Source organism: Megalobrama amblycephala, linkage group LG9, assembly GCF_018812025.1.
Source record: "Megalobrama amblycephala isolate DHTTF-2021 linkage group LG9, ASM1881202v1, whole genome shotgun sequence".
NCBI classification, from domain to species: Eukaryota; Metazoa; Chordata; class Actinopteri; order Cypriniformes; family Xenocyprididae; genus Megalobrama; species Megalobrama amblycephala.
Window position 1 is genome coordinate 21,043,728 of NC_063052.1, and position 144,179 is coordinate 21,187,906.

At 37.7% G+C, this 144,179-nt stretch overlaps 6 protein-coding genes, 1 long non-coding RNA gene and 1 pseudogene across 10 annotated transcripts; 6 read left to right on the forward strand and 2 right to left on the reverse strand.

Annotated features, from left to right (window-relative positions):
• Positions 1–13,639: 13,639 nt before the first annotated feature.
• LOC125276224 lies at positions 13,640–16,570 on the reverse strand. The gene is made up of 4 exons (XM_048203734.1): positions 16,545–16,570; positions 15,278–15,391; positions 14,567–14,774; positions 13,640–14,152 (listed from the first exon to the last, which is right to left on the reverse strand). Exons 3-4 carry the CDS (start codon positions 14,738–14,740, stop codon positions 13,640–13,642), a joined length of 687 nt encoding a protein of 228 aa, XP_048059691.1. The 5' UTR covers positions 14,741–14,774; positions 15,278–15,391; positions 16,545–16,570.
• Positions 15,349–20,325, forward strand: LOC125275261 (coiled-coil domain-containing protein 106-like). Its single transcript, XM_048202054.1, has 6 exons — positions 15,349–16,787; positions 17,116–17,184; positions 18,185–18,220; positions 19,156–19,296; positions 19,691–19,897; positions 20,003–20,325. The coding sequence occupies exons 1-6, from the start codon at positions 16,340–16,342 to the stop codon at positions 20,311–20,313; spliced, it is 1,212 nt and encodes a 403-aa protein (XP_048058011.1). The 5' UTR covers positions 15,349–16,339; the 3' UTR covers positions 20,314–20,325.
• Positions 20,326–40,274: 19,949 nt separating this feature from the next.
• Positions 40,275–69,167, forward strand: LOC125276225 (annotated as a pseudogene).
• Positions 53,252–54,471, forward strand: LOC125275267. Its single transcript, XR_007186415.1, has 3 exons — positions 53,252–53,807; positions 53,986–54,093; positions 54,346–54,471. It is a non-coding gene; the product is annotated as an uncharacterized LOC125275267 (long non-coding RNA).
• A 6,513-nt stretch (positions 69,168–75,680) lies between the features above and the next one.
• On the forward strand, positions 75,681–96,959 carry LOC125275263 (ubiquitin-conjugating enzyme E2 E1). Of its 3 annotated transcripts, none has more exons than XM_048202058.1 (6): positions 75,681–75,817; positions 76,462–76,625; positions 78,464–78,514; positions 90,538–90,670; positions 92,917–93,064; positions 96,476–96,959. In XM_048202058.1, exons 2-6 carry the CDS (start codon positions 76,468–76,470, stop codon positions 96,571–96,573), a joined length of 588 nt encoding a protein of 195 aa, XP_048058015.1. In that variant the 5' UTR covers positions 75,681–75,817; positions 76,462–76,467; the 3' UTR covers positions 96,574–96,959. The 3 variants fall into 3 exon arrangements, with proteins under 3 accessions (XP_048058015.1, XP_048058014.1, XP_048058016.1); XM_048202057.1 differs by lacking the exon at positions 75,681–75,817 and adding an exon at positions 75,857–76,036; XM_048202059.1 differs by lacking the exon at positions 75,681–75,817 and adding an exon at positions 76,136–76,293.
• Positions 96,960–98,881: 1,922 nt separating this feature from the next.
• Positions 98,882–107,093, reverse strand: nkiras1 (NFKB inhibitor interacting Ras-like 1). Its single transcript, XM_048202061.1, has 4 exons — positions 106,937–107,093; positions 103,639–103,743; positions 100,167–100,408; positions 98,882–99,262 (listed from the first exon to the last, which is right to left on the reverse strand). The coding sequence occupies exons 2-4, from the start codon at positions 103,730–103,732 to the stop codon at positions 99,020–99,022; spliced, it is 579 nt and encodes a 192-aa protein (XP_048058018.1). The 5' UTR covers positions 103,733–103,743; positions 106,937–107,093; the 3' UTR covers positions 98,882–99,019.
• Positions 107,094–107,298: 205 nt separating this feature from the next.
• On the forward strand, positions 107,299–112,423 carry rpl15 (ribosomal protein L15). Its single transcript, XM_048202060.1, has 4 exons — positions 107,299–107,355; positions 108,228–108,409; positions 109,726–109,862; positions 112,064–112,423. The coding sequence occupies exons 2-4, from the start codon at positions 108,238–108,240 to the stop codon at positions 112,367–112,369; spliced, it is 615 nt and encodes a 204-aa protein (XP_048058017.1). The 5' UTR covers positions 107,299–107,355; positions 108,228–108,237; the 3' UTR covers positions 112,370–112,423.
• A 5,674-nt stretch (positions 112,424–118,097) lies between these two features.
• nr1d2b (nuclear receptor subfamily 1, group D, member 2b) lies at positions 118,098–129,160 on the forward strand. Of its 2 annotated transcripts, XM_048202049.1 has the most exons (8): positions 118,098–118,584; positions 119,890–120,105; positions 120,728–120,816; positions 121,328–121,472; positions 123,722–124,386; positions 124,482–124,667; positions 124,770–124,980; positions 127,068–129,160. In XM_048202049.1, the coding sequence occupies exons 1-8, from the start codon at positions 118,566–118,568 to the stop codon at positions 127,262–127,264; spliced, it is 1,728 nt and encodes a 575-aa protein (XP_048058006.1). In that variant the 5' UTR covers positions 118,098–118,565; the 3' UTR covers positions 127,265–129,160. The 2 variants fall into 2 exon arrangements, with proteins under 2 accessions (XP_048058006.1, XP_048058007.1); XM_048202050.1 differs by lacking the exon at positions 120,728–120,816.
• The last annotated feature ends 15,019 nt before the right edge of the window (positions 129,161–144,179 follow it).

Here is a 144,179-nt window from a genome sequence, read left to right on the forward strand (position 1 = left end):
ATTGCATGCCAATGTGCATTGGCTTGTTTAGTTACACTCGAAGTAGATTGGCCTCTCTAGCGAGATTCCTATTCGTCGGTCTGTCCGACGTACGTCTCCGTTCCCTCCTTCAGGGAACGAGGGTTACCTTTGTAACCGAGACGTTACAAAACATTTCAAAAGCACTTCCAATTTGAATTTAATAATCAGTAGAGTAATGCTATGGATCTTGGTAGCTTGGGTGTATTGGTTTATGTTTGACAGTAAACATAAAAATACATTTTAAAAAAATTATAGAGAAACTATAGGAATTGGTCAATATCTTGTTAACATTATCAATTAATATAATAAAACATCCTGCTTTAAAGTTTTATTATGAGACAAATTATTTCACTTTTAACCTCTACATGTTTTGAATGTGGTTTTCATTTGGTGGCCAAAGACTAATTTCATTTGCTGGCTAAAAATAGTGATGACGGGTATTAATGAAGACAAATAATTTTACCCTATTAACTCTACTTCCAGCCATGACACAGCAAGGGAAGGATAGAAAGAAGAGGGTGAAGAGGGTGTGTTTTGATGGTACTACAATTGAGCTGCAGTTAAGCGTGTACCTGGGTGTACTCGCTATCCTGAAGGAGTATGTCATGGTTTTCCAGGTTGGTATGCAACATTTTGTCAAACATTATCTGTGACTATTAGCTGCACTTCATTCACTAATTATTAAGTTGACCTAACTTCATAAGCTTGTTGAAATATTCACAGGGGAGCAAAACATTGGTGCACAAGCTTCATGATAAGCAGCTTGAGATGTTCCAGCTTTTCATGGCTTGCTTTATTAAAGCTGATCACCTCACGGATGCGTCTCCAAAAGCAATGGCAAAAATGGTGATCAAAGATAAGTTGCTACCTCCAACAGAGATCTATGTTGGAAGAGAGGCAGACGCATTCAGGGCCAAGACTGCTCCAGACTTTCTTTGTTCAGGTATCAAAGGCATATGTCACCACTGGGCTTTACCTGCAGCAAAAGTTGCCTTTAGAGAGCCCAGTCTTGCGATCACTGTCTGCCCTGGACCCCGCTCTAAGAGGCCACTCACAGGCTGGGATCCACCTGAGGAAGCTGAGCACCATGCTGCAACACCTCACAGCAACAGGGAGTGATGTACACCTTGAAATTGTGAGGTACAATATGGATCCCTGCTTGGCCACTTTCAGAGAAGGGGATGACATGTTGGATTGGTGGGCCCATGTCTTTGAATCTTCCAAGTACCCAGCATTATGCAAGGTTGTGAAAGGTGCTCTGTCCATATTTCATGGCCCTTTGGTAGAGTCATCATTTAATAGCATGGGTGATATAATTAACCCCAAGAGCACCAACATGAGCATCCCCACATTCAGTGCAATTCAGACTGTCAAATACACCTTGAAGGCCAGTAACAAGATGGCAGTGGAGATGTTTTGAAGGGATGATACAAAATATGGTAAGGTGGATAAAAGGCTGTGCCAAAATATTAAATCTGCTGGAGCAAAACACAGGCTGAAAATTTGATTGTAGTTAAAAGGAATCAGAAGTTTACTAGAATAAAGGTCACCCACTTTTAGTAATATTAAGCATTGCATCTGCAACCTATATTCATTAATTCAACTTTATTTCCAGACTCAAGGTCCATTAAAAAAGAAACATACAACAAACAACACTTACATTTAAGAAAGACATTTAAGAGAGACAGTTATACCAATATTTTCTCATACCGCACCACACTTTGCAGGTTTATGTATTTCTCACTTTGCAAATGGAAAGGTGAAAAAACCACAAACAGCTACCACCAACAAAAAGATGTACCCTATGCTTTGCAGTTTGAACTTGCTATATAACATTGCAGTAGAGTGCATGGCCACCTTTTTTGTTTTGTTTTGTTTTGTTTTGTTTTGTTTTTATTATTATTATTATTATTCTGAACTTTGTTATTAAAAAGAAACCATTGTATTTGGTGATTTTTATCCTATCTATAACAAGTCTCAGGGGGTAATAAATATGACAAATTAGATCTGCGACAGCTGAAAAAAGCACATTCAGAAATAGGATACTTTTTGCATGTTAAATATAGCTCAATATAATTGTTTATTTAGCAATTCATTTGCATTATTCATAACATGCAATCATTTATTTATAAATTATTAGCCAAATAAGCTTTTTTAAGAGAGATAATCAAAGACTTACCTTATTCTCAGAGCCGCTGCTTAAATCAGAGTAGACAGATGGAGATTATACAGCTGTACAGAAGCACATTCTGACTAGGGTGACCAGATTTCTCACAGTGGAATATGGGACGGGTGAGCAAGGGGTGGGCAATATAACTATGAGAAATTTACTATATATATATATATTTATATATATATATATATATATATATATATATATATATATATATATATATATATATATATATACTGTAACTTTTGATCAGTTTAACTAATCCTTGATGAATAAAAGTATTGATTAATTTTATTTCTATCCCCCAAAAATAAAATTAAAATTCTTACTGACCCCAAACTTTGGAACGGTAGTGTTTAATGTTACAAAAGATTTAGATTTCAGACAAATGTTGTTCTTTTGAACTTTCTATTCATCATAGCATCATGAAATAAAAATGTAAATAACTGTTTTCAACATTGATAATAATCATAAATGTTTCTTGAGCATCAAATCATATTAGATTGATTTCTGAAGGATCATGTGACACTGAAGACTGGAGTAATGATGCTGAAAATTCAGCTTTGATCACAGGAATAAATTACACTTTATTGTATATTGACATAGAAAACAGCTGTTTTAAATTGGAATAATATTTCACAATATTACTGTTTTTGTTTGTATTTTTAATCAAATAAATGCAGGCTTGGTGAGCAGAAGATACTTCTTTTAAATTTAAGAAATTTACGAACAAATTGCAAAAAATAAGACAAATACTATAGAGATACAAATTAAATAAACTTGTTATTCAGAGTTTTAAACTTGTTAAACAGTAGGTTTATTTACCATGTATACATTTAACCTCTTTTGTTGTTTGATTAGAATTAATGACAGACAAATATTTAATTAGGCTACTGTCCCATTAAGGGACAGTTAACATATCCGGTTTTCACCCACCTAATTATGTCCACTTAAACCATGACAACTGTATTTACGTGGGATACTCCACACGATGGACATTTTGACACCTGTGTGCATTTGACCATTCAGGCGCAACTGGTTACTGGTTAAAGAAGTTGAAAACACAAATTGGTGGTTTAAAGCCCACCTCCATACGACCACTGTTCCCTTCATCAATATTAAAGGGTTAGTTCACCCAAAAATGAAATTTCTGTCATTAATTACTCACCCTCATGTCATTCCCAACCCGTAAGATCTTTGTTCATCTTCGGAACATAAATTAAGATATTTTTTGATGAAATCTGAGAGGTATATGACTCATCCATAGACAGCAATCAACACTTTCAAGGTCCAGAAAGTAACTAAAGACATTGTTAAAACAGTCGACGTGACTGCAGCGGTTCAACCTTAATTTTATGAAGCGACGTGAATACTTTTTGTGTGCAAAAACAAAAATAATGACTTTATTCAACAATATCAATATCTTAATGACAGAAATTTTATTTTTGGGTGAACTAACACTTTAACAGACCAGTTCAGAAGAACATTTTAATATCATCAGATAATGAAAAGTAAATAAAAGTCAAATGGCGGCCTCATGGGCGGGGTTTCGGCCTTGCCATGGCCTGCTAAGGCTCCAGTCCCGCCATGGCCTGCTAAGGCTCCTGACCCACCATGGCCGCCCACAGCTCCTAACCATGGCCACCCTCGGCCTCTGACCTGCTATGGCTGCCCGAGCTCCTAGACCCACCCTGGGGACCTCTGTTCCTGCCTACTCCTCTCCCTGCACCTACGTAAGGTCTCCAGGGCGAGGTACTGTCACAGTTCCCTCTGTTACCAGACTCCATTACCCATAATCCTCCTGTTTCCACACCTGCACTCACTTCCTCGTCATCTCCTCATCATCACTCATCACCTGCACGTGGACATCATCATCTACTCACCCTTTATAATGGACTCACTCCTAGCACTCCCTGTCTGTTCTTAATGTTAGTTTGATGTGTATTGGTTGTTTTCTCTCCTTCGTGTAATAAATACCCTTTATTGTGGAAGTCCGTGAACGCCTCTTCTCTGCTACACCATACACGTAACATATATATATATATATATATATATATATATATATATATATATATATATATATATATATATATATTTAAACATTTTCCATTAAATGTTATAGACAACATACTACACACATGCAAACAATTATTTAATCAGTCAACTATTTAATGCCAGTGTCACCAGGTCAAATAAAAATCTGAACTGATCTGATAAAATCCTTAATATTGAGCTCTGAATGTCTAGTCTTACTTTAACACATATCAAAAAACACAGTACAGTACAAAACTTTTGGTGACAATTCTTTCTCAGCTCAGTTTATTATATTGTTATTATTTATAGATTTACGACAGGCTATATTGAAGACTGTACAATATACGTTGTCTAAAAAGTGCATTAATCTAAGAAAGGTTTAGTAATTCACATTTGGTCATATTGACAAAATGTTACAAAAATCTACATAGACAGAAGCTGTGTACTCAATGACCAATTGTTTTGTGTCTGTCAACTATTGATGTATATTTTCCTTTACATCCCACAATTATTACATTGTTAATCTTAATGGATATGCAGTATTTATATTGGACTTATACTGTAAGGTCAGGTGTATCAGATGTTACATGAGAGAACAGCAGCAGGTGGCAGAATAGTAGCCATCAGTGTTCACTTCAAACTCATTTCCATACACAGTAAACATGGGATTTTCCTTTCCACATGTAGCTCACTTTGGTTATGGGAATGAGCTCGATCGTCTGACTCTGGAACAGGACATATGAAATTACAGAATGACAGATTCAAGATTAAGCATGATGATTGTCTCTAGTTACAAACAAACTCATATAGTAAAGTTTAAGCATTACATTTTTTTAGTAAAAAAAACATGCAAATTATAGTTATAAATGAATAAAATATAATAAAAATAAAAGTCATATGATAAAAAAGTACAATATAAAAAGGTCTGGAAGCACACAAACACACGAAGACAGCTGTACCTGTTGTAATATGCTGGAGGTTTGGGCTCTTACTAATCGCTCAGAAACTTGTGCAGCAGAAACTGTTAGAATTTCACGTGCGTTTTTATGTCAATAAATAAATAAATAAAACAAGTAAGCAGAAAGAACAGAACTGCAGTGTCACAGTAAAATAGCAACACCTATCGGCAAAATTTCTACATAACAACACTCCCACTTAATTTTACAGTAGTTATCTCATGATGGATACCTTGCACTTTCAAGTATTCTTGAAATTCCTTGGATGTGTATTCTCCACCATTGTCAGTTTTTAGTCTTGCTACTTTCTGTCCACACTCGTTGGAGAATGTTTTCTCAAATTCCTTGAATTTGCTGAAAACTTCACTCTTCTGTTTCATAAAGTATACCTTTATTCTGAAACAGAACAAAAATAGTCAATATTGCACCTAAAATGTAAGTGACTTGATTTTAACTATTTGAACTGTTCTATGAAATCAGTGTCACATTTTCAAATCGTGATGGTATTTAGGAAAACAGCACTCTTGGTCATAGGCTACACAAAGCAATGGTGTCACCAGCATAGAAATAGGGTGATATAAATGTTCAAGGTCTCTTGTATTTCCAACTATGGTTTTTGAAGGAATGTTTTTTTATATATATATAAAGAGATTAGGGCTGTCAAACGATTAATCACGATTAATTGTATACAAAATAAAAGTTTGAGTTTGCATAATATATGTGGGTGTGTGTAATTATTATGTATAAATACATACAAATTAATTTATATATTTAAGAGAAATATGTTATTTATGTACAAAATATTTTTTATTTATATATAATATAAATCATATAAAAATATAAATAAATACATATACTTGCAAATATTTCTCAAATATATACATGAATGTGTTTGTATTTATATATACATAATAATTACACACAGTACACTCACATATATTAGGCAAACTCAAACTTTTATTTTGTATGTGATTAATCGTGATTAATCGTTTGACAGCCCTAAAAGAGATTAAAAAATGTTAGGTGCCCATGTTTATCTGACAGACAAGTGAGCACATTTATGAAAACTTTGCTTGTAATTGTTCACAGAATTTCTCAAAGCCATGGTTCCTCTCTGCCATATGTATTTTGAAATACCTCCTCCTCCTTCATTCGTAACTAGGGATGAAATGGTATGAAAATTTCTTATCAGGATTATAGTAACCAAAATTACCACAGTTTTCAATATTATCATGACATTGTTAAAATGTGTTGGAAATGTTCAAAAAGTACTGACACATGAATCATTTAACCAAGTACATCTTATTTGAATAAAACACTAAAAACATTACATTATCAATGATGTCCTGATTTCAAATGACAACATGATTGACAACTATTTATATGAAATGTTCAAATAAAGCTCTGAAAAACGTTTCATAAAATGGTAAACCTCACATTTCGGCCTTTAAATAAAGAAAAGGGTCCAGTCAAAATGATGATTATAGGTATTTTATCTGCTCCATAAATAATTCTAGATGCCTTATCCAAATTGTTTAAAATTGTAGAATCTACATAAGCTTGTTTTTCCATCAACCAGACAAAAATGTAATGTAAATGTAACTCTCTGTAAATCCACTCTCTGACACTGGGTGGCGCTTATGGCACCGCAGAAATAGAGCCATTTCCCGGTAACCTCCGTAAACAACGAAGCATTTCGATTATAAACACTACTTTATAGGCATATTACCGTGAAGAATTTAAGAAGGTGTAACTGTTGTGTTGTGTTTGTGGGAGAGAAAACAAATCTACAAATTTGCAACTCTTAAAACATTTTTCTCTGTGACTTCAAATTTACTGATAGGCCTACACATGTGTGGCTATTCTCTACAACTACAAATTCCACTGTCATAGATGCTCAGTTGTTGTGCACCAAATATACCTTCATACAATCGGTTTGTAGCTCTGCTTCAACTGTGCGATATCCTTACGAGGGGCAACCAAAATTTCTGACATGCCAGAAGTTAATCCGACCATCCGATTGCCGGTTGGGAGAGGTTTATCGCCTCTCGTTTCCCCATGTACACTGCACGACAACTGCACGACAAAGATGAAAATCGGCCCGACTCAATAAAGAGTCACACGAGTCAGAATTCGGCTCAAAATCGGACGAAAATCGCACAGTTGTATGCCCAGCTTTAGAACTTTGCATGGAATTGCCCTAATTCTTTTTTGTGAATTGGAATGAGTGCAAAGTATTGGGAGGATATTGCATTCTTCAAAATGAGCCGAATGAAAGACGGGGAAATAAAGACAGCCTTCAAAGGATCCTTCAAACTGAGACATCCTTCTACAGAGCTTGATGACATGGCAGGTGATACAGCCTTATAGGACGCAGCTCTCCGATTAAGAAGCACCCATTGTATTAAAATGATAAAATTAATAAATAGAGCCAAATTGTAGACACTGCTAAGACTACCCATTTTAATATCGGTGCCAGGTAAGAAAGATCTATGTTTCTCTGCTCACTTAGGCTACTTATACAAGTTTATTATAAACAGCCACTTCTTTAAACTCATGTGAAGTTTAAAAAATACAAAGTTCTGTCATGAAACTCTAGACTGCGCAGGCTGATAGGTCCTTAAAGGATTAGTTCACTTTGAAATTAAAATTAGCCCATGCTTTACTCACCCTCAAGCCATCCTAGGTGTATATGACTTTTTTCTTTCTGATGAACATAATTGTAGAAATATTAATAAATATCCTGGCGCATCCGAGCTTTATAATGGCCGTGATAGGGATGAGGATGAGCTTAAGAAATTGCTTCCATCTATGGCTCCGGAGGGTTAATAAAGGCCTTCTGAAGTGAAGCGATGCGTTTGTGTAAAAAAAAAAAAAAAAATCCATATTTATGAAGTAAAATATCTTATATCTCCGAGCCGGCTGCCGTATTCAACATACGCAGAAAGTGTAAAACTCTTGCACTTCACAAAGCTTATCGCTACGTCCTACGCCTTCCCTATTCAACTTATGGAAAAAGTGATGCCAGTTTACACTTTCTTCGTAACATCAATACGGAAGGCGGTCTGGCGGAAGCTGCTTTACTTCATAACTTGCTTAAATATGGATTTTTTTCCCCACAAACGCATCGCTTTGCTTCAGAAGGCCTTTATTAACCCCCCGGAGCCGTGTGGAGCACATATTTATGATGGATGGATGTGAATGGAACCACTTTCTTCAGCTCATACTCATTGATCCCTATCACCGCCATTATAAAGCTCGGATGCGTCAGGATATTTATTAATATTTCTGTGATTATGTTCATCAGAAAGAATAAAGTCAAATACACCAGGATGGCTTGAGGGTGAGTAAAGCTTGGGCTAATTTTAATTTCAAAATGAACTAATCCTTTAACTCAATCTGCTTGCAATCACATAATTCTCTATGGAGGGTATGCATTGACATCACTTTCCCACCGGAAAGCGCTCCCTCAGCTGGACTGAGTGGCCAAAGAACCTGCTGCATGACTGGATTTAATAAGGGAAACTGCGAAAACGCGAATAAAACAAAGGATTACACTAAAGGTTGGGCTCGAAAGTGTTCCTTACAACTTGTCAGATAAACCTAATCCATGGATACTGACATGCAGCCAGGAAGCGTGTTTCCTGACATTTATATTTGCCAGATTTTGACGCCGGGGAAATACATAAAGCAAATCTTCCTGTTTTATATAACTACTATATAGGTAGGTTTAAATCCGAGTAATCACTTATATCAATGTTATATTTATCGTCATATCGTCCAGCACTAAAACTTGTATAGTTTTTGTCAGTGTTTATTTAAAAACACCCATTTATGCAGAATATAAGATGGTAAATATATAATTGATGAGTTGTCAACACAATATATTACTATACAATATATACAGTATGATTTTCCTCAAAATCCAACATTTTGACACAAAATGATAACTGCAAATCCATGAGTCCAGTTTTTTTCTGTAGCTTTCAGCAGTCTGTAAAAATATACCTCAGATTTTGTGTCAAAGCTATTTGTACTGTCAATCACAAAGCTCTTTCACGTTTTGGATGTGTTTTGTGTGTTTTTCGCGGCATTCACGCTGAAAACCAATACTGCCACTCATTCGTTTTTGCCACTCAGTGGGCGTAACCGCAGTCATAACGGTCGGCGGTGACATCATGTGCATACCCTCTATAGGACTGGTTGCTGCTGTGTCAGTAACCAATGAGCTTGCTGCTCAACCTTCAAACTCGGTTAGCAGATGTAGCGTGGTTTCAAAAACCTCCATCTTCCCCAGCTCCACCTGAATAGATCTGCTATGAGTTATTCATGTATGCTATATTGTACAGCAGCAGCATGTCTTACTTGTTCACAGCAGTGAGTTGTGTATGTATTGGCAGTAGGAAGTCCTGTACTTCCTCCTCCACAACAGAAGCAATAAACAATTCAATTCAAATAACGAAAACAATAAATAAACAATTAATCTGATTTAAAAGACATAGACGTCATACATGATGCATGCAAGCAAAGGACATGGACTTCTGTAAAACCCACATCTAGAAAACACACTTACACCACTGTAATAAACATGGAGATGTTAGTCCTGTCCAAACCAGTACACAGACATCAAGTGATAAGAATTGTAACTCAAGCATTGTTTAGTAAACTAGTCTCGTCTGAATAGGGCTTTAGGCACCCGAGTTTCAATGCTCAACACAGACATGTTTTATCAAATAAAATCAGTAGCTACAAATGTAATTTCTGCTCTTTAGTTCATGGTACCACAGTCTGCAATGTGTATCCTGTTAGTATGCAAGAATGAGGGCTGTAATTCACGACACTCATGTTAATAAGATAATAAAATGTCAAATGTTTGTTCACGGTGTTATTCTGACCTTTTGTATTTTTCTTGTTCTCTTGAGTTTGTGAGAACTTAAATCAATGGTGTTCACTTTTAAATGCAGTGCAGAAGATGATTGATTTTTTTCTGAGCAACAAGGCAGCATGGGTGAATTTAATGAGTGTACTGAAACCTCTCTCTGGCAGAAATAACCCTTGATCCCCCTCCAAACTGCAGGTAGGTCTAGGAGTTTTCCATGTGCTAATAATGCTGTATGGATCCTTTGGCAGAGGTCTGTTTATGGTGTCTCTGAAAGAAGGTGGTTATAGTGTCAATCACAGATCACTGGGATAATCTAGGGGTCTTGGTGTTTATTTCTTTATGATAAAAAAACGTTGGAGAGTGGTCAGTTTGAATAATCAGAAATGTGATGCCCTCTGGTTCAACACTGTCAGGTAAAAGGGCCTGTTGTTTTGAAGATTGCCATGTAATGTTTATTTTCTGTAGCTGTTGAGAGTTGACAGGAATATTCTGGGTTATATATAGCTTAAAGCTGCTATAAGCTAATGTTAACTGTTGACTGTATATGGCTTAAAGCTGCTATAAGCTAATGTTAACAGAATGTTTTAGAGCCTGGTATAACTAAAAAAAAAAATTATATCCTTTATAAAAATGCCTATGAGGTTTTAAGATTTATTAATTTACATGATTTACATGAGGGAGTGAGAAATGTCTTGATTTTTAGTTGTTTTGGCTTATTTTAATACCTCTTTTGTCTTATTGTAAATACATTTTTGTCATCATGAGGCCCATTTGGAAGTTTGCTGAAGCCCCCAGTCAGTGCCGGGTTAAGCCTTCGCGGGGCCCTGGGCTAACGAACGCAAAGGCCCCCCCATCCATAATCGCGTGTCTTATGCGAACGAGTCCCAAGATTTTAATATGAATAAGATATTATCAATTTAAAACATGCAGACAAAAAAACAAAAACATTAAAAACGGTAAAAACATTTCTAAGATTGACAACAACAGTACAGTAGGCTCATATGCGCCCCTCCATCATTATGACTTGCATTGCTGATCTATAAAATAAAATATCTGTAAAACATAAAATTAAAATTAAAAAAAGGCTTTTTAACAAGTCCAAGTTTAAATTCGACCGATTCGACTCTGGCTTTGGAATTTCAGATTGGTCATATCATCATTTCAGATGTAATGTGTCTGAAGATTAATCTAGTTGATTGATTATTCTGTCACAGACTTTTATAATGCATGTTTTATTCCTAATAATTTTACTATTAGTTTCTTCTCTAAGTTTCCATCACGTTTTATGTGCATTTTATTTCGTTGAATAAAAAGTATCCACTCAAGTGAGTGTACGAGTTACATTTATTCACATCTTGTGGAGTATCTTAAAATGTGCAGACGTAGCCGTTTTTTTTTTTTTTTTTTTTTTTTTCAGAAATCAATATGACTCATTTAAAATTCTGTGCTACTTACATTACTGCATGTACAAGTTTCAGAAACCCACTTTAAAAATTACGGTCAAATGCTATAGATCATCGTTAAGACATGGTAATGGACCCTTTCTTTGTCCATTTATTCAACTTAATGATTTTAGTAGTAACATTTAACATAGATAGGCTTTAGCAAGTTATTGACAACATTATTTCCATTATACTTCACTTTTATGAACATGCACACGGCTTCTGTCTCGCGAACAGACGCGCGTGCGAGCCTTTTGAAGTATTTGGCTGTGTGACGACGATGCGTTTTTAAACGCAAAACAGGATTGTCTCGGGGGCCCCCCAGTGCTCGAGGCCCTGGGCTGCAGCCCATGTTGCCCATTAGGATAACGCGGGCCTGCCCCTAGTGGGCCTTGGACCAGTGCCCTGAAAGCAGCTGCCACTGACTAATCATCAACATAAACTAAAGATTACTGGCTATAAAACAAGTGACATGCTGATTTCTTGTTTCAAGGAAATGCATGAAAAAGGAGTCATTACATGGGATATTTTAGTACAGAGCAAGCATCACTGAAAGGAAATACAATACAATAAATAAATTACAAAAATACAAACTTTAATGTATTTTTGCCACATTTTCTTCTTCACGTGCACTAAAAAATTCGGTAACACTTTACAATAAGGGTACATGATTAATGATGTACTAATATCTGAATTAATAGTTTATTAATCATGAACTAATTAATGGACCAATAAGGAATTAATGATGGACTAACCTTAGCTACGCCTGGAATCATGAGGATTCATGTGTTAACTACAGCCACCTTAACTACACGTTAACACACGTTTGTTAGTTAACATGTTAATTAACAACGAATGATCAGAAGAAAGAAGAACAGCAGACATCGCTCAGAACTGTATCAACTTGATCAGCACTAATCTTGCACTGTTTTATTGCATTTCACACATACACCACGCTTCAGTATTACTCCTGACTTGTACACGTGACTGGTGCAGACAATTTTTAAGCATTTCAAAATGTACTTTTCACTATCCCTGGTTAACAACTTACCAGAAATGTTGTTCTTGACGACAGCTCTGATTATATTTATTTCCAGGAAGAATGTTGTTTCGTAAATGTGGAGTGTATTAAGGTGATGTGCTTCAGTTGGATTATTGCATTTCATTATCATTTACTGTACATCGTTCCCACATCATGGATAACTTCGTGAAAATTAATTCGGTTACAAATACTTTACCTAAATTCATTTTGTTTCAAGTGATTTTCCTTTATGTTACTCTGTTTCATCCAACCTCAAAGAATACATACCTCCATTCACTTATTTAAATAGCCTGGAAACTATACTGCATGTGTAACTGATCACTTAATTTATGACTTATGTTGAGATGCCTCGACAAATCATGAACTCATGCTAGTTAATGACTAGTTAATAATGAGTTAACCATCATGTGCCCCTTCAAGTAAAGTCATGACATAAAGATGTCTCAACAAATCATGAACTCATGCTAGTTAATGACTAGTTAATAATGAGTTAACCATCATGTGCCCCTTCAAGTAAAGTCATGACATAAAGATGTCTCAACAAATCATGAACTCATGCTAGTTAATGACTAGTTAATAATGAGTTAACCATCATGTGCCCCTTCAAGTAAAGTCATGACATAAAGATGCCTCAACAAATCATGAACTCATGCTAGTTAATGACTAGTTAATAATGAGTTAACCATCATGTGCCCCTTCAAGTAAAGTCATGACATAAAGATGTCTCAACAAATCATGAACTCATGCTAGTTAATGACTAGTTAACAATGAGTTCACCATCATGTGCCCCTTCAAGTAAAGTCATGACATAAAGATGCCTCAACAAATCATGAACTTACATTAGTTAATGACTAGTTAATAATGATCTTGTCACAACTTGTCACATTGGTTTTCTGATTTGTAAGTAAGAACAATTATCAATTCGCCACATTTCATTGTCATTCAAAATTCCCTGTGTCCAAATACTCACTTCCTTATTTAACTGATACACTACTACTAATAATAATAATAATCTTAATAATAATAAAAATAACTAAATAATCTTTATTAGAATATATTTTGTAATGTATACAAATGTTTTAGAAGAAGTCAGCCATTGAGCATTAAACACACATGTAACAAGAAGATAGGATTTGTTAGACTGGAAATTGATGGTAAATGTCTCTGAATAACCGGTCCAAGGACACCTCTTCTGTGCCTTTCACCAAGCCAGTTGGTCCATTCAATGAGAGCGAGATGTTCTTTTAACATTTTCTCTGTCCTGTTTCCTCTTAGTCTCCACACCCTTGTTTTATAAGACAGCCATGCTCGTTCTAGATGCTGTGAATGGGCTCCAGTGTTTGGGTCTACAAACCAGTGACTGTGATTGACTGTAAAATGTCTGTAGCCCATATTTGCCAGCACACCTCTGTAAGCTCTCCACTCATCTGAGATCAGGATTGTACCTGGACGCACATGTTTGACAATAATTGGAATTAGATGATTTCTTGATCTTCGAGTGACAAGACGCAATATTGGCCTTCGCAGATTATGTTTCACACCCAGCATTCCAAAAACCCACTTCCTTCGCCTCCATGTGGTAGATGCCCTACCCCGTCCATACTGCAAAAAAAAGAAAGAAAAAAAAAAAGAAAGAAATATATACTGAGAAGAAAAAAAGGTGATAATGTCAGGCAAAATTACAATTATGTTCTGTATACAAATAGCTAATAATTATACAATAATTATTGTAATAAGGTTACACAGCAATCACATAGCAATGTTGCTTTTCTTCGGTTCTTTTCCTTATATAAATGACTTTAGTAATAATCATAAATAATAATTTAAAATTGTACTTTTGTACAATTTTATTCATTATTGCTTACTAGGACGAAGAAAAGTCATGATAGCATTATTTACCTTCTATCATTCTAAAGCTTAACTGTATAAAGCTGACTAGACCTTAATTCACATTGAGTGCATCACAGCTGCTTCATCTCTGTTGCAAACCACAGCACTAAACTCAATAAAACTTACCTTTCGTTTATGACGGAAATTGCTTTCATCAATAACAACAAATTCTTGTTGACCTCCCATCTGCTGCCTTCTTCTTTTTTGGTACTCTTTCATAGCCTTGGTACAGATCTTTCTCAGGACCTTAGCCATTCTGGAGAGAGTTTTAGAACTTCTAGCAATCCTGTCCTGCATCATGTCTATCTGTCTCAGGTGCAATCCTTGAGAGAACCTGTGCAATGAAACATCAATAATTTACAAAAAAATATCAAACCATTACAGCACAAAACAGCCCATGTGTTCTAAACTAAGATATAAAATGACACCAAATAGACTTCAAATTGTGATGACTGGCTGGTATACAGTAGTAGATATATTATTATTATAATTGGCACAGTGCTTGTGCTATTAGTAATGAATGGTTATACTGTAGCAAAAACATCAAGTTAGTCAAACTTTTTCCTTGCAGGGATAGTACTACTACAATAAAACCTGTTTGACAGAAAATGAGCTCTAGCATGATGTGCATGTAGGGTTATAAATGTGCAAGTTTTGAGATCTTGTTCTGCAACAAGTAAATGCCATGATTTTTATACATTGGTCCTGATAGGTGTTTTTAATGTCTATTTACTTCTCACCTCGTACTGTATACAATTAATATACTCTATACATTCTACACTCTCATGCTAAATTTCAGAGACATTTAAGGTAAAGGTAGACAAGGGAATGGCTTACCTGTAAATAAATGTTAACCATGATGGCAAGCTTATTTTTGATTTTTCAAATAAAGATCCTGTCCTTACAGATCGGCTGCTTTTAACTCCACGATGATTTTTAGATCTGCACACCCTGTGATTCAAAAGAAAATACTAATTAATGTTATGGAGAGGTATATGCTCTGCTTGTCAAATTTGTAATATAAGGTGTTCTTCATTCACCTTTTTTAAACATATTTTGAAGGTTCTATCACTGATTTTAGCAAGTGAACTGACTCATGAACAATTATCACTAAACAAACAAACAAAAAACAGCTGTGGATCATTCAGGTAACAGCAGAGTATGCAAACTTTTGAACAGGGTCTATTTTTTTTGTAAATTGAACTAACGTATTGTTTTCTCTTATGGACTATATGCATATGTCTTTTACTAAACAAAAAATATCCCACTCATTTTGGTAAAATAATTAACATTTTGCAGTTTCTCCAAGGTGTATGTAAACTTTTGACTTCAACTGTACGTATGATTCACACAATTTGGCTAAATAGGCCACTGTTCATGGTCATATCTTTGCAACATTTTGAACAGTCATGAAACCTACTCCTAACTTGTTCTGTAACAAGGCAAAGTAAGTGTAGGCTAATTCCAATAGAAGAAGAAGATATGCGGTTTCCTACCGCGACTCACCAGTTATATCCATCAGAAATTTTACTGTTCCTGGTCAGTTTCATCTTTTGGCCACATCTTGAACAAAGTACTCTGCTTGTGAGTAGCTTTTTCTTTTGAAGCCATTTTATTACTTTGAGCTTTCCCTTTTTTGAGGGCTTTTGAACCGCCATTAGCAACAATTTAGTCATTAATCCCGCCATAGTGAAGGGTCGTTCCTTCCTTAACAATTCGTTATTTTTGAACAAATCTTTGATGTGAATCGGCAAGAACGCGTCGTCTCTGGGAGTGACTCGTTGAGTCGCGCATATGCATAACATTCAATAGATTCTGCACTGTCTGTAATTAATTCGCCTGTTTCCAATCATTTTCGAGTCGTTCGTTGATGACATGATGGACCAATAAGCTTAACCAATGCAGTTTGAACATTCCGAGCAAGAAAAAGAATTGATTAGTTTGGACCATGGACCTTGGACGAGTCTTTGGTTTTTCGAGTCTCTTCGTTCATCACCTGACCGTCCCAGTAAATTGACCAATATTTCAGTGCTCGGTGTTAACATGAAGCATAGCCATAACATAATAAACATTTTGAATAAAATTAAAACTTTTGGAGTGGTACCTTCGTTTGAAGTCTTTACATGCTGGGACAACTCCAAAGAAGTGCAAGACCCATCAGAATTGCATGTTAGTATTAAAGGTGGACATACTTGTATTTTGAAAATCGCTCCAATGGCAGATGACGAAGAAGAAGAAGTGGTTGTTGCGCCCAAAATCGAACGCAAACGTGACAAGGAGAGCACAATGGCGACTAGACGTGGGAGGCCAATTAAGATAAATCCAAAGTATGGTGCAGCTACAGATGGTAAGTGTTTAAAATGATAATGATAACGAGTGACTAAAGTGTTACATTACGTTAGAGTAAACTAGAAAAATCTGTCTTTGAATTGGTAACATACCAATTACGTTCAAATGTAAGCAAAATATTCAAGTAACGTTAGTTGAAGCCATTGATATATTTTGGGAAATACCCACTGAGGTCTTATATTAAATATGTAACGCCTAATATAAATAAAATTGTTAATCAACGGTGTAGTTTTAACCACCATGACCGCTTCATTGAGTTAAGACTTGAACTTGAGTACTGGACTCATTAGAATGTGAACTAACCAGCCTTTTCTTTACATTTACAGTCCCTGTGTCTGCTGTTCAGGAAAATGCAGGATCCAGTATGCAGACTGCACAGCAAGTGTGCAGACAAAGTAGGCTTATAAATGCACATCTTTTTATGTTTATAATGTATCAAATCTTTAATAGTTTTTATTAACCTTTCATAGGCTTTTATTTTAGATGAGGCACACACAAGTTATACTATATACAGTTTTTTGTAAGTGCAGAGATGCCATTCTTTTGGATTCATCTGGATATCGGATTAACGATTTTGAATGAATTTGAGATAGTTCTAACATAGAATCTGCAACATTTCTGATATAATTACATAAACGTACAGTAGGTCATAGTCTGACACATTACATGTCAGCTGTAACAGTTATGCATTTTGATTAACTGTAAATTCTAACTGCATTTGAGTTCTTTTGCATTTAAGAATGCAACATTAGTCATTAAAATAGTTCATAAATCTGTTGTTGTTTAAAAAGAGTTTCATTTTCACACTGCTCAAGAAATATACTGTTTAGTGTTTACTTTTTACTATTATCATTGTTAAAAACAGTTTTTGCTCCTTAACATTTTAGTGAACACAATAATAGATCTCTCTTTTTCAAATCTTGCCACAAATGTTTGAAATGATTTTAATTGTAAAAAAAAAAGTACAGAGTGAAGACATTTAGATTATTTCAAAATGGTAATTTGATAAATGCTTTAATTAATGTAGTGAAAATATTTAATAAATACAAATAAATGCTCACTGAACTTTCTATTTATTAAAGAATCCTGAAAAGTAAAACATAAATTCCAGTTTGTCCACAGAAAATGTAAAGCAGCACGATTACTTTTAACATTGATAATAATCTTAAATGTCTCTTGCGTATCAAATCAAATTGTAATGATTCCTTAAAGATCATGTGGCACTGGAGTATTTTTTTTTCCAAGTGAAGTAAAATTCTGCTTTTTAATTACACCAATAAATTGTATTATGTACAATTAAAAAAACAAAATTGTATAAAATTCTAATAGTACTTTATAGTATTACTGTTATCACATTAGAATGTGAACTTACCAGCCCTTTCTTTACATTTACAGTCCCTGTGTCTGCTGTTCAGGAAAATGCAAGAACAGGTATGCACACTGCACAGCAAGTGTGCAAGTAGGCTACTCTGGTCAATGCACATCATGTTTCAAAATACTATAATAATTTTAGATTTGGATGAGCCGCATAAAAAAGTGATACTTTACACAGCTTTTTGTCAGTTAAAATTGCAAATGACCTTGCGTTACATGTACTTTGAATAATACATTAAAATAGAGAACTTTTTTTATTGTAATTTTTCACAAAATTATTGTTTTAATTTTTTTGATCAGATAAATGCAGCCCTGGTGAACAGAAGACATTTTTCAAAATCATAAATAACTAATCTTTCCAAAAATTTGAAAGGTGTTTTAGTAATAACAATTCTATTAATACTTTGTTATATTATATGATTAAATGATTATTTATATTTTCACAGAACATTGTTATGTACATTTTAAAGGCACAATATGAATTTTTTTTCGCTAGAGATCACATTTTCAAAACAATAACAGAGGCAAAGTTTGATGATGCAATAACTGAGCATGAAACTATGCACGTGCTCAGTCCTTCACTCAGTCTAGTTAAGTATGTGTAGCATATTCATGCAGAAATGGCATCATTGCTGGGCAACTATGGCCAGGGATGAGTCATTTCTTAAACCCAGAATATTTACAAATCTTTGAGAATGTTTGAAATAACACAAGTACACAGCTGTACAAAATATATAATACTATGCAAGTGGTTTTTGGATATTTTATTGCAAAAATGTTACACATTGTGTCTTTACTCACTTTACTCATAGTGTCTTAACAGAAAAAAAAAACGCTGCTTGCAGAAGTGCTCAGAGCACTTTTAATAGTTTTTATTTTTATTGTGCAATTTTACAATGTACAATAACTCTTTCATAAAAGTATTTATTTATTCTTTTATGCCAACATTTTTATGAATGTTTAAAAATTCTTGTCATTTTCTTTACTTTTAGAAGTTGCACCCACCATACAAATACAATTCCAAAATGCAAAGCAAACAATAGAAGTTCAAAAACAGAAAATCCTTCACCTGGAGGATAAGGTTAACTCTCTGACAGAGGAGAGAAATTATCTTCGTGCAAGACTTGAAGATGGTAAGTTACCCTCCAGCCAGTCACATTGTACCCTACATGAAGCAACTTAAAGGGTTAGTTCACCCAAAAATGAAAATTCTGTCATTAATGACCCTTATGTCGTTCTAAACCCGTAAGACCTCTGTTCATCTTTAGACACAAATTAAGATATTTTGGATGTAATCCGAGAACTTCCTGGTCCTCTATAGACTGTATAATCATCAGTTTAATCAGTTTATTGTCAACTAAAAAAAAAATTAGTCTGGGAGAGCCCAATGTATGCAATCACTTTCAGTGCTGTTGAATTATATTTGTCCATAATTTTGTGCTTGTACAGTTTGGAACATTTGCAGTTTTATCCATATTTTGTTTAAGTTTACTTTGTTCTCAGTTAATTTATTATTGTCTGTCACAGCTTTAATTCAGAAGGGTCCCTCAGAAGGGGTACCTACACAGACTGCAACTACAAGAAAGAGCAGTACTTCTGAATCTTCAAATTTTTCAACTTCCGAGTCCTCTGATTCTGAGCCCCCAAAACACAAAAAAAGAAAGGTTAAGGAGAAACACAGAGCGAAAAGACATAAGAAATCAAAGAAATTGACTTCTGACTATTCCAAAAGAGGTATGTCATTTTAATAATGATACTTTATACAATTTTTCCTTTGCTTAGGATAAGTAATTTCATAGTCACCCATCTTATAAAAGTTTGTTTATTTTATTTTTTCAGTGCATACCCCAGAAGAATCGCTGAAGAGGTACTACAAGGTATTAAACCTTGTAAAACAGGGCCTGAGTAAGGCAGAGGCCTACAACAGACTAAACGTTGACAGGAACACAATAGTCATCCAGGCTCCAATTGCAGAGTTAGCAGCAGCTAATCCAGAATCATTCCGCAAGCTAAGGCAGATGTTTAAAAAGGGAGATAGCATCCTGAAATTTGCCGAAAGCTGTCTTTGTCTTTGTAAAGAAAAGGCCAATGAGGATGTGATTAAACAAATGAAAGAGGCAAATGACCTGCTTGACATAAATAAAAAATGAACGATAAGCACACATTATAGTTGTTAGGGGGTTGTTCTTGTGTTAGGAATTTGTTTAAATCATTTAATCCTGACAATGTTATAATGTTCATATATAAATTTTTATTATAAAACGTGTGTTTGCACATTTTTATGCATATGTTACATGGGTTCACTGCAAATTGAACAACAGTGTTTATGTAGGCATTTGTTTTAGGTTAATAGTAAATTTTATAAGGGCATTGATATTTGGAAATGTTTATTTTCAGGTTTTATTTTAATTTATTTGATTTTTATTTGTTGTGCTTTACTCTTGTGCTACTTTTACAGTGCTTGTTTTTTCTTTAATAAATCTAGTACTTATATAATGGTTGATTTGTACTTCTGTTTAACATTTTAACTCATCTTTAGTAGTTGTACTAGGCTAAATAAGATTCCAAACTTTAGTCTTTAATACTTAAGGGGAAACTTCTTTATAATCTGTAACATCAAACTCATTAACTAGTCATTAACTAACGTGAGTTCATGATTTGTTGAGGCATCTTTATGTCACGACTTTACTTGAAGGGGCACATGATGGTTAACTCATTATTAACTGGTCATTAACTAGCATGAGTTCATGATTTGTTGAGGCATCTTTATGTCATGACTTTACTTGAAGTGCACATGATGGTTAACTCATTATTAACTAGTCATTAACTAGCATGAGTTCATGATTTGTTGAGGCATCTTTATGTCATGACTTTACTTGAAGGGGCACATGATGGTTAACTCATTATTAACTAGTCATTAACTAGCATGAGTTCATGATTTGTCGAGGCATCTCAACATAAGTCATAAATTAAGTGATCAGTTACACATGCAGTATAGTTTCCAGGCTATTTAAATAAGTGAATGGAGGTATGTATTCTTTGAGGTTGGATGAAACAGAGTAACATAAAGGAAAATCACTTGAAACAAAATGAATTTTGGTTTATTTGTAACCGAATTAATTTTCACGAAGTTATCCATGATGTGGGAACGATGTACAGTAAATGATAATGAAATGCAATAATCCAACTGAAGCACATCACCTTAATACACTCCACATTTACGAAACAACATTCTTCCTGGAAATAAATATAATCAGAGCTGTCGTCAAGAACAACATTTCTGGTAAGTTGTTAACCAGGGATAGTGAAAAGTACATTTTGAAATGCTTAAAAATTGTCTGCACCAGTCACGTGTACAAGTCAGGAGTAATACTGAAGCGTGGTGTATGTGTGAAATGCAATAAAACAGTGCAAGATTAGTGCTGATCAAGTTGATACAGTTCTGAGCGATGTCTGCTGTTCTTCTTTCTTCTTAAAGAGTCAACTTGATGAAGCTGATCATTCGTTGTTAATTAACATGTTAACTAACAAACGTGTGTTAACGTGTAGTTAAGGTGGCTGTAGTTAACACATGAATCCTCATGATTCCAGGCGTAGCTAAGGTTAGTCCATCATTAATTCCTTATTGGTCCATTAATTAGTTCATGATTAATAAACTATTAATTCAGATATTAGTACATCATTAATCATGTACCCTTATTGTAAAGTGTTACCAAAAATTCCATTGAAATTGTACTATGTTTTTCATTTGTTTTTATGAACTAAAGCATGGAATTAATTTTCCGCAGCAACAGTGCTTAAGTTGCATTTAACCCATAATGTTCTTTTTTATCTGTGTCTGTTTAACAAAGGGATAGAGAAAAAAATGTTTGCAGGTTCTTGAGAGGCTGGTGGAACATTGAATTGATGGAAAATCTCCTTGACTAATGTTGGCTCAGTTTGGGAGTGGTCACGCAAGTGTCAACATGTATCTGCGCCTCTGTGTTCACATTAATTGTGTGTGTGTGTAATCTTTCTGATATTCACCTGCTACTATTCACATCCAACATCTTCCAGCCAAGTGTGCAGGAAAAGCTTTCCACCAGACACATTTGATTTGAAAAAAGGGACATAAGATGGGCTGCCAATTTCACAGCCCATAAATTCACCATTTTAAACTTTTACTCAGATTTCAGCTCAAACCTGCGAGACAGTATTGTGCCAGACACTTGAGTATGTAAGAATGTGTCACAGTGAAACTTTTATCGGTCTCTGAGACAAACAGATTTTAGAGAAAGTGTAGTTAAAGGAATAGTTAATTCAATGAAATTCTGTCGTGATTGATTTCACCCTCATGTCTTCCAAACCCTCATTACTTTTTCTCATGTAGAGTGCAAAAGGAGATGTTTAGTACTATGTTCATGCTCTTTTTGTCCATGCAATGAAAGCGTACATGTCTTTAAAAAGGGCAAAAGTTAAATATGAACCTCACTTTATGAAGTTTTCTTAATGAAAATTTTTGTCAATGTAATGTAAATTGAATGTCAAACATTCAAATCATTATTTAAAGTATGTTATTACAGAGTGAAAAAAGAAATTATTTAATTTTAGTAGATTTCATTTTTACAAAATGTAGCTATATCCCTTGGGACATTTTTCATCTTGTCAGTTATTCATTCATATTGTTAATCTAAGTCATTTAAAAGCTGTGTCTTTATGTATGAAGACCTGCCATGAGCATCACTAATCTGTGTTAGTGAACAAACACTGTCATCCTCAAATTGAATTCTTGGGTAAGATGAGGAGATGAATTTTCTAGCCATCAGGTCTTTTGGAGAATGTAAATAAAGTGATTATTTGAAAATGATTTTCCTCTGTCGAAAACACAGCATCCTTTTGTGAGGATCATCCTCTAGATGTAATGATTTTTGTCACCCTGATGGAGTGTAATTGATTAAATGTGACAGTGGTGCTGGAAGAGGCACACGACAGATGCAGTATGTGGCTGCTCTCCTTTGCACTCTAGTTTTATTTAATTACCATATCCTTTCATAACAATCCAGATCACATTTTGATACAAATCCCCCAGCTGCCAACGGAAAACAATGTTGGATCCCAAGGGGACAGGGTTGGCCAAGCTCTTTTTTTTCTCTGTCTATCTTCTATATTTTCTTCTCATTATTGCATGGCTATCTGGAAATATCTGCACTGAGCAATCAAATATTTCTGTGTAATGATGGCTGAACTGTATATCTGACCAGCTTCATGTTTCATGCAGCGTTCTCTCTGATTTTGCACCAGTCATGGCATTTTATGACTAAAAATGACTTTAATTTTAATGCTGAGCATGAAATTTTGATGTCTAGTGAAAGCAATGAAATAAATGCATCATTTAGAAGAAAAAGGAACCAGTTTAGACACAAAGAGCTGAATGAGGAAAAAAAAAAACTTAAAATAGATGTGTAAAATATGTTAACTAAGTAGTCCATAAAAGTCACTTTGGTTGCAGATGTCACAGTTTGTGGCTGTATTAAAGCACACAACGACAACATGATGAATAAACGGGGAAATGCCAAACCACGAGATCCGACAAGGGAATGAATATAACGGAACTTAAATACAAGATGAACACAATGACTGACAGGTGTAAATAATACATAATCAGACACAAACGAGGAGATAAATAACCAATGAAATCGGAACAAAACAGGAACTAACAGAACAGAACAAAAGTTCACAGCCACTTCTGATGATAAGAATCTATAAACTAATAAGGTAAAGGAAAAGTCTTTTATAGATTTTATATAGTTTATAGATTCATTTTTCATTCTTTTCGGAAACTTTAAGATTTCACAGCTTAGTATTTCGTGTCCACATATTTATGCCATGTAATAAGTGGGATAATCTACAGTCAGCTATTATTGCAAAATAAAACTTTAAGAATGATACATTGGGATCATAACCAACTGACTGAGATTCTCTCATGTAAATGTTCTGTGTGTGTAATTTCTGTGTGAATTGGTCATGAATTCAATGCTGCTGTGATCATCAGTAATAAAGGCAGTTCTGCGAATGACTGTTATTCATGAAGAGTAGAAGTCTTTCACTGTAATTCACAGTTACTGTTTACAGTGTACATCTGTCTGTAGTTTAATGGACATTCTGAATAGCTGGTTAATGGCGGGTTGTTTTTGGTCATGCCAGGAGAACAGGACAGGCACGAATTGTGCCAACAGGAACACACACACTCTCTCTTTCTCTCTCTCTCTCGCTCTCGTTTAAACCCCTTTTGTCCTGGCAGAGGAAATGCTGCCTGACCTTTAGACCTGGACTGAGTTCAGGCCTGGATTCTGCTAGTTAATGCCTTTAAACGGAACAAGAGCAAGTAAACACTTTAGGAAGTAGAGGAATATTTTGGCTCATTTAAAAAGAGAGAGAGAACAAGGAAAGAAACAGTTTATATAAAACTCATTTAAAGTCGGGATGAAAGGAAGTTTTGATAGTATTTTCTTCCTTGTTGTGATGTATATCTGAGTAAAACAGCTTCTCAGAAAAGAAGAAAATGTGAGCGGGACTTGATTTTGTCTGTCGTAGTGGTGGTTTGCTATTGCTGTGATCTCATGTGAGTGACATGTTGTCTTGTCCTCACGCCGGTGAACACAATCAGAGAAGAGAACGTTTAAAAGAACAGCATTCATTTTGAAATATAAATCTTTTATAACATTTTAAATGTCTTTTCTGTCACTTTTGATCAATTTAATGTGTCCTTGCTGAGTAAAAGGATTAATTTCTTTCAAAAAAAAAATATTACTGACCCCAAACTTTTATATACAGTATATATTAAAGAATTATTTTAAAGAATCGTCATTCAGTTCTTACATAGGTATTAAGTGGGTTGTCTAAATGTTTAAAGATGATATGCACCAGAGCACTAGCTACTGCATATTCTTGGTAACACTTTAGGGGCCGTTTACACAACACCATTTTCACCAAAAACGGAAAACTTTTTATGCGTTTTGGCCATTCATTTACACAACAACTGTGTTTTGGTGGCCTGAAAACGTCTCAGGTTACGTATGTAACCATGGTTCCCTGAGAACAGGGAACGAGACTCTGCGCTGACTGCGCTAGGGGAACGTCCTCCGTGACCCGTGCTCGAAATGCCAAAAATCACCACACTCCAATCCTATTGGCCGGCGACAGCCTATCACGTCAAACGGCGCGAACCGTGACGTATAAAGGGAGCGCCTGGGGAAACAGCCGGCATCTTCTTGTCTTTGAGCGACTGTAGCAGGCATCCCGCAGCATGTCATGAAAGCGCAGAGTCTCGTTCCCTTACATACGTAACCTGAGACGTTCCCTTTCGAAAGGGAACTTCTACTCTGCGCTGACTGCGCTAGGGGAACGATATACCCACGCCGCCATGCTAGAGGAGAATGCCAGTCCAAATGTCTGGACACACATCTGGCAGTTCCAGGGAAAAACCGGGGGCAGAACTCCAAGGCTGTCAGTGACAGCATTCCCTACGGCCAACAGCCCAAGCTGAGCCTAAAAGAGGCCTTCCGAAAAAAGCCTACCAAGGCTGCTCGAGCATCTGGAACCAACAGCCCGAGAGGGGGTTGTCCCTTTAAGGGAATGTGGCCAAGGAACCACAGGAACCTCGGCCAGTCACTCGGTGGGAAAAATCCATCCCGCTGCCACCAAGGAGGCCTAGCCAGATCCAGCGAAGTTAAATCCGGCCTAGCCAGCCTTGTCTGATATATAGAATCTCCAAGCGCAAACTCCAGAGAGGAGAGCAGGAAAGAGCGACTGCGAAAGGGCAGTAAGCAACTCAAACCCACTTGCAGAGATGGGCATCCTGGAGAGCGGAACTCAGCTAAATGCTCTGGACCCCCGTATGAGGGGAGTACAACCACTCATCCAAGGATCTACTCAGCCGTTAACAAGGTGCTGAGGAGGCTGTGCGCTGAAGACCCCTGACCCAGGGGAGCACAAACCAGCCTGGGGGCCGGTCTAACGGGAGACTTCATAGAAGTCTACAACCATACCAGCTTAGGGAGCTAAGCACAATTACGCAGTTAACCCCGAAGGGAAGTACAAAGCTCAACCTAACAGACAGACCGTAAAGCGGGCACATAGTCATGGAGGCCGGGAAAAGGGCCTACAACATAACCAGAGTTCACTAGAGAACTAGAACTGAATGCAGACGGCGGTAGCCCAGGATGGCCTGTAGGGCCACACCCTATTGCATATCAAGGTGGAGCAAACACCAAGACATAACAGCTGCAAGTGCCCACGAGACAGCCCGTCCAACACAAACCAACGAGCAGTGCACTCGGTGAAGTACCTTCTACTCTTTAAGCAAGAGGAGTACAACATACGCCATCATGCGCTAAGGAAAGGCCCCGTGGGCCTATAATCCCAGCAGGCACGTGGCATCAGCTCGTGGAAGTGTTATTTGCTGTCAAAGGTCAGCATGCTCTACAGGAGGCCCTTACGGCCTACCCGTCACACGCGACCAGCTGCCACTAAAGTTCTAGGAGCAAAAATAGAACCTGTTAAATAGACAGAGAAACTATTTTAGCTCGACTAGGGCTAAAGGGAATAAACGCACAAAATACTCAGTAAAAACATCTTTTACTCTCAGCGAGAGGAGTACCAAGCTAAACTCCGACATGCTAGCAAAGGAAGGCCTGAAACGGCCTGTAACCTTAAAAATGTGCGGCGATAGCTAGTGCGTTAATTTACAACACCCAAGGGGTATGAGACATACAGAAACCCATACAGCAGTGCCAACATGCTAGATAAAACATGAAAGGAGGCCCCAACGGGGGCCAACAACTTCCATAAACACCTGGCAACAACAGAGTGACGTATGACTCATCATGGAATGATACCCGTACATGACCAGCGTAGCTGGGCCAACAGGAAGCTATAAAAGAGGCCTGGAGAGGCCTGCTATTTAAAGAACCATGTGGCACTAGCCCGTGGTCATGACAGGGCCCTAGCTACCAGGAAGGGCCAGTATAACCTAAAATGACAAATTTAAGGGAACTAGCTACACAACCTGAGACTAGGCATACACATTCCAGCAGGCAATGTCAAACATGCTAAACAGCGTGAGCGTAACGAGCATCGTAAACCAACAGCGCTGTATCCAAACAAGCTGCATACAGAGAGGCTAAAAACAAATAGCCAACAATAAAACAGCAACGAATCCCAGATGCTGTGGTGCGAACGACCGTGAGAAGTCGGGTAAACAAAACTCCCAACACTCATACTGAGTGTGCGATCCAACAGGTGATGCACTCAGTGGAACACAAACCCTAACCGGGGAGCACAACAACAACACCGTATTCATAAATAGAGGCCAGAAAAGCCTGCTATCACAGAGAACAGGTGTAACCTGTGGCAGCACAAACACACTCACATAACACGCCTGCATAAACATATGAAGGGGAAATATGGGCAAAAATACGGCCAGCAACTTCCTCAGAAGGAGGCCAGAACTAGGAACTATACAACCACAGGGGAATAGTCATGACAGGGGGATGTAAACAAACATACACCTAACCTAGTTCTAGCCTAGCCACTAGCTAAGGACTGTATGTAGACCGCGCTACACTTGGGCTACAAATTCCTAAACACACGGAGAAAGCAGCGCGAGCGACAGCATTAGGCGGCCGAAAAACTGGCCAACACATAACTGACAATAGCGAAAGCTAGTTCTAGCTATACACAGTATCAGCCGAGAAACTACATCAACGCTAAAACAACAAAGCGGCCATAAAGGGCCTGCCTGTCACAGTCAGCCTAACATACAGTTATTTGCCCAAATAACCCCATAAAACATGAACAGATGACAACTATATGCACAGGAAGCTATACAGTCAAAGCAAGGTCTACATAAAGAATGAAAAATGGACCTGGCTTACCTCCTGCGGCTCGTAGAACACAGATTCCTCCCCGATACGTCACACGGAGGGGAAAATCCAAAGTTCCAAAGCCCAAAAGCACTTTCACTATCAAGCCAGATGGCGGGCCGTCAGAAAAATATTCATCATAGGCCCACTACATCATCAAAAAGCCCTCGCGAGAGAGGGGATCGATTACCGGCACTGCTGGCGCCGCTCCTCGATCACTTCCCTCAGATCTTGCTTCTTCCTTCTAGCGTCTCGCCGTCTCTGCGACTTACTCCGAGGAGGAGGAGGCGCACGAGCGGCGACACTTTCCCTCTGGGCCTGCCTCTGAGCCTCGGCTCGAGAAGGCCCGGGACCTCCCGGCTGTCTGGGCCCAGAGCTGGATCTGAGCGGGATGCAAGATCTATACGCCGCGGAGCGCGTCTTCGCCTCCCTGAACTTCTCAACCACCGCCTGCACGGAGGTGCCAAAAAGTTCAGTGGGCGAAACCGGGGCATTGAGGAGAAAATGTTTCTCTTTCTCCCCGATGTCCGCACAGTTGAGCCACAGATGCCGCTCAGTGGCCACCATGCCCGCCATAGATCGACCGATCGAGGCGGCAGTTTGTTTGGTGGCCCTCAGAGCGAGATCCGTGGTCCGACGCAACTCCGCGACCGCCTCAGCGGAAAGACCTTGACCCTGATCAAAATCCGTAAGCAGATCAGCCTGATACGCCAGAAGCACTGACATAGTGTGCAACGGCGCACCAGCCTGACCTGCAGCGGCGTAAGCCCTGCCATTCAAACGTGATGTCACCTTCAACGCTTTGGATGGCAGTGCACTCCCTGTAGCGAGATAGTTCGCAAACGTCTCTTCCACAGGAGGCATCGACACGTACCCATGCTGGCCCAATCCCTCAACATCAGCGAAGTCAGCTCGCTGATACTGATGCTGATGGATTCGGGCCGAGTACGGGTTCTTCCATGCCTTCTTGATCTCAGCATGAAGAGAGCACTCGCTCCTGGGTCTGAGGATGTTAAGGATACAACATCATTGTCATCCGCCAGAAGCGCGTCCTCGTCAGCCGCTTCAGCTTGAGAAAGATTGACACCCCTCTCAAATTCCTCAGCGAGCTCCACCTGCGAGCCCCATGATTTCAATCGCCGCTGAGCCTCAGCACGAGCGGGGCCGGAACCACCAGGCAGCGGTGATGACACCTCTCCCCTCGAGAAGAGGGCCAAACGAGAACGGAGCGTTCTCATAGGAAAACGCTCACAGTTAGCACAGGCAGCACCCTCGAGTACTGTCCGTGCGTGCTCCTCGCCCAGACAGAAAACGCACAAGTTGTGTGTGTCCTCCGGTGTCAGAAACCTGGGACAGGGATCAGCACACTTCCTGAACGATTTAACAGACATACTAACTTTGGCAGAGTGAAAAAGCAGTCGCGAAAAGACAAGAGGATGCCGGCTGTTTCCCCAGGCGCTCCCTTTATACGTCACGGTTCGCGCCGTTTGACGTGATAGGCTGTCGCCGGCCAATAGGATTGGAGTGTGGTGATTTTTGGCATTTCGAGCACGGGTCACGGAGGACGTTCCCCTAGCGCAGTCAGCGCAGAGTAGAAGTTCCCTTTCGAAAGGGAACGCAAATTTTTCAAAACAGGTTACAAAGTGCAAATTTTTGAAAACGGTCTCAGTGTAAACAACAAAAACGTGAATCTGTGAAAACAAGGATGTCATGCACATGTGCATTATATGTTCAGTCTATTATGTTTCATCGCCATCTAATGGCCTGCCAGCAGAATACAGCGTTTTTAGTCATTTTCACGGATTCGTATGAATGGGGATCGTTTGACAATGGTGTTGTCTGTACGCTGAAAACTCAAAGGAAAAACTTCTCAGTTTTAACCATATCGTTGTAGTGTAAACATACCCTTAGTTTAGGGTCCAGTTCTCAATATTAACTAGTTGCTTATTAGCATGCATATTACTAGTATATTGGCTGTTTATTAGTAATTATAAAGCACATATTAATGCCTTATTCCACATGACCATATTCTACATTCCTTAATCCTACCAATACCTAAACTTACTAACTATTAATAAGCACTAATTAGGATTTATTGAGGCAAAAGTTATAGTTAATAGTTAGTTAATAGTGAGAATTGGACCCTAAACTAAAGTGTGACCATATTCTGTACTGCAAACCTGCTTGTAAGCAAAATGACATGGATCAAGTTTGTCTTTAACTGTACTTACTAGATATTGAAATAACATTCTTTCTACGTATATCATAATTACTAAAGTGAGGGCTACTAGTCTAATCTTTATATTCTTTTTGACATGGAAATTTGGGTAATGGTAATATGTATTAAGTTTCCATATAGGAACAGTATGTGTGTCTATAGAAGCCTGAAAAATTGGTTGCCACACTGGGGATGTAGTGCAAGTCTTTTAAAGAATGTATATACCACATTATGATCAGAATTCAGTTTCAGTGGACTAGATACATAAGCATCTGTGACATCCACAAAACATTTGTCTAATATATATATATATATATATATATATATATATATATATATATATATATATATATATTTCGTTTCTGAATTATTTATTTATTTATTTATTTTTATTTTTTTACATACTGTTCAAATCCTTGTCTCCAAGTTGCACTGGTTTATGTCACCAAGCACTATCACAGGTGCATCTGTCAGGTCTCAGGTTTGATCTCTCCTTCTCTTCAATCTAAGTCTTTGTTTATGTTTTTCCACATGGCAGTTGCTCCGCACTCCACAATCTGTGCCTCACAGCTGTTTCTACTCTTTCCTTGATTTCCCAGCTTTATATTTTCTTCCTTCAGCCCTCTTTCCTTGCCAGTGTGTTCAGTGCTACTCGCGTTCACACATGCCTCTACTTTTAGGTTTATTCCAGTTTTGTTGATCTTGTCTGTTGGATTAGTTTGTCTTGTTTGCTCTCCTCTGCCCAGTGAGTGCTGTGGTTTTTGTCTCACCAGAACACACCAGTCAACAGATTGCCCTTCCCGGTGTTGACTCTCATCCTCGTCTTTGGTTCTGGTTATTGGATTACACCTTGGCTCTGATTGCTGTGTTGGACTGTCTGCCTGTGCATGATCTCTACCCACTGTTGACCTTGCTACTGATTTGCCCTGTCTATGCTGCTGTTCATCTGGTTATGACCTTCTTGCTTGTTTGACCCTGCTTCAGATTGCCCCTTCTTGAGTTGGGCTGGTGCCAGATGGCTCATCTTCATTTATTTCTAATAAAGTACTTCATTTCAGTAACCTGACAGCATGGTCAGCTATCACAATGGCCGCCTGTGATGATTTGCCGTTGGCAAAACATATACCACAAACAGTAAAATACATCAATTGGCAGATAATTGTCTTGAAAATCATGCAGAGAATTTTCACATTGGGATCACAAGATCCTGCATTTTACTGAGTGCACCTGGCACCATTAAAGGATTAGTTCACTTTAAAATGAAAATTACCCCAAGCTTTACTCACCCTCAAGCCATCCTAGGTGTATATGGCTTTCTACTTTCTGATGAACACAGTCAGAGTTATATTAATAAATATCCTGACACATTCAAGCTTTATAATGGCAATGAACTATGGGGGTAGAATTGTAGCAAAATTCCAAATAAATAGATTATGATCCACAAATAAATGTGAAGAGATTCACAAAAAAATAATCGTATGCACAAATGAATAGAATGAGATCCACAAATATATGTTAGGCGTTTCGCAAAAATGAATTAAATTCACAAATATATAAAATGAGATTTGCTAATAAAAAACAAATACATTTTTATGTCACAAGCACAACTCTACCTGCATTTATTTGTGAATCACCACCTGTACATTTGTGAATTGCTTTCTGTGCTGAATGGGACCAACGAGTATAAAGCTCAAGAAAGTGCATCCATCCATTATAAGCATACTCTACACAGCCCTTTTGAAGCAATACCTTTGTGTAAGAAAATATCCATACTACCGGCCCCTTACTTTTCCCTGAATCTTTATCCCTGTCTGCTCCTACTAAGGTAAATCCAGGGACCTCAAAGAGAGAATCAGGCATTGTAGATTGTAGCCAGCTTTCCGTAAAGAATGGAATTCCTTGCGGAATTGATTATATTACCTTGTATACAATCATATCGTATCCACTTTGTTATTCAATGATGGAGGTTACTGAAGACAATGGACGGCAAGGTTGGCTGATTAAATCTCTGTTGTAGGCGGTCCAGAGTGCCACCTATCCTTCTTTGTTTCTTTAGTTTTGTTCTAATCAGCTCATGTGGGATGTTCTCAACAACATGTTTTTGTAGTGGCTTATCATTTCTTGAGACATCTTGGAATTTGTCTCCAGCAGTCTTTTCACTTTACAAATGGTTATTTAATCCATACTTAAACTTCCACTTGCAGTTGGAGATTGCATCACCAAACATGATCCATACAGGCCAATAGTCCACAGAATCAGAAGTACATCTCTCCAGGATCTCATCTCCACTTTTATGGGAATCATAAACAGACATGCAGACAAGCATTCATCACATTTAGTCATGAGTTTAAATGGATTACTTAAAAATAGACACCATTCCATTTACCTGTTCTGTTATCTGAATCCAGCCATTGTGCTTTACCCAAAAATGATAGTTCTTGTCCTTTGTTTCTCATAACCACTCGCACAGTGCTAAATTCATACAGAAAGAGGACATGAAGTCAAGGCTCAGAGCTATGGCCACGTCATGGTTTTTCTGTCTCTCTTACTTTCCCCATGTTATAAATCTGCACATAAACACACACACACACCTTTTTTTTCAGAGACGCTTCTATGAAAGTGGTCACGAAAGTGTGTTTCAGTTTACTAACCACAAATTTCTATTTATGTCTCTCAGTCTCATACACACACAACTCTATTTCTCAGCCAAGCCATGGTGTGCACTTTATCTTGTGAAGTCACAGCAGCTCACAAATCAAAGCCCACACACACACACACACAAATGACCAATGGCAGGTATGTACAAGCATGTTTAATTAGTTAAAAATAGCTTTATTTATTTATTTACAGAATTTTCCAATTAAAGGTTTTTGTCAGAATAGTCATTGGGTAGAATAGCATATTTGACAGAATATTTGACATATATTTGACAGGAATGAAAACAAGGTTGTGAGGGATAGTACAGTATGCTGTTATCGAACATCTGACGCCACCCACTGCTGAGAGCAACATTTAGATGAATATGTATGTGATGTGCGCTTTCCTCTCAGTAACAAAATAAACAAAAAAAGACAGAAAACAGCAAGCATTTTTTTATAGAAAGCATAAGAAAAGCATCTGATCATACCAACATGGGTATATTAGAAGGAGAAATTAGCACTCCAGAGGCCCGTTTCAGAAAGGAGGTTAAGTGAAAACTCTGAGTATGTTACCCTGAAATGAGGGAAACTCTGGGTTTTCCATTTCAGAATGGGAGGTATGTCAAACCAGAGAAAGCAGGGAAAGTCAAGGCCGTTTCTGAAAGGGAGGTAACTTATACTCCGTTACCTCGTTACACTCAGTTACCATGGTAACTTACTCTGTGAACCTAACCAGGAACAGGTTTTCTTCGGTAAACCCAGGATTTCTTTCAGTCTCCTTCCCCTTTTTAAAGCATAAGCAATGTTTAAATATATTTAGACTTTATATTTAGGTTTAAAAAAAAAGACAGTAAGATTTACTGGCATTTACTGTAGGCAGTAGCACGTAAGGCACTTAGAATTTGTGACACGATTGACCCGGGATAGAGCCCATCTTTTGCCGAGCTCGCTCTTCTCCCTTTTCCCATCACATATCACATTAAAAAAAAAACATTTATTTTCAATAAAAATGAAGAAAATGTTCTAAAAGTGGAAGTAAAGTGCCGAATGAGTGTTTAATAATGATACAAGTATTTATAATTTTAATAAATATAATCGTTTACACTGTTATCCTGTTAATGTACAATAATACTGAGATGCAAAATGTATGTATCTGCTAATATAAAGTATATTAGCATCTAATTACTAGTTACACTTACTGCAAAGAACTGTTACTTTTACATAAATAAAATATAGGCTATCACTATTTGCACTTAAACAGCATCTATCACTAAGAAAATATGCTATTTGCACTTAAAAGCAAGCATCTTTACAATATCAAACATGAAAAACAGTGTCAGTGCCTCATTTCATCAGAAGCACAACTTCATTTTCTACTATAAAGCGGCTATCCAGTGTGTTCATGTTTTCACCCACTGAGATCTTACCTCGATGGACTCAAACAGACGAAAAGAGTCAGAGAAGAGTTCTTTGTGAAAGAAGGCAGAGCCTCAGCGCACACCTCCTATTACTTTATCATCACAGACCAATGGTAGTAAGCAAACTGAAGCAAACTTTTCCTGAGAGTTGACTTTGGCAAGCCATTTCAAACTCCCCAAACTAACACAAACTGAACTTCGTTTTGGCCTAATTTTGTTCGAAATTACGTCACATCAGTTTGTTCTTTAATTTTATTTGAAGTATATCAGGGCTTTTATTTGACCAGGGGTTTGGGGTTCTCAAACAGGGGTTCAGGGCCCACTATGGGGACTCCACTTCCAGGGGGGCCTTAAAGGATTAGTTCACTTCTGAATAAAAATTTCCTGATAATTTACTCACCCCCATGTCATCCAAGATGTTCATGTATTTCTTTCTTCAATCTAAAAGTAATTAAAGGTGCTAAAGAGGATGTTTTGTTTTATACATTTTTGCAATATTACTTGAAACTGTCTTTGCTAACTGATAAAAGACTATTTATTAGGTGCACTGAAAGAAATAATATTAATATACATCATCTGTGCACGAGGTAGGGCCTTAAAAACATCAGCCAATCGTTTACGCGATCATCGCGTAAACGATTGGCCCTCTGGCTTGTCAATCACTGCCATGACGTTCCTTGTGAGAGACCAGCGCGGCTGCGTGCTCCAGTAACTTTCTACACTCCACAGGTGCCGCATGCAATGTTTTTGTCCGGAGACAGGAGTAACAACAGCAGATTATGAGTTACCTGCGGTGAGTCCGACATAATGAATCCCCTAACACGATACAGCGAATGCCGGTGGTAAACACTCGTTTTCCAATACTCGTGCACGAGTTTTGGGAGGCGTTCCCTCGAAAGGAGGGGGGGTTGTTCTTACGCATGCGCTCATTTCAAAAACTCAGTAACAGTCTCTGGTTTCTCAGTCGACGAAAAGATCCTCTTTATCACCTTTAAGGTTTTTGAGGAAAACATTCCAGGATTCTTATAGTGGACCTCAGTGGGGTTCACCAGGTTGAAGCTCAGTGGGGTTCACCAGGTTGAAGGTCCAAATTGCAGTTTCAGTGCAGCTTCAAAGGGTTCTACGCAATCCCAGACGAGAAATAAGGGTCTTATCTAGTGAACCTATCGTCATTTTCTAAAAAAAAATTTAAAAATCATATATTTTTTAACCACAAATGCTCGTCTTGCACTAGTGATCCATATGCATGACGTAATCACGTTACAAAGGTCATGCGTGATGTAGGCAGAAGTAGTGTACCAATCTAGTGTATACAAAGCAAATGTGCAAATGTAAGCTAAACATCATTTACAAAAAAAAATTTAAAAAAATAAAATAAAATAAAAACAATGATATTTAACTTTAAGTTAATATTAAGTTTTTCGCCCTACCGCGGTACTTCCACCTACGTCACACATAACCTTTCAACGTAATGCGTGGCGCATCGCAGAGCAATGCAAGACAAGCATTTGTGGTTAAAATGTATATAATTTATTTTTTTTTTTTAGAAAATTACTGATCGTTTCGCTAAATAAGACCCTTATTCCTCGTCTGGGATCGTGTAGAGCCCTTTAAAGCTGCACTGAAACTGCAATTTGGACACTCCACCCATTGAAACCCAGTGAAGTCCACTATATGGAAAATAATTCTGGAATGTTTTCCTCAAAAACCTTAATTTATTTTTGATTGAAGAAAGAAAGACATGAACATCTTGGATGACATGGGGGTGAATAAATTATCAGGAAATTTTAATTCAGAAGTGAATTAATCCTTTAAGATGACTTAAAATGGTTTAAAATAAGACAAACTAGCTGTGAAATAAGTAACATCAAGATATTGCTAACTGTAATTCACCCCCAAACTTCTGGAAACTTAATGAAATCTTGGGAACAGAGCGAGGCCAGTCTTGAGTCCTCTGGAGGAGCTCTGGAAGGATAAAAGGAGGAGTGACGACAATGAAGGACGGGAGAGTGCCAGGCCTAGAATTTATGTTGTGTTTTATTATGTTTATATGCATCAGTCGTCCATGGGCTGACAAGTCCACATTTTTTTCTCCTTTTGTAGTCTGAAAAAGAACAACACAACACTAGGACGAGTAAAAAATGGCTGAATTTTAATTTTGGGGGGGACTATATCTTTCAAAATCTCCTATATAAATAAAAAATAAATACATGTAGTCCAATTTTTCCAAATGAGGATGTCTTCAGATGTTTTTTTGTTTTTTTTCTGGGGGCAAATTTATCCTGTTTTATCTTTTAACTATTGTTAGTTCCGGGGGTAGTTAGTTGTGTGTCAAACACAGAGACAATTGAACTATAGTCATAGATGGTCAATAGAATTAAATCTATTTAAACATCTATTTTACATTTGCATGTTTCCCTTGAGTGCACCCATACTGACAGTGAATCGTGACAAACTATTATCTCAAACATCCCTCATAGACTCACTGCTGAATCCTTTCCAGTCATTTATAATGAGCTCACTAGCTGTAGTTATCTGACTCACTAGGTCAACCTGTTTTGTGTGTGTGTGTGTAGATAAGCAGAGGTGTCACCAAGCTAGTAAATAGCAGGTGGGAATATCAGCTGACGTGCTTCACAGATTGCAGTGGGTGGCTGAGAAGAAATCCTGGGCTAGCGTGTGTTCTCCGTTGATGACTTTGCAGGGATTTTGAATGGACATATTTTGTCAAGTGAAGTGAACTTGGCACAAATTAGTGTGTAGGGAGCAGTGAACACTGCATAAAGACCCTGCAAATTGAAAGCTGTGTATTGTGTCTTCTGCAGCTTGTCTCCACAGCTTATAATCAGCAAATTCAGGTGTTTCAAACCAACAGCTGAAAGAGCAAGGCCACTTCTCTATAACAGACTGCAAATCTCTCTGTAATTGTCTCAGCGGGCATCCAGGTTTCCCAGACCTCTCATGTGAGATGTGCTTCCAGCACTCTTGAATTGTTAATGTGCCCTTTTGTGTGTCTCTTCACTAAACCGTTGCCCTTACACCCGGTTAATGGCATATTCTCTCCTTTCATCTCTCAATCGCTTTATGAACAGCAAATATATGAATGTGGTTTTAACAGAAGTTAATGGCTGTGTGTAAATGAGCACAAGGGCAGCTGTTGTTGGATTCCCATGAGGCATTTTGGAGGGCGTCTGGTTAAAGGTCTGCATGTGTCAGGACATAAAGCGAGCACTGGCTGTTCAGGGATTCCGTTACCGATCTGGCACGGACTGAGCTGAACGAAACTGACTCTGGCCACTTTCCCAACAAGAATGGATATCAGCCTCTGGATTGGTGACTGCCAGATTACACTTCTAGACGGAATCAAAGTGATTATAGTGAGTTTGATATAGATAAGAAATGACAGTACCGTACATAGCTGCAGTATCTGAATCACTGGGCAAAACGTGTGGGAACCCTGGCCAAATTACTTTTAACAGTTATTAAAGGGCATGTTTATTTTACTGAGTGAAAGAACATGCCATGGAGTCTCTTTGTATCAGTGTGTTCTCGTATACTCCATATCTGCACTGTGTAAATAAATGCTACAGTACTTAACATAGTCACCACTGCATACTTTCACTATTAGTGTTTACTGATATGTTACAAACACTCTTGACCTTTATTTTAAATCTAATCTGTGTGTGATGGCCGTCAGATATGTGTACACACAGTGGTGTGTTTGAATAGGAATGTTTGGCTACACTCTTAATGACACGGCTTTATAAAACAGGTTATTTGTTTGAGCTAGAACAAGTTCAATCAGTTATTCACCAGAGGCAGTGGGAGTGGGGGGGTTGTCCTGAGTAGTATAGTATAGTGCCCTTTCAGTCGTATTGCGGTGCCCCCTGGAACCAAGTGGAATTTCAAATTCTCACTGGAAATTTGTCTTAAATGGTGAGCTGGTAGAGCCTGGTATGGGAAATGAGCGGTAGGGCTGCAACAAACGATTATTTGATAATCGATTAATCTAACGATTATTGAAACGATTAATCGACTAATCATCGATTATTACACTGATTAATCAGTAGGCTTTGTTCGATTATTCCACTTTAGCAATTAGTTAAAATATTGAGTTACACTGTACTTTAACTAGTAAATAAAACAAGGAAATCACTTCAGCTTCTGAAAGTGTATTTTTAATGATTTTCAAGCCAACTGAATAGACCAATCTCCTTCAGGTTTTCTTTCCTCCTCAGAAGTCAAGTCAAGTCACCTTTATTTATATAGCGCTTTTTACAATGCAGATTGTGTCAAAGCAGTGATAACTGGTATATAATTTTGGCTGCACAGCAGCTCTTAAAGAAAATGGTGTCAATGCAGGCAGATCAAAGCACTGTTGAATATCAAATGTCAAGTGTCCCCAACTAAGCAAGCCAAAGGCGACAGCGGCAAGGAACCCAAACTCCAACAGGTGACATCAGGTGGCAAACAGGTGTTAAAATGGAGAAAAAAATCTTGGGAGAAACCAGGCTTAGTCGGGGGGCCAGTTCTCCTTTGGCAAACAGTGCTTTGTAACAATTCAGGTAGCTATCATAAGTCCGATAGGATCGCAACATTCAAAGTTTTTATTTCAGTTCCATCCAGTTGAGGATCATATTCATCACGCCGGTATGGACGGTTTGTTGAGGAACTGTGCCACTGGCTGTCGTGTTGATGAGGACTTCACAGTGGATGATCTAGTTGACTCAATCTCTGCTGATACTTCAGGGCTGGGTTGTGGTCGTGTCAAGGCGCGGGTCCTCGATCTCACCTGGATATGACCCGGATCCGGTTGACTACGGTAAACCTCGGGATAAACAGAGAGACTAATATAAGTGTAGATGCTATTCTTCTTCTGATGTAACTAGCTAAATGTAACATTTTGTGACATATTTGTTTGCGAGCTGTTTTATTGACTTCTTTCTGCGGTTAAAACTCTGATTAAGTGATTACATTAGAGATGGATTCATTTCAGTAAGTTATACTGTATCTTTCAACATACTTTTTGATGTTCATTCATGTTTTTTTCGTGCTGTAATAACAGAGAGGAAGAGATAATAGGTTCACGTGCCGCTTGACCTAAGGCGCTACAGTGATCTGTCACACAACGTTAAAAAGAGCGCCAAAACCACATTCATTGTTTGAATCCCGTAGTAAAATTGACAGAATTTAAAAGCTGCGACTTTGTTTTATATCAGAAGTAACCTGATCTGTCTTATCTGTCGGCACGTTGTCTGTGTCCTCTTTGCTCTGCTGTGTATCTTTCACTGCATGAGAAAATGGACGTGTGGCGTGAGAACAGTGAGTTTGAATAAAAGTTGGTGCATGACAGTATTTTTTTGTAGTTATGCTGAGTGTTATGTTGGTTGTGTTTATGCTATGTTAATCTCCCACATTTTATGGGTTCGACTTTGTTGGCACTATGCACTCCAAAGCGCTGTCTTCTTTTATTGGATTGGATCCGGGAGGGCTGCATTATTGCGCTACAGCGCCCCACTGGTCAAACTGCGTTATTGCAGGCCCTTCAAATAGGTCGTATGAGATCAAAAGACTATTCGACAACAAAAATATCTGTCAACAATTTTTTATTGTTGACATTGTCGATAATGTCGACTAATCATTTCAGCCCTAATGAGCAGGAGTGTCGACCCTCTCCTGACTCCCCCTTTGTTCATGACCACTTATCAAGCCCCAATTGGCCCACTTTGGACCTAGCTATTCGGCGGGCTGACAATCCTTGTCCATTAACCCCAAGGAAGCCCGAAGAGGCCCTAGTCAAGCCCCGGAAGTGACAGTGGCAACGCGACTGATGACCCTGGTACACACTAGCACTAGCACTACTACACACTTTTGGCCTGACAGCAGAAATGCAGCTAATCGTTCATTGTCCTATAGAGTTATGATGAATTTGTCATGGCTGGGTCAAGGTGAGGAGAGGAGATGTAGATCTGAATCTTGAGCATTTACTTTATTTACAATAATAAAGGCAAAGGCACAGAAAACAAACACAGAGAGAAAACAAACTGAAGAGCTTTGCACACATCACAAAGGCAATACTGAAGACAGGGCAGAACAAACTGAGGGCACATATACACAGGATATTGAGAGCTAAACTAGAAACAGGTGTACAACATAATCAGTTACTAAGGAAACAAACTAGTGACTACAGCAAAGGGAAACCGGAAGGAAATACAGTAAAAAAAAAAAGAAAGAAAGAAAGAAAGAAAGAAAGAAAGAAAGAAAGAAAGAAAGAACAAAATGTCCCCACAAAGATGGCAATATCCAAAATTCTTTGGACAATTTTTTGGTCCCCATGTGGAAAACAGCTTACAAATCAATGTTTTTTGAAAACCTAAAAATACATTAAGTTTTCTGAGGTAGGTTTAAGGTTAGGGGATATAATATACAGTTTGTACAGTATGCAAATCATTTGGGGATATAATATACAGTTTGTACAGTATGCAAATCATTTTGAATGTCCCCATAAAACATGAAAAACCAACATCTAGGTTTATTGTAATTTGGCTTACTCCTGTCTGGCTCCTGAACTATTTAATTTAGGTCAATTAATTATTGATTTAAATAGTTTTTCTTATAGGGCCTATACCATGAAGCCAGTTTAGGTATGTTTCATTTTAGTTTGCGCCAAACTCTGAGCACTCTCTGAGTTTTAGGCACCATGAAAGTGGCTCGGCTTTTTTCATCACCATACTAACTAGCGCTCTTCAGCTAACCTACTTCGGGACAGGTTATGTTTTAGGTAAGAGACCTTAAACAAGTTTCTCTTGCTCTAAATTAAAGGTCACTACATAGTTTAAATTGTCATAAACTACATAAATTGTCTGGATATTAGTTATAATTATTTATTATAATTGTTTTATTATTTATACAATTATTATATACCCTCAATCCATTACACATGAGCAATTTTAGTTTAACAATTGATAATTGTTAAACAATAGTTTAACAATGAACATAAATATATACAAATATGAAATATAAATACACTTTGGAATCGGTAGATAAAGCTGAGCTTACATGTGAGCTTACATGTCTCAGTATATCTATATATTGTCAACTATACTTCACAACTTTCACTTGCACTAATATAGCAAGATATGTTCTTCTTGCTGTAAATGCATTTTACATCACATTCTTTACTCTCTATTACAGAAAAACAGTAGAATTAAAATACAAAATTTTAATTTTCTTAATTCTTTTTTTTTTTTTTTTTTTTGCTTTTGAACGTTTAAAATATAGAGTTTTTATTTTGGCAGAAAACTGCTGGGAGAGCTTCTCTTTTGTTGACAACAGATTTGTAAACTATTCTTATTACAAATTTGGAAGATGTCGTCATATGTTGCATATTCAAATCTACGTTCTAAGCAATCCAAACTCACAGCGCTTGCAGAGATTGCACACCTTCTTAAATAAGTTAAATAAATTCATAAAATATTAATTTGAGTTTAATTCATTAATTTGAGTTTAATAAAATGCGAGAAGAAGAGTTGTGCAGAGCGATATGAGTATTTGGTCAGTGTGTGAGTTCGAATATTTTCATATAATTGATCATTGCTCCAAGAGTGACATAATCATAGTTAATGATTTCTTTATGAATTTATTTTCATATTGACAATGTTGTTAAACTGGTCTAGTCTATTGCCTTATATCTATCAGTGGCTTTCTCAATGACAAATAGTACTGCAGGTCCATTCACCCTCTGTCATTCCAAACAGCACCAGAATTCCCATCCTGTCGTGACGGATTGGTGTTGTTACCATGGAAATCCTCCCCTGCAGTAAAACAGGGATTTTTCATCCCCTTGGGAGAGGTTGCTAGGCAACATTGCCTGAACCAATGGGGACTTGTTACAATTAGTTTGAGCTTATGGAAAGGTCAGAGGATGTGTGATGTACACCAGGGTCATGGAGCTCCTAGCCTAATTTCTGCTCATTCACACATAAGACTTTTGCTGACACAAGACTTCAGCGAAGCCACAAATCTTTTTTTTTTTGTTTGTTTTTTTCTTGCCTGGAGATATGGGTAATTTCCAGACTTCTGCTGCCTTGTACAAATCTGTTAAGTGCAAAGTCAAATACTGAGCATGATTGTCAGTGAGCACATCAGTCTGTTTTTATTCATTTTTAATTATTTAATTCATTTGTTTTCTTCAATAAAATTGGTGAAAATTACATGTGGATTTAAAACAAAAATAACATCTGGAGGACAATCTAATTTTTTGAGAAAAAAAAGAAAAGAAACGTGAGTGTTTAAGCACTCAAATAGAACAACTGATGATGACAAGGAAATCCTCTCTCACACTTCCTGTCTGCACACACATTGAAGTAGAGGAAGCCAAAGATAGTTTCTGAACAGAGGCTGCTGCTAATAGTTCCTGTTTTTTTTCTCTCTATTTTTATTCTTTTTTCTCTCCATGTGTGTCTGTGGACAGAAATATCTCTGGAGAGGAGATTGCTTGTGAGCAGACTCCCAGTCCCGACTAGTCGATCTCTTGTTTGTTGCATGTTGTGATATTGGCATTTATACAGAGCTCCAGGAAATACCTTGTTTTGTGCGCATGGTGAGGTGGATACTCTTGATCCTCTGGTCAAACTAACAAAAAAATGGGATTTCATTGGCAGATGCTGGCACTAAATAATTGTTGTTAATGCATAAACACTCTCAGTAATAAGATCGGTGCATTTTTATGTGTAAAATAAATGTTTGCTTTAATGAGACCTCAATGTTTTATACACAGTATCTTCATATTAGCTACATGATCAAGAAACGAAGTGTAAACCTAGATTGTGTTGCTTACACATGCACAGACTTACAGTATATACATCTGTGCCCTGCAGTTAAAAATCCTGAATGAATGAATGAATTTCTACTGATCCAGTATAGGATAATGTTTGCTCCCATTGGGATTGATTCTGATTTCTAAAATTATGATATAGCTTTCTATTAGCTTTCCTTCAGGCTTTTTGTCAAGAGCCAAATCCACATATGAGCCTAATAGAATAGCTGTCCTCAGTTCCAGCAAGCTTTGGTAGCCAAATATTTTGGCACAGTAATGTTATCCCATAATTTCCCATTACCACACATGGTAGTGCCTGGCAGTTTTCACCACAAACACACATTTTCAGTTCATATTCAAAGATTATGTCACACTAAAAATGATTGCATAATCTGCATCTTTTTGAATCAATCTAATGTTTTAGTGCAGCTCTTTTCTTTGCATTTATTTTCAGTGCCGGCCCTATAGACAATGTCTACGATGGAGGTCCACTATCCTGGGTCCTCCAGGTTCAGTGTATGAGGGAGGAGTGTTCTTCCTGGACAACGCTTTCACACGAGACTACCCCTTCAAACCACCCAAGGTCAGAGCCTTCTCCCAGACTGTAATTACAGTACATTCTTTCATTGTTTACTCTTGTTCATGTTAGTTTTATTTTGAGGAAATTCACACAAACTCTTCCCTTTTCTGGAGTGTAGTGTATAAATCAATACAGAAAGTCATGTTTATAATGACCGGAGGGTGAGTAAATGATTTGAACTATATAGTTTAAGTTATTTAATCAATATATCTTCATTTTTGGAGGGATGTTGTGTATTATGCTGTCAATAGATAAAAAAAATATATAATCACATTTTCTGTAATTTTTCACAATTAATTACACACATTAAAATTTGTAAAATATTGTTATATTGTAATACATATTTTCACATTAAAACTCCAAATTAAAGGGATAGTTCACACAAAAATGAAAATGTGATGTTTATCTGCTTACCCCCAGGGCATCCAAGATGTAGGTGACTTTGTTTCTTCAGTAGAACACAAATGATGATTTTTAACTCCAACCGTTGTGGTCTGTCAGTCGTATAATGCATGTCAATGGGAATTCCATCTATAAGAGTAAAAAAAAAAACATGCACAGACAAATCCAAATTAAACCCTGCGGCTTGTGACGACACACTGATGTCCTAAGACACAAAGCAATCAGTTTGTGCGAGAAACCGAACAGTATTTATATAATTTTTTACCTCTAAAACACCACTATGTCCAACTGCTCTGCACATCCGGTTGGTGAGGTCTGAACGCGCTCTGACAACGGAAGTGATGTCTCGCAATCATTGAAGCAAAGTGCGAGAGATCACTTCCATCATCAGAACGCGTTTTCTGACCTCACCAACCAGATGTGCAGGGCAGTTGGACATAGTGGTGTTTTAGAGTTGGTGTTTTCGGTTTCTCGCACAAACTGATCGTTTCGTGTCTTAGGACATCAGTGTGTCGTCACGAGCCGCAGGGTTTAATTTGGATTTGTCTGTGCATGTTTTTTTGACTCTTATAGATGGAATTCCCATTGACATGCATTATACGACTGACAGACCGCAACGGTTGGAGTTAAAAATCATCATTTGTGTTCTACTGAAGAAACAAAGTCACCTACATCTTGGATGCCTTGGGGGTAAGCAGATAAACATCAAATTTTCATTTTTGTGTGAAGTATCTCTTTAATGTTGAAACAGCATAAAGATGGCATATGTTTAATGGCATTTCTTTTTTTACTTTGAATGAATTGTTCTCGATTGTTCTCAAAACCTTAATTTAAGTGAACTTAAAACAACCTTCACATAAACCCATTATAATAAATGTCACATTTAGCTGCATGTGCCTTTAAAGTGTTAGTTCACCCAAAAATGAAATTTCTGTCATTAATTACTCACCCTCATGTCGTTCCACACCCGTAAGACCTTTGTTCATCTTCAGAACACAAATTAAGATATTTTTTGATGAAATCCGTGGGTATCTGATCCACACATAGGCAGCAACATCATTGCACCTTTTGATGTCCAGAAAGGTATTTAAAAACATGGTTAAAATAGTCAAAGTGACTACAGTGGTTCAACCTTAATGTTATGAAGCGACGAAAATACTTTTTGTGTGCAAAAACAAAACAAAAGTAACGACTTTATTCAACAATTTGAACCGTTGTCATAGTGAACTCAGTGCAGGCTTCCTTGTTTACGTCCGAACACCAACTCAGTATTGGCTGAATCTGAACACGTGAGCAGCATGACATATGCATGTGATGCTGACACAGGATCCAGCCAATAATGAGCCAGCATTCGGACATAAACAAGGAAGCCTGCACTTCACTACGTATGACAATGGTTCAAATTGTTGAATAAAGTCGCTATTTTTGTTTTGTTTTTGTGCACAAAAAGTATTCTCGTCGCTTGATAACATTAAGGTTGAACCACTTTAGTCACATTGACTATTTTAACCATGTTTTCAACTACCTTTCTGGATGTCAAAAGGTGCAATGACGTTGCTGCCTATGTGTGGATCAGATACCCTCGAATTTCATCAAAAATATCTTAATTTGTGTTCCGAAGATCTCGGAACAGAGGTCTTACGGGCGTGAAACAACATGAGGGTGAGTACTTAATGACAGAAATTTCATTTTTGGGTGAACTAACCCTTTAATATAGTGTATATTGTAATATAGTGATGATTTTGTCTCTGTCAATATCAGCTCTCTCTGTTTGAATGAGAGCTGCCAGTTCATTTTTCCCCACTAAGTTTATTTTGTGCATTAATTTTCACTATAATTTAAAAAATGACTGATTGAAACATATCAATATTTATATGTGAGGATTGATCCTATTGATACAATGTCAGTATCACAAGTATTTACACATGCCTCTTAATATATGTAGACTAGAAAACCCAGTTTCCTGAGGTCAAGTTCTGGTCTATCTCCTTTTTCTCTCTCTCTCTCTCTCTCTCTCCCTTGTCTTTTGATGATGGGAGGGAATCTCTGGTGTCCTTTTAAAGATATGAGGTTTCACTGCTCTCACTGCTATATTTCATCTGCTGATGTGACAGCAGTCCTGTGGCTTTTATGGTCCTATAACTTGCCGTATTCTCTCTGCTGAACGGGTTCTGAAATCTCTAACTGAAGAACAAAAATAGATGTGTTATGTTATAGGCTAGATTTTTTTCAAGAAAGCATTTTTTTGTGTCTTTCAAAAAGTTAATTTAATCATTAAAGCCTTGAGACTGAAATTGGTCCAAAAGAGAGCTTGATCTTAGATCAGTAAACTTCCCAGACGTAATTATCCCAGACAGCCTTCTGTAGAAAGATGGGCCATCACCCCCATCAGCACAGCTTTCACTTTGACTCTACTCACTGCTAGTTAGCTGTTAACATCTTGTGTGGCCGTAAAGAACACATTAAAGTGATAATATGAGAAGAGAGTAGGGGAAATATGTGTGATTTAATGAGATATAATGATCAGATGATGACATGATACAGAATGTGTTGTGAGTGACCCTCAGGGCTGATTCAAAAACATTTCATAATGATTTGCTTCACCAAAAATGTTCATAATCTATATGCTTGCTGAATAAATGTGCAGAAAATTGCTATGAATTTACATTCAGTAAGCTGGGCCCTAATGAGTCTTTATGAAGCTGAAGTACCCTGTGATATATTGAGTAATCTCTGAAAGAAATCCTATCAATATTTTTTCCAGTAAAATATCTAAACATCATAGAACAAGATATATTTTGCTTGAGAATCAGAAAAATGAACTGCAGAATACAAACATATTTCTCTGGGCTTTTCTCTGTCTGTTTTGTGTGGGATAAGTCACCTTTATTTATATAGCCTTTACTCAATGGAGATTGATTCAAAGCAGCTTTACAGTGATAACTAGCCTGAATGCCAGCCGAACTTAGCCCCGCCCACAACATTTTGAGGTCGGGGAGTTCGGTCTGGACCAAGCGGCAACCTCCCCCTTTCTCTCGTGAAGCCAATACGGAAGTAACTTAAACTGCGATTCATCGACTGGCCGCTAGGGACAGGCTCCAAAAGAGAGCAGAATCTCATAGAGTCCCATGTTAAATTGGCCAAGTATATAGCAGAAAAAAACATGTTTACAAGTTGGTTCAAATTGTGGTTTTGGTCTATACTGCTATTTTTGCCCCTTATGACAACTCTGAGGGGGGTGAATTTTTGTATTACTTATCCGTTTAAATTATATTAAGCCTTAAAGTTCTGCATAATTAAGGGCGTGGTCACTTGAGTGACAGGTAGATTGCGCTGCTGTCTGTGAGCCGTCATGTTACCTCAGCTGCCGCTGAATTTGGCATCTCAGCCATTTTTGTGCTTTTTTTCTCGATTATTTTATACAATTATAAAATATGGCTTGCTGCATAATATTCGAGACTGATGTGTGTCTGTGTAGATGTGCATGCATGGGGAAGAGAAACAGAACACGCGTTGTTGGATCGTGGCATTGGCTGAAAGTTTTGATTGTGAGATTTACTACAATGACAATACCAGGAGGATATACAACTCTGACAGCACTGCTTGGATATTATAACTAAAACTGCTGCACTATTTTGAAAAAAATATACTTTGGACACAGGCACATTTTGTTAGATACGATCGTATACAGTTTTACAACATAAAGGCTGCTCAGATTGCATCCTTTCTTGAAGAACGATGACAGAGAGCAGATCATTCAGAAGAAATGTGAAATTTTTTTTTGCAATGGACACTCATATTTTACCCAAGTGCCACAGATTGGATTCATCTCGCGATCTCTATTTCGTTATAAAGGTATGAAGTCCCATTTGATTTTCCATGTTGTTATTTGCACACCCAACACTACTGGTGTTGGAGCATCTATATCTTAAAAAACACCGTAGATTGACAGTAAACCTTTAGAACGTTCTGATGATAAAACTTATCTTCATTAATAATTTAGATCGTATCTAAGATAGATAGCTCCTTTGCTGCTAACATGGTCACGTCGAGCTAAGCGGGCGTGGTTTCAGCAACCAGTCACATCAGCTCAAACCACCTCCCTATGGCAAGCCGTTTTAACATTTAAAAGTTAAGTTCGACTATTCGGAATTAACGTTGTAGATATCACCAACGTCTTTCTGACTAGTCGTAATTACATTTTGGATAGTTGGAATTGTCATTCGAGATATCTGTAACGTAATTGTGACTAGTCGAAACGACAGATAGAGATATCTGTAATGCAGTTTTGACTAGGCAAAACTGAATTACAGATATCTGCAATGACGTCATTGAAAACGACATTCAACTCGTCACACATCTTAAATGACAATTGCAGATATCCGTAATTCAGTTTTGCCTAGGCAGAATGAAGGTTAAAGATATCTCAAACATCATTATGACTAGTGATGGCATGGTGCCAATCAGTGCTAATTACGAGTTAACAGGTGCGATTTGAATGATTAGAACAATAACACGCTCTGCTCCCGCCTAAAAGTGCCGGCCTAATTTGCATAAAGATATCTGCAACGTCATTTCGCCTAGTCAAAACTCTAATTCAAGATATCTGCAATTACATTTTGACTAGACGGAATGAAAGTTACAGATATCTCAAATTTCAGATATCTCTAATCAAAATTCATTTCAAGATATCCATAACTTGATAATAGATATCTACAATTAAATTATGACTATCCCTAACTCCAGTTTGAGATATCTACAACGCCATTTTGACTAGTCATAATTCCAGTTACAGATATCTACAACATCATTTCGCCTAGTCAAAACTTAATTTGAGATATCTGAGAAGGAACATGTAGATATCTTGAATTGAGTTGAATTAAAGATATCTTGAACTGGAGTTGTGACTAGTCAGAATCAAATTGTAGATCTCAAACTGGAATTACAGATATCTACAATTCAGTTACAGATATCCGTAATTCACATAGTGGATATCTGCAACTGAATTATAGATATCTGTAATGATAAACCCCATACAAATGAATGGCAAAAGTGACGTCATTTGTCCTAGGAAGAATGTCTTTGTGGATATCTGAAATGACAGTTATGGATAGGAAGAATGTAGTTGCGGAGATCCGAAATGTTCTTTTCGACGAGGCAAAACTAAAATACAGATATCCGCAACACATATCCAGGCTAGCTGTTAAATGTTAAAACGGCTTGCCATACCTCCCTGCCTCTTTGCCCATTTTCAGTTATCCGGGTGTGACGTGCGGTGACGCGCAGCTAAGATGGCCGCGGCCTCATTTATGCGTCAAAACTGCTGTTCAGAACTCTATGGGTGACGTCACGGACGCTACGTCCATATTTTTTTTACAGTCTATGGTCTGGACTCGATCCGTAGAGGAGTAATTATACCCGAACAGAAACTGTTCGGACCAATCACATTGTCAGGGCGATGACTGACAGATTAGGCTTGTTTGAGATGAGCAAATTCTGCGCAGAACCGATCACCGGTGATCACCGCGAGATGCATGCCAGTTAGAAATGTGTCCGAGGGTGGGCCGCCTTGCTCTGATGTCATGCCGACCTGTGTCAAAAACAAAAACCTCTCGCGAGTGCGAGGCGGACGTGTCGGATTCTGCAGTCGAGCGCAGTTGCTCTCCACCGACTGCGCTGACCAAAAGCACGATGGGAAACGACTTGCTGAGGACACAGCTTAAAGCTTATTGGTTTAAACAACCGTGATGTATTGATCTGATTTAAAATGTTTGATTTTAAAACTCTAATATCATGTTTTTATTTGTAAAAATAATGTGTGAATATTCCCAAACTCTCTGAAACAGTGATCTCTTTATGGGTTATGCGAACGTTGTCATTTATAAAAAAATATATATAACATGTCTATAATTAAAGTAAAAATGATTGATACACACATCTTTCGAATGGAAATAAATAACAAGTAGCCTACTTTGGGTGTGTTGTTCATTATGTTTATTTTCATATAAAAGCAACAGAACTTAAATTACATCCAGTTTATCAGCAACATAGCGCACGAGTGTGAATCCCGCGATATCCGCCTTTGATCTCGTAGGTTCTGATCCACTACGAGAACAGAGAACTGTTCGTCTTGCCTGCACTTTTTTCACTCCTCCCCTAACTGCAGCCGCCTACTCTCGGCTGAACTTCAGGCGAGGCTAGGCACATCTCAAACAAGCCAATAGACCCTTTTCACAATGACGTCAGTTAACTTCCGCCTACCCGCAAAGCAGTGTATCAGTTGTTCCGTCTTACCTTCGCGCCGGCGACTTCTCGGGAAAATGTTTTAATAACTTTAAATGCGAACTGTTTATGTCAAGGATTTACATAGTCGGCTTCTTCTGGTAATGATATTTATTATTTCCTTTCTGTAACTGCCTTGGTTAGGGTTTCCACGAGCAGAAATTTTAGCAATATTGTCATTGAATTGAGTTTTATCACAACGATTGTGTGTCCACACAAATCTGTTAGCCTATTTGGAATAACAAGAATATTGTCTTTTAAAACAAATCTTTATTTTTTAGAAATTGGTAGGCTATGATAATGGATATTGTTCTTGTGAGATTTATTCACGAGTAATGGACACTTGAAAGCAGCACATCCACATACTCAGAAGAATTAATGGTGTGAAGATTTTAGATAATTTTACATCATACCAGTTTAAACTGAACTGGTGCAATATATTAAGACTGTATAATTTGTAAGAAGTGTATTGAAAATACAAAACGGATGTGTTCATTTAAAGTTAATCCCTTGAGAAATAATTTGATTTCGTTAATGCTGCTATAACAATAACTGTTGTAAATCCTCTATATATTTTTGTATGCGACAGTTTTGTTCTGCAATAAAGCGATGAATGATGACGATGTTTTTTGTTTTTTTTTGTTGTTTTTTTACTATGGTAAAAATGACATGTACTTGAGTCCGTTTTTACATTAACAGTCTTCATGTAGAAATGGTATTATATTAAATACAATTTGTATTATTATATTTATAGAAATAAAAGTGGAAAAATAGACTTTGATATTTAAAAAGAATAAGCTTATGTTGATCTCATTTTACATAGGCCTGTACCCAGCAAACAAGGGACGTCCCCCGGACGTTGTGAACGTCCGTTAAGGTCCGCGTTTGGTCCGCTTTGTAACGTTCGCTGACGGACGTTCGGAGGACGTCCGCGTTTGGTCCGCTTTGTAACGTTCGCTGACGGACGTTCGGGGGACGTCCGCGTTTGGTCCTCTTTTTAACGTCCGCTGGCGGACGTTCGGGGGACGTCCGCGTTTGGTCCGCTTTGTAACGTTCGCTGACGGACGTTCGGAGGACATTCAAGTCCTTGCCAGTTTGCGAAAGTCCTACTGACGTCCCTCATCTGGTATTTCCATAACAACACTTGTAAAAAAAAAAAACAGCGTTGCCTTTTATCAACAGACCTTACACCTTGAAACTCAGACAAAGGGCAAATGAAACTAAACCTACTGGATTTAAAGGAGGTTGTGTTCCTTAAAAATCCCTTTAAACATGATAATGGATTTACAGAAACCATGATTGTTTTGTTGTGCAGGTTGATATTATGGTTTTACTTCAAGTAAAAATAGTAGTCGAATTCGGGTCATTCTACAGAAAAGTCCACTTTTGGTATGACAAAATGTCTTAAAATGTATTTCTTTTGCTAAGTTTTAAACTTAGACCACATTATTATATTACACATTGACTTTATGAATACAAATGACAGCTTTATGATTTATTATTATTATTATTATTTTGTGCATTTAAAGACAGCATGTAGGCCTACCATTTTTTTGTCACTGGTGTTACCATACTTCTCTGGCATTTTAAACATTTTTATAAAATGATATTTCTCTTTTTTTTTCAGCACATGCAGTCAGAGTTACAGAAAAAAAGATAATGAAAAAAATAAGGAGATTATGTGTGTTTTTTTTTTTTTTTTCAATCAGGTTAGTTAAAAGTGATTGAATTATGCTAATTTAATTATGCATGTATTTGCTATAACAATGGAAATATTTGAAAAACAGTTATAAACAAGTAATGCAATCCTTTACATCTTAATTCTTGAGTTTAGCAGAATTCAATGAATGTAAAAGTATTATCATGTCACATATGACACATTTTATTTAATGAGACAGACAAAAAACAGTAACAACAGTGACACAATGAATCACCAGTGACAGATACGACCAAAGATAGCCTACTTATTCTTCAACTATAATCAAGGAGAGGAGACTAAATTTTTTACATTTTTTATACAATCAAAGACTTTTCATTGACACTTAGTGAAAGCAGTCAGTAAAAGATCATAAACAACATTTTAAAAATGTCTGTAAAATACGCTGTCTGTAAAATCGCTGCTTCTCAGCTTCTCAGTTTAGCCAAATACCCTCAATTTAGCCATATCTGACCAAAGGAGGATTAACAATAAGAAAAAAAGTTAGAATCACATTATTTAGTGCTATTTTATGCAAAATAACTAAATAAATAGCTTTGAATAAAGTTTTTTTTTTCTATAAACAACACCAGTGACAGTAACACCAGTGACATTTTTCATGAAAAATGCATTTTATGGCTGCTGCAAGGTATCAATCCACATGTTGTCAATCATGGTATATTCACTAAATTAAGTAGTTTAATCCATTTGTATTCTAGTTTTTTAAAATTCCCTAATAATAAAGTAGGTCACACCAGTGACTTCAACTAAGCTTCATATGAAATTATGATTTTCTAATTAAAATTTCTGATAACTGAAAAGAGATAGTGGACTTTCCATGTGTCTTTCTTCATGGATCTTCAGGAAATAGGAAGAAGGTAGTCAATTGATGTCAACAGTGTGATTTTTATTTCAAAATAAGAGATTTTTGTTAAAGGTAACACCGGTGACACAACACCAGGGTTTTTTTATATATATATATTTTATAATATTTATTCAGCATTTGTTTTTGTTTTTTTATGTAATTTACATAATATATTTGACAGTTATGCATACATTATTGTATTTAAACCCTGTTTCTGAGCTCAAAATAAAGCACTTTCCCACATGACTGTGGGGACGAGCACTTCTGTGCTGTTTGGAATTTTTATAATTAAAAAACAAATACTGCCACATTGATGCACAAGAAGGTTTAATTGTTCAAATATTGTTTCATATTAAAATATATTAAAAAAAAATGTTTTCAATATAAAAAAAGTGTTTTCAAGTGTAATATTTCTGTAAAGGGACAGAAAAGTTGACTTTTCTGTAGAATTACCCATTCATTGTAAAATGAAGTAAATATTAAAAATGAACAACTTTCATGTTAGCCTATGGGAAAAAAATAATGGAGTAACTTCAACCTACTAACTAATTAAAGATGTCATCAGATCATGTGTGCTTTCAGCAGTTATCATTTTAAACATCAAAATCATGATGCCCCCCAATAGTAGGCTACTGAATATAAGATGTGGGATAATATAAGAATGGGACATTTTATCCAAGTCATCTCAATGGTAAAAAGTGTCCCAATCACCCTGAACTGGAGCTCTAAAATAATGTTATTGACTTCAACTGATGAATGCAGCCAAAGAAAAGATGAAGAATGGAAAAGCACTTTGCTGGCAAAGAAATTGGAAAATAACACAGGTAAGACAATTCCTATACCCATAAATACCTGTCAAACATGGTTTTATTAAAGAAAAGTTATTTAAAAAAAATTACTTTAATTTTTACACATAAGAAAGGTATAGCATGTGGCAAAAAGTGTAATATAGCCACACTGTGAGATACAAGCAAGTGACGATCGAGTGACGTCATTATTTAGGTTACGCGCATGTATCCATGGCAACGCTCGGCTGCTTCGACAGTTAACGGTCCTGCCGGTGATTTTCTCAGATGAGGCCTTGAGTTTTCTCTTTCGTCGGTCAAAAAGGTATTTTAAATTTTAGTTTAGCAGACATTAGCTACCATAACCACTGTTTATCTTGTAAAGTTTAAATTATATGACAAGATTACATTTACAAACGTTTGCTGAAGTTGTTGTCCGTCGCGGCTGACCGTTACGGCCTATCTTCAAATGTACGCTAATCTTGGTCTCACGAATCCAAATTGTCAGTAACAAATGTTTCTTAATAGACAAACGATACCTGAAACATTATTGAATGTGTTCATTTTGTCGTTTTAGGTTAGAAGCCATCGAAAAAACTGCCATCGGACTACCACAGCTGACAACGAGAGACGCGCGTGCACAACTGCATAACACACACACACACACACACACACACACACACACACACACACACACACACACGGAAAGAGCACAACAATTATGAAACTGGTCATTTATTATAAATAAATAAATGTATTTTTCTCCTTACAACGTGTTTGTGTTCTTTTGTTAACCTAGAAGTAAAATAAAAAACAATAAGAGGACTTAATCGAAAGTCCCCTAAACGTCCCGAATGGCCGCTGAACGTCCTGTGAACGTCCCCGTGAACGTCCGGAGGACGTCTTTGCGGACGTCCCCGGGACAGCCAGGGGACCCTACACATGGACGTTCGGGGGACCATCGCAGAGGCCATTCAGGGGACGTTCTGGGGACCTTTTTTTGTTAGCTGGGTAGGCACTGCAATAAGTAGTACATTATGCTTTGAATGAGAGGTTTTTTTTAATGCACGTAAATGTTGGAAACATGCGTTTATTTCACTAATATATATAAACAGCTTCTGCAATAAAGACAGCAAAGTTTGCACGTTAGTACGGGCAGCAGAAAGTGTATGAATAGCTTCAGTACGTATTCAACTCCTCCGACTTCAAGCAGCAAATCGCGCCGATCAGTAAGTTTGTTTGAGATTTGCGGCTGCCAAATACCTCACCTTGAATTTACATGAAATTAGGCGACTACAGTCATCCTTTAACCACATTTGTGGCATATGTACAACTATTGAGTGCACTTCATTCGAGTCGCGCTAGTATTATGCTGACGGAAGTGAGAATACGCTGAATCGAGTCCTAACGGAAGCTGTGTGACGTCATGTGAAAAGGGTCTGTGGGTACCAGTGCCCAAGGAAGTCGACCGGAAGTTGAAGTCGGCCGCGTGCTGCCATCTTGTAGCAGAACTTCACTTGCGTTAGCATCCCCATTGACTCCCATTCATTTTGGCGTCACTTTGACAGTGAATAACTTTACATCTGAGGCGTTTAAAGAATCCATTTGTCCATTATTTATTTCCAAAGATACACGACAATGTATAAAGGGCTCCATTACCTTCTATGTTACATTATGGCCCCGCAGAAACAGTTTTTGTAAAAATAGGCTAACGATTGCGTCATAACCACTCGACTCTCTGTCGCACAGTACAGAAATTACCGTATAGACATGAGGAGAAGCTCGCAGACAGTCGGGGAGATTATCTTAATATGGCGTACTGGCGTTACATTTTAAAATACTATACAAACTAATTAATCAGAATACTTACTCCTGCTCACTCACGCCAAAGAACTCCCCGCTCAAGCTCGCCGTCTCTGCAAGATTAACGATGGCAGTTTGCACGCACAGCTACTAGAAGATTTACATCTGTCAGACAGGTTGCTGACGTCATCAAGCCTAGTGTGAGTCTGCGCGTCAGAAACGGAAGTGCTAAAAAGCGCTAAAAATGGGCTTCACTTGACTCAATTGAGTTCCAATGGGGTCGCTGTGTCCATTTCTTTTACTGTCTATGGTGGGTACACGATCCGTTCCACCCTCTTTTACTGTCTATGGTTCCACCTGCACGATCCGTTCTACGCATGCGTAGTAGACTCTTTAGAAAACGCACATGCGCAAATGATAATTCTGTTTTGCGACGACCTGCACGATCCGTTCTGTGTGTGTGTGTGTGTGTGTGTGTGTGTGTGTGTGTGTGTGAGAGGGAGAGAGAAAGTGTGTGTGTGTGTGTGTGTGTGTGTGTGTGTGTGTGTGTGTGTGTGTGTGTGTGTGTGTGAGAGAGAGAGAGAATTTTTACTCTTAAATAAAACTTGTGTGAATAAAACTCTTAAGTAAAATGTGTGCACACATGCTTCTTTCAAGTCATTCCCATTGTCAGTTTGAAATACTCTATAACGTTTCCCCACACTTGTTTGTAGTTCTTAGTTCTTTCTTCATGTAAGTGCAGATAGTCTTGGCAGAATTGCATATTATGTTCCTTATTGTCTTCTGTAAACAACATTGAAGGGGTTATTTTCCTCATTTAGATTATATATATTAGCCTATATAGACCCATACTAATACAAAAGTACTCAACTTAAAAGTTAACTATTAGCAGCTTTTAATTAAAAAAACGACACAAACCGTCTTTGACAATACTGACCTCAGACCAAAACACGGCAAGTTAAGTAAGTTAAGCCTTATACCAACAATGAGGAAACTGATCATGTATGTTCATGTAACGACTCACAACTCCTTTATTATTTTGGATTGGTAACCACGTAATGCATAGCCTAAGCTACATTTAAAAGCATCAAAATAGACCCGCTGTTAAATGTTAAACACAATACAACTAACGTTACACAAATGTGCCGCCTTGCCTTCAAGTGTTTCATTAGTAGGTTTCTGTACGTAATTACGCGCATGCGTGAAACGGATCGTGCAGGTGGAACGGATCGTGTACCGACAGGGTCTATTATCACCAGAAACGTAATCAGCTACGTCATCAAAAAGCGCTTGGGGAGTTTGATTGACAAGCGATCTAACCAATCAGAACGCCGCATCCGCCATTTTGTCCGACAAAGCAGTCAGGAGTTAGAAGATTAACCTCGGTGGAGTTAAACTTGAAAAATTGTGCATATTGACGTCTTTCCGCGTTTGAAACAACATTCATTCTCATGTTCATTCATGTTTATTTGATGCTATAAATGGACTAGTAGGAAGAGATGATCGGTTCACGAGCCTCTTGAGCTGAGGCGCTACAGCAATCTGTCACGGTCATGGTCACAACCCATTAAAGAGCCACAAAACGGTTTTTATTGTTTGAATTTTTGTAATAACACAGTTTGAAAGCTGGGACTTTGTTTAATATCATAAGTAACCTGCTCTGTCTCGTCTGTCGATGTGTTGTCAGTTTCCTCTTTGCTCCGCGATGTATTTTCCACTCTGTGTGGCGTGACAGCGCCACGGCTTGTCGGACAAAGCAACAGTAACTAAGGGGGGCGGGTCTTTGCGAAAGGTCTATTAGTTTACAATAATGATGGCTGTTGAAGAACTGAGATGTGTAGATTCCGCCATCGCGTCCGTTATAGAAGATATCGACAGCGCATTAATTTTAAAAAAGGAACAGAGGACCGCGATCAAGGCATTTGTCGATGGGAAAGATGTCTTTGCCGTCCTTCCTACAGGATTCGGCAAAAGTTTGATTTATCAGCTGGCCCCGATGGTCGCTAAGAAGAGTTCTGTTGACAACTATGCGTCGCTCAACATACGTCACTTACTCTGTAACTCTGATTGGTTGTAGGTCTATCCAATTGAGGTCTTTCCTGGATCGGTTGAAATACGCCCCCATAATCAAAGCCCAATGGAGCAGTATCAGACTCATATTCGAACTAGAATTGAGAATGACCACGTCAGGCTAAGGGCCGTTACATAGTCAACGCGAGAAACGCGAGCAAGCAACGCGAGCGATGCGAGCGACGCACTCCCTTTCATAGTCTAAACAGTGGACGTGTAACCCCTCTAGTCCAGGTCCTTCCCACCCCGCTCTGCGCGGGTCTCGAACCTGGGTCTCCGGCGTGGGAGTCGGACGCTCTAACAAGGAGGCTAAAGGCTGCAACCCCTAGCGTTAGTCGCTAGAGCATCTCTTGAGATCAGAGGAGGTTTACTCGCACAGCAACTACTAGCTGGTCTCCGTTACAGACGCAAGCGTCACGGGCGATGCGTGTATGCAATACACCGCTCACGCAACAGGGGGTAGTAGAGTCGGGTGGTATTAGTAGAGTCGGGTCACGTGATATTCAGATCAAAATGGCAACTGAAGAGGAGTGTATTCTGTTGCTGATTTTACATCGGCGGCAACCAAGCGGCAACCTCCCCCTTTCTCTCGTGAAGCCAATACGGAAGTAACTTAAACTGCGATTCATCGACTGGCTGCTAGGGACAGGCTCCAAAAGAGAGCAGAATCTCATAGAGTCCCATGTTAAATTGGCCAAGTTTATAGCAGAAAAAAACATGTTTACAAGTTGGTTCAAATTGTGGTTTTGGTCTATACTGCTATTTTTGCCCTTCATGACAACTCTGAGGGGGGTGAATTTTTTTATAACTTATCCATTTAAATTATATTAAGCCTTAAAGTTCTGCATAATTAAGGGCGTGGTCACTTGAGTGACAGGTAGATTGCGCTGCTGTCTGTGAGCCGTCATGTTACCTCAGCTGCCGCTGAATTTGGCATCTCAGCCGTATTTGTGCTCGATTATTTTATACAATTATAAAATATGGCTTGCTGCATAATATTCGAGACTGATGTGTGTCTGTGTAGATGTGCATGCATGGAGAAGAGACACAGAACACACGTTGTTGGATCGTGGCATTGGCTCAGGCTGAAAGTTTTGGTTGTGAGATTTACTGCAATGACAATGGCGGGAGGATATCAAAATCCGACAGCACTGCTTGGATATTATAACAAAAACTGCTGCACTATTTTGAAAAAAATATACTTTGGACACAGGCTCATTTGTTTGTTAGATACGATCGCTGCTCAGATTGCATCCTTTCTTGAAGAACGATGACAGAGAGCAGATCATTCAGAAGAAATGTGACATGTTTTTTTGTTTTGCAATGGACATTCATATTTTACCCAAGTGCCACGGATTGGATTCATCTCGCGATCTCTATTTCATTATAAAGGTATGAAGTCCCATTTGATTTTCCATGTTGTTATTTGCACAACCAACACTACTGGTGTTGGAGCATCTATATCTTAAAAAACACCGTAGATTGACAGTAAACCTTTAGAACGTTCTGATGATAAAACTTATCTTCATTAATATTTTAGATCGTATCTTAGATAGATATATAGCTCCTTTGCTGCTAACATGGTCACGTCGAGCTAGGCAGGCGTGGTTTCAGCAACCAGTCATATCAGCTCAAACCACCTCCCCGCCTCTTTGCCCATTTTCAGTTATCCGGGAGTGACGTGCTGTGACGCGCAGCTAAGATGGCCGCGGCCTCATTTAGGCGTCAAAACTGCTGTTCAGAACTCTATGGGTTAGTCAAATTTTTATGAAATTAGGAGGAATCAGTTTTCTCCTTAGATGCGATTATGACCTTAAAAGACTCCCTGTTAAATTGTCATTGTTTCATCAACAGGTTTTACTTTATTGGAAATTGATCTACAAGCATAACTTTAGTCCCCATAATATCCCTTTGTGGAATTGTAGATATGTGATTTTTAGAAATAAGTCTTTATTTTACAAAAATTGGTGGGAGAAAGGAATATGGTCTGTGATACATATTTTAGATAAAACTGGAATTATTTCTTTTGATATATTTTGTTCAAGATTTAATTTAACTGACAGGAAACAATATGATACTATTATCAAAGCAATTCCACAATCCATAATTCAGTTGTCTCTCAATTTTTCTCAAAGTAATGTAACCCCTTCTCTTCCTAAGCTTTTGGTGAATGGAGTTTCTCTCACTAATATAAATTTACCTAATACCACAATTAGAAAAGCATTCGTTAAGGAATTATATCCCTTTTCTTCAAATAAACTTTCAATTTCTCAAAACTTTTCTAAAGCTGAAGTTAAGGTCTTAAGAATAAAATACCTTAAATACCCAGTTACATCAAAAGCAAAGGAAGTCCACTTTAAAATTATTAATGGTATATATCCTTCCAGAGAGTTGTTAAGATGTCGATTTGGTCTTGATGTTAACAACTGCTCTTTTTGTGATGATCAGATCGAAACAACAGAACATCTTTTCTATGACTGTAACTATGCCTGTGCCTTTTGGGAGGATATGCATTACTGGTTATATCCAAAGATTGAAAATTTACCTGTATTAACAAAAGAAAATGTTATATTTGGTATGTTTTTTTGTTTTTTTTTAATAATCATTTGTTCTTTGTCGGATGCTTGTCTGTTGTCTAAGAAATGTTCTACTTTGTACCAGGCCATTTGTGGTTGTTAAATTCTCTGTTCAATAAAGTTCTGCAAAAAAAAAAAAAAAAAAAAAAAAAAAAACCTCTATGGGTGACGTCACGGACGCTACGTCCATATTTTTTTACAGTCTATGGCGGCAACAAAGGCAACGCAGAGATAGACGGTGGTATGTTCGCCCTTTAAATCAAAAAAGAGATCAGGATGAATACGTATAAGTTCGCATAATTTTTCCTCTTCGCCCGCCATTGTATTCAAACCTTCTTCTTCTGTAAACACAATATACTTGAATTAATGTACAATACTTGCAATGTCGCCCCCACCGACAACGCATAGTATTGCGTGCATCGGCGCGTCGCGTATCAAAAACTAGGACGACACATTTGGCTACGCACCGACGCATAAGGGCGCATCTGTACGCATCTGTACGCATACGCGTCCCCGAGGCTACGCATCGTTACGCTTCAGCCGCCATTATGCGTCGGTGCGTAGCCAAATGTGTCGTCCTAGTTTTTGATACGCGACGCGCCGATGCACGCAATACTATGCGTTGTCGGTGGGGGCGACATTGCAAGTATTGTACATTAATTCAAGTATATTGTGTTTACAGAAGAAGAAGGTTTGAATACAATGGCGGGCGAAGAGGAAAAATTATGCGAACTTATACGTATTCATCCTGATCTCTTTTTTGATTTAAAGGGCGAACATACCACCGTCTATCTCTGCGTTGCCTTTGTTGCCGCCGATGTAAAATCAGCAACAGAATACACTCCTCTTCAGTTGCCATTTTGATCTGAATATCACCCGACTCTACTACCCCCTGTTGCGTGAGCGGTGTATTGCATACACGCATCGCCCGTGACGCTTGCGTCCACTGTTTAGACTATGACGCTGCATTCACACGGGGCGCCGGCGTTAACGCTTCTCATTTACTTTGAATGGGTGACGTCATGCGTTGCCGAACTGAATTGTGGGTTCCGTCGCGTCGCTTCACTCGCGTTGCAAGTGGCAGAAGTTGAAGATTTCTCAACTTTTCAAGCGCCAACGCAGGCGTCATCCAATCAGATCGCCCTATGCAAATACCCTAGAGCAGTTGCTAGCCAATTGCGTTTGTGCAACACCGGAATGTAATGTGATTGGCTGTTATCACTATAATGGTCGCGTCAACACAAGCTTCAGACACGCCCTCCGTCAAGCGTTGACGCTGACGCCCCGTGTGAATGCAGCGTAAAAGGGAGCGCGTCGCTCGCGTCGCTCGCGTTGCTTGCTCGCGTTTCTCGCGTTGACTATGTAACGGCCCTAATGGCGGCCGAAGCGTAACGATGCGTAGCCTCGGGGACGCGTATGCGTACAGATGCGTTGACTATGAAACGGCCCTAAGTGATAACAGGAAAATGATGCATTTCAGCTGTTGTTCAGCTGAAGTCAGTGCTGATTCAGATACAAAATTAGTGGTGGTAAATCTTTAATTTTAAATCATAAGTGTGACATTTTTGTTCACAAATTTAAAAATTTCTCTAGGTTACATCATTTCACCATTATATGGTAAACAGTAAGTCTCTTTTTTTGTTCAGATTTGTTCACTGTCAAAATGCCACTATTCAGAATGATGATATGGTTAAGGCCCTGATATATGAAATCGAAAAATAAATGGGTGTGAGATAATTTAGAACTAAACTGGCCAAAACAAAGTTCATTTGGAGTTTGTTTCAGGGTTTCGAAACAGTTTTGCATTTTTCTCATCATTTTTGTTTTGTGTTACAGAAAATAGCGTGAGGTAGCGTACAACCTCATATTTACATATTCATCTCAACACTGCTCCAAGCAGCGTGGGCGCTGTCGGGATGTTTGCAAACAGTATACTATCAGGTATACTGGCCAAGTGTCCATTTGGACAGAGAGAACCCAGCCTTGGGTAAACTTGCAAAGCTGTCCTAAAATATCCCAAACTAAAATCAATAGAGCTCCAGCATTTGTATATTATTAGGGAAGCTCAGAACTTCACTTCACTGGAATTTTTGCAATAACGTTTAATCAACTGGTGTTTTGGTGGTTTTATTTTATTATTGTTTGTTTGTTTGTTTGTTGGTTGGTTGTTGTTGTTGATGATGATGTTGTTGATGATGATAAAGATACAGTCAGTTCTCCTCAGGTTTATACAAGTGCCCTGAAGCAAACACAGGTGTAGTTCATCACTTTATGTTCCACTAACGTTTGACAACCTCAGAGTGTCACAAATGTTTTTTCCCCCTTTACTTTCAGCACTAGATCTTAATTTCATTATTTTACACTTATTTTTTTTGTTTAATATTTTGCTTGAAATGCTGTGCATGTGCTGTTTTTCTTTAAATAATATAATAATAATTTATATTAAAAAATTAATTCATTTTAATTTTAATTAATATTTTATCAAGTGTAGTATTTTTTAAACTGTACATTTCATATTTATTCTCTGATGGGTTGTATAATTCAGGACCAAACCATCTATTTCATCACAAAAGCATTTAAATAGTTTATTAAATAGTTAATTTAAATGAATAGTTCAAATGACATCAAACCAAAGATATAGCCTAATGAGTGAACAAAAGAAGGATAGTGTCATATTCTGTGTTTGTGTTCCTTGTTGGACTTTTAGTTTGTAGTCTAGTTCAGTTCCTGTTTACTGTGATTCCCTCATTGCTCCTTGATTGTTTCCACCTGTGTCTTGTTAACCTTGTTAGTGTCTTTGTATTTATATGTCATGCAGGTTTTGTTTTTCTATGGTTTGTTGTGCCTTGGTTTTTGTGCTTTGTTTGTTTTTGGATCCTCTTGCTCTCGTTTCTACTCCGACACGACACGACACGACACGACACGACACGACACGACACGACACGACACGACACGACACTGCTTCACCAAGTTAGTTTATCATAAACTTCTTTCCTCAAAACTTTTTCTCACCATCACAGTAACCACAATCTGTTTCACTTCTCTCAAAATTAATTGTTTTCATAATGTTGTCTTGAACATGTTTGTGGACTCTCTCACCACTAATTAATGGACACAGTTTCTCATTTTTATGTTTACATCAACGGTTGTTGTCCTATTCTGATCTCTCAGGTGAGGTTTTGCATGAGAATCTACCACTGCAACATCAACAGTCAGGGTGTGATCTGTCTGGACATCCTGAAGGACAACTGGAGCCCAGCATTCACCATCTCCAAAGTGCTGCTGTCCATCTGCTCTCTACTCACAGACTGTAACCCTGGTAAGATACACACCCATGTGACACACTTCTAACTTGTCTAAGGAGAAGTGGTGGTTGGAAAGGGCTAAGTAGCACTTGTTAGCTGGTCATGGGCTGAAGCTCCAGTGTTTATCAGTATGTTGGAGCTCCACCTGTTTGACCTAGACTACATCAGAGGCAGTTACAGGTGTGGGCATATATGCAGTTGCTTAATGCTCATGTATAAAACTGCGTACACATGTTCAAAGATATTTTTAGTCAGTTTTCCTAACAAAACAACCATAGGCACCAAGTTTTAGGAATTCAGTTTACATTAAGTGATTGATAAATGATTGAATCAGTGTTTTAAACAGATTAAATGAAACAGAGTTTGAAAGTAATTAATCCCTGAAACTCTAGAGGGAGTTTTTGCTGAGGTTTAAATTTGAGACATTAATATTTCTTTCTAGTGCTCTCAAACTTGCATAAAGGGATAGTTCACCCTTTATGCGAGATAGAATTTTGTCATTTACTCGCCCTCAGTTTGTTCCAAACCTGTATAAGTGTCTTTGTTCTGCTGAAAACAAAGGAAGATATTTGGAAGAATGTCAGTAACCAAACAGATTTCATCCCCCATAGACTACCATAGTAGGAAAAGACATACTATGGTAGTCAATGGAGTATGAGATCTGTTTGGTTACTGACATTCTTCCAAATATCTTCCTTTTGTTTTCAGCAGAACAAAGACACTTATACAGGTTTGGAACAACCTGTGGGTGAGAAAATGACCATTTTCATTTTTTGGGTGAACGATCCCTTTAAAGAGTGCAAAATTGACCACTAGTGATACCAGAATGCATTGCATCTCCATTTAATCAGATTTTTCTTTTTCCTTTTTTTTTTTTTTTTTTTTTTTTTTTTTTTTTAATTAGCTTGTGTGTCTTGTTAAAGTAGAAATTAATCAAAGTCCCTTTAAGACAAGTCATTTCACTCGGCGGCCATCTTTGAAACGCCTCTCGGGCATCCTGGGCGTCATGCAATCTCTTTGAATGGGGAAACATCAAATTCTCCAAAACTGTTCGCCAACCTTACGATTAAATTTCATATTTGAAATCACCAATGAAATCTAACAACCGGCTCATAAATTTAGTTTCTAAACGCTCGAATCATGACAAAAAAACTATTTTTCAGGCTGGATCAAGCTAATGCGCATGCGCAGACCTAAATGCGCGTCTCTTCGGAGGCGCGCGTCTGACTGTTTCTATAGAAACCGATGATTCTAACGGCCGCTGAAGTGACGCGATGACTTTACCAGTCGGCGATTGGCTCTTATTTAGAAGGCGGGACTTATTCCGCCATATTGCGCGTTACACTTTCTCCCAGTCAAAACAATACGAGTGACACGTCTTGTGTTATTCTATAGTCTTTGAATTAATGCATGCAGTGGTCTTGTTTTAGTATTAAAAACCACTTGATGATTTTAAATAAATTTGTGTCCGTATAGTATATGTTGCCCGCCTAAAATATGTCTGATCGATACAGCCTAACTGTGAACTCTAACTTAGCATAACTTAAGTTTAAGGTAATCGGTTCATTTTTCAACAAACTTTTTAGATTGATTTTGTATTCATTTTTGTAACATTGTGACTGTTTGAGCTTAACTATTTATGCCCATGAAAATTTAAAGTTCAAACTCAACAATTCTGGGGTGTGTTTCCCAAAAGCATCATTAGCCAACTATGATTGCATGTTCCATTGATCTCTGTTGGTAATGACTGAACTTGTGACCATAGTTGGCTTTAGGAAATGCACCCCTGGTTAATTTATATTATATGTAAGTTTCATGAACTTAAAACAAATAGAATGTTCTAAATGCTCATCAAGGCTAGTAATTGTCCCATTGTCAATATAAATAATGGTTTACAGTGCTGTTATTTGTTCAAGCCAATAACTCAATATTCAGTAGATATGGGTGTTTGTTTGTTTTTTGTTTTTCCCCCAGAGTATGTACAATGTGCAGTAGATGAGTATCTCATAGTGGCATTCAATTTTATATCACAGATATCTCTGAACATAAGCTCAGTGCTCATTCACTCCATTTAAATGAGCAAGGTCATTGAGCTGCAGGAGAAACAAGCAATCATGCATTATTTTGCATATTCTGGTCTAATTGCATAACAGATTCTCCATTATTGCTGCTTTCACTGCTGCTAAATGATGTAGATCAGACGCCTTATTTTTATACATGTTTCAGATTCTTTTCTTTCCACAACTATGGTATAAAATACAGCTTGAGAATCATTTAACCCTTTTTTTTTTTTTTTTTTTTTTTTTTTTGTCTTCCCACTATCTGTCAAACACTGTAATCAGTATATGTTGGGGAAATGTGGCATCCTGCTTCTCACACAGTGGTGCTACAAATTAATTGTTCCTTTTCATTGGTTATATTTTAATGTGATGGTAAGAGTCTATCTCCAGATTAAATTAAGTACATACTGTACTGTAATGATGACTGACTTACTTGTTTCTGTGTCATGAGGTGAAATAAGGCCAAAAATTTGCTACAGTTGCTACATAAAGCAATGGTATAGCCACGGGAGTGGCAGCTGGCACACCTAAAAATAGATGCAGAATTATTATTATTATTATTATTATTATTATTATATTTTTTTTTTTTTTTTTTTTTTTAAATAGTCCTAATAAAAATGTTTTTGTAACTTGGGCTATTTTTATAATATAATATAAAATATATAATATATAATATATAATATATAATATATAATATAATATATAATATATAATATAATAAACAGAGCTCCCTGTCTACTAGTTACAATACAAAATAAACATGTACATCCGAAGGGATGTTGAAAGATGCAGTACAGTTATCGAAATCCCTATCGTGTCACATGTAATTGATCAATCAGTGTTTCAACCCTGGAAAGGCATCAATAAAACAACTTGTAAAAATTCTACATTTACCGTCACGTTTACCTCAGAAAAGCTGTTCAATGTCCAAAAACTCATTAGTCAGCTAAAAAAAAAAGAAATTCGAGAGCATTGTGATAAATGCACTATAGGCTATTGCATATGCGTTGTATTTGTTCTTAACATGTGCTTCAATATTGAATGTTTTGACAGCCACCATTTAAATGTTTAGGCATATATAAAAACGAGTAGAAACCTAATTGTCGTTAAAAAGTATTATAACATTATTAAAACTTCCTTAAGTGTAATGTGTAAGTAGCTTACACAGCAAAATCTCCAGAGTCAAATCAACTCTGCTCCGAGTACATATGGTCCCTCTCTAAATAGTGTTAAAATAACACTAAAGGAGAGTTAAAGTTAATGAGATAATTAAGCAATTAAGTGATGATTGTGCATTAGTGATGAACGCCTGCTGTTAACAAGCAGAATCACTGAAGAAAAAAGAAACACAAGAACTACAACTGACTTCAGTCACAGCCTTATTAATTGCTTAATTATCTCATTAACTTTAACTCTGATTCAGTGTTACTTTAACACTATTTAGAGAGGGATCATATGTACTCTGAGCAGAGTTGATTTAACTTTGGGGATTTTACGGTGTACAAATCTATTAATATTATAATGATGTACCAGCTGTGGTTCCCTGTATGGTTTATTGGTTAATTAACCAAATTAATCAAAATTGAATTTGAAGGTTATCAAATTGCAAGCTTCTGACTCAAAATCAAATCCAACTGTGAAATTTGTCAATGTCCAGTCCTAGTGAATTATTATTTATTTTATTTTTTTGAAGCAAAACATGTTACATGTTAAAATCAAAATTTTCTCCTGGCTGATTGTTAAAGGGAAAGTGGTTTATATTAACCATACTTTCTAATTAATAAACCTTGGTCGAAATGACATGAAAGACATAATTGTGTATATGAATTGTGAGTGCTACAAAGAGACGCCTTTTACATGGAAATCTTAATTTCTTCTCATTCTGTCGAGGTCAGACACAAGTAAAATCATGAAGACACCAGAGTGTTGAATTGAAGAGCTGGTTTGAATATATCTGCATTCCTGTAATTGGATGCTTTCTTATATGCTGTTTTCTCACCGCATTCATTTGTATGTTTGTGTTGAGAGAATAGCATGCAGCACTAATCTACTATACCGTTGCTCAAAAAAAAAAAAAAACCTATCAAGACTTTGACTCTTTTAAATGTTTCTCTCACACACCCATCCCCCGGTTTCCCTGCTGTTGAGCTCAGGCTTTGGGTCTGAATCAAGATATCCAACCCTCCCCCCATGTTGTGTGCCCATCCCCTCCAGTCTTTGTGACATCTATGAGATTCAGCTCATTATCATGGGGCAAGAGCCAATGACAGTTCTTTAACCTCTCACAGGCTTTCATCCCAATCACAATCTCCTACATGTGTCTCTGGAGTAACAACCTTTAACCCCTCTGAAGTCCTGACACACTTTCCTTTCCTGCATTAAATAAGTGATCAGACATGCTGGAATCATAAGGGTGCAGTTTCATTCTCAAAAAGAGAGCCCACAGACCACCTGATCTACCGAAAATGGCAAGAGCTTTCTCAATCTGGCTTTTGTTTGTTTGTTTTTTTAGGATCCAGGGGGCTTCTTTTATAATATATATATGCACAAACGGATTTGAACCTGAATTCTATGGATTTTATTATCCTATGTCAAAAGTGAGGAACAAGTCATGATTTATATAGGCAGAAACTGATATGAAAGTGTTATGCGTACGGCAGCTGATGAGCATGTTTACAGACTTTTTGGCACTTCGTATACCAGTAATTCAATTAATTAAACATTATGAAAATGTAATTTTAAAATGCTTTAACAATTTCGCTGAAATTATGTATAAATGTTTTTCTGAAAATAATGTCCCTTCGCACACCATTTTACAGAAAGTCTGATGAGTGCCGTACTACTTCTGAACCATAAGGGCATCTGTAAATGGACTTGATGCACTTGTACACATTTTATGAATAATTCATAGGAACATTTTGGAAACTGTCGTACTTTCACGTTTAGGATCATTCTATGCACATCTTTATAAATAAGGCCCCAGAGTCCAGAACATCTGCGTTAATGTGTCTTGCTACTTCACTGTGGGAGTGTTTCTAAAGTAGGAAAACACAATAGACCAGTTCAGACAATAGTGTGAAGGGGGCCAAACTATTATTAACTCCTCTCACTATTCCTTTTCCTTACAGCTGATCCTCTGGTAGGAAGCATCGCCACACAGTACCTGACCAACAGACCAGAGCACGACAGTATAGCCAAACAGTGGACCAAACGCTACGCTACATAGACGCTGACCCCTACCCATTGCCCCAACCAACTTTATCATCTCTCCTTCCTTGACTTGGACACTCGAAACGCCGAACTGGGACTCCCCAAACCGACAGCAAAGAACCCACATAGCAAACCGACTTGGCCCAAATGTGGCCTCATAATGGCACTGCTGGCGTGTTGCCGGCACTGGCATGCATCATGTCAGCCAACCGTGGGCCATGTGTGGCAATGATGGCACTGCATGCATGACGGCAGACAACATTTGGGCCGATTGTGGATGTGAGGTGTGTGGCCCAGATCAGTGTAGCGATTATGTGCATACTCTGTGTACTGGACAATTGTAAGTATTTAGGCCTGCTATATTCAAGGCAAGATTTACCCCCCCCCCCCCCCCCCCCCTATATATATATATATATATATATTTCCCCTACATAACAGTTTATTTAAAAATATATGTATAGTTATACAACTGGGCGGTCAACTATTGTTTATTTTGGCGCGATCTCCACGGTAACAGTAGCTTTTCTGGTTGGTGGATGAGGTTCACGTGATGCGTCGGTTGAAATTTCTCCCACTGAAGGGTGAAGACGTCTGTCGGACAACCGCTGTTCTAGGTAAGTGAAGTTATGTTGTGTACGACCTAACATTAGATGTTATGTTATGTTAGATGTTTTGAATCAATATTTGGCCTTTTGGAAAGAATTGAACTTAAATTTTTTTACAAAAAAGCCGCCAAATGCGGTTTAAACTCACAGATTATTTTGGTTATTATGATTAATGAATTCCATCACTCGTAACAGCTATCTTTAAAAATAGAATAACAACCCATTTTTGGCGCTTTAGATGAAACTCGGATGCCACTTAGTTCTTTATTGAAGTGAATTTTGCCTATAAGGTAGCTGATTCACTGCCCCTTGAACTTGAGAACCCAGATATGAGGATTGACGCGACCGGGGTGAGATAGACCGGCCTGCGGGATGTCCGAGGCGCGGTGCTTCCTGTCCAGTGTGCGGAACAATGTAGCCCACTGTTGTTAAAAAATCACAGCAAAATCCGCAACAGTAATTGACTTTTTTAACTGAAAGTGATTCAAAGATTGTACAATCAGATTTAATTATCTAAATCTAATCTCTGACTTTGATAATCAGGATAGGTCTATGTCTGATATTTTTGTTTTAGCTAGTAGACATTCTTAAAACAATAAAGCAATTTGTTATTTCGTAAGCATTTTGCATCAGTCATGTAGAATCAAATCTGGAATAATCATTGTGTCACATAAACAAAGACATGTTTTTGGTATTTGTAGGAGGTCATTGTTAGTTTACATTAACCTATGCAATAAGTAACCGTTTAAGACAGACCAGTACATTTTGAAATTAAATGCACTTTTTTTGAGGTGGAAATAAGATGTTATGCTTTGAATGCGTTACATTATCAGTACTTCAACAGTGCATTGGTTACTCTGTTTACACCACAGTTTCCATATCTCAACATTTTTAAGGTTTTTGTTTGCTAAAATGGTCTTATTTGTCATAATACTGTTGTCAAACTCTGACAAGCCAGTTAGTCATTCAATAGTGCCATATTATTGGCAATCATTTCCTGTAAAAAAACACCAAAGCAACCTTATTTTTCATTTGTTACCTACATTTATTTACAGTAGATGGATGAATGTTTGTATATGTATTTATTAATTTTGTATTATTATTTTGTCTTTTAGCTGCTGTGAGGAAAAAATTGTCTGACACCACAAGACTAATAGTCTGCTGGAATAAGGAGAGAGCACTTGTGGAGAAATGAGGGGCTGCAGAGCTGTACTTCACTTCCTGAGGACAGTCCTAAATAGGATCACGTTCTCCCTCACACATACAAACATTCTGATGTGTAAACTTGTTTTAAGTATTTTTTTTTTTTTTTTTTTATTTGCTCTATATTTGTTGAGAGTAAAATTACATTATAATATCTTTACATTTCAGTGCTAGATTCATTCATATATTCATGAGGTGGTAATAAGATATGCTTTGATTGTACTAAATAAAATAGCCTTCACACAGTTACACAATTCTGAATGTGGTTATTATTATTATTATTATTATTATTATTATTATTATTATTGGCTTGTGCAATATTGTTAAATAAACTAATTTTGAGAATTGAATTTTCTTGTGACTCATTTGTTCACATGGTTTGGGTAAGATTAGGCTGGGTTATGGCTCATTTTTGGGGTTTCTGGTTAAAGAGTGGTGGTGATATGGTTAACATATGGCTGAGAATTGGTACCAATAATAAAACCTGTATTGGCCCACTTCAGGGCCAGTTAAGGGTGATTAACTGGCTGAGATTCGGGCCGGTTATGGCCCATGTGTGACCCCTGTCTTTAATCCAGTTCTGGGCCACTTCAGGGCCGTCATTCTTTGCGGTACTTGGGCCGAGGGAAACGTGATCGTGTGGCCCGGAGCTGGGCCAGAAAACATTTGCTATGTGGGAACTAGCACTGATAAAAGCCAACTGTGTTGTCTTGCGTCACCTGCGTCAGGGGGAAAAAAAACTGCACGTGAACGCACCAAGAGAACTACAGCTGACTGTCAGCAAGGAAGCACGCACGTTCTGCGCATATATATTCGTAATTCAGAATGGGAGACTGCAGGCACATACACAAATGAGTAAACAAAGCAGCGTGTGCTTACCCTTTTGAATATCATTCAAGCTGACCACTTTCTATATTCCACTACGGCTCACATTAAGATTAAACATTCGCCCAGGAACACTCCGGTACGTGATGTAAAATTAGAAGAGCATTCTGTCTGTACCGCCTTGACTTGTTAATCGCCAGTTGGAACTGTCAGTTTATTGGATGAATTTAAAGGGTTAGTTCACCCAAAAATAAAAATTCTTCAGAACACAGATTAAGATATTTTTGATAAAATCCGATGGCTCAGAGAGGCCTCCATTAACAGCAATGTCACTGAACCTCTCAAGATCCAGAAAGGTACTAGAGACGTAGTTAAAACGGTCAACGTGACTATAGTGGTTCTACAATTTTGACGAGAATACTTTTTGTGCGCAAACAAACTTTGTTCAACACGTTCTTCTCTTCCATCTGGTCCTCTGATGTGTGCTTACAAAAGCACCGTGACGCATGCTCAGGAAGGTGACGTAGAAGCCGGTGTTCTGACATATGACCGGGAAGTGCAGCACTGTGTTTGCAAGCTGAGGAAGATGCGCTCTTTACATCAACAGCTGTGCCCAGTCGAAGACTGTTTATTTCAGAAGTCGAGTGTTTCCTTGACCCAGTTTGAAGTCATCTGGTGAAAAATGTTCACTGCACAACTTCATTTGCTTGATGTATCGAAGCGATAAATCAACATCCTGATTAACAGCCAGCGGCCATATATTCAGTCACTCAAAATCATTCGATGGGAAATGGTGAAAGGTAATTTTAAGGCACTTTTACCTACTTTTATTCGTTTCTCTCGCACCATTTTAAACACTACACCAAGACCTAAAGCACAATCAAAGTAGAATTCAATAGTTTACATATGGCGCGTCTTCCTCTGCTTGCAAACACAGTGCTGTGCTTCCAGGTCATATGTGAGAACGCCAGCTTCTACGTCATCTTCGCGCGTATGCGTCGTGGTGCTTTCGTGAGCGAATGTCGTGTTGAGCAAAGTCGTTATTTTTATTTCTTTTGCGCACAAAAAGTATTCTCGTTGCTTCATAAAATTATTGTAGAACCACTGTAGTCATGTCAACTGTCTTTAATACCTTTCTGGATCTTAAAAGGTTTGGTGACATTGCTGGCAATGGAGGCCTCTCTGAGCCATCGGATTTTATCAAAAATATTTTAATTTGTATTCTGAAGACGAACGAAGGTCTTGCATGTGTGAAACGACATGAGGGTGAGTAATGACAGAATTTTAATTTTCGGTGAAATAAACCTTTAACAAAAACAAAGAATGAGACATCTTACTTAATGAACATGAAGCCTGTTTTTAGGACATTAAACAGGTCATTTTTAGGATTTTTCTTTTTTTTTCTTTGTGATATTGGTGACCACTCATTTCCACTTCAAATTCTAATTAACATTAAACATTAACAAAAAAAAACAAAATGAATAAAAGGTCTGAAATGCGTTAGTGTAATGAGAATTCGGTAGAGTTGTACTTATTGTGATTTTAAAATTGTGCCTATGCAAAAAATATAGTGTAAAATCTAAGACTTATTTTACATTTTTAACAAAATGTAACTATTTTCTGGAATTTGTAGTGAAATAGGCTTTTTTTTGTGACATTCACTTCTTGAAACATGCTCATTTTGTTTTTCTTTTGGTATAATTGGTTGGGGGTGGTGGTGGTGGTGTTTTGCGTTTTCCTTTTAAAATTGACAAATGCAACCAATCATTCATCTCATGCAAAGCTGTTTATAGTAAGCACACATTGTGAGATAATACATTGTTCATATTCTAATAAGTGTTTGTACTGTTTGACTGCTGTTAGGCCTGCCTGTTTCAACTTGTTAATTACCACGGCTAAAGCTTTCCTTCAGTAAATAAATGGTTTACCACATATTTAACCAGACTAATAGTCTTGTCAGTGGTGCTCTGTGGCTTGTTAATAATTTCCATCAACCTTTCGATATGACGGGCATCAAAACCACAATGCTATTGTTATGAGCAACTTTGTCAATGTTCATGACACAACCATCATACCACAAATGCAGTTGTTGCAAAGCAACAATTGTATGTAATGTGTATATGGTCCATAATATCACCATTACACTTTTTTTTTCTTTTTCTTTTTTTTTTTTTAATTTTTTTTGCTTTTAATATCATATAGCCTATCATATAGCCTACAGACAATTTGCATCTCCATTACATTTCAGTAGGATATAGAACAAAAATTACATTCTGCTTAATTTGGCTTTTGTTGAAATTTGAGGGTTTGAAGAGAGAAAATATAATTACTGACAGTTACATTTTCAAATGACAAAATTTAAATCCTAATACAAGGGCCATCTTTTTTCCACTCACTGTCATTTCTGCCTCTGAAAGTAAATAACGGAAAAAAGAAAATGGAAAAAAAATACAAGAACTTTCAGAACTGAAATGGATTTTCAAGTACTCTTGAAAACACATTCAGATTTATTCTCTTTGCGCAGCTATTCCCAAATCTATACAGTTCCCTGTCATTTCCAGGCACTCAGAGACTATAGGCGTCTTTACTTGACATTATGAATACACGCAAGTATACCGCACTGTTTGCAATATGACCTAATATTCCAATTTGACCATAACCAGAACATCTATTAGCGATGTATAAAGTTATTCCCTCTTTCTGGGTTTTTTTTTAGAGTCAAAACAACCATTTTAAATGGCAATTAAAGAATCTCTTATTGACTTTAAGTGTGTATGTGGCATTGGTTGAGTGTAACTCGATTGTCTGCTAGCAAGCAGCAGTCAGACTATCTGCCCACATCAATAAAAGTCATCAAGAAAGATTTCTCGCTGCATGCTGCTGTTTCCCTGTATGCCACATGACCTCATGCTGCACTGAATACACCATGCAACATCACATTGAGAGTCTGTAAAGCAGACAGACAGGAAGTAGATCGGCTCACCTTCCCCTTTCTAAATGTGAGAAGGGTGTGTTTTTATGCGAAGATCAAATATGGAATAATAGGGGGTTTCCTATATAACGGGGTTGCCTGGAAAAAGGAAGGAACTTGCCCGCACATTTTACTCGACTAGTATTGCATCACAAGCGTGACCCTCAGATCTTATAACACCAGAGAGGAACATTTTTCATGCATACATAAGATACAAGGCTCTAAATAGATGAAAAATGGTCAGTTCTGATGGTCGTGAACCATGGCAAAAGCAAATAATAAAACATAACCATATAATCATAATCATAAAATAAACAGGCTCATCACTTATATTTTTTGTTGATGTAACAGGCCATCTGTCTGGTCAAACTATGGAAAATAACTTTACTCCTTCACTGGCAGCCATGATAAATTCGTTTTATTCAGCCACAATGTGTTTTGTTGAATTTTTGGCTGCCAAGAGCATGAAATCATCCATATTCAAGAGACAGTTAGAAACCAAAGTTGTCCATTATTCTGTTCAGCCTCTGTCATATTAATACATTTACAAATTGTTGGGCCTATATGCCATTATTGGTACTACTATATGAATAGCCTACACTGGGATTTTAAGGATATTTTTGTTTACTGTTGAATGATAAACAAGTGTGGTACTGTGTTGAACAATCACTTGATGTAAATATAAAATATGGATCCTAAAGCAGAATCAATCACAAACAGCTAAGAATCTCTGACTTGACCTGTTTTGGGAAGATTATCGAAAATGCAATCCAATACATATATTGTATTACTTCTAATAAAGTAAACTGGAAAACAGATAACTTTATTTAGTTTATGGAAGAAGTAATTTTACATTACGTGCCAAAGCTCTACACAAATGTCTCTACAAGTTTCCATGCTTGTGTGCAACTTATACTGTATGTGTTCATGTGACTGTGTTTATGCAAATGACAGAAACACTTACATAATATATAAAATCATCTTTTTAAAAAACTAGAAAGGCAAACAGCAAGGCAAAAGTCTTGTTTTAAGACATAAGTTTCCTTGGGTGGGCAATGAAATATTTTGAAATGTATGTATATAAAATATTGCAATTTTTGCAATATTGCAAAAAGTATTTCACATACTTGTCTTGAAATTATTAATGTTATTAATATGTATAATATTAATATTAAGTCTAATATATATATATATATATATATATATATATATATATATATATATATATATATATATATATATATATGAATGAATTACGTGTTTGAGAGTCGTTTGTTAACGCTCTCTCTCTCTCTCTCTCTCTCTCTCTCTCTCTCTCTCTCTCTCTCTCTCTGGTGTGTGTGTGTGTGTGTGTCTGCTGCAGCAGCACTTCCGCTCTGAGAGACACGCGCGTCCACGGACACACACCGACACAAAGAGAGGTACACAACCCTTCAAACCTTACAATATACTTCATATTTGTATTATATTTACATCGGTGGTGCGTTAGGATGCCTTTATTGTCGTCTGTATTGTAAGGGTCAGAAACAGTTATCCATCGATGTTATATGAAGATTGAGCTCGGACAACTACGATCCTATAGTTATGACGACACATTTACTGTGTTTTACCATATTTATTCACCGGATTTGTGGAACGAGGTAAAGTTGGAGTTTGGTGAACTCGACATCGATGCGTGTTTGTGCTTGACTTATTTCGGTTTAATCTCTTGTCATTGATCGCGTGTGTACTGATTATGTTCGATCAGATTCAGCGTTACATTTGAGCGGATCAAACACAAACACAAGCGACGGATTAACGTCCGACCGTTCAGAGGCTGTTTTACGTTTTTTTTATAAGATGAAACGAGGTGTAATCACACGCAGGATCGCGCCGTGTTGTTGATCTGGAGTTAAAGGTCAAACCCGCGTCGAAACACTTGATACATGGTTACATTCATACATTGTTACACCCCATTGTATCGTTACATCGAAACATTGTTACATCTTTGCGTAGATACGCTGTTATATTCATACAGTGTTTTACATTTTTCTCATTGAAGTGTATGTTTGTTTCTCTCTCATAGATCGGGATGTCGGATGAGGACTCGCGAGCCAGCTCTAGTTCATCCTCCTCTTCTTCATCCTCCTCCACCCATCAGCAGCAGGAGAAAGACACACCTGGGAAAAAGAGAGACAACAAAGCCAACATGAGCAAGACTTCCAAACTCCTCTCCACCAGCGCCAAGAGGTGAGGAGACACCATGAGCGCAGGACAGATTGGGCCGTGTTTTGTACAAGTATACTGGATTCAGATAGAATTCCGTGGCACGAGCACCATGTCAAATGATTTAGATTGAATTTAAGTGAGCCTTAAAGATACACAAATATTTAATAACTATTATTTTAAAATATATATGAAAACATTAAGTTGAAAAAAAAAAAGTGTTGGAGGGGTTAAGGGGGTGTTGTCCTTTTTTTGGATAATGGCCCTATTTAAAGGAATTCAATAAAAAAAATACTGTGAAATGACTTGAATATACTGTGAAATAATTATATATTAATTTCAAAATATACATCTTAATCATATTAACACTTAATCATATTCCTAATATGGTGAAAATGTCTCCGGTAATGTTTCTTGTCTTGTCACATTCAGTTATGAACTACATAACTCACTTAAAACAGGGCTGTCCAATCCTGCTCCTGGATGGCCACTGTCCTACAGAGTTCAGCTTAAACCTCAATTAAACACAGCTTAAACCTCAATTAAACCCCTTAGTTACTGTTGCTTTGTCCGACAAGCCTTGACGCTGTCACACCACACAGAGTGAAAAATACATCGTGGAGCAAAGAGGACACTGACAACACGTCGAAAGACAAGGCCGAACAGGTTACTTATGATATTAAACAAAGCTTTCACATTGTGTAATTTTTTTAAAAGAAATTCGAACAATAAAAACTGCTTTGTGGCTCTTTAATGTGTTGTGACAGATTGCTGTAGTGCTTAAGCGGCTTGTGAACCGATCATCTCTTCCTACTAGTTCATTTATACCATCAAATAAACATGAATGAACATCAGAAGGAATGTTGTTTCAAACACGCAAAGACGTCAGTACACACCATTTTTCAAGTTCAAGTCCACCGAGGTTAATCTTCTAACTCCTGACTGCTTTGTCGGACAAAATGGCAGATTCGACGTTTTGATTGGTTAGATCGCTTGTCAATCAAACTTCAGACAAAGGGTCAATTAGCTAATCTAGGTCTTACTAGGCATACTAGAAACTTCCAGGCAGGTGTGTTAAGGCAAGTTGTAGCTAAACTAGCAGGACAGTGGCCCTCCAGAACTGAGTTTGGACTCCGTTGACTTAAAATTTAGCCAATAATTTCAATTCAAAATGGTAAACTTAAACAAAAAAAGTTGAGTACTTTGCATCACTGTATATTGCTGTCTTTCATAACATTCAAATGTTTAGCTTTTACCATTAAAACTAAAGCACCATGCTGGAACTCATGGTTGACTTATGTGAACAGTAAAGCTGCCGTTTTTGATTTGATTGGTTGATAAAAGGATAAAATGACAGTCCAGTAACCACCATAAACAATAATAAGATAAGGCCAAATCATCCCCCTCAATATTCCATATTCTTGATGCCTCTCTGCTGCACTCATTTATGCACCACTCGATGAGCGAGTTATTTTTTTAGGATGCTTAAAATATGAAAGATATAATTTTGACATTGATTTATTATTGTCAGTGGTGGTTATGGCCCTGTCATCAGATGCCATTTTTATCCTTTCATCAACCATGGAACAGCGCACACAGGATTGTGGGATATCATAGGAAGCCAGTGATACAATTATGCTGTCTTCGAAAGGCGACCAGATGAAGGCATTTTAGTAGACAGGATTTGGAGGCTCCTTCACATCTTGTCAGGCAGTGTTTTTTTTGTTTTGTTTTGTTTTGTTTGTTTGAGATTTCAGACAACAGCTTTCACTTTGATAGATCTTTACTCCAAAACTGATATGATCATATAAACAATGATCATGCTCTTCTAGAATAAATTGGTGCTTCATATCTTCTTTCAGGATTCAGAAAGAGCTGGCTGACATCATGTTGGACCCCCCACCAAACTGCAGGTAAGGAAATGCTTTGGCTTTCTTTGATATTCTCTGGTTGCATTAGTGGATCATGCTTGATTAAGAACCAGATGCAACAAACACACTTCTTACAGCAATAGAGGTGCGGTCACATAAGCAAGGTTTTGTTGGCCAAAAAAGGTCCATTGTCTATTGTCAGTAGTGTAGCTTTGTATGAAGCACAGCTCACACAGAAGTCACTTTCAAACCAAACATCTTTTTGTTGAAGGCGGTGAATTTGCGTGGCCAACTTAAACACAAGAAAAATCTGCTCAGGGTACTTTTTCACCTTCAAGCGAGACTCCTAATTACACATTCCTATTGAAATGTCAGCAAGCAGTGGTAATGTGCCCGTCTTTGACTCTGGTCTTGGTTGTAGTTGTTGCAGTGTATCCTCGCTCTTTAATTTTATGTGGTTTGCATCAGTTGCATGTCAAAATACATTCATGCAACTGATTCATAGAGGTAAAAGTGTGGTTGATGTTGTAGCTGTGTCATGTTCTAGATAACCTGTAAACTTTTCTAAAATTAGAATATAAAGAAAGTGTTATATATTTGAGAGCAGTGGTGTATGTGAATGGAGGTCCAGTCTAACCATTGAGCATTATATGCTCACCAGAATAGCAGGATCTGATGTGTTTATAGGATCTAATTGGTAAGAAATGCAAAAAATTCTTTATTTTGTTATTTATGTGACTTTTTCAGAAAGCACAGTATAACAGAGAGTATGGTATGATTATATTATCTTTGATTATATTGTTGGCTCTGACAAATTGCTTTTGTTCCACTTTTGTAAGTCGCTTAGGAACCGCATCTGCTATGTAAATCTCTGTTGTATGTTGAAATGGTGTTGGCAATATTAAGAGCAGTGGATCTCAAACTGGGGGCCCACAGATGCTGTTTAACTTGGATATCAGGACACGAGTGAAGTACAAAGCTTTGTTTGTTTACAAAAGAAATGATAGGTTAGCAACCAAATGTTACATTGCGACCATTGAAACATTTGGATTTGTGCCGATTGAGAGGGGTACATGTGAGCTCATAAATAATAATTAAGCCATATGTCTGTTAGTATTCTGTTTAGCAATTTTTACCAAATTTAACAATAACCTATTCCATGAATTAGCCTGTTCCTCTGGACATGTAATCTCGTTTATTTTCACAAATCCTCACTTACGTCTCCTTTTGGAGGGGATAATAAATGTTTCTTTCTTTTGTTTGTAATCCCTAAGCCTATTCGCATCTTTTACTAGGATAATCTGTTAGTTTTGTCTGACGTCAAATTAAGATTTTACACAGCTTGTGCTTGTTGGGCATGGTAAGGCACGTCAAGTTTATTTGTATATCGCATTTCACATGCACAAGTAATTCAGTTTTGTTTTCTTCGGCAGCATCAAATAGATATTTGCTCATGTGGAAAATAAAGTTCGCTTTTCTGAACTTTTACAATTTGTGTCCATTGCTTTTCGAACATTGGGAGAAAACACAGATATTAGACAAGAGATGGGCTCTGTCCCGCTCGTGTCCAACGCTTACTTCCAAAATTTCATGTAATTTCTATTGCTTTCCATTTTCAAGAACTTTGCCTATTGTTTTAATGTTCGTGTCACATTAAAAGAGTAATTTCTGCATTGTTCACTTCTGCATAACCGTCGGTAGTTGGCCCTTTACCACTGCGGTGGGGTGTGGGGGGGGGTGTAGGGGGTGTAAATGTCACTGTCATTTTGTTGCACTTTTCCAAAACAGAAATTTCTGAAAGTAAGCCATCAGTTTCATCGCAATACCAACAGCCAAAACAGTTTCATGAATTTTCCATTTTATGAATAGAATTTATCATAAATTGTGTAATCAAACATCAGAGAAATAAGGCTACCAACCAACAGAATTGATGTTCCAGCATTGAATAATTTAATATGCTTTTGCTTTGATTAAAATTGTAAGTTTGAGGCTGTTTTGTTTCATGAATTTTATTTGGGGGGCCCCAAAGCGATGGATCCTTCACAAAGGGGGCTGGAAAAATTTGAGAACTGCTAGTTAAGAGAAAATGCAGGTGTTGTTATAACTTTGATGCTTTGGGTAGTGCAGGTGGATTTTATATATATAAGCCTTTCATTAGAGTCACAAGCTCTGACCCTCCATTTAAAAAAAAAAAAAAAGTGTTCCCATATTTTGATTTTGATTTTTCGATACTACTATGCGTTCCCAATCTGCATGCACAGTACACAAGAGCTGCTTCATTGCTGTCAAATGATTGAAAATCTTCTAGCGCTCTTTTTCTTCTTGACCCTATAAAGCAGTGTTTCTCAACTCCTGTCCTTGGGACCCTCCTCCCAGAATGTTTCAGATGTCTCCCTATTCAACACACTAAGAAGCTGATGAGTTGAATCAGGTGTTTTAATTGGTGAGACATCTAAAACATTCTGGTCGGTGGCTCTCCAGGACTGGAGTTGAGAAACACTGCTATAAATTTTACTGTTACTATTTCGGTGTGTGAAACCACTGCAAATGATTCAGTGCGTGAGTAAACTTTCAGAATGAATCAAACTGATTTGCTAACAATTTCCGATCTTTTTGCAAACCCATTTGACTGTTTTGGTCAAAAGAGTGATTTATTTGTGAATCTAGCATTGATTGTTCTGATTTTAAACAGCTGATAGAAAACACACATCATGATTGCGGAAATATTAAGGACAATGATAACTCAGTTCAGTATTCCATCGTCAGACAAAGATTTATCTGTAAGGCCTGTGACACATAATGCTGACGTTTGGATGTTGGTGAGTGTCTGCCGGGCTAGTTGTTGCGGTGTGTACCACACATCAGCTGGAGTTAAGCCGATTCAGCATGTGCCATCGGTGAGAGAGATCACTTTGATTGGCTGTTCAGTTTAGTGAGCAATTCAGTGCACAAGAATAAAAGCTAAATTGGTGAAAACAAGCAAAGAAGCTGGTCTAATTTTACGTTTTTACCTGATCATTACAATATGCAAATATTTCCATAACAACGTGATATGCCTAGAATTAAGTGATAAACATGATTGATATTCAAAATAGTAATTAAGCGCAACTTTTGTTTACGGTTTGTATATCTGCAGTCCTAGTTTCGGTTTCCCTCTTTGAAGGATGAATATAGACTATTGATACCTGCTGATAAAGACAGTTATGTCCTTGCATGCAAGCGCAAAACGCTCATGCTAGTTTTCAGTCACCTGTACTCCTTTTGGTGTGTTCAATCGTCACTAGTTCTTTGACATCAGCTTGGTGTGTCACAGCCTTAATGCAGTTCATTGTCTTTTTCACGGGAGATAATGCCCCAGTAAAAATGGCCTAGTGACACCCATGGTTTAGTGTATTGAAGGCTCAGTAATAAGTATTTTTTTTTATTTTTTTGCAAGTCCAGATAGGCAGTAGTTTTACTTGACATGCACGCAATTTAAAAAAAAAAGTATATTTAATGTTTACATGTTTACCTCTCTCATAATGTCTCTTCCCCATCAGATAATTCATTTCCCTGTTTCAGCTTCAGAAGTATCTAAGACAACAATAAACAACTAAATTTCATTGTTTCCATGGTTAGAAATATGCTCTATGGAAAACTTTTTGAGTCATAGATTAGATCTGATCATTTTTGGGGAGGATTGTTTTCCTGTTGTTTGAAATGTTTCCTTTTGTGGATGATCTGTATGAGAAGATGCATGATTATTATCAGTGTCATTCTGAGAAAGTCTCATGTTCTTGTCATTTAGTGAGATGTTTTGATGGGTCTTTTGTTCAGAGCTTTGGCCTTGACCTCTGAACTCATTGGTCTAATAAAGTAGAAAAAAAAGATTGTAGATGGGTGCAAATGCTGTTTTATATATTAATGTCTCAAACTTCACAGCAGTGTTCCAGTATGTCTTTTGTTATTGCATCTGAAGGTAATTGTACCTGACTCAGAACTGCACAGCTGACACACCTCATCTTTAAACGATTCATCATCTTTAGCATCTGTTTGTGTTTACACTTTAGCTCTTTTGTTCTCTCATGTGTCCATACTTATTAGCTGCTTTTACTTGCTCGCTTTTTTATATTTAGGTGTTAGTCGCATCTCTTCCCCTGCCTTTCCATTTCCACTGTGGCTTTCTTCTCTCTTATCTTGATTTTTAGCATGTTTGCTGAAGCCAAACACACACTACATTACTGAGGGTTGTTGCTCTTTGCAGCAAAGCGCTCCATACGATAGACAACTTACAGCTCTAGCTAATGACACTTGTCTAGTGAGTGCACTTGTGAGATGCGACAGATTTCAAATTGATTTTGAAAATTGATGTTTGATATGGATATTTAGAAGGGGGGGAAAAAGGGAAAAAAAAAATCCAATAGATTGTTTGGTTTGTTGGCTAGGGTGTCTCACAAAGCCAGATCTTTGCCTCACAACATAAGGTCTAGGCTCTATAGCTTCTGCAGTTGTCCAGGGACCACCCACTTAGTCAGGAAGAGGCTGTCTCACTGACATGTACAGTAACCAGTCACAGTTTTGTTTTATTCAGTGTTTTTTTGGGGGCAAGTAAATGTTGCTATAATAACATCAGCATGCTGTAACAGAGTCTAGGTTCTTTCATGTTTACTTCACCTGATCTTATAGATGATAGAGGACAAGCAACAAATAAAATGAAATCACTCAGGAATCCAAAGGGTCCATCAGACAAGCTCAGAAATCAGCACTTTTCCTGTATCTCGTGTGTAAACATGTGAACACATTTCTTTTAAATTCAGTGCCTCAAACAAAACGCTTGAATGTCTTAAAGTTTTTTTTTTTTTTTTAAGCCGTAAACTTAAATCTAGCATTTAGGAAAACCTGTAGATGTCATCCAGTCAGATTTAGACCTTTGCCTTATAAAGTGTTTTCAGTTTAGGGTACTACATTGAGAGAGAAAAAAAAAAAATAGAAAAGTTGAGCACAAACTAATGGCACCATTTTGGAATGATTTAGACGACGTGGGGTGGACAGTGTGGTTGTCACTAAAAAGTGCTCAAAATGCACAGGATAAGCATGTCTAGTGTGTTTTTAACAAGAACTGGAGTATGTCAGAACAGAAAATTAAGAATAAAAAATATTTATAGAAGATTTACCCATTTAAACTTGTTTTTAATTATTCAGTTTGGGTTAAATTATGGTGTATTCAAAAAAAAAAAAAAAAACTAAAGTAAACTAGCCAGAAAATATTATATATAAACATTCTTTTAGTTATTACACAGACAGGTATATGCTTATTAGCTTATTAGCTGCTTTTACTTACTCACTTTTTTTATATTTAGGTGTTACCCAAATCTACCCAAATCAAACCCGAGTTTGCTGTCTTGTAAAAGTGCACATGGTAGATGATGTAAAACACAAAGCTTACCTCATTCATGTGCAGCAATGAATGACATGGCTTTTATTTATTTATTTTACATTTATATGCAAATGTTGTACACCTTCCATGTTAACTCAATAGTCTTGAAAGTTTGTTTATAAATGACCAACTTATAAAAACAAATTTATAGCTGTCTTTGTAAAGAGATGCTCAATTTATATGTAGCTTGGAGCCGCTGCTGTTACACTGTACAAACACTTCCAGTGTGAAAACTTGCGCATCTCTGCAGCTGCGGTGACGATGTAGTTACATTCACACACTGCTCACACGCCGCTCAAGCTTGCAGTGTGAAATGGGCATTAGGGTTTTTTTATGGCACAAACGAACGGCACCATTTTGGAGTAATTCAGACGGCATGGGGTGGAGAGTGACGTCACTGCTCGAATTATATTCATTTCTAAGAAGGGCGAATAAATACATTGTTTATTTTAACAGCACAAACTGATGCAAATTGAGCACAAACATACAATACCAATTTTGTGTGATTTTAGAATGAACTTGGGTGGTGAGTGATGTCACAGCTCCCAGAAGGAAAGGAAAATAGTAGAGTGTTTGTTTAAATGGCACAAATCGAGTACAAATGAACGAAATGAATTAAAATCACTTCTATTTGACATGGGGTGGAGAGTGACACAACCAAAACAATTATGTTCAATATTTCAAACACCAAGCCAGCACAAACCTTCGTTTTTGTGGCACAAACAGCACAAACGAATGACAGTTTTGGGGATTTTTTTTTTTTTTTTTTAATGGTGCCGGCTTCACAGAGGTGAACAAACCACATGATTTGAGGTTTCATTCTTGTCTGTAGTTGATCATATCACTAACCATAGTATAAGCAATAGTAATAGTGTGCCTTAGCAGCCAGGAAGTGCTATATTCTTCCTCTGGTGGTTAATGTGTTTATTGCTGTATTATTTTTTTGTTTGTTTTGCTCTGCTCAGACATCAGACCTCTGGCCTTCTCACATGAATGTGTGTGTGTGTGTTTCAAGGCAAAAGTAGGCATAAACTCTCCAGTAAATGTAAACTCTCCAGTGGATCCTGTGACCTTTGGTATTGTCACACAAGTGTGTGTGTGTGTGTGTGTGTGTGTGTGTGTGTGTGTGTGTGTGTGTGTGTGTGTGTGTGTGTGTGTGTGTGTGTGTGTGTGTGTGTGTGTGTTTATAGATGATGTCAGCTTGGAGATTGTTGTAGGACAAACAGAACCCGTTTGAGAGCTGCTGTGCTCAGGGGTTTGTGTCTGTTATGCCACACGAACTTTAAAACACTTTAAAGAGAGCAGCTGCATTACATCTGAAGACACTGAGGAATTCTAATAGCTCAGTATTACTTGTGAACAGATACCAAGGCCCTGAAGTTTAAAAGTTGTTTTCTGGTCTCACTACTACAGACTCGTGAAGAGAGAGATACTCTGTAAAATTACATAAAGTTAAGCTGCTCTTTGTTTAGTTGTCATGTAGTGGGATGTTTGGTGAAGAGGTGAACACTTTTTCTTTGCATAGGTTTGCAGTTCAGTGTGAAATGATGCAAGAACATAATGGGCCTGTTTACACCTGGTCACTTCATACGTTTTCTCTGATCGGATAGCTATTCGATTGTGAAAAGACCAGATGTAAATGCCTTCCTAAACGCATTTGAGAATTATTAAAATCCGATCGCCGATCCGATGGTTCATTCAAAACGGAACAAGCCTAATGCATCTGGTTGTTGTAACCACATATGTAAATTTTGCTCCTCCCAAAAATGCTAAAAAATAAACGTGTGAGAGCGTGTTATAGGCTAAATAACATGTTATAGCCAGATGTGACAGCGCTACTGCATCACGCATCACTGCAGCTGAGTATCTCTTCAGCAAGCTGACACGCAAACTGCCGCAAATGAAACTGAAAGTAGGCTAAGTTGCAGACGCTCAACACACAATCATCTTCATTAAAAGTAATGAGACTAAATGATCTTGCCAGTGCTGTTGCCGCACTCTCTCCTATTGCAGTCTTTGATTTTGAAATTAGCTGACAATCAATAAAATGCAGCTCGTATTTGTTGCTTCGGTGAAGTGAACTCTATTAAATCTACATATAGCATTGGATTTATTTTCCGTTTTGCAGAGACAAATTCATGTGGCCAAGTGTAAATGGAATCGTTTGGATCAGATATCCATCTGATCAGTAAAAACGCATCAAGTGACCAGGTGTAAACAGGCCCAATGAAATAGCTTGTCACCATAATTTCAGTCAGTGCTGCTGTTATTATTGCTCAGATGAAATGGGTGTTTGATACAACAGCAGGACATGAGACTGTGTGGTTGGTCTGTTTCACATCATACAAGCAGTAGATTTCTGTCTTTGCACCTTTTTTTCAAACCATGCTGATAAATATTTTTATAGTGCATATTAACACTATTGTTCAGTGTGTTATGTATTACAAACAAAAATAGACTCAGTGCAAAACTCTGCTTGCACCTACACAGAACCATGCTGCTCACACAAACACTGTGAATGCTGTAATCTGTTAATATGGGAACCAAAATAAATTTGCACTGCATGCAGTCTAATACGAACTTGTGGTTTTCACAACGGATATTTTTACATGAAGTAAAGTGAAATTCTGAGGATTTTATTCAGTGACTTATTCACGATACAGCAATAGCCTCGAGCACCTTACTGCTTTTATAAAACAGTTACCACACAATACAAATATTAAAGCCAATAATATGTATCAATGCAACTTTCATGAAGTAAACTTTCACTAAAGCATTCCTTCCGCCGAAAAAAGTCCTTGACCGTGAACAGCAACAGAAGTTACATTATTACACCATTAGATGGCAGCAAATACTGCCTTTATGAGTGTGTCAGTCAGTAGCGAATAGGGCTGGGTAAAAAATATTGATTTCTCGATTTTAATCGATTCTCATTTTTATGAGCCTATATAGATTCTTAAATCCCAAGAATCGATTACTCTAGTCTGTTTTCAGTTGATGAATGAACAGAACATGTAGCACCTCCCATCCAATAAAAAAACAATAGTCTTTGTGCTTTGTTACTTTTGATATAAAGCAAAGTCTTGGATCTTATGAGATTCCCAAAATGCGCATGTTAACATCCTTTTCCGCTTTAATACCAGTTACAGCCCGAAATAAACACGACTAAACATCTGAAGGTTTGTTAAAATATGCAGTGAAACTTACCAAAATCCATATCATGTCTCTTGTAATAGCTCAATCAGTGTTTCAACCTCAGAAAGACGTCAATAAAAAAGCTTGTAAACAATGTCACGTAACATCACATTTACCTCAGAAAAACATATTCAGTGACTATAAACTCATTAGTCAGCTAGAAAAGTGAACTCTAGAATGCAGTATTCTGATATAGCTATGCACCGTTACATATTCATTATAATGTTCTTCAATATTTAATGCATGTTTGAATAAATCAGTTATGACAGCCATGATTTAAATGTTTATATTTCAAAAAAACGAATTGGAGTAGATATATGATTATGTAATTCTAAACCTTATTATTTAAAAAAAAAATACATTAAGTGTTTACATATTTATCTGAGTGGAGCTCACAGACACCAGGATGGATTAACTCAATGGTTTTAGTTATCAGATTTAGCTCCCTTGTTCTGGAAACCAAAGTGTTTGTTTAGATGCCGTATATACAGCGTATCTTTAGGCATATTTGTACCTAGTAAGTTCATTTTAACCTTCAATATTATAGTAAAGTAGTACCAGCTGACTCCCATGTGTAGTTTACTGCATTAGTTGAGAGATATACTGATATACTACATCCAAAATAATCAAAATTGAATCAAAATCCGAATCGCAAGCATGTGAATATAAATCGAATCGTGAAAATTGTCAATACCCAGCCCTAGTAGCGAAGACTTTTACATCGAAAAGACTGAATTGTTGTGAATACGGAACAAGACGCAACTGACAAATGCTTTGACTAGCGCTGTTAGTCACCGGAAAACCCCTTAACTGTTAAAAGGACAGGATAATACATTAGACATTTAAACAGATTTTGTTATTAGGAACATAGGACAGACCTGTAGGAAAATGCTAAATCTGAATGCAGGCAGTAAACTCGCTCACTCTCTCTTTCTCGCAATACTCTTTTACAATCAGTACATAAGCTAGTAAGCTACAATGAACAATATCAATTGAGAACATGCAGTTTACATTGCTAAGAGTGGTTGCTAAAGGTGTTGTGTAGTGATACACAGAACCGCCGGGTGAAGCAGTCATAGCCGTGTTTTATCGTGAATAACCAGTCGTATTGAACAATCAGAATCGGGAACTAACCGTTTTATAATAAAATATGCACAACCTTTCAAGCAGTTTATATATATAGACACTTTTTTGAAGTCTCCTATTCTCACCAAGGCTGTACAAACAATATTGTAGAGAAATATTATCACATGATCCTTCAGAAATCATTCTAATATGCTGATTTGGTGCTTAAACCTTTCTTATTATTATCAATGTTGAAAACAGTTGTGCTGCTTAGTATTTGTGAAAACCGTGATGCATTTTTTTTCAGGATTGTTTGATGGATAGAAAGTTCAAAGGCACTGCATTTATTTCAGATGGGAATCTTTTGTAACCTAAATGGTTTTACATTCACTTTTGATCAATTTAATACATTCTTGCTAAATTTCTTTTTTTTTTTTTTAATGAAATGACTTAACTTTTGAATTGTAGTGTATTGTAAATCATGTAGTGAAATGAGTCATAAATTAGCCTGTATTGAGTCTGTATTGTGAACTGTCTCACTGACTGCATGCAGAAAAGAGCCCTGTTTTACTGAACTGAATGGCAGTAGCAGCAGTGTGATGAACCCCTGACACATCCAAACACTCTGTGTGTGCACAGACAGTGCCTCTTGTGTGCTGTGGTATTCAGCTGTTGAGATGGTTCTGTTGTGAAGCAAAAATCCAAGTGGAAATGACACAGGGACGGTTTGATCCACTCATCTCATGGGAGTTATGGTCAGGCGTTGACACAGGAAAGGTTTGTGTGAATCTTTACTGCCAAGCACGGTCACCCAAAGGCAAGTTTTGTTGCTAAATAAACTTGAGCCTAAATTTGCCTTGCAGATTATTTTTAGGATAATTATTTAGGTCAGATTATTTACACTGCTCTGAAAACACAGAGGGGCAGGTATGTTCAGCCAACATTTATACATGCTGTAAATGAAGTTCCTGCTATAAAGTTTCAGATCCGTAATTTAACCTTTAAAAATAGTCTTTCAGCTTGTCGCCTTGCACCTGTGTTAATATTCTTCTGTTGCTAAAAGTAAAATGGTCAGTGGAATTTCCTCTAGTTCTGTGCTTGATTGTCTTTAAGATATAAGCACATTTATGCAAAATTATGTAGCAGCTCTGATCTGAAACCACGCCACACATTATGGTGACCAAAATGACGCATTTTGCTCAATTTTGTAATCATGATTATTAACATGATTAGGAATGGGCGATATGACCCAAATCTTCTGAGTAATTATTTTCACAGAATATTTGAAGTATATTTAGCTGGAAATAAGGTTACTATGATGAAATAAGACTACTATTGATTAACAATGTCACAGACAGCAGCAGGTATATTAGGCTGCTGTCACTTTAAGACCTAATGCACGAATACAGTATACTGATACACATTTTTTTTTTTTTTTTTTTTTCCCTCCCCCCCTTCTCTCTCCCCTGCACTTAAAGTATTAGTCCACTTTTAAATAAAATTTTCCTGATGATTTACTCACCGCCACGTCATCCAATATGTTCATGTCTTTCTTTCTTCAGTCAAAAAGAAATTAAGGTTTTTGATGAAAACATTCCAGGATTATTCTCCTTATAGTGGACTTCAATGGTCTCCAGACAGTTGAAGGTCAAAATTACAGTTTCCTTTAAAGGGTTAGTTCACCCTACAATGAAAATTAAGTCATCATTTCAGACCACAAAAGGAGAATTTAGAAAAAAGAAAAAAAAGTCCCACTCGTGGTCATCTATATAATGGCAGTTAATAGCGACCAGCATCAAGCTTTTAAAAAAAGACGTAGATCACAGCATGTCTGATTCATCACATGTCAAAAAGCACACAAGTTGTGAGAAATCAAGACTAAGAAAAACACAACCTTTTAGAGTGAACTATATCTTTAAGATTAACCGACAGTGTTTTTGTGAATACTTGCCAAACCTGACATTTGTATGTATTTGACCATTTAGGCACGCTACCAAAGCTCAAAGTATGCACCTTATTTTTCACGTAAGAGTGGGCGCAGATATTTATAAATTCAGTGTGTCTGGATTCTGGTGTCATCTGCTTCCAGTTAGTTTTAGCTGTACAAAACGGCTCGTTATGCTGCTTGATCTTGCAAACTGGGATTTCTTCCCATATTATTTTAATGAATTGTCTTAATTATAAACACACTGGTTTGTGGCACAAATAGCTTTTCCGTTTACAACTGTTGTTGTTCTTGCACATTCACAGAAAATGGCTTACATGGGGTTAAAACAAAATTTATATGCACTATTCCGATGTATTTCTGGACAAAGCTGCTTAAAATTCTACAGATATAAAGCACTTTTGTGTTAATATTCTAAATGAACCTCTCTGCTTCTGTCCTTAGTGCCGGCCCCAAAGGAGACAACATTTATGAGTGGAGGTCCACTATCCTGGGTCCTCCAGGTTCAGTGTATGAGGGAGGAGTGTTCTTCCTGGACATCGCTTTCACACCAGACTACCCCTTCAAACCACCCAAGGTCAGAGCCTTCTCCAGCTGCTTGTTGCTATCAATTTAATCAATATTAATAATGCACTTATACATCTGACAACATAATGACTTTGTTCACACAGTTAGTGTTTGGGACGGACAAACATATTCTCTTATTATAAACTACAGTTCAAAGGTTTGGGGCCAGTAAGATTTTTTTTTTTTTAAAATAAATAAATTAATTAATCAATTTATTCAACAGTGTATTAAATTTATCAAGTTACAGACTTTTACACTGTTGCGAAAAAATCAATTTCAAATAAATGGTATTCTTTAGAACTTTCGATTCCTCAGAAAATCCTGAAAATAATTGATCAGTTTCCACAAATAACTAAGCAGCACAACTGTTTTCAACAGTTTCAACAGAACTGTTTTTTGAGCCTCAAATAATCATATTAGAATGATTTCTGAAGGATCACGTGACAGTCAAGACTGCTGAAAAAAATCTTACTGACCCCAAGCTTTTGAATGTTAGTGTATATCAGGGGCATTTGTACAGTTTGATTATTCGGCCTCTCAAAAATTTTACCAAAGTACTTCGAAATGTGTAGGGGGTTCTGGTGGCATCCCCCTCACCCCCACCCACATGTCTTTTAATAATTGAATTGTTACTATAAGACAGATAGTTTTGACTGTAAATTCTGATTGAATGTGCTTTGTTGAAAGCTGTTGTCAAATGCAGATAAACTCACAACTGTCACTCCACAGTCTATATTCTTATATTGTCTTGCATTATTCTAAACTGTTTGACATTCCAGGACAGTCTCATTATGATAATAAACACTGGTTCCATTTTTCCCTGTATTCTTTCCTATATCTTGCCACACTATAGGAGGATTTCTATACTTCTGATTTCTGACTTTCTGACTGCATCATACTGCTGTTTTCTGGCATTATTCATAACCTGAGAGAGGTGAAAGACACTTATATTAGTGTTTGACAGCAAAGAATGTGCATATCTCATGCCATACATTGATGCGACAGACAACACAAGCTGACAGTTAACACACTCAACATAACCTTTTCATTACATACCAGTGCATGAACAGAACCATATTTAGCAGGTCAAACAGGACTGACAGCCATATTCAACTAAAAAGAGCTGGCAAGAATGTTGTTTAAAAAAAATCTTGTAGTTACTTCCACTGAAGCTTTTTAGTTTTCACCTGATTTCAGTGTTTATGATATTGTGAAATAGATGATAGAGCTTCTGTCCATGACAGACAGGAACTGGGGCCGTAAAGAGGAAGGAAGTGAGGGGGTGTGCAAACATTTTTTTATGATAAGAAAAGCGTCTGGTTTAGGACTAAATGAGCTATCAGTTTGTCAATAAAGTTTATAGTGACTAATTTAAAGGGGTTGGACAAAAATACAATAGTTTATTGGTATTGTGTCCTTTTGCAGCCAATACAGCATCAGTTTGACTTGGGAATGACACATACAAGTCCTTCATAGTGTCCAGAGGGATTTTGAGCCATTCCTCTTCCAGAACAGTGGTCAGGTCACTGTGATGCTGATAGAGGATAATATTTTCTGACTTGCTCCTCTAAAATATCCCAAATTGGCTCAAATATTTAGATCTGGTGATTCTGCAGGCCATGGGAGATGTTCTCTTTCACATTCATCAAACCATTCTGTTACAAGTCTTGCTGTGTGTAATTGTTCTTCTTTATCATGCTGATACATGGCACCCCCTTTCAAGGTACCATTAGCTGCACATGGTCCCCCAGAATGGTTCAGTAGTCCGTAGCACTGTAGGGAATGCCATGGTATTGCAGCCCAAACCATTACTGATCCACCCCTGTGCTTCACTCTGAGAGCGCAACGGTCTGGGTGTTAAGCCTCTTTAGGGATTCTCCACACCATAACTCCCACGGATGTGGGAAAGACATTATCCAACCCCTGTACATTTCACTGCAAATACTATCTTAGTATCTATACATTAATGAATAGTTCTCCCAAAAATGAAAATCGTCTTTTACTCACCCTCATGTCATTCCACAACCATAAGATTTGCTTTAATTTTTCAAACACAAATTAAGATATTTTTTTATTGCACCTGAAAGATTCTGTCCCTCACATTGAAAGTCATTTGACTCAAAACTGACACTACAGAAAGTTCATAAAGAGATCATAAAAGAAATACAAATTAATCAAGCAGTTTAATTAGGTTATTTGCAGAGTCACTTATTAAGTGGGTTTCTTAACGAATCTTGACCTGTTCTGATCTCTTAGGTGACGTTTCGCACGAGAATCTACCACTGCAACATCAACAGTCAGGGTGTGATCTGTCTGGACATCCTGAAGGACAACTGGAGCCCAGCGCTCACCATCTCCAAAGTGCTGCTGTCCATCTGCTCTCTACTCACAGACTGTAACCCTGGTAAGATACACACCCTTGTGACACACTTCTAAGAAGTGGTGGTTGGAAAGAGCTAAGGAGCCCTTGTTAGCTGGTCATGGGCTGAAACTCCAGTGTTTATCAGTATGTTGGAGCTCCACCTGTTTGACCTAGACTACATCAGAGGCAGTTTCAGGTGTGGGCATATATGCAGTTGCTTAATGCCCATGTATAAAACTGCGTACACGTTTTCAGTTCATCTCATGTCTGAGCTCTCTGCATTTAACCTTTACCTTATGAGTAAAAAGTAGAGATGCAAATCGGAACCAGATGATTTTTTGCTCCAAACACACAGTTCGGCAACCGGTTTTTCATTTTATTTTGGCCCATCTCTATTCCAGACTTGAGCACATCCACACAAACTGCATTGCAATCATTTCTCAAAATGTAGTTTGTGTGGGAAAATTACAAAGTCTGTAAACAGGACGTGAACACAAGCCAGAGACAGAACACGCTGAAGATGGATGCAAAGAGCAGAACAGAGACGTGCCAACAGAGAAAATACTGTAGCAGACACAGCAAGCTCACTGTTCGCGATTAGGGATGACCCAAAACTGAAAATTCTGGATGCACTTGGCCAAAAACCAAAACTGAGAATGCTTTTTAAAAATCGTTTCTTAGTTTAAGTTAGATTTTTTTTTTTTTTTTTTTTTTTTTTTTTTTTTATAATTATATTAATATTATACTTTTTAATGAAATTCAATGATTTTAATTAAAATAATTTTAATTTAAAAATAACACTTTCATTGAAAGTGACAAAGTTAGACACAAAACATATTAATATATTAAATATCAATATATTATTTATTCAGTTTTATGCATAGAATCAATTTAACTTTTTTATTTTGACTGATTATTAACCAAATAATGTATAATCCTTCAAAGCTATTATTATCAGAGCGTGTAAGCAGTGTAGGGAGGACCAGATCAGTGAAAAGCGGGAAGCGTCATTTTACCAGTGTTGCCCAGAATGGCTATACCACACCATGTTACAGCACAGTAGAGCTATTGCAAGCAGAAACAAGTATACTACTACATAGAAATTTCATGTTGGCACATTAAAGGGTTAGTTCACCCAAAAATGAAAATTCTGTCATTAATTACTCACCTTCATGTCGTTCCACACCCATAAGAACTTCGTTCATCTTCGGAATATAAATTAAGGTATTTTTGATTTAAATCCGATGGCTCAGTGAGGCCTCATAATAGCAAGTTAATTTAGAAAGCTACTAAAAACATATTTAAAACAGTTCATGTGACTACAGTGGTTCAACCTTAATGTTATGAATCGACAAGAATACTTTTTGTGCGTCAAAAAAAAAAAAAAAAGAATCTTCATGAATCTTCGAAGCTTTACACATCTTTTGTTTCAAATCAGTGGTTCAGAGCGTGTGTCAAAGAGCCAAAGTCACGCCCCCCAGTGGTGAACTATTGAAATTTGACATAACAAAGCCTTGTTTACTGAAAAAACTTTGGCAGTTTGATACACGCTCCAAACCACTGATTCAAAACAAAAGATTTGTAAAGCTTTGAAGCTTCGTGAAGGAGTGTTTTGAAATCGCCCATCACCAGATACTGTTGAAGTCGTTATTTAGTTTTTTTGGAGCACAAAAAGTATTCTCGTCACTTCATAACATTAAGGTTGAACCAATGTTTTAAATATAGCTTTAGTAGCTTTCTGGGCATCTGAAAGTGTTAATTATCTTGCTGGCAATGGAGGCCTCACTGAGCCATCAGATTTTATCAAAAATATCTTAATTTGTGTTCTGAAGATGAACGAAGGTCAGAACAGGTGTGGAACGACATGAGGGTGAGTAATTAATGACAGAATTCTCATTTTTGGGTGAACTAACCCTTTAAGCAGACTAAACAGCAAAACAAATCAGTTTGTTTGATGATAATAAATTAAAATAACATGTTTGCAAAATTAAGCAGCATAACATTTTTATACTGCTAAGATAACTGGAAGTGTTTGACACCGAAAGCCAAGCACATTCTAGTTAAAAATGGCTGCACCCTCTCTTGTGTTAAAAATAACGTGAATGAGCAACACTTATTAATGCCAAGGATAGAGCGTGTGGGAAATACATTATATAATTAAGGTAGGGCTCACGTACCTCTCTTAAGGGGCGGACACCAAAGTACAAGTTTGGTGAAATAGTTTTACATTTCGGAAGTATTATACAGTACAGTCCAAAAGTTTGGAACCACTAAGATTTTTAATGTTTTTAAAAGAAGTTTCATCTGCTCACCAAGGCTACATTTATTTAATTAAAAATACAGTAAAAAACCGTAATATTGTGAAATATTCTTACAATTTAAAATAACTGTGTACTATTTAAATATATTTGACAAAGTAATTTATTCCTGTGATGCAAAGCTGAATTTTCAGCATCGTTACTCCAGTCTTCAGTGTCACATGATCCTTCACAAATCATTCTAATATGCTGATTTGCTGCTCAATAAACATTTATGATTATTTTCAATGTTGAAAACAGTTGTGCACTTTTTTTTTCTTTTTTTTTCAGGATTCCTTGATGAATAGAAAGTTCAAAAGAACAGCATTTATCTGAAATACAAAGCTTCTGTAGCATTATACACTACCGTTCAAAAGTTTGGGGTCAGTAAGAATTTTTATTTTTATTTTTTTGAAAAGAAATTAAAGAAATGAATACTTTTATTCAGCAAGGATGCATTAAATCAATCAAAAGTGGCAGTAAAGACATTTATAATGTTACAAAAGATTAGATTTCAGATAAACAGTGTTCTTTTGAACTTTCTATTCATCAAATAATCCTGAAAAAATATATTGTACACAAATATTTTGTACAATTGTACACATTAAATGTTTCTTGAGCAACAGATCAGCATATTAGAATGATTTCTGAAGGATCATGTGACACTGAAGACTGGAGTAATGATGCTGAAAATTCAGCTTTGCATCACAGGAATAAATTACTTTGTCAAATATATTTAAATAGTACACAGTTATTTTAAATTGTAATAATATTTCACAATATTACTGTTTTTTACTGTATTTTTAATTAAATAAATGTAGCCTTGGTGAGCAGACGAAATTTATTTTAAAAACATTAAAAATCTTAGTGGTTCCAAACTTTTGGACTGTACTGTATGTTGAATTGTTTTTTGTTTTGTTTTTTTGTTTTATTTTGTTTTGTTTTTAAAAAAAAAAAGAGGCTACACAGTGAGACAGCCATTGCGGTGTCCAAACTATTTCTGCGTGCTTAAAGTCTAGTGTGACCGTGACTTAATTTGACACACATCCAAATGTGTGCTCTTTGCACATGCTTGCTTGTTTGACTCACTAGGATTTGAAACAAAGCTAATTTGATTGTTTTTAACCTGAAGAAACATGTGCTTGTTTTTCTACAGCTGATCCTCTGGTAGGAAGCATCGCCACGCAGTACACAACCAACAGACCAGAGCACGACAGGATAGCCAAACAGTGGACCAAACGCTACGCCACATAATTTCCTCCAACTGCAGAGCACTGCCTGTCAGACATCTGTGGGAACGGGTGGGGGAGGAACTATTAGAGGAAATCGGGGGGGGGAGGTGGGGATCCATAGGGTAGAGATACAGGGTGGATTTTATGATGAAATTTAAATTCCCATTTGAATTTTTTTGTCTTTCTCTGCATACTTTTTATTTTGTTGTGTTTGTTTCCCTTGGCTCAAGTAGCATCATGATTTGACAAAAATGGATCTTAATGTGTGTTTTCTTTGCCGCCTTGTTGTAAATTGATCTTTTTTTGGAGCTTCATCATTCTTGTCAAATGAAGTCACAGCATGAGCCTATAGCAAGATTGTTCCATGTATGTATTTTCCCCACCAATATTAAAGTTGAAGTTGATGTACACAATCGTTCAGTATCTTTCATGCCAACAACAATGCAATGATTCAGGTGGAAATGTTTATTTTATATTTCTGGTACAGTGGGAATGTCACAAAGCCTGCCAAGAGCATGTCACTCCAAAATCAAAGAAACATACGTTTAAGACTTTTCTGCATTGTGAAATCTCATTCTCATTACATTTGTTGTGTTGATTTTAATTGATCCTGATTCTAATGAGAATGAGATTTTCCTATACATTATGGTAATGAGAATTGGATTGGGAGTAGTGGGGTGTTTTTCATTGTTGTGAAAATCGTGTCGTGATGCAGTGGTCCTAAAATGGGCAAATTATATAAGGAAAATTATAAATCGATTTCTTTTGATTTTAGAACAAAATGTGACAAGACTCCTAACTGGTGATTTAGGACTGTGTTGAATATAGGACAGTGAAAAGTGAAATGAAATCTTCAAAACACACATTGTTCATTGATCTTATCTTACAGAAGACTCTTAAGAGTTTACAGGCTCTTTTGTTAAAGCAACATGACCTTTATTGATGTGCAAATTTTAAAATGAACTGAAGTAGAAAAAAAAAAAACAAGAAAAAAAAACAGTGTAGCCGGTCAATAAATATTTATTTTGTTGAATCAACACATTACATAGTGCATAAGACATATGTGTATTTATTTAAATATCTGTTAAATAAATTAGAATGTGCTAAGACAAGAATTTCACAATTTTTGATTGATAACTGCTGGAATTTTCCACTGCTTTCTATAGCAACAAAGGCAGCTTCCTTAACATGTTATTTTTGCTATTTAAAACGATAGCCTACACAACTTTATCTCACTAGCTACATGATTATAAGATTCGTAGCTTTGTGATTGTAAAGCTAAGATTATAGTTATATTTGTAAATAATACTGGAAGATTTCATGTTATATGACTTTAATACAAAACGTGTTTATCAACTGTCATTTTAAAGCACTTGATGGCAGTTCTTGGCTGAAATGAAGTTGAAGTTCACATCTGAAGGACATGGAAGAAGCAGTGAAACGGTCCATTTTCTTTATACGGATGTCATTATACCATTTTGTATAAATGCAACTGGTGATTCTCATGTCCAGGTCAGATTCCACCCCAAAATAAAATAATAAAAAAATTAAATTATTTTATAAAATGTATGCATTATATTTTGCACAAAGAACTGAAGCTTAATTCATTATAATGTAAAAAACATCATAGTAGTATTTGTTGTACTGCCAGATTCAACTGAAAAAAAAAATAAAATAAATCATTACAGTATTTTTTTTTTTAATAAATGAAGTATAATCATAATTCAGAATAATTACAACAACTCAATGTTAAAAATTTGGAAGACTTGCAGTAATATGAATGAAATGTTTTGATTTACAGTTTGGGATCCTAATAATTAAAAAAAAAAAAAAATCATTAACAATAAGGTTCCATTAGTTGAGGTTATTTTATGCATTAAAATGAACTCTATACTGTACCTTTGTACTGTACTTATTAATCTTAGTTAACAATAATACAAATACAACTGTTCATTGTTAGTTCATGTATAGCTCAGGTTCAGATATAAATTTTGATTTTAATTATGTATTCATATATGTTGAGATTTACATTAACTGAGAATAATAAACGCTTTACAAATATTTTTCATTGTTAGTTCGTTAACTGATGTAGTTAACTAATTTTAACAAACATTATTGTAAAGTGATACCCAAAAAATCTTATTGATTTAAATATAGATTCTACTTTATGCAATATTGTTTCTAATTAATTTTTTCAATGTTTTTTTTTTCCATGAGATTCACCTGACTCCTAGGCATTTCCCAAAATTTGTTCCAAAACAAAAAAACAACTTTTCCAAGTACTGCATCTATGTTCTACCCTTTTCCCATCAGTGAGCACAAACACAACCTAAAAAATCAGTGCATTTATTTGTGTTTAAATAGATCTAGTCCTAGCTCTTTCTCTAAAAGTCCTTAAACGTCTTAAGTACCCTGAAAGAAGTATAGACAACCAAACATAGTGCTAAAACTGTGGCAGTGTGTGGTGTTCAGATGTCGTTGGAGGGGGTTCCCTTGCTCTTGCGGCCAGGCAGAGGAAAGGCAGACTTGCTCTGTGGCTGTGTGAGGCGGCTGGTGAGGCTGGTGAAGGGTTCGATTAATGAGCTTCTGTCTGTCACGGTCACCTCCCAAAGTTTGACCTTCTCCCCACGTGCCCACTGCTGGGCAGCATCTTGGTCCACCTGTCGACGTTCCCGCAGGTCAAACTTGTTCCCCAACACGATCACCATCACCTGCACATGCAAATACAGTCAGTGTGAGAACATATTCACAGGTTACACCAGATCATAGCAAATTATCATGGGTCAATCTCATGAAAACATGGCCAAGTCCTATTTCACTCCAAAAATCAAAAGAATTGTTCAGGGACATCATTTTTATGGAAATCTTTCCATAATAAAAGAAATATATAAATATCTATATAATAATAATATTGAAGTATGTTTGTAATTCTCAAGTTTTTCAAATGTTTTTAGATTCTCATTACTGTAATAAAAGTTTAAGTCAGCTTGAAGTGAATAAAATCATAATGTATGAATATATATGTATGTGTGTGCTGTCAAATCTATTGATCACGGTGTGTGTGTGTATATATATATATATATATATATACATACACACACACAAACATATTTACAAACTGATAGATGCAGTTTATCAATTTGACAGCACATATAAATAATAATACATATATACATACATATGTATATATATATATATATATATATATATATATATATATATATATATATATATATATATATATATATATATATATATATATACAAACAAACACTCGCATACATGTATATAAATAAATTTATACCTATATACATTCATATATATATATACACATACATACATACACACACCCACATACATATATTACTTTTCATATTTTTACATATATATATATATATATATATATATATATATATATATATATATATATATATATATATATATATACAGGCTACATATATATCACCATGCTTCATTTTCTTTATACACAATATTCTGTTTCTTATATTTGTTTCTTTTGATTATATGGGGTGAAATATAAGTCGGACATGTTATTTGTATAATGTGGCTCTCCTGTCAATAAGACATTTTTAATACTTTGTTTTATTTTCATGCCTCTTTTTTGTCTCTGGACTTGTCTATTTCCTTCTTCAAGAGCTCGACTTTTTTGAATGACTCCAGACTGTCCACACTATAGACCAGCACAAAGCCGTCCGCCACAGAGAAGAAGTGTTTGGGTAAATCCAGTCCCTCACGCAGCCCTCTTGTGTCATAGAGACGTAACTGCTCTCTCACACCACGGTCCGTCTCGACAGAGGCCACATATATATCCTCCTGAGTGTCGTTTGTTTCTCCACCTGAAACAGGACAGTCCTGTTTCATTTAAATGTCTAATTAAACATGTTTCTTCATACACTTTTCATTCTTTCATGAATGATGCACAACCCAGGATCATTCATGAGTTGATTCACTGACTAATAAATGCATAATTCATACATTCTGGACAATTTAAAGGGTTCATGACATGGATTTATGATTATTATTATTTTAATATGTTCCTAATTAAAATGGCAGCATACAGGAATTAATCTCTTGGTCTACTTCAAACTGTCATAGTAACCCGTCCACCCTTACGCACAAGTGTCATGCAGAAAAGTGCAAATAATTAATATTTTATATAAATTATGTTAGTATTTTTTAAACAAAAATGATATTACTCAAAATTACTCAAACTATTACTCAAAATTTCACTGCAACCCATGCATATGTTAAAAAGACATACAATCTATTAGTTGTTCTATTTATGAAGTATAATTAATTAGCAAACAATAATTTATTAAAAACAAAGAAATGAATTTTTCAGTAAATTACAAATTCATAGTTTATTTACTAGTTTATCAAAATGTTAAATGATTAAAGCACATGCATACAAAACAAATATTGTAAGATCCTCTAACATCTAAAGATGCAAAAATTAAAATCACCAAAAAAATTGTGATTTAAAGGGATAGTTCACCCAAAAATGAAAAATATCTTTAAAATATCTTCTTTTGTGTTCAGCAGAAAGAAATTCATACAAGTTTGGAACAATTTGAGGGTGAGTAAATGATGACAGAATATTCATTTTTGGGTGAACTATCCCTTTAAAAGAGAAAGAGACCTGCATAAAGAGTGAGGGGCAGCAAATAACGCCACAATAAAGCTTCCAGATGTTTCTGGAAGATAACATAAATTAACATAAAATGTTTCTTCTGATTATGTAAATTCATAACATATTTATTTATATGCAATACAAATTGTTTCAAAGATGCTTCACAGAAATAAACAGGAAAATAACAGTTAAAGGTGCCGTAGAATAGAAAATTGAATTTACCTTGACATAGTTGAATAACAAGAGTTCAGTACATGGAAATGACATACAGTGAGTCTCAAACACCATTGTTTCCTCCTTCTTATGTAAATTTGATTTGTTTAAAAGACCTCCGAAGAACAGGCGAATCTCAACATAACACTGACTGTTACGTAACAGTCGATATCATTAATATGTACGCCCCCAATATTTTCATATACCAGCCCATGTTCAAGCCATTACACAAGGGCAGCCAGTATTAACGTCTGTATCTGTGCACAGCTGAATCATCAGACTAGGTAAGCAAGCAAGAACAATAGCGAAAAATGGCAGATGGAGCAATAATAACTGACATGATCCATGATAACATGATATTTTTAGTGATATTTGTAAATTGTCTTTCTAAATGTTTCGTTAGCATGTTGCTAATGTACTGTTAAATGTGGTTAAAATTACCATCATTTCTTACCGTATTCACGGAGACAAGAGCCGTCATTATTTTCATTATTAAACACTTGCAGTATGTATAATTCATAAACACAACTTCATTCTTTATAAATCTCTCCAACAGTGTATAATGTTAGCTTTAGCCTGTTAGCCACGGAACACAGCCTCAAACTCATTCAGAATGAAATGTAAACATCCAAATAAATACTGTACTTATGTGATTAGACATGCTGCATGATGAACACTTAGAAAAGATCCATTTTGAGGGTTATATTAGCTGTGTGAACTTTGTTTATGCTGTTTAACCCTTTCGCACGTAAGTTTCAAATATTCTGGCTGATCCCCCAGCGTGAGTTTTTTTTAAGGTGACCGTTATTTAGAACGTATCACTTTATGGTTTCCATGGTGACGCGTCATTGCTTGTTACGTGACACACCGCAGCGCTGTATGAATGATGATCTGCTTTCATTTAATTTTTCCTTTTTTATTCAAAATATTCACAAATTTGTTAACTATAGCATGAAATATCTAATATTCCGATTGCCAAATATGTGCAAGTGGATGTGTTTTGCTGTTTAAACACCTTCATAACGATCGTGTTAGTTGAGCCATATGAGCGATGGGCGCCGCCATGTTAGTTTGCACTGCGCAGAGAATCGGATCTGTTGGATTTACAACCCGTGAATTTATCCACTTCTCCCGAAATACATGAAAGTAAGTGTGCCGGGGAACTGGGGAAGAATAGACTAAGCTTTTAAGTTACTTTCACAATGTGTATATGATATGAATTAAACGTGTTGTCAAGTTATAATGGAAAGGGTTGTTATTTCCACTTCTATAGACATCATTGTGTATTTTACAAACTCTAAATATATTGTTTTGTTAGTACTCATGTGTATTTAAATGTCTGAAACCTGAAATGAACATTATTTGGTTGAAAACACTGCATATATGTGATATATGAAAAGCGCTGCGCGCGTCCATCTCTGGTTTAGCGCCAGTTAAAGCGCGCACGCACATTTGAATTTGGCAGTTGCACTGAACGTTCTAATCACACCGGTGTGATCGTACGCTCCTGGGGCCAGCCAAGACTGATCACACCGGTGTGATCGTACGTGTCAAAGAGTTAAGGCAGTCGCAAGCTCGGGGGCAGGGGGCACGAGAATTTAAAGGGGCCGCAGCCTGAATCGGCGCATATTTAATAATGCCCCAAAATAGGCAGTTAAAAAAATGAATAAAAATAAATAAATAAAAAAAATCGATGGGGTATTTTGAGCTGAAACTTCACAGACACATTCAGGTACACCTTAGACTTATATTACATCTTTTGAAAACACATTCTACGGCACCTTTAATATAATAATTTCAGCTGTAAAGACAATAATGTCATTAATCAGCTCAATTCAGTTGAACTTTTGTTCAGCAGTCAAATCAATAATATATGAGAATGTTAGATGTCTTTTATGAAGTCCCAACTGAGCAAACCAAAGGCAGACAATAATTTATTACACATATTTGAATTTTATTACCCATATCGTTCAGAATTTACAAAGAGCATGTTGATTTTTGTATATCTAATTTACCGCTAATTATGATACAGTAAATATCCACATGGAATCCAGTTTTTATGTATCTAGTTCAAGTCACATTCATACCATAAAGTCATATTCATACTTTACTGTTACCCTTTGCTAGAGTGTCTGTTTAAGCTGATGAGCAGCAGCTGCCATACTCACTCAATTTTTGAGTCATGTGAACTATAAAAGTGGGTGTTTTTGATATGAATTTTACCTGCAGTGTGAGTGCCATACAGTAACTGCTCCAGGATGGCTGTTTTCCCCACAGATGCCATACCACAAACCACAACCTTACAACCCTTACCCATAGTTACCTGCCCTGAAACACACAAACAAACAACACATCCAGAACCAACCAGAAGGGCAGCAGTGTAAAAAGCATGATAGGCAAATGTGAAAATGAGCAAAAATGCTTCTAGTTTTTCTCACTGTTTCCCCACAAATTTTAGTATTCACATAATAATTTGACTATTTAAATTGGGAACAAAAAAAACATATATTAATTGGACATACGTTACTATCAAACTTCTATGAATGGACAAATCCTGAAGCTCATGATGTTCTCTAGACTAGCATGATTGAGGATGTTCCAAAGAGCATCTTGTCTTTCAATGGAAGCAAGAAATTTTCAGTAAAGGCCTCTGCACACCGAGTCCGAAATTCGCATGCGAAATTTTCGCACGTTAAAAAATTAATTCGACCTCACGTTATGTCAATCACGTTTGCACACTGCCTCCGAAACTTTCATCCGTCAAAAAAAAAATTCGGATCAGGTTCGATTTTCTGCGTTTTTCGCATCCGTGGCACGCATTTTGAGAGACGTTTTGACAATTCAGAGCCACCGTACGCAAAAATCCCGAATGCCATCTGAGTTGATCCACGTTGATCAAGTTGATCCTACAGCACAAAACAGCAGCACTGAATGACAAACAACGTGCGGAATACAAAGAGACAGAATATAAAGACAGATTGTGCCAGTAGCAAAGCATCAAACTGAGCCACTGACATCCTGAAGTAAACTTTGAATTGCTCGGTATAATCTCGCAGCTTCTTGATGTGGTGAATTATATGTCAATATTTGGAGTCAAATTAATGCCTTAAAGTTTTGCACAAAAATAAAGTTTTGCAAAAAAAACAAAAAAAAAAAAAAAAAACAATTGAGCAATAAAAAAATGTTTTGCAAACAAAAATAAAGAATTGCAAAGGAAAAATAAAGTATTGAGCGGAAAAAAATAAGTTTTGCAAACAAAACTAATAAATTGCTAAATAAAATAAAGTAGTGCAAAAATAAAAATATAATCAATTACAAAAATCAATGACAGCTGTAATCCTATTTTATCTTTGCCACATATTTTTCATGCTCAAACCTACTAAATCATTTGCAACGCTCATTTTATTCTGCGTTTCAGTCAAGCGTGCGCGCACGATACCGAAATTCCTTTGTGCTGCACTTTTCTGTGCGGTTCTCTTTATGGCACTGGTTTGACGTGGGGGTGGAGTCAAGAAACGGGAGCACGCCTCTGCGAAATGCATTGGAGGGGAACGTAATCGGCGACAGGTGAAATAATTCTTTGACATGGTTAAAAATAATGAATGGTTTGTTTTTGTTGGTTTGTTTAGCATATGTTGTCGCCGATTACGACCCCCTCCAATGCATTTCTTAATAGTAATATGACCCGTTGCGCTCTGTTTCACTGCCTGTATCCACTTTTGTGTCCTTAAACATTCCTTTTTTGGGGTCAACAGCCTATAAAAACGTATTTTTGGGTTTTTTAGCTTGTTAGCTGTACACCTTGTCACACAGCAGCTTTAGGCATTGTTCTGTTTTTTTTTGTAATGAGTCAGAAAAGACGAGAAGGCAGCCTCACGCAATACAAAGTCAATGGAGACGGTTGGATTGTTTTCCCCCCGGTGGGCGTGGTTTTCAGATTATAATAAATGCGCTGTCTCTATGCTTGGGCTGCGTCCGAAAACTGGAAAATGCTGCCTTCTGAGGACACATTTCAAGGTAGTAAGGCATCAAGGCACGTCCGAATCCAATGTTAGCTTCACTTCCTGTCACATGAGATACCTTCCTCAGATCGATTTTTGAAGGAAGCATAGATGTATCCTTAGCTGCCTTTGATATCCCACAATCCTGTGCTTTCCATTCTGTGACAGTTGAGCTAGAAAAATAAAGATGGCGTCCGAAAGTTGCGTTTGCTGCTCAGTTTGTATATAAATGTACGATTTTGACCAACATATTTCAATTTTGATATCATTTCTATCGAGAAATTACTACTGTAGTAATTAAATATTTGTTTAGTTCTCACCAAAGTGCGTGCTATATTGCTGTAGATCATTAAACTGTTACGCTGCCTCAGAAGTCTGTCTGAAATCAATTTTGTGAGGTGCCTTCATGCACAAACGCTGCCGTACAAGTCATTCTCTTATAAGACAGCGAGGCAGCAAGACAGCTACCTAGGTTTTCGGACGCAGCCTTGATCTGTTCTGTTGAGATCTGCGTCTCCTGCCGATGACGTGTTTCGCGGGGGCGTGCCCCCGTTTCTTGACTCCACCCTCACGTCAAACCAGTGCCATAAAGAGAACCGCACAGAAAAGTGCAGCGCAAAAGAAAGCCGGTACCGTGAGCGCATGCTTGACTGAAACGCAGAATAAAATGAGCGTTGCAAATGATTTAGTTGTTTTGAGCATGAAAAATGTGGCAAAGATAAAATAGGATTACAGCTGTCATTGATTTTTGTAATTGATTATATTTTTATTTTTGCACTACGTTATTTTAGTTTGCAATTTATTATTTTTGTTTGCAAAACTTATTTTTTTCTGCTCAATACTTTATTTTTCCTTTGCAATTCTTTATTTTTGTTTGCAAAACATTTTTTTATTGCTCAATTCTTTTTTTTTTTTTTGCAAAACTTTATTTTTGTGCAAAACTTTAAGGCATTAATTTGACTCCATAGTAGTATTCTCATTTCTCTCTATGCAATCTCGAAATTGGATGGACCCAATATTTCCTCTTTTTAAGGAGAGAGGGGACAACTAAATCATGCTCACTGCTTGAAGACTTCATTTTGTATTGTTTTGCTTTTTTCCGCAACGCATTCATTATAATACGCATCGGTGTGTGCAAGGTCTCTGTGCGTGACGAATTTTTAGGATTACGAATACGAAAAAACGCAAGCAAAAATTTCGGACCTTAACACAACTGATAAGTGACCTCGATGCAATCTTTATTTTAAATGTTTACATTTTTATTTTTTAGATTTAAATGGAAAAATTATTTTCAATGTAGTCTCAGACTTTTGGACCCCATTGTGCTTGATATGTATTTATATCATCTTAAGTTAGATATTGCGTAGCTTAAATAAAATAAACACAACGCTCAGTTTAGTTTTGTTATATGATCATTGTCAAAGCAAAGACATTAACCAGTTGTCTTAAATTGAAACCAGACATGCATTCATTCATGACAGTTAGGCTAACTGTTACTAGACTGATAAAAAATCACTTACCTTATACGGATTGGTTGACAATCACCATATGATCAAAGAAAACGATCAATGTAAAATCAGATGAATGTGAATACAAGACTTTTAGTGTCATTACTACGTGCTAGAGGTGTTGTCAAACGTCACTTCCGGGAGTCGTTTGCTCGCCTCTTTTTGCTCTGGGTCTGAACCATTGCTGATAAGAGAACGGTGGCAAAAATCTTATTATTTGGTCTGAGATTTAATAATAACTGTGTTACAACAATGTTTCTAATGTATCTAATCGGTTAAATACATTTGATTGTGATTTATAAAATAGAATTCTTAGACACAGACTACATTTCCCAGAAATCTTAAACAACGGAACCGGAAATACGCAAGGAATAGTCCAATAAAGCACTATGGGTAATTTGCTTCTCTCTTTCCGGTTAGTACGCCATCAAGTAAGCGAGACTTTCTCATTTTTCTGAATGTAGAATCCATCAAATATCTCAATGCGTTTAATGTCATCCAAATCACACAATGAAAGTATTTAATGCCGAACATCTTAGTTATACTATCTAACCGTTATTTTTCTCCAATAACGATGTTGAACGTTAATTTTGATGCTAAATTGTGAGGAGTAAGGTAGCTAATGTCATGCCGGAGTTTGCACGTTTCTTCCCTTTTCTATCAGAATTCGGTTACACACATTTTATTATATCAAACGTCATTTTCGGGAATTGCATTTTATATGCTTACTGTAATCGTTGTGTTTGACTTTGTTGGATTTTTTTTTACATGACTGCATGTAACGCTAACAGTTGCCATGCCAAAGCTCTACACAACAGACACCGCTTATGGGCTTATATTACAGTAGATTATTATATAATTCCCGCTTAAAGCAACTGTATTAATCTGAATTATGAGCTCAAATAACTGTTACTCCTGATAATGTGAATGCATATATACTTGCTCGTTAGATAGCAGATCTGTGACCTGTCGTATTGTGGTTGATTAAAATGTCCAACTATAAAGACACATCAAGATTAAAATGAAGTATGTCTTAAAGGTTTCTTTTAACTTTTGCCTGTATTAATTAATTTGTAAGACTTCTAATGAAGTATTAATGTAAGTGTTCCATGTAGTTTCAATCAGTGAGCTCATAAGCTGCACATGCAGGTGAGTAAAATGGTGTTTGTAATAGTTTTAGATGGAGCATCATGTCAACTTCTGAAAAAAAACTACCATTTTACGCATGCATGTAACTTGGATATATTGATGTATTTTTCATAAATTGTTTTCTTGACCGGTCTCTATTTTTTGGTGTCGCAAGGTGAGGCATCATGGGAGCGTACAAGTACATGCAGGAGTTATGGAGGAAGAAGCAGTCGGATGTGATGAGATTTCTGCTCCGTGTGCGGTGCTGGCAGTACCGTCAGCTGTCCTCCCTTCACCGGGCTCCGAGACCCACTAGACCCGATAAAGCCCGCAGACTGGGATACAAGGCCAAACAGGGTAAGTGATGTGAGCTGATCAGTGTCTGATAGTTTACTGGTTGCGTATGATTTTTCTAATGAGCTGTATGTTACACACAGCACTTTTCAGACACTTTTGCTGTCTTTAGAGAGAGAGGTTGAGGTCTAAATGAATTAACCACACTGTTTAGCATTACCCATAATGCTTTTTTGACTTCCTATTCCTTTGTTAAAGGTGTAGTTTACCCAAAAATGAAAATGAGATTTTTATCTGCTTACCCCCTGGGCATCCAAGATGTAGGTGACTTTGTTTCTTCAGTAGAACACAAATGATGATTTTTTTAACTCCAACCACTGTGGTCTATCAGTCATATAATGCATTGAAACGGTAACACCATCTATAAGAATCAAACACGCACAGACAAATCCAAATTAAACCCTGCGGCTCGTGACGACACATTGATGTCCTAAGACACGAAACGATTGGTTTGTGTGAGAAACTGAACAATATATGTATATATAATTTTTTACCTCCAATACACCACCATGTCCAACTGCGTTCGGCATCCGGTTAGTGAGGTCAAAAAACGCGCTCTGATGAAGGAAGTGATCTCTCGTGCTTCAATGAGAGCGAGACATCACTTCTGTTAGAGTGTGATCAGACCTCACTAACCAGATTTGGAGGGCAGTTGGACATAGTGGTGTTTTAGAGGTAAAAAGTGATATAAATACTGTTCGGTTTCTTGCTCAAACCGATCGTTTAGTGTCTTAGGACATCAGTGTGTCGTCACGAGCCGTAGGGTTTAATTTGGATTTGTCTGTAGTGTTTATTTGATTCTTACAGATGGTGTTAGCGTTTCAATGCATTATACGACTGACAGATCGCAACCGTTGGAGTTAAAAATCATCATTTGTGTTCGCCTACATTTTGGATGCCCTGGGGGTAAGCAGATAAACATCAAATTTTCATTTTTGGGTGAACTATCCCTTTAAATGTAGCCTGTGCCTATGAATTTTATATCGATTCAGAATCAAATGTTTAATTAAATGCACTGCGTAACAATACTGTTATAAGTCATTCCTAAATCTGACACTTTTTTTTTCCTACTGTATTATCAGCAATAACTCAAACTCGAGCAAAATGAGGCACTCTAGGAAGTGATGTGTGACAATACCTCTAGCACATAGTGATGACACATAGTGACGTCTTATATTCATTCATCTGATTTATCATTGATCTGTTTTGTCGATCAGGTGTTTAACCACTTGAATGTTCTGTAACTGTAGTTTCAGCCTCATGTTCTTGTTCTGTCTCAAGTCTGTGTAACTGAACGCTCTGTGCTCTTGACCAAACAGGCTACGTCATCTACCGTATACGTGTGCGTCGTGGAGGTCGCAAGCGCCCCGTGCCCAAAGGTGCAACCTACGGCAAACCTGTGCACCATGGTGTCAACCAGATCAAGTTTGCACGCAGTCTGCAGTCAGTAGCTGAGGTATGTGAGCAGCATCTCAGCCTATGAGGTGATCCACAGTTAGACACAATGACACACCTTGACATATTTTGTTCAGTCAGACAGATTGGATTTGCTAAAATCTATATGCTGTACATACTTCAACAGTCTTAAAAATCAGGCATGTGTTTAGAATAGTGGGTATCTAAGTATCTGACATTTATTTATGGTTAGATACTTTGAATTTTACAACCCATTGTCCATGTCAATGTACGCTAGAATCGGTTCCAGTGTAAATGTTCCGAAGATGAGCTACAGACGTCTGTAATATTGTGAGCGTTCTTCACAGAGTGCATTTGCACAGAAAATGGCTGTGCATCACAGTGTCCAGTTACTGAGTTGGTTAGTACTATAGTGTGACTGATATCATTCTTTGTTGAATTGGTAGCAAAGTACAGGTACTTCTGTGATCTCTACCATCAAGCTATAACTCTTTCTGCATATAAACAGCCCTAGTGATTTGTTTTTGGCAGTATTTTCTGATGTTTTTTTGTTTGGATTTGAAGTCTTTGTTAAAGTTTTAAAGTTTCTCTTAACCCAGTTTATAGCTCATTGACTACTATTAGTTTGCAATTGATAGGTTTATCTCCCCCAAAAGTGGAAACATTGAGCCCCCTGGGCACCATCAACAAATTACAAGCTTTGATTTGAATCAAAGTATTTAAAAATCTGACTAAAATGTAAGGGTACAGGACTGTGTGCTTAAAGGGTTAGTTCACCCAAAAATGAAAATTCTGTCGTTAATTACTCACCCTCATGTCGTTCCACACCCGTAAGACCTTCGTTAATCTTCTGAACATAAATTAAGATATTTTTGATAATCTGAGGTATCTGACTCCTCCATAGACAGCAATTTAAATACCACTTTCAAGGTCCAGAAAGGTACTAAAGACATTGTTAAAATAGTCCACATGACTGCAGTGGTTCAACCTTAATTTTATGAAGCGAGGAGAATACTTTTTGTGCGCAAAAACAAAAATACTTTATTCAACAATATGCTCTCAGTTAGAACCTGGAAGCGTTGAACGTAAACAGCGTAAGAGAATGACACAGAAGAGAGAATATTGTTGAATAAAGTCGTTATTTTTGTTTTTTGTGCAGAATCATGGGTAACCTAGTTTTTCCAGGAATTTAGCTGTTAAACAAGATTTAAAAAGTTTAAAAAGAGATGGACTGATGGCTCTAACAAAAGCATATACCCTAAATTAACAACTCACTGTAAGCTAACGGTAGATTTTTCTTTATCGGTTTACAAGTTCTCTTTAAGAATCAGTAGCGTAAATGAATGGTAATTTATTACTACTTTGGATTGATGTTGACTGGGCAAACTCTTGTAATGCAGCAGGTAGAGCTGGATGGTATGGACATAAAGCATAAGTTAAATTCACTTTATAAACAAAAATAAGAACAAAAGCAGACTAAACGTTAACTGGTAAGGAACACATCCACTCATCTGAGCTTAGTAATTATATTATCCTGCATTGCAGTTGTCACTTTACACTTGTAGATTTAAAATTCTACATATGTCACGTTTAATGTCCAACAACAAACATTTTAGAAAAATGTATATTATATCAGAATTATTGCTTTTCCCACAGCAGCTTACTCGGTCAGAGTCCTGACCTGTTAATATTTGATGTAAAGGGTGGAATAATATTTACGTGTCTGGTGTCTGGTTGGACGGGTGGACTGCAACCAACACTATTTCGACTCAATTTGGTACATTTGACAGCTGATTTCAAACTGTCTCATGCTTATGTGTTCATGCTCTGTCTGAAAACTGTTAAAGGCAGTGTTGAGATTGAATTGAGCATTGTAGCCAATTGCGCTGTGACTGACAGCTATAATGATTATATTAAAGGCAGCGCACTTTACTCGCTTTCACATTTAATCTGTTGACAATTTGGATAAATTTTTTAGCATTCTTTTTTATATTTTTTATGCTGCAGCATAAATGCAGCAGGGAAGTGTTAGTCCCTTTGTGGGGTGATTTCTGCATAGAGTAAACACTACACCCTTATGACCGATTTGGCAAACTGTTATGGTTGGGTTGGGCAACATCGGTGCAGTTTACAAGTGGGTCAAAGTTCTCACAAACAAGACGTACAGACTATCACTATTTGATGGTCATTTATTTTCTTATGGTGGTGGTGGTCTAACCCCTCTGTTTGTCTTGTTTTCAGGAGCGTGCCGGTCGTCATTGCGGAGGTCTGCGGGTACTAAACTCCTACTGGGTGGGTGAAGATTCCACATACAAGTTCTTTGAAGTGATCCTCATTGACACCTTCCACAAAGCCATCAGACGTAACCCCGACACGCAATGGATCACCAAGGCTGTGCACAAGCACAGGGAAATGCGTGGGCTCACATCTGCTGGCAAGAAGAGCCGTGGTCTGGGCAAGGGCCACAAGTTCCACCTCACCATCGGTGGCTCTCGACGTGCAGCCTGGAAGAGACGCAACACCCTGCAGCTGCACCGTTACCGCTAAACAATGTGTGCTACAACTGTACATTTATCCAAATAAAGTACCTTTTTATGGTCATGTGATGTGTCTTTATTTTGAGGTTGGAGATGAACAGAATCTGTAATACTTCAGTTCTCAAGGTGATAGAAAGTGTTTTTGGTTATTTACGCTATTAGTTTTGTGTTCTGTTCAGCATTGCAGGGGTTTTTTTTAATAGGGGGTCAAAAGTATCCCAAACTTACTAAAGAGTTTTGAATGCATACCAAAGGTTTGATCAAAACTAAGATTGGATTTTGTGATCTAACCTGATTTCAGAATTTTTTTTTTTTTTTTTTTTTTTTTTTTCCTCCAACACATATTGAAGATTTGATCCAAGCTGAAATCTGATCAAATTACTTTTGAACAGTTGAACATGTCAGATTGGTATATGGAAACTGCATCTGCAGTTATTGATATTTTACTCTCCAGTTGGAATAAGCATCTCATAATAGGCCACAGGATGTTGTGTTTAAAGGGCACATCAAAAAAAAGTTACATTTCAAGGTGTTTTTATTAATGCTGGAATGCTTGTCTTTGGGCTATGGAGATGATTGTAAGACTTCTGCTTGCCATGGCTTCATTTCTTTGATCCAAAATACAGAAAAGGTAATATTGGGAAATATTTATTTATATATTATATATTGATGTTTATCTGCTTTTTCCCAAAGGTAATATTGGGAAATATTTATATTTATAATTAAAAAAAAATATATATATATATATAAATGAATACATTTTAAAATGCAATTTATTTGTGTTTCCTTCAGAAATCATTCTAATATGCAGATTTGCATAAAATCTGTTAAAAATGGATGTGTACACTTTTTTTCAGGATTATTTGATGAATAGAAAGTTCAAAGAACAGCATTTATCTGAAATGGAAAGCTTTTGTAACGTCACTACCATTCAAAAGTTTGGGGTCAGTTTTTTTATTTTTTATTTTTTTTTATTTTTTTTTTAAATAAAGTAAATTAATACTTTTATTCAGCAAGGATGCATTAAATTGATCAAAAGTGACAGCATAGACATTTATAAAGTTGTAAAAGCTTTATATCAAAATTAATATGAAAATATGTGCAGGTACATCCACACCATACATGAACAAAAAACAAAACAGCATCAGTTTATGTAGAATGTGTAAACTTAACTAGTGAGTATGATCTATTTTGAGTATATAATTTGGCATTTTTTAAAACATAAAATTAGTTTTAATTTATTAATTCATCTAACATAAAAATATACACTGCCCACATATTAACTATTTACCATAAACAAGAATACTCTCTTCTTCAAATGAACTTGTGGTGTGTTGGTTATAAGGACAGTCTCCTGAGGCCAATTGTGTTATTTTCTTCCAGACTGGAGCACTGTATCACAAAACTAAACTGTGAATACAATTTAGATTTTTATTACTGAACTACAACTATCAAAATGTCATGTACATTGATCCCATAGGTCCCATATTTTAGTATTTAGTAATTTATAGTATTTATAAATCCAAGTCACACTTAAAGACTTAAAGTCAAATTTACAGTCTCCCCCTCTGTATTAGAAACACCCTCACAGCAATGTTAACTTTAACACAGGTGTGCTAGCAGAGTAACTATGAACATGTTCCACTAACCTTTGACACGTATCATTACTTTTTATCTTCATTTGCAGCACTAATTGTATTCTATTTTATTTTTTATTTTATTTTCTATTTTATCATTTTAAACTTAATGTAAAATGTTTTGGACGAAAAATGTGCTTGTGCTATCTTTCTTTAAAATGCTTATAATGTTTTTCAGCAACATCTAGAGATTTTTGGTGTGGCTCAAGTGTTTTAGAACCATTGTTCTTCTGTCATAGTATCCTATAGCTATTCAATAAACCTTTGCAAGGACAGGTGCCATATTGAATTTCATGTGGATGAAAACGAGACTCAGTCTTTACAATGGCACACACTGTATAAAGGTCCTAGATGACATCTTTCAAAATTGTTTTATTGAATTTTTGTCCCCTGAAAGTTTTTTGGAAACAGCAAACAGTCAGTATGTTGTTAAACAACAGTACAATCCATTGAACACTGTATTTCTATCTCCCTCACAGCCTTGTTTTTATTCCTGTCAGTTTAAAATGGTGCTACCCTGACTATGTCTATATGTGAATGCAATTGTGTTAAACCCAACACTAAAAGATTATCACATGAAGGGTATTTTCTGATTCAGGAACAGCCTGCAAGTCTTTTAAAATGCTTCCTCGTGGCATCTCTAGGCTTTGAATAAAATTTTTGTGTAAACATATTTAGCTGGAGGTCATAATCTGACCCCTAACCTTTGTAGCCAGAGCTTAAAACGGAATGGAAAAGTTTAGTGTTTGGTATGAGAACCATTTCGCATGCTCATCAGTTTCTTAAAGGTTTCTAGAGCCTGTTGTGTCTTTGGGCCATAAAGTGACTACTGAATTAGCTATAGACAGAAATGTAATAATAATAAATATCCTTTTTTTAAATTTAGGCTCATATTTTTTATAACAGTTTCAAAGTTTACTGACTGTCTTTCGTTTTTTTTTGTTTTCTTTTTTTTTATGATTAGATGAAGCTTATAGTGACGTAGTATTTCAGAAATTTATGTCCAGTCTTACAGTTCAGACATCAAATTATTCAGTAAGAAGGCAAGTATCAAAACATTTAAACAAAATAATTTGCTGTGCATTATTATTATTTTGCATTTATGTCCAGTCTCTTAGTCAGGTAGTCAAGTAGCTATAATGTTGATTATTTGATCATAAAGTGAAAACTTGTCGAAAGTCCAGTGCTGGGTAGTAACTGATTGCATGTAATCTGCATTACATAATCAGAATGAATAATTGTAATTAGATTATATTACATTTTAAAATACTCGTAATCATATTACTTAAAAAAAAAAAAAAAAAAAACCTACTGCTTATATACATTCAGAAGGTCTTCCAGGATTGTGGAATTGCACACACAGACCAGCCGATAGTCATGTGACTATCACTGAAAACTGAGACCCACACAGCATTTCATCAATGAATGTAAAGAAATCATTTCACTTTTAAGAAGTGTTTTCTCAACATTGCAACATTTCATATCAGCTCCTGGTATGCAGTATCATAATCAGCTTCTGACTAACACATTAATTATTATTTGAATTATCAGTGAGTCATTTAACAATGTATTACTGTCTTTTGGAAGGCTTTTGCTTTTCAAAAACATTAAAATGTACACATTCACGTCATTTCAAATTTACATGCAATCAGTGTTGGGGGTAACACATCACAAGTAACGTGAGTTACATAATCAGATTACTTTTTCAAGTAACTAGTAAAGTAACACATTACTTTTTCAATTTACAACAAAATATCTTAGTTACTTTTTCAAATAAGTAAGGCATTACTTTTACACATTTATTGACTGCCAGCTCTCCTGTTGCCATGTTAAGAGAAACAAAGTACAGAGGCGTTGTGTGCGCTGTCCTAGACGAAACGCCCGTTAGCGTTTACACTTTTCGTTTTAAAACGTATAACTTATGCTACGATTACGCCTGTTCGTTACACTACTCCGGCGTTTTCGCCCCTTGAAAACTGAGACTTTTAAAAATTCTGCAGAGCCCGTTTTAGTTTGAAAATGCTGGGGTTGTGTTTCAGTGTAAATAGACCAAAACTGAGGCTTTTGAAAACGATGGCATGGCTGCCCACATTTGCTCTGCGTATCCTTGACAACCGTTTAAACAGTAAAATGGAGACTGAACTGCCATTTTTAATGGCTTTGTTGTCATTTTTTAGCAGCCATTATGCAGTTAAAATCTGCATTTTTTAATACAACAGCTACCTACATGCAAGAAACAACTGTTTACACTTGTGCGCGCATACCCAGTGTGCATGAACGGTCAAACGGTCGGAGATTGTTTCTAAAACGCTGTGGAAATGCCAGTGTAGAAGAGGATCGGCATTTTAAAATGAAAATGACTAGTGTAAAGGGGCGTAAATGTGAACAGGCATTTACTCATCTCATTTGCACGAAAATATTCTGTATTACTTTTAAAAGTAACTTTCCCCAACACTGCATGCAATGCAGGAATTCCCCAACTTTTTTGTCAGCTGAACCTCTTTGACCTAATATATTTACTTGAAGGACCTCCTGAGATTGTCAGTTAAAGGTCCTCTAAGCGATGTAACACGTTTTTTAGGCCAAAACATTTTTTGTCACATACAGCAAACATCTCCTCACTATCCGCTAGCTGTCCGCTAGCTGCATGTCCCCTGAACACACTGTAAAAAAACGCGGTCTCTGTAGTCGCCACAAGCTCCAAAAACGGCAACAAAAACAAACTGGTGCAGCCTGGACCACGAAACATAATAAACATGCTCCAGCCAATAACCGACAAGAATGATTTTAAATGCGCGTTCATGACTGTTTCAGGAAGCAGGGATGGGAGGAGAGGAGGAGGAGGAGGAAAGGTCTAGCTAGCCTCTGTTTTGTTTGACAACACTTCGAACGTCAACAGGAAGTTACTCCGCTCAGGATCGCTTAGAGAACCTTTAATAAGTTAGGCCAATAATAAAATTAAGTCAGTAATAATAATACAACTCATGGTCCTCTGATGTTGGTTAATGGTCACATGACATTCAGATAAACAAATAAAATGTTTACCACATCAAACATTTATAGGATTTTTAAACAAACAAGCAACTTTTATGATTTATTTTAACACAAAATCTATTGCTCCATCAATGTTCAATAAAAACATAATTTTTCTGCAATCATACACTATGGGAGTAGTGAAAAGCTCATTTTTCTTAAGGTGTGCCTTTAGCTCTGTTGTACCCCAAGTGTTATGTTCGATTGCTTTCTCTGTTTATAAAAGTCTCTGGTTTCATTGATCATTCTGCATCATGCATCTGCCACACTCCACCCTTTACATTTATTAAAAACCAAAATCAAGGAACTTTGTTGTCATACCATGGGTGCAGCAGGCGCAATGATATTATGCACAGTTTCTCACAACTGTCTCACAACTGGGGTCACAGCCGCTGCGTAATATCATTGCGCCTGCTACACCCATGGTGCGGCAACAAAGTTCTTGGATTATTACGCCAGAATGAAAGTGTAGTTCCAAGCCATATCGGCCTATAAAATAGCAACTTTCCATTTTCCGTCGGTCTTAGTACACAATGTAACTACAGAAGAGTCAAGTTTTAAATAGGAAAAATATCTAATATCTTTGGTCATTTTTGAGCGAGATGCTAACGGTCTAATCAGATTAGAACCTCGGTAAACGGTAAAACTCAACAGATTAACTTTAGGGGAGTTGGAAAATGAGCCTATTTTCAAAAACCTCAGAGTACACTACACTTACAAAAAGTGTAGTGTTCTTTTAAATGCCAGTTTGTAGTAATGAGAATTGGATAAAAATATTGTTGTCAAAAAAATGTAACATTTTTTTGCCACTGTGACTTACTATTCTCATTGTACACAAGCAAGTGCACTTATCCTTATCATACTTTATGCCCTGCTTATATTTCTCATTACGTTTTTGGCTTCCTTAGGGGAGCACTACTAAAACTGTCAAAATGTCAGTTTGATGTCTGCTGGGGTCATCAGGGCACTCTGGGGTGTGGGATGAGGGTGCACAGGAGGCCCCTGCAGGAGCAGTGAAAGTGTGTCAGTGGGTTATAATGACACTAATGCAGGAGGAGGAGGAGCTGCCGTGAAGTGGGTCACATGATCTGGAGACAGCAGCCGCGGCAGCACTGACGCTCAGTTTCGCTCACTCTACACGCGCCCTTTCTCTGCGTTAAACCTTGATTTATTCACAACTCTGAACTATAGCAACTCGTGTCGACAGCTATTATAGTCTCTTTATTAGACGTGAAATCGTGTGGATTTGGTCTCCTGACTGTCCGGTCTGGAAGAGTCTAATTATTCTAACTAAAACAGATATATGTATGTATTTATAGTTTTCTAAGACGTATGCGAGTTTTTTGTTTTCCTAAGCAACGCGGAGCTAATATATCCCAGATTATCTTGTTGGTTTAGTTAGAAATGTTTCTCAGGTAGTGTATAGGTAGAGATACTCGGTTTATAGGATCTCACAGCGACTAGACAGTTGCTGTGTAAACTGTGTAAAAACGGCACTAACATACAGGTGACTGGGGCCCAAAGCTGTCGGAGGATATGGAATCCACAAAGGCTGGTAAGATCAGTCTGTTTTACTTTTACTTTTGAATATAACTTTATATCTTCAGTGCACTCTTATTTTAATAAATAACACCGAAACATGTAGTTTCACGTGATGCTGTGAATGTGCATTGTGCATTAAAGTGTAGTTTGGGCTTTTATTACTTTATTTGCAGCATGAAAACTCTAAGTAGGTTAATAGCGTCAGGCTTGTTGTTATGCCATAGATTGTGGGTTACTATTGAACTGCAGTCTCCCAACTCACATGGACCTCTCTGCCTAGCCATGTGCATCTGTGTTTACGCGTCCTGTGCGTCTACTCTGATTGGTTGAGAGATGTCGTGACGTGCTTGTTGCATAATTTGCATGGCAGGATGGATGCGTCTGCAGCTGCAGATACACGTGAGGCGGCTGCGGTCTGACCCACTTTTCGGCTTTTACACTCCGAACAAGACATGCCGAGTACACGTGGGGGCGGGGCTAAGAACATGTCAATCAACAGCTCAGACTGGGATACTTATGACGTCCATCAGTTTTGTTCTTCGTAAAGAAAAAAAAAGTTATTTAAAAATTAAATATTTTAATTGAATTTTATATATATGTAATATATAAATATATATTATTCAAGTTATAAGTTTTTTTTTTTTTTTTTTTTTTTTTTATCTTCATTCTTTATTAAAGGGAAATAATATATTTAATACCATTTGCTCCATTCAACTCACCAGCATTCAATTATTATTTAATTTTATATAAATAAATTTTGCATAAGTTAGCATGTATGCATTAAAATATAATAGCATATTAGCGTTTGAAAAAAAATACAACTTCTGTTAGTTCTCAGTATTTAATTTGAGTTGAGTTGAGTTGAGTTGGTTGTCGGTAAAGCCTACACCCTGAAAGTATTATGTAAGTGTGTTACCTAACCATTGAGAGTGGAACAGCAGAAATCAGGTCAACCCATACAGAGAGAGCACACAAAGCCTGTTCTGCTTTCTGACAAGAAGAACATTTTGCAGCTCAAAATAAAACATAATGACAACAAAAACATTTGTATCTTCATTAGTAAATAGCCACCTATATGGATTGCATGTCCTCTCTCTATGTTTATATCTTTATTTTATTATTATTAATGATAGAGACAGTTGTCAACAGATACACGTAAAAGCTAGAATCAACCACTAGGCCATATTTCATACTCATATGCTTCATATGAGTCTGAGACATCATATATATATGATTTGTAAAATGAAGCTAGATAAATAATTTGATGTCTTCCTAACTGAAGTTGTCTTGTGTTGGTCTTCTGTGTGTCATCCACCAGGTGGAGTAATAGCTTACATTAGCTCCTCGAGCTCTGCCTCCAGTCCAGAGTCGTGCCACAGTGACTCCTCCAACAGCAGCTATCAGTCCTGCTCTCCGTCTCATGCAGGACAGGGCCAACAGGGCGAGGCCCTTCCTGTGGCCTCTCAGTCCCGCCCACCAAGGAACAGCGGAGGGAAGGCACGATCGCCCTCCACCACCAAAAGTGGCATTACAAGTGAGAGACTGATCTAAATAAAAAATAAAGTTAAAGAGAACCAGAAATGTTTTCATGTTGCAACCACATGTTCTACACACTTTGTTAAATATGATCTTCTACAAATTAAATCCAACATATTGACCCCCAGTTTCACAGACAAGGCTTAAGCCTAGTCCCAGACTAAAATGCATGTTTGATGTTTTAACTGAAAGCAACTTGCACTGACATATTTTAAAATATGTCACTACCATTGTTTTGTCTCAAGATGCACACCAGTAATGTCTTTTTTTTTTTCCTGAGGTATGTTTATAAAAGCTACTTAAGACTTAATCCTGGCTTAATCTAAGCCCTGTCTGTGAAACCAGGCATTAGTGTGAAAGTTGTCCATCTCTGCTTAATGTTAGGGAGCTCAAAATGGAATTGAAAAAGCAAAAAAGTATTGTTGATTCTTCAGAATAATTATATAATTGATAGTAGTGATCTGATATTTGTCAACATTGCACAATTTATTATATTGGCTTCATCATGAAGTAATGGTCTTCTGGCTGTTTGAGGAAACAGAAAGCAGCTGTTCTAAGGAGAAAGCCAAACTGAGCACAGAGCCTTGTTCATCTGACCCTCTGTATTTCTGCTCCTGCAGAGATTAACGGTCTGGTGCTGCTATGTAAAGTGTGTGGAGATGTGGCGTCAGGATTTCACTACGGCGTTCACGCTTGTGAGGGATGTAAGGTGAGAAAATATTAGTGTGAATCTACAGCCACATTTCAGTGTGAACTTATAAGCATTAGAGGTTTCATTTTGTTATTTCTGAGGTACAAAGTATCTTTAAGTCAAAAGCTCAGAAGGGATGTCTGAAAATCTGTATTTTATTACTATCATGGTTTCTCAGTGGAGGTGATTGTGCTGTATAGTGTTTGTTTTCATGGTAAACTGTTCCTGGTGTCACTTTGGTTGATTTCAATAGGGTTGATGTGACATGGCTGTCATGCTTTATCTGGATCACATCTACCTGTGCATCTCCATGAAGGGAGATGTCACTTTGCTTTATTTATATCCAGAAAGCCTCCTACTCAGCAGCCTGTTTAACCATCAGAGCAAAGCTCTGTGACAGAACGGTGTCATGAGTCCTGAGAAGGACACCTGCTTTCCATACCAACTCCAAACTCGACACCTGTTACTCTCTGTGTGGGCTCTGTGACCCTGACACCTCTCTCTATCTCTTTCATTTTACCACCTGCAGGGTTTCTTCAGGAGGAGCATTCAGCAGAACATTCAATATAAGAAGTGCCTTAAGAACGAAACCTGTCCCATTATGCGCATCAACAGGAACCGGTGCCAGCAGTGCCGTTTTAAGAAATGTTTGCTTGTGGGCATGTCCAGAGATGGTGAGCTTCAGCTGACATTGTGTCCTAGATTCAATCAGTGGAGTCTGTTACAGGCCAACATATGTGACCTCAGCGTTTAAACCTTAAAGGCAAAATATCCAAAAACCACTAAAACAATGTTATATTGTTGACATGTGTACTTATATTATCCCAAATGTTTCCAACAATGTTTAAATCCAAAGAAATCAGTTATTTTAACCAGTGTAATCTCCTTTCAATGACGTCATATTCACGCTACCCTTGATTTCTGTAGTTTTACTTCTGTAGAAACTATGGAAACACCAAAGATGCTTTAAATATATTATGTGTTTGATTAGACAGGTGAGCAACTGTTTGGATACCTTTATTGACAGAAAACAAATCATTGTTATGTAGTTCAACATGGTTAGTATTGTTTGAATGTCTTGTTTTCTTGATTTACCGCGAGTAACATGTTTGTATCATGCCTCAGAGACAATACTATTTTGTCAAGTGGCTAACATAACATAATCAGAAAGAGCTTTATTTATAGTAACCGTAATACAGCATTTTCTCCAATTGCATGCCCTTTAGCAACACAAGTCATCCAGCTTTTATTATTATGATATTCTAATATCGATCTAGCTTACTGCAGTGTGCAACAAGTGTCTCATATTAGCCACCGAGCGAATGCACAGACTAACATTAACATAACTTTCAACACACTCAAACATATTTTTAGTATGGTTTGTTTTGACTAGATAAAACAGCGCTGCATTACTCAACAATTGTAATTCATCAGATAAAGTGACCTGTATGAGTAGTGATTCAGCACTTGCAGCTGTTTTATTAGAATTGAATAAAATAATGCGAATTTAAGTGATCAGATGTAACTGTAACAAAGTTTAAGTTCAGGGAAGGAGGAGGCAGACGTTAAACATAACTTTAATCGTAAAATAAGCAAACAATAAAATGAAAGGAGTGGCAGTGGCCGGCTGAAGCATTACAGCATAATAAAAACAGTAATGTAAAATGTCTCAGGCTCTTGGCCGCGCCCTGCTTCATACCACAGTAATGTTAATAAAACTTTAATACATTAGCTCACCCATGAATGAACATGATTTCTGCACGAGTCACGTCGGATTGCTTTCCATCAGCTGGCTGTGGAGGTGAAGATGACAACTCCCATGACACTCATTCACAGCTTTTGAATAAGTGACCTCTCTCTAACTGCGAATCTTACAAATTGTGCCTTTAAAGGTGCAGTATGTAATTATTCTGTCCGCTAGAGGTCGCTAGATGCCTATTCAAAACAAAGGCGTAGTTTGCGCAACACACGCCGCGAGCAGCGGAACTTTTATTATGACATAGTTGCTGGCGCCGCTTCCGCTATTCCGGTCATGAGTATGAGGTAACGCAGCTCTGTTTATATTAGTTACATATCATAATAGATACATTTGAGTGTGTTAAAAATTATGTTATAACGTTACTCTGTGCGTTCGTTCGGCGGCTGCTGTGAGACACTTGTTTGAGACACACTGTAGTAAGATAGATCAATTTTAGAATATATTAAATGCTGGATGGCTTGTGTTGATAAATGGCATCCAATTAATTTTAAAACGTATTGTATGATGGAGAAAATTCTGTATTAATGTTACTAAAAATAAAGCTGCATCTGATTATGCTACGTTAGCTACTTGACAAAAAAGTGTTTTTCTCTGAGGCATGGTAAAGCATGGTACTCGCAAAAAAATCAAGAAAACTAGATTTAAACAATAAGACTAAACGTGTTGAGCTATATAACAACAATTAGTTTTCTGTCTATAAATATATCGAAACAGTTGTTCCCTTGTTTATTAAAACCGTGTAATATATTAAAGCATCTTTGGTGTTTGTACAAAATAAATCCGGAAACCGAGGGTAAAGCGGGTATGACGCAATTGACAGCCGACTCCTCACACGTCCCGGAGCGTTGGTTAAAATTGCAATTTTTTCACAATTTACAAATAGTTGGAAACATTTGGGATATCATAAGTACTCAAGTGAACAAAATGTATAACACTGTCCTAGTGGTTTTTGGATATTTTACTGCAAAAATATTACATATTGCACCTTTAAAATACAAATAAATAAATAAATAAATAAATATATAAAGTAAATGTTATTTGCACTTAGCTAGATGATATATAATTTGATCAATGTGTATTGGAGATGTCTATCTATCTATCTATCTCTAAACATAAGTGTCAATCTGTTAAAGTCTGTTAACTGACACTGTCTGTGGTCCTCAGCTGTGCGTTTTGGCCGGATTCCTAAACGAGAAAAGCAGCGCATGCTGCTCGAGATGCAGAACGCAATGAACAACATGATGAACAACAGCCATGGCAATCAGCCCCTGCCTCTTAGCAACCAGATTTCAGTCACCGATGGAGCTTCAGAGGACAGCTCTGGCCCTTCCTCTCGTTCCCCCTCCACCTCCCCCAGGAGCAACCGATCCGAAACCAGCCCTGACCCAGAGCTGCCGATCGCCATGGATACGAGCCCAAGCTCAGACTCCTCCAGTGCCACTGACAGCGGGGAGGAGGAGGTTATCGGCACAGTTACCAGGGCACACCAGGAGACATTCATGTACAATCAGGAGCAGGGCAGCATGCCTTCAGAGGCCCCTAACAACTTCAGCCATTGCACAGAGAAGACTCAGAATGTCTGGAACCGTGAGAACAATATATCCTCAGTGAGCGAACAGAATCCACAGTCGAGCTGTGGTCCACAGGGCACTGAAGACTCTGGCCGACATTGCAGTACTCAGAGCAGCTGTCCTGTCAGATTGCCCAACTGCATCTCCAGTGGACCATCTCTGCAGAACGTTTGTCTGAGAGCTCATAATGACAATGAAACCCATGCCCATGGCAGCTATAATGTCCCAACATTCACAAGGGTTAACAGGATGCACCTGGTGAGTTATACAGAGTACTAATGCAAAAAATGGCAATTCCAAAATTTCAGTAGTCCATACAAATACTCAGGAAATTACATGATCCTCTTTCACAGGTTTGCCCCATGAATACATCACCCTATGTGGATCCTCAGAAGTCGGGTCACAGTATTTGGGAGGAGTTCTCCATGAGCTTCACCCCAGCTGTCAGGGAGGTGGTGGAATTTGCAAAGCGTATCCCAGGATTCAAAGATCTATCCCAGCATGACCAGGTCAGCCTGCTCAAGGCTGGTACCTTTGAGGTATGAACAAAACACAACACAATCTCTACGCTGAATCCTATAGCAAGTAATAAATTTCATTTAAACTGTAAAAAGATCTGAGGTTTCCTGTTTGGTCTGTAGGTGCTGGTGGTGCGCTTTACATCCCTGTTCGATATGAAGGAGCGGACGGTTACATTTCTGAGTGGCAAGAAGTATAGCGTGGAGGCTCTGCGGTCTTTGGGAGCTGGAGATCTCCTCAACTCAATGTTTGACTTCACTGAGAAGCTGCAAGCTCTCAACCTCAGTGAGGAGGAAATGAGCCTCTTTACGGCTGTAGTGCTGGTGTCTGCAGGTATTTATCACTTCTTGTTGTGTCATACCGTTCTCAGACCATACACTCTATAGTTTTGTATCTAAGATGATGAAATGACTCTTTGCAAATTCAAATGACAGTTTAAGGCTTTAAATATTAAATATTTGCAATTAAAGGGTCATGAAACCCCCCTGTTTTAGCCTGGTCGTTCACACCTCTGAGCTGGAAAAACTCTGTAAAAATGGGCATGTGTAGAGGTGGGGGAAGAGGGGAGAGAACAACCAATGAAACACAGACATACAACACACTCATTATATAAAATAATGAATATGAGCACGAAGAAAAATGACAACAAACTCCCAAGCACAAGGGAGAAATGCAAAAGAATATTTAAAAGGGCTAATAATACTTTCATTACATTTACGAGCACTAGTCTCATTATAAACGACACGTAGTTTAACACAGAAAGAATAAAGACATAGTTTAATTGTCCATTCTCTAAGTCTTTTGTCCATCAGAATAATCGTGTCATCGCGTTCAGATACACCACTGTGTCCAGTTTGCACATATATTTCTTTTGAAGAAGACTTGATGAAATATGTGTTCATACACCATGCTGGTTCATGTTTGGTGCAGGAGAATGTGTGAAATAATGTCTATAAAAACTTTAAACGTGGATACTTTATTCGGTATATGGTCTTTGATCCACGTGGCTCCGCGCTGAATCCGTCTATGTATTATATTATGTGTTCGTATTCAAACTCCAGTTCTGACCGCATCGCGGGCAAAATACAAACAACACTCGTGCTTCTGTGCTGGGGGAAACATACACATTGCTCGCGTGTCCAAACGCAGAGCAGGCAGAGTTGAATGAACAGCACTTTTGTGACATTTTAATTATCCGCTGTACTGCAATCTCATGCGAACATATTTTCCATTTGTGCTGGTAGATTACAGCAAAACAAACCACATGCACCCAAACTTCTGCTCTGGTCGTGTCGTAGGAAAACGCATTTTTGTGTTGTAGCACTGAGGAAACAAGCACCTATGACCCATGTCTCTGAATGACAACAATAGAGACAGAGGCAAGACAAGTGATATCTCATGCATAATACTGCAAATATAATCTTATACATACCACAGTGCAGTAATTTGATTGAATGAGATTTTTGTCATGAATAAATGCAGAAACGGTTGACATCAGCATGTTGGACCAGCTCATACTGGAGTCAACCAGCACTCCGGATCTTGCCGGTATTACACGATGACATCAGATTTTGTGACGTTGCTCCAACTTTGCTTTTCCAACCTCGAAGACAGAAATCGCTCTGAAAAATGCAAAAATAACTAATTTCAACTTATAAATAAAATTAATGAGTACCTTTAGTGTTTTCAGTGATGTGCAGTCTATACATATCTGTTCACAGCTCAGAAAATGTGTTCTGAGGTTTCATGACCCTTTAAGGATAAAGATTTCAAGATAAAGTTACAATTAGATCTCACTTAAATTTAAAAGCTAAGGATTAGTTTAGTCAATTAATCTATACATTGGCTCTGGAGAAAACAGTGATGTCATCGTCCAGTTCAGTTCAGTTCGCATACAATGGTGTCAATGCAGACAGATCAAAAACGTTGAATATCAAGTGTCCCCAACTAAGCAAGCCAAAAAGCGACAGCAGCAAGGAACCCAAACTCCAAAAGGTAACAAAATGGAGAAAAAAACAAAAAAAAAAATCACACATTTAAACAGTTTTTTTTTTCCTGTGAAAAAAAATTTCTTCGGCTTCTTTGGCTCACTGCAGTTTTAAGGAGAAAATACACAGCAATGGTGTTGACTGATGAATTTGAACATGGTTTGTCTTAAAGCATATTAAAAACACCACACAGACATATAAACAACATTAAAAGCTTGATTTTCACCACAGGGGGTCTTGAAGAAATAAAATGAATGATTAAAGGTTTAAAATTGATTCAGCTCCAAACTTAGACCACGCAGGAACAAGAAGTGATGTCAGGAAGGTCATAATGATTATATAGTACAAAAATAAACTTTTATTTTCAGACCACTGTATGCCTCGAGCCAATGAAAACTTGTGAAATTAATTCCCCTTCTGTGTTCCCCACAGATCGTTCTGGTCTCGAGAATGTCAACTCAGTTGAGGCACTTCAGGAAACTCTAATTCGAGCTCTGCGCAGCTTGATCACCAAGAATCACCCCAACGAGATTGCCATCTTTACTAAACTGCTTCTCAAACTTCCAGACCTGCGCTCCCTCAACAACATGCACTCTGAGCAGCTCTTGGCCTTCAAGGTCCAACCCTGACCACCTACCAACCCCCATAACTGTGGACCACGCCCCCTCCCATCCACTTCCAGAGCCTCCAGGCCCATTTCTGTCACCCACTAAGCCAATGGGGAGCCTGTTCTCATTCAAAGCCCCTTAGTTGACATTTCTCCCCATGAGGACTTCTGGGTAATATGGAGGTAGTGGGGGGGGGGGGTACTTAAGAAGTCATTGTACTGTAAAACGCCTCTGTTCGTGCTAATGCACAAGACCCGCAGACACAAACTGGAGGGGTTTCGTTGTAGATGCTTACGAGAGTTTGTATGATTACGGGGTTTGTGTGTAAGCAGAGGCACCTTGAATTTGTTTTTAGATTTATACTGCCTGTGCAATAAGTGACACGTTCACTGTTTTTGGATTGTTCCTTGTTGGTCTTATAATACTTTCAGAGAAGAGGAAGTAAGGTATCTTGTGGCTGTATGAAAGCTGTGTGTTGTTAACGGGAGGGGATATGAAGGGATAGTCCAACACATAAGCTTAAAACAAACGAGAAACTAGTACACAAGCACAGTTTGATGTCCTTTCTATAATTTGAAGACAAGAAAAGACAAAAAGCACCAACTATGTAATAGAAGAATGTGGAACAAGCTGCTAATCAGAGCTTTCTGGCAGAAAGACACAAGAATGTTTAATGGATAGATCTATTTTTGTAGTTTGTTTCCATTTTAAAAATTGTCGTTATGTGCAAAGGAAGCCACTCTATCCTTAGGCCTGAAACATTACTCAAGTTTGTGAACGCAAATGCCTCTTGTTATACAAGCTCAATTTTATGGTAAAGGACCGCAAGTTCCAGCCATGCATGGCTTGCCGACATTGTAGGAGACATTAACAGTCAGTTTTGTCCTTCAGGTCAGCCTTGGTGGTGCAATAATTTGAAAAGAATCTAGCTAAGAAAGTTAAAGTTAGTTTAGCTGTTGACAAGTTTATAGATAGCTACCTGAATAATGACACATTTGGTTTATTGGTACAAACATTTGAAGGTGACTCCTTTGCCAGCTTAAGTGTTTGTTACCACCAGTATTCAACTAGACCGCAGGCTTGGCCAAGCATTTGTGTTCTTGCATAGAGTATGTTTCTGACTTTAGACTTGCATAATGGTGCATTCTGTGTATATGTTTTGATTCGTAGGGCTTTTAGTAATGACACAATGTTTCATGATGCTGAATGACAAAAGGAGGACATGCGTTTTATGTCTATAAGAATGCATGCTCCTCCCAGTACTGATGGGACACAAAGCCATCTAGTGATGTCATAATGTCTGATTATAGCTGAGGCCACATCCTAACTGACACCTGCCGATTTGATGCATCTGTATGGGTGATCATTTCAGGCTGAATATTTATGATTAATTTTTTGACATGGTTTGGGAGGAAACGCTCCACTTCATATAAATGCAATTCTGTTCATTTCTCTTTTTTGAATGTTTTTTTTTTTTTTTTTTTGGCAAGTCTGTTGAGTGACAGTTCTTGTAGAATTATTGTGTCTGTGATTAGCTGCAGTAAGCAGATAGTGCACATACTTGAGCAATGTTGGACCAGACAGGAAAAGGAAACTGGACATGGCCCAAAACTCCATCAAGGAACACTGGCAATGCCTCTCTCCCTGCTATCTCTGGGCATCAACTCTTCTCGGGTCGGATCTGATATCAAAGCTGCTGTATGTGAATAGTTAATTAAAGAAGTATCTTCAGTTAGGTTTGGTGTTGGTGTTCCCGTCTCATTGTTCAGCCTGTGGCTCACTCATTGTCTGCGTTGTGTTGCCATAATCCAGTCTGTCCGTTTTCTTCTGTGAAAGCATTGTAAGCTAGATATATATATTGGATATATATAGAGAATTAAATGCATATAAATAAGAAAATAAACAGATAAATGCTGATCTCTTTCTCCCCATGTATTTGGTTATTTTTGCATCCATTTGTAAGGACACTTATGTAAAGAGAAAGACAAGTGAAGTCTAATAGATAGACATCCACTATCGTTCAGAATAGGTTTTGTGTGTTTTTGGAATAAGTCCTTAAAGGATTAGTTCACTTTCAAATTAAAATTTTCTTATAATTTACTCACCCCCATGTCATCCAAGATGTTCATGTCTTTCTGTCTTCAGTCGAAAATAAATTAAGGTTTTTTATGAAAAAATTCCAGGATTTTTCTCCATATAGTGGACTTCAGTGGCCTCCAAATGGTTGAAGGTCAAAATTACAGTTTCACTGCAGCTACAGTTTCATTGTCATATACAATATGCTAGTGCAAGTATATAACAATTAGTTAAAACTTTGACCTTTTCATAGGAAATGAGCAATGGTTTCTCTAGATAAGACCCTTATTCCTTGTCTGGGATTGTGTAGAGCGCTTTGAAGCTGCACTGAAACTGTAATTTTGACCTTCAACCTTCAATCACAAACATATATTATTGAGCCACTATTATTGTTTCTGAAGAGCATACAATTTTCCAAGGAGATGGCCTTGAAAACTATATAAAATTATGTCCTAGATACTGGAAATTGGTACTCAAAACAAAATCAGAGTAGTTAAATAAATTACCATCATTATCATTATTAGAAATCTGGTTTACTAACATCACTCCATTACTGAACCTGTTTTCAAGAAACAAGGATTTCCTCTTATGTAGAATATTACAGTTATTCCAAATACAAAAAAATAAAAAAAACTGGTGAGAAATAATGCTTGTAAATAAGTCCCCAAGCCAAAATCATTTGCTGATGATAACTGGAGAGTTTCATAGGAAGTTTACTAATAGAATAACTGCACATTAAAAGGAAATCTATACCTTTAATTGAGAGACATATTGTGGGATTACACTACAAATAGAAGATTGACTGTAGAGGAAGCATTTAAGCCAATACATTTTTAGGGTATTAAGGAAGTCAAAATCAATAAAATTTAAGCCGCTCTTATATGGAAGTTTATTAATGCCAAAAGTGTTTGAAATAAAAAAGCCAGTAACACATTACAATAAGGTTAATTATTTAAAGCTACAGTCCGTAACTTTTTTTGGCAAGTATGCGTCATTACGTCACGTCTGTAAACTGAAAGGAAGGAGTTCTAGCAAGTAGACTATACATATAGGATGCTGCTGGTAGCGGATCATTTATAGCCTTTTCTCACAGCAGCTGAAATAATTAAACTTAACATTTTGATGGGAGATTTTAATCCAGAATGGTCCAAATGACAATCATCAGTGACAACTGGAGATTCACCCATAGTCAAAAGCAAAAGACTTCGGACTGTGGAGTGGCTACAGAAATTGAAATCTACAGGCAACGCTAATACACACTAAATACATAGTCACACAATGCTGATGTCGTTTACATTAACAATTTGAGAACAAAGTATAACAACAATAATAATTTGCATGGTTTGATGTGATATGAGCTAAGCGTTTGTTCGATTTAAAGGCAGGGTAGGTAATAAATTTTGTTCCAAACTTTCCATATATATACACATGCATAATTAAAATGTAAGAACTCTGATAAAAAGAGTATACAAATCGAGTGACTCTAGACCGTTTAATCTGTATTAAACACAGCTCATTATTTCCATCTGGGACGAAACATAGGATTGGCTTAGGCGGCTGTCACTCTCTCACAACCATGGCAACCACCCTTTTGACACACATGACCTGCCCACTTGCGCGCGCACGTTTGATTTGGGGAATTCAAGAGGAATACCATCCTAGGAATACCAAAACAATGGCAGAGAAACAGCAAGCAAAATTCACAGTACCGGCCTATGCAGTTAGTGAAGGCAAACCAGGCAAAAAAGGAAGACAGTAACAGTACAAGAAAAGGCAATGAACAAAAAGTCTTTGGATAAACAAAGAAATAAAACGCGAGTTAATATCGGCGTGGCTCTCCAGCGATGGCGAGAACTGAGGGAACTCAAGGGGCTGAAAAGTGACTCCTTGATGGCTTTATTTCTGCTGGACAGGTAAATCTTTCTTTTTGTATTTTGATCATACATATTTTTTTGTTTATTTTTTCATGAAGCATGTGTCATTAGCACACGTAGCTGCGTAATATAGCTAACATAACATTACTTAGCGAGCCATAGTAGAGACGATAAATAATCTATAGGCCTAGCTCAAGATGATAGCTATAGTGTTGAATTGTGCATAATTTTGCTTTAGATAACTAAATACATGTTTAACAGATAGTAGGCCTAACGTTACTCCGCATCTAGGAACTTTTCTTAGAACTATATTTACCCTCTGTCTAACTCTTTTACCATGTTCACCTGTAAGTTTACCTGCACGTTTTTTTTCGCCTTTGTTTTGTTTTTATATTCTCTACCTATGTTTACTGATGTCTTTATCTTGTATCTGTGTGTGTCGTACACACTTTGTTGTATGTGTGTGTTATTATTTTGTGTCTGCAATGCAGTTGTGAGTTGATATTTGAGTGTATGTTACTCTGTTTATCTGTAGAACAACGTACATGTTATGAATCTTACACGAAATTCATCTTCATCACAGTGTAAATGATGGTAATGGAAAAACGTGTATCATGCAACCTGTTTTTAGCTTTGCCTTATAGATAACTAACTCGTTAGCGAATTAAATTATGTTTATCTTCATAATTATAAAGTTATTTTTATTACATGTGATTCTGACATGATGTCACTACATGCACTGTGCTCCTTTCTCTCCGCTCGTCTCAGGTAAATAATGCGTCTTCCAGCTCAGTGGTCGGAGTCGCACGTTCATGCGTTTTGGGGGCGTGGCTTTAGAAGGAGCCCAGAAGGGAGGGGGTGGAGTGAATGGAAATAATGAGCTGTCTTTAAAACAGTCGTGAGAGGTCTACAGACACTCGATTTTTATACTTTCTTTTTCAGAGTACTTACATTTTAAATATGTATTGATATATAAATAAAGTTTAAACAAATTTTGAAAAAAACGTTTTTTTTATACATTTTTTACCTACCCTGCCTTTAATCATGATTGGCAGTGCAATTTATTGTAGGCTAATGCTTTTTTCCTCAGTTGGTCAGAACAAAAGTGGCAGATTTGTTACTTGTTCAGACATTTTCTGGTAAAAATTCTTATTTTGATCATACTTCCAAGATGTTGAATCTGTGATTCTGAACATTATCCACTGATGGGGTGACAGACATTCATCCGCGCTGAGGAGTCGTGCCAATGCACAACGCACAACGATAATAATTCTGCATATAACCGCAACTGTAGGTTTCAAACAGAGAAGGAGACAAAGAGGCAAAACTTACAGACAGCAGCTTTAACATTAGCTCATATACCACAGGTACGAGACCCCTCCCACCGCTGCGCAAGTGAGGATGAATGAATCACCTGAGAGCACAGTGAAGCGTGTTTAAAATACATAACAGCATATAAAATGAATTGCTGAATTACTTATAAATAGATTTGATATTATACATATTAGAGAATGTCTTATACGGCACTTATTTTAAGTTTTACCGCAAATATGTTTTTGACAAATTTGCTAGTTAAAACGTGTAGTTAACACACAACAGGAACTATCAAGACATTTTAGTAAATTTTATGAAAATGTTATGATAATTATTGCTACATTATACCATTCGTGAGTGAACATTGCCAGAAGTGGCCCAGATCTCTATAGCCAGAGTTGGGCCAGTTACGGTAAACAGGAATCGGCCCAGTGCTTTACAGCTGTAACAAATATACTTGTGCCAGAGCGAGCTGCGGGCCACAATCGGCCTGGTTAACACACGCCGATACTGAGTCTGATAATGAACTGCACTTATACACTATTTATTAATCTTTGTTAATGTTCATTTCAACATTTACTAATACATAATTAAAATCTTGTTAACATTAGTTAATGCACTGTTAATTAACATGAACAAACAATGAACAACTGTATCTTCATTAACTAACGTTAACAAAGATTAGTAAATACAGTATGTATTGTTCATGGTTAGTTCATGTTAGTTAATACATTAACTAATGAACCTTATTGTAAAGTGTTACCAAAAAGCCTGTTGAATTGCACTAATTAAAAAAATGTGCATTGCATTAATAATATATATATATATATATATATATATATATATATATATATATATATATATATATATTTTTTTTTTTTTTTTTTTTTTTTTTATTTATTTATTTTTTTTTTTTATGCATTGTATTTTTAGGGCTTGCATTTATGTGGGCTGAAATTCAACATGGTCATATTTATACTGTGAATATTTCAATTCAAAACATTTCACCCACATTTTCATTATTAAAAATTTGAAGATTCACATTCACCTTTCAGATTTCACTTCTAACATATTCAGTCTGTTTAAAAATACAACCAAAAATATTTAACAGGCAATTTTCGGTCCATTTTATTTCGCTTTACAAATTCGCTTCCACAAGTTCAGTGGTTCAAATTTAAAATTGGACATCCGGGGACTGCAGGAATAACAGTAGATTGCCGATACATGATCTCCAACTGCTGTTAAGCCGGGGACACACCTAACAATTAGCTGAAACATTCTAAGACTGAACAGAACACACATACCGATTGTTTCCTTCAACTGGAGCCGATTTTAATCGTTGACAGTCGGAGAAGAACACAAACGTTTACGATTGAGACCGCTGCTAAGCAACACACTGTGCGCGGGATCTTGAAAATGGATGTAAACAAACAGCTGGCGCTCTTCATCTGCAGCTATATTTGTGCGGAAAATAACAAAAAAAAAGAGGAAAACGCGCACTTTGTTTTCAACAGAGAGAATTTGAGGTGAGTAAACTTTGGTAAATTAATCTATTTTTAGAGCTTGCACTCCGGTGGTGTCGCCGTTGTTAAGCAATGATAAGCTGCGATCCTCAATGAAGCTTGTTCGACTTGAAACGGCACTGTACAGACCATTAAATTACCACAGAAGTAAATTATACTACCACAATGCGACCTCAAAGGGCACTTTCACTTTCGCGATCAAAGGGGCAGGGCTCTTTATATTCTCTCTGTATATATTGTATCATTAACTGTTAATTTTGTATCCGTATCTTTCCAGATAAATAATATATATACAAAACATGATAAAAAAAAGTCTAACGTTAGTCATTATCTTTATCACTTGTTGCCCCCCTATTGGCTGGTGCCCCAGGACACTCGCCCAATCCCGTCTATGGATAATCCGGTCCTGTACCTGATACGTTCAAAGCTTCCGCAATAGCAGCCCAGCTTCTTTCCTTATCACTTCTATTATGGTACGTTATTCCTTCGAAGATATGTTGTATTCGTACTCTTGCCAGAGTTCAACCAGTTTTTCTTCCATACCGGTTGTCCAATGTGTATTTATGTTGCAAATGTTTTTTGACGCCATTTCGCCGCTTGTTTACAATCGCCTGACACAGTCTCCAAGGAAACAGAGACGTCATCGGTCGCAAATATTATGCTGCCTTCACGTGCTCTCAGCGCTATTGTAAAAATGACTTTCCTTTCGAAACTTGAATGCGATTTGCTCGTAATCACTACTTCAGAAGTGGGAATTATCAAATTTGAGAAGAATCTTTGTGAGGAGGACTGGCAATGACTGTTTCTAAAAATTCTAAGACTAGAATCGTTAGACGCAGCACACTGCACGATTTTAAGCACCAACTGTAAACACCGACTGAACGCAACTGGCTCTGACTCGGCGCGATTGGACATGATCAGTCGTAAGTATCAAATTACACTCATAATCGGCCTTACAATCGTTAGGTGTGTCCCCGGCTTTAGTCGTCTTCATTCATTCACAAAAATGGATTTACAGAAATAGAGCAAATGGTAAGTGTGATTATCAGGGCTAGAATATATGCAGAAAAGCTGATAAAGACACAAACTGTGTTCATGTTTAATTAGATGTCTTCACGATGACTTTCCCTGTGTATAGACTGCATGTAAGCTGCTTTCTCTACTGCGAATAAGATTATTGCCTTGCAGCAAGCCTAGTGCAGAGCCTGAGAAACCCGAGTGCATTGCCTGTTGGGCTTAGTGTACCTGCCTGGCCATCGCAGATAACCTCTGGTCTCATTCTGCTCTGCCATAACTGCTCTCCAGCCTACCGTCATCTTGATCTATTTACCTGCCCATTGTTTGGACTGTGTTCCTCTCTTCCCTTGCCGCATTGTGTCTTGTGTGTTGTTTGTTAATAAACTCATTCCCATTGTTTGGACTGAAAATGTAACTTCACCATTACATGAATAAATTGTATGTTCAAACATTCAAATAGAAAAAAATGTTAAATTAAATTGAAATATTTAACAATATTAATGTTTACTGTATGTTTACTGTAAATTGCTTGGTGAGCGAAACTTTCAAAAACAGTGGTGATCGGCAGGGGTGGAGGCTTGAAAATATTTTTCTCGAAAAAAAAGGGGGCTGGCAGTGTGGAAGCCACTGTTGACATTTTGTTAATGTCTTAAACTCAGGGCTGTTTTAAAAGACGCTAAGAAAAGCGAGGATTAAACTCCAAAACCACTTGAGAACCTCAAATGAGTTGGGGCTAAAGCGGTTTCATGAAAGGTAATTAAAGGTCTAGAATCAAAAATTGAATACCTCGGATTCAAGAGTTGTGGAAAAGACAGTTTCAAATATTGCTTCCTCCTTCTGAAAATTTGTTTGTCCGGAAAAACTTCACCATTACATGATCATTAATAATGACCCCAAATTGTGCCAGCCCATGTTACACAAGGGCAGCCAAAACATTGCACAGCAAATACCGTCTGTTCCTGAAAACTTCCCAAATTCTCCCTGTTAATGTTCATTCACACCAAATTGAAATAGCACACCACATTTAACAGCTGCATATTAACAGGAATGTTCCAAACACACCACCTACGAAGTATTGTATGTTTACTGTATCCTGTCTGCCTACTTGTTATCGTTCCTGCCTGTTTCTTGTTTTCGTCCCGTTGCTGCCTGTCCTGATCCTTGCCTCGTATACTGTTCTGTGAGTGATATCTGCCTGCCTTTTGACCTACCGCCTGTACCCTAAACCCTGCCTGTCCTTTGCTGCTTCCGTTTGCAGCCTTGGACCATTCTCACTGTAAATAAAAGCATAGCCTGAGATTCGTAACTTTCGCCAACAAAAGCTTCTACAGTGTCCAGTGATGGACCCAGCCATATGTCTTGCAGCCTTCGTCAAGGTAACTGTACCCTGGAGCACATATTCAAAAGCTGGATATTGCCCAATCTGAATATTGCCCTTTCTTTTTTATTTATGGATTAAACGAACCACTTAAGGACTATGTAAAATGGTCCAAGGGTCGTTCGTGGAGTTCTTGGAGGCTCACAGGGTTCAACTTTTACTGTGGGGGTCGCGGAGGAACGGCACGCTGAACCACATAATGGCGGCCGCTAAGCTGCACATTGGCGGGAAGCCATCATGTCTCCGCTGATCGCCCAGAGCAACGTCACGCCTTCGCTCGCCCAGAGCAACGACGCCTTTTAGGACACGCCTTTTCGCCCAGAGAGTAGCTCGCTTCGCCCAGAGCAACGTACGCCTTCGCTATCGCCCAACATCACGTCTTCGCCCAGAGCATGTCACGTCGCCGCTGATCGCCCAAACGTCACGCATTCAGAGAACGAGGAACGTTCCAGTGTGGGATCCACCGCTGTTCAACGCGTGCGGCTGGAATTCCTAAAAGTCGGCCGCTTCGCTCTCAAGCCCGGTGGCCGCTTCGCTCTCAAGTCAGCCGGCCGCTTCGCACTCAAGCCCGGCGGCCGCTTCGCACTCAAGCCCGGCGGCCGCTTCGCACTCAAGCCCGGCGGTCGCTTCGCACTCAAGCCCGGCGGTCGCAACGCTCTCAAGCCCGCCGGTCGCAACGCTCTCAAGCTCGCCGGATGCTTCGCAAGCAAGTTCGCCTGTTGCAACGCTCTCAAGCTCGCCGGTTGCAACGCTCTCAAGCTCGCCGGTTGCAACGCTCTCAAGCTCGCCGGTTGCGACGCGTTCAGACGCTCTGGACACGATGGACAAAAGGGCTGCTTTGCCAGTGCCCTCGGGCAAGATGGCCACCCCTGCGGTGCGTAAGGATGCAGGGGGCGTTCCAGCCACTGAGTCCGCTCCAGAATCCGCTCCAACCAGTGAACCATCGCCTCACCCTCAGAAGAGGAGGAGGAGGAGGAGGAGGAAGAAGGCGTCCTTCTCTCCTCAAGACCCAGACGCCCTTCAAGAGGCCGCTGTGGGCCTGGAGACCATTCCAGAGGTCTCTTCTGCTCCGCCCAAGCGCCTTGCCCTGCCGGCGCCACCTGTGCTCCTCGCCCTGCCGGCGCCGCCTGAGCTCCTCGCCCTGCCGGCGCCGCCTGAGCTCCTCGCCCTGCCGGCGCCGCCTGAGCTCCTCGCCCTGCGGCGCCGCCTGAGCTCCTCGCCCTGCCGGCGCCGCCTGAGCTCCTCGCCCTGCCGGCGCCGCCTGAGCTCCTCGCCCTGCCGGCGCCGCCTGAGCTCCTCGCCCTGCCGGCGCCGCCCAAACGCCTTGCCCTGCCGGCATCATCCAAGCTCCTTGCCCATCAACCCGCTACATACTCCGTTGATTTCCCCAAGAACTTTTTGGGGGGGGGCAGTATACCTAGGGGTGGGGAGCTTGTGGGTGGGGACCCTGCTCAACCATGGCCTTTAAGGGCCTCTGAACTACTATGGCCATTCATGGACTGTAGGCCACTAGGGCCATGTATGGACTCTGTCCTGCCGTGGCCGTCCAAGCCACCTGACCTGCCGTGGCCGTCCAAGCCACCTGACCTGCCGTGGCTGTCCGAACCACCTGACCTGCCGTGGCCGCCCGAGCCACCTGACCTGCCGTGGCTGTCCGAACCACCTGACCTGCCGTGGTTGCCTGAACCACCCGACCTGCCGTGGCCGCCCAGGCCACCTGACCTGCCGTGGCCGCCCGAGCCACCTGACCCACCGTGGCTGCCTGAGTCCCTGGGGCTGCATTGGAGATCCCGTTCCCGGCTGCTGTTAGATCTCCAATGCACCCACCCCCCCCTCCCTAGCTGTTCCTTTACGTCGCGAGGACGCGCCTTCCGGGAGGGGGGCGTTATGTAACGATCACCGTCTGTTCCTGTCACTCCCCGGACTACACTTCCCACAATTCTCCCTGTCAGTCACATGTTCACTTCACACCAATCACCTGTTGCCACATCCACCCTAGCACACCACACTGATTACCACACCCAGCTGCAGCTCATTAACAGGACTATAAAGGACTTCCAAACACACCACCTCACCGCGAAGTATTGTTTAACTGTTGTTGCAATTTCTGAGCGTTTCTATCCTGTCTGCCTACTTGTTATCGTTCCTGCCTGTTTCTTGTTTTCGTCCCATTGCTGCCTGTCCTGATCCTTGCCTCGTATACTGTTCTGTGAGTGATATCTGCCTGCCTTTTGACCTACCGCCTGTACCCTGACTACGACCCTGCCTGTCCTTTGCTGCTTCCGTTTGTTCCTGATTGACTCTGCCTGTACGACCATTCTCACTGTAAATAAAACGCTGCACTTGGATCTCCAGCCTGAGTCTCCATTCGTAACAACAGCAGAATCATCAGACTAGGTAAGCAAGCAAGGACAATAGCGAAAAATGGCAGATGGAGCAATAATAACTGACATGATCCATGATTACATGATATTTTTAGTGATATTTGTAAATTGTCTTTCTAAATGTTTTGTTAGCATGTTGCTAATGTACTGTTAAATGTGGTTAAAGTTACCATCATTTATTACTGTATTCGTGGAGACAAGAGCCATCGCTATTTTCATTTTTAAACACTTGCAGTCTGTATAATTCATAAACACAACTATATTCTTTGTAAATCTCTCCAACAGTGTGGCATTAGCCTGTTAGCCACAGAGCATATAGCCTCAAACTCATTCAGAATCAAATGTTAAACATCCAAATAAATACTATACTCACAGGAATCAATGCATGCATGCAGCATGAATGACGAACATCTTGTAAAGATCCATTTGAGGGTTATATTAGCTGTGTGAACTTTGTTTATGCACTGTATAACTGCACTTATAGTCGAAAGCTCGGGAAAGCAGGGAGCGAGAGATTTAAAGGGACTACGCAGCCTGAATTGACACATAGTTAATGATGCCCCAAAATAGGCAGATAAAAAAATTAATTAAATAAAATCTATGGGGTATTTTGAGCTGAAACTTCACAGACACATTAAGGGGACACCTTAGACTTATATTACATCTTTTGAAAAGATATTCTACGGCACCTTTAAAGTTCACACAGTCCCGCTAATTTGATCCAAGTTTACCTAGTCAAGATAATTGCGCGTACACGCTTTTCTTAAGCAGCCCTAGAGGTCGATCATGGATCAAATTGATCCACCATAGGTAAAAGCATACATTTTGTGCTATTTTATGCATTTGAGACGTGGTGTTTTCCTCAGTGCATAACTTACTTTTCACAAGTTTATTCTCCATCTGAAAATGTTATAAAGTCATGCAAATATTTACATTTTGCTGCTAAACTTCACAGTGAACAAGCGCTGCTGCGCGCATGTGCACTAAACAGACGGAACGCAATAGAAGCGCAATAATTCTGACTAAAATATACATTTTGCTAAAATATTTGATGTTGGACATTAAATGTGCCTTATGTACAATTTTAAACCTACAAGTAAGTGTATTTTTTATGATAGTAACTGTAAATGGACAATTATAATGGGGTTAATCAATATACTTTAGGCCAATTACTGAGTTTAGATTAAGTTTACCAATTAAAATTTAGTCTGTGCATATTTATTTTAATTTTTAATTTTGTGATTTTATTTTATTTTATTTAATTTCTGCTCTTCTAATAACCATACAAGGTACTACAGCTGCCAAACAAATCCAGAGAGAAATGTTTACATATATTTTAAAACAATCTAATCTTGGGCACAAAACATTTAGCCAGTAAGAAAAGAAAACCTATAGGTTACACACTCACACACACACACACACACCAAACACACACACATACATACAAATACACACATATATATATATATATATATATATATATATATATATATGAGAGACCAGAGTATAGAGGTCTATATTTTAGTAAATATGGGCCTTGGAAAAGGCTAGCTGACTTTATTGTGCTTTGACTACAGTGGGTAGTTCACAACCATCCATGTCACTTCTGCAGGCTGCATATTACTCTGTCACTCTTTTCATAGCTTTTGCTGGCTTTTTTGCCGTTCCCCTTTTAAAAGAGTAAAGTCCCTAAAAGAGCTTACACAAGTAGAGCTTGCGTCTTTTTAAAGATGCCATTCTATTTGTATGTTTCTGGATGCGGTCGTTTCCTGTCCTCACTGACGGCCACGATCACTGTTTCACATGTCTTGGCGTGTGCTGAAACGATGTTCGTGGGTGTTTCATGTTTTCGTATCAGAACATGATCATGTGATGAATACATTCAAAGGCAGGATAGCGGTCCCACTGAAATTCTTTCAGAGGCTCCTGGGGCATATGGCAGCCGCAGCGGCAGTAACCCTGCTCAGTTTGCTTCATATGAAACCGCTTCAACACTGCCTTCACGGCCGAGTCCTGAGATGGGCGTGGCAACGTGGCACTTTCCGGGTGGCAATCACTCCGGAGTGCTGCCAAGCCTTCAGCCCGTGGTCGGACCCCTTGTTTCTTTGGGCTGGAGTGCCCCTAGAGCAGGTGTCCCGGCATGCTGTGGTCTTCACGGATGCCTCTGCCACCGGCTGGGGTGCCACGTACAATGGGCATACAGTGTCAGGGGTGTGGACAGGCCCCCAACTGCACTGGCACATCAACTGCCTCGAGTTGCTAGCGGTATGCCTTGCCCTGAGCCGCCTCAAAGGGCTGCTACGGGGCAAGCATGTACTGGTCCGTATGGACAACACTGCGACCATTGCGTACATCAACCGTCAAGATGGTCTGCGCTCCCGACGCATGTCGCAACTCGCCCGGCATCTCCTCCTCTGGAGTCAGAAGCATCTGAGGTCACCTCGAGCCATTCATGTCCCCGGTATGCTCAACCGTGCGGCCGACGAGCTCTCATGAGTGGCGCTGCCGGGAGAGTGGCAACTCCACCCCCAGGTGGTCCAGCTGATCTGCAGAGAGTTCGGAGAGGCTCAGGTAGACCTGTTTGCCTCACCAGAAACCTCCCACTGCCAGTTGTTTTACTCCCTGTCCGAGGGAACACTCGGGACAGATGCACTGGCACACAGCTGGCCCGGGGCCTTCACAAATATGCGTTTCCCCCAGTGAGCCTACTTGCACAGACATTGTGCAAAGTCAGGGAGGACGAGGAGCAGGTCCTGCTAGTTGTGCCCTATTGGCCCAACCGGACCTGGTTCCTGGAACTCTCACTCCTCGTGACAGCCCCTCCCTGGCCCATTCCTCTGAGGAAGGACCTTCTTTCTCAGAAACAGGGCATAATTTGGTACCTCTGGAAACTCCATGTCTGGTCCCTGGATGGGACGCGGAGGTTCTAGGTGACTTACCCCCCAAGGTACTTAGGGAACGGAGATGTATGTCCCATCGCCACAGTCGCTGTACCCCACTGATGCTGCCACCTAACCGGTTCGGCTCCTCAGCGAAAACCTGAAGATGCAACACACCTGCTGATGCATATGATTGCATGCCAATGTGCATTGGCTCCTTTTAGTTACACTTGAAGTAGATTGGCCTCTCTAGCGAGATTCCTATTCGTCGGTCTGTCCGACGTATGTTCCCCTTCAGGGAACAAGGGTTACCTTTGTAACCGAGACGTTACTTTTGTTATATTTTCACACTTAAAACAATGATTTGGTAATCCTCTTGTACCACTGTCCTCTTTTGTGCTAAGAAATAAGTCTCCTGACAGTTCTCTCCCAAGTGGTTACATTTTTGTCAGTATTAAGTCTGAGAATGATTCAGTGGGCTACATAACACTTAATTTTTAAGAAATTACTTCTCTTTAAATGTTTTGGTTCATTATTCATACCTTTTAATAAAAAATTGTCTTAAATTTACACCATTTTTTTAATTTATTTCGCTCTATTTAGTAAATGTGTATATACAGTGGGTACGGAAAGTATTTAGACCCCCTTAATTTTTTCACTCTTTGTTATATTGCAGCCATTTGCTAAAATCATTTAAGTTCATTTTTTTCCTCATTAATGTACACACAGCACCCCATATTGACAGAAAAACACAGAATTGTTAACATTTTTTGCAGATTTATTAAAAAAGAAAAACTGAAATATCACATGGTCCTAACTATTCAGACCCTTTGCTGTGACACTCATATATTTAACTCAGGTGCTGTCCATTTCTTCTGATCATCCTTGAGATGGCTCTACACCTTTATTTGAGTCCAGCTGTGTTTGGTTATACTGATTGGACTTGATTAGGAAAGCCACACACCTGTCTATATAAGACCTTACAGCTCACAGTGCATGTCAGAGCAAATGAGAATCATGAGGGCAAAGGAACTGCCTGAAGAGCTCAGAGACAGAATTGTGGCAAGGCACAGATCTGGCCAAGGTTACAAAAAAATTTCTGCTGCACTTAAGGTTCCTAAGAGCACAGTGGCCTTCATAATCCTTAAATGGAAGACGTTTGGGACGATCAGAACCCTTCCTAGAGCTGGCCGTCCGGCCAAACTGAGCTATCGGGGGAGAAGAGCCTTGGTGAGAGAGGTAAAGAAGAACCCAAAGATCACTGTGGCTGAGCTCCAGAGATGCAGTCTGGAGATGGGAGAAAGTTGTAGAAAGTCAACCATCACTGCAGCCCTCCACCAGTCGGGGCTTTATGGCAGAGAGGCCCGACGGAAGCCTCTCCTCAGTGCAAGACACATGAAAGCCTGCATGGAGTTTGCGAAAAAACACCTGAAGGACTCCGAGATGGTAAGAAATAAGATTCTCTGGTCTGATGAGACCAAAATAGAACTTTTTGGCTTTAATTCTAAGCGGTATGTGTGGAGAAAACCAGGCACTGCTCATCACCTGTCCAATACAGTCCCAAAAGTGAAGCATGGTGGTGGCAGCATCATGCTGTGGGGGTGTTTTTCAGCTGCAGGGACAGGACGACTGGTTGCAATCGAGGAAAAGATGAATGCGGCCAAGTACAGGGATATCCTGGATGAAAACCTTCTCCAGAGTGCTCAGGACCTCAGACTGGGCCGAAGGTTTACCTTCCAACAAGACAATGACCCTAAGCACACAGCTACAATAACGAAGGATTGGCTTCACAACAACTCCGTGACTGTTCTTGAATGGCCCAGCCAGAGCCCTGACTTAAACCCAATTGAGCATCTCTGGAGAGACCTAAAAATGGCTGTCCACCAACGTTTACCATCCAACCTGATAGAACTGGAGAGGATCTGCAAGGAGGAATGGCAGAGGATCCCCAAATCCAGGTGTGAAAAACTTGTTGCATCTTTCCCAAAAAGACTCATGGCTGTATTAGATCAAAAGGGTGCTTCTACTAAATACTGAGCAAAGGGTCTGAATACTTAGGACCATGTGATATTTCAGTTTTTCTTTTTTAATAAATCTGCAAAAATGGCAATAATTCTGTGTTTTTCTGTCAATATGGGGTGCTGTGTGTACATTAATGAGGAAAAAAAATGAACAAATGATTTTGTTCAAATGGCTGCAATATAGCAAATGGCTGCAATATAACAAAAAGTGAAAAATTTAAGGGCAATAAGGACAATAAATCTGACTAACTAAAATAAGCCTGGCTTGTTTTCTAATCTGACATATTTTAACCCTACAGCACAGCGTTGCCCTCGGGCAACAGAAAGTTTTCTTAAGCCCCATGTTCAGTACATGTTTCTTTAAATGAATGCAACCAATTAGAATGGTCAAAAATTAATCAAAGAACAGAAGAAGAAAAAAAATGTTTTATCAATAAAATGTTCCCAAATGATCCAAGAAATGATGTGCA

What these genes read in the sequence shown, in the direction of transcription:
- nr1d2b (XM_048202049.1), top strand. An exon ending in ACGCTTGTGAGGGATGTAAG is followed by an intron (nt 120,817 to 121,327) that starts GTGAGAAAATAT and finishes TACCACCTGCAG; the next exon opens with GGTTTCTTCAGGAGGAGCAT. An exon ending in TGTGGGCATGTCCAGAGATG is followed by an intron (nt 121,473 to 123,721) that starts GTGAGCTTCAGC and finishes TGTGGTCCTCAG; the next exon opens with CTGTGCGTTTTGGCCGGATT.
- LOC125275261 (XM_048202054.1), top strand. Translation starts at nt 16,340, where the DNA reads ATGCAGTTTGAACATTCCGAGCAAGAAAAAGAATTGATTAGTTTGGAC. An exon ending in GTATGGTGCAGCTACAGATG is followed by an intron (nt 16,788 to 17,115) that starts GTAAGTGTTTAA and finishes TTACATTTACAG; the next exon opens with TCCCTGTGTCTGCTGTTCAG. An exon ending in TTCTGACTATTCCAAAAGAG is followed by an intron (nt 19,898 to 20,002) that starts GTATGTCATTTT and finishes TTATTTTTTCAG; the next exon opens with TGCATACCCCAGAAGAATCG.
- LOC125276224 (XM_048203734.1), bottom strand. Translation starts at nt 14,740, where the DNA reads ATGATGCAGGACAGGATTGCTAGAAGTTCTAAAACTCTCTCCAGAATG. An exon ending in ATTTCCGTCATAAACGAAAG is followed by an intron (nt 14,153 to 14,566) that starts GTAAGTTTTATT and finishes TTTTTTTTGCAG; the next exon opens with TATGGACGGGGTAGGGCATC.
- nkiras1 (XM_048202061.1), bottom strand. Translation starts at nt 103,732, where the DNA reads ATGGGTAAGGGTTGTAAGGTTGTGGTTTGTGGTATGGCATCTGTGGGG. An exon ending in GTATGGCACTCACACTGCAG is followed by an intron (nt 100,409 to 103,638) that starts GTAAAATTCATA and finishes GTCCTGTTTCAG; the next exon opens with GTGGAGAAACAAACGACACT. An exon ending in AGTCCAGAGACAAAAAAGAG is followed by an intron (nt 99,263 to 100,166) that starts GCATGAAAATAA and finishes TTGCATGTGCAG; the next exon opens with GTGATGGTGATCGTGTTGGG.
- LOC125275263 (XM_048202057.1), top strand. Translation starts at nt 75,944, where the DNA reads ATGAAGATTGAGCTCGGACAACTACGATCCTATAGTTATGACGACACA. An exon ending in CTCTCCACCAGCGCCAAGAG is followed by an intron (nt 76,626 to 78,463) that starts GTGAGGAGACAC and finishes ATCTTCTTTCAG; the next exon opens with GATTCAGAAAGAGCTGGCTG. An exon ending in ACTCACAGACTGTAACCCTG is followed by an intron (nt 93,065 to 96,475) that starts GTAAGATACACA and finishes GTTTTTCTACAG; the next exon opens with CTGATCCTCTGGTAGGAAGC.
- rpl15 (XM_048202060.1), top strand. Translation starts at nt 108,238, where the DNA reads ATGGGAGCGTACAAGTACATGCAGGAGTTATGGAGGAAGAAGCAGTCG. An exon ending in GGGATACAAGGCCAAACAGG is followed by an intron (nt 108,410 to 109,725) that starts GTAAGTGATGTG and finishes TTGACCAAACAG; the next exon opens with GCTACGTCATCTACCGTATA. An exon ending in GTCTGCAGTCAGTAGCTGAG is followed by an intron (nt 109,863 to 112,063) that starts GTATGTGAGCAG and finishes TCTTGTTTTCAG; the next exon opens with GAGCGTGCCGGTCGTCATTG.